Below are 144,179 nucleotides of genomic sequence, written 5' to 3' on the forward strand. Positions count from 1 at the left end.
TCTATGTGCATCTTGAGTCACTGAATGTCAGGGTCTTGGAAGTATCACCTCATGGGTAGGAGCCTAACTTCTGATTAAAGCATTTATAAGAAATTATTATGCACATCATGTGTATTCTAAGGAATCCTGTACAAAACTTGATGAGAAATTCACATGAATTAGAGCTGCTATAAAGTATTGAGGACCTATTATCAACAAAATATTCATTGATACAAGTATGTGCCAGGCACTCATAAATTCATGACAATGAACCAAAGTGACAACTATTCCTACCGTCATGGAGCTTACATTCCATTATTTAACATCTACACAATCCTAACAATGGCCATAGATGTTATTATTCCTATTTTGCAGATGAGGAAACTGAGATTTTAAAGAATTGAGTAACTTCCCTACAGTTACAGAGCTAGTAACTCATGTGCCAGAATTCAAATTCAGCTCTGTGCAGCTTCAAAGCCCAAACTTTTACCTACTTTGCTATACTATCTTCCGTAAGCAACAGAAATTGGGTTCTAGGGGTGCCTGGGTGGCTCAGTCAGTTAAACGTCTGCCTTCGGCTCAGGTCATGATCCCAGGGTCCTGGGATCGAGTCCCACGTCAGGCTCCCTGCTCAACGGGGAGCCTGCTTCTCCCTCTCCCTTTGCCTGCTGCTCCCCCTGCTTGTTCTCTCTCTCTCTGTCAAATAAATAAATAAAATCTTAAAAAAAAAAAAGAAATTGGGTTCTAATGAGCATCAACACATCTACTGCAACTAAGGTGAGTATTTTCAATAAAAAACAATAGTTTCTTATTTGCAGTAAACAGACTATAACTTACAAGGATGTGGCTACTCAGTACGAACTGCCTAACAATAGGCAGGCTCTCATTCAACCAAAATGTATTCATCGGATATGGTGTCAAACCTTAGACCACTTCTTAGGGATATAAATAAGGCAAGTCTAGTGGGGAAGAAGAACATATAACTGGATCACCATAACACAGCATGATAAGGCTGAGATAAAGATAAGCCCAGGATGCTCAGGAGAATACAGAAAACAGGTCAGTATAGCCTGAAGGGAAGGAATGTTGACCTCTGCATTGAGTCTTAGCAGGAGTGAGCTTGATGAAGAAAGGGGAGGTGGAGTGAGAAAATGGTAAAGTGCTTTGAGTAGAGAAGGAGAATGACATGTGCAAGGATGTGAGAGACAGCATGGTGTTCAAGAAAATGCGAGCATTTCAGCATGAGGGTGGAGTGTGAGGGAGAGGCTCCTAAAAACTGGCTATAGTGTATTTTAGCGATGTGTGTGTTTAGGGAAGGTTGCAGACAGGATAGAAATTGGGGAGCACACCTAGAAATCTAATAGTGAGTTACAGAATCTATTTAATGGATCTTGGCCAGTATTTACTTAACCACGAAAGAATAGAATAGAATAGAAAATATCAAGTATAACATATGTAGTAAGGTATTGTTTCATAAAACATATACGTGTGTTGGGACTGAGTCTTGATGTTTAATGTATGTCTTACTATGAGTCATGATCCAAAAAGTCTGAAAAGCACTGATCTAGTCTGTACCTTCCAACGGGCAGATTGTCCCCTTCGGACTTAACAGGGCTCCCTTGGGGGACCTACTATCTATCTATTCCTGTCAGGAGAAAAGAGAGGTCACTTGGAACAAACCTGTCCCAGTTTCTTAAAGACTTTCCATATTCCAAAGTCCATGATCTAATTCTAAATTTCAAGTGGCTATACAGATAAACTCCAATGACCAGGGCTATTTCTGAAAAGCAATTAGTATTTCCATTTTGCAGAAGTGAGACAAAATATGCACACAAAATGAAGCTTCAAATGACTAAAAAAGTTTGGGGCCAGTGAAAAATTCTCTTTCCCAGCTATGTTTTCCACCAAATGAATCATCCAGGTACAGAGCCAATGCATATGAGTCATGAAACACACCCTATGTAGTATTTCTCTCTTCTTTTCCTTTACACAGGGATTTTCCCTAAAAATTCTTTTTGGATTTTATTCCTCACTTTTTTTCCCCCTAAGTCCAGTCAATGTCTCCCAATTTCTTGCCAGTTTCTCTGCTCTTTGATGTTTTCCTTTATGGTGTTTAATCTTATTTCTCTTCTCTTTTGTCTGATCATTCTGAATTCATAGACAAAGCTCATATATAAAGAAAATCCATATAAAACATGGCTTTAAAAGGAAAGAACTTAAGATATTGCTGTTTCCTTTAAATTTATTACTTAACTGATTGCAAAGCACAAGAGTCAAAGTTTAACAGAAATAGTTTAATAAATATCTCTTAACTAAGTTATCTGGTTAATTTAGGCCATTAAGATAGTGGAGTTGATAAAAACAAGGCAAAAATTGACTTTGGGCCTAAATTAATTAGACTATTGGTCAATATCAGTAGAATTAATCACATATTTGTCTACAAACCAACAATCAGAAGTCAACGTTGGAAATGACAGATCACCTCTTAACACCTAATTATTTACACTTCTCTAAGACTACATCTCTCTTCTCTGAGCTATAAAAGCACCAATTCTTAGTGGGACAAACTCTTGTAGAATCATGGACTTCTTGAACTTGAAAACAACCTTAGAGATTATCTGATCCAGAGTTTCTCAATCAATTTTATGAGGTTGAGAACATAAAAAATATCACATGCCTGGTCCCCATGCAGATTCAGATGGCCCTTTGGTTGGGAGTCTATGCTTCTTATATCTCTACTGGCTAAGAAATGTTTGTCAATCTCTATTTTCTGTGGTTCCTGAAAGTATTTTTCTTATATATTTTTTAAATGAAATGTAACATTGAATTTGCTTTATTAAGCTATGTATAAAACTTGGGACTTACTAATGCAGTCCAACTCTTCATTTTACAGACCAGGAGAAGGAATCCCAAAGATGGTAAATAATTTTACCCCGGGCTCTGTTCTCCATAGACCTGGTACCATATGTACAAAGCACATAGCAAGTCCTGATAAATAGTCTATTCAACCATTTTTAAAATGGCCATACAGGAAAAGAGTGAGCAAGGAAGTGAAGGACAAGAAATAATTCGCTGTGCTACAATCTCGTGGCTAACATTTCCTGGGGAGTGTGATTTTCCAGGGGACTGCAGAATTTGTCCTTAATTTTGGTCACATTTTAGTCACTCTGCCAAGAGCCCCATAGCAAATAGCTGCTGCACGTGAGGGGACACTTGTCTAAGCAAGTGGTGTGAAAACAAATATTGCTTTGTTTAGAGCAACTCAGTGTCTTCCCTCCCTCCCTGCNTGCTGAACCTCAAGGACCTTGGAAAAGGTCATTTTATGAAGTTCTGGTGTGTATATGAGTAAACTTGAATCATCATATGTCATAATCAGAACCACGAAGCCAAATGCCATGAACCAGATTACCATGTCATCCCCAAATAGGTTATTATGGCAGGGCTGCTGGGTCACCAGGATACTCTGGCTGGCCTTGTTTTTCATCTTACCCCCGGGGGAGTTCTGGACCATTGCTAACATGTATAGCTAAAGCCATTGGAAAAATATCTTGAATTCATTAGAAAGGACAAAAGGACAAAAGAAATACTTATTTCACTTTTTAAATTACGTAGCATTAAAGTATCTGAGAGAGTCTCAGGCACAGATCACCTCTAAGAAAGCAGGAGGAAGGGGGATGTAGAGTTGATTAGCTGAGTAATTTAGTCACTTAATAAGGAGAGAAGAGTGTATTTTATATAGGGCAGATGTTTGAATTATAAATGTTCACTGATTACAGGGATCAAAATTATGGGATACTTGTTAAATTTCCAACTCATTCTATTTACTAACCATAGCTATTATTTACTGAGTGTCTGAATCCTGGCAGGCATGCACTTGGTGCTTTATGTGCATTTTTCTGTCATTCCTGCAATAACCATGCAAGACCATTCACTTCATTTTTCAAACTGGTAAGTGGTAAAGCTATGATTCGTATCCATGGTTATCTACCTCCAGATGATGACTTGGTTTTCAAGGACTCTAGTATCCCTCTAAATCCTCATTTTGCCTTTTAGTAGCTATGTGACTTTGGGCTAGTTGCTTAATCTCTTTCCATCTCATTTTCTTTATCTTCAAAATAGGGTTAATGATAGTGTCTGCCTAAGAATTCGTTATATGTGAAATAGGCCCATGAAGCACTTAGTTGGCATAGATTAAGCATTTAACCAGCTTCTGGCTTTTGTCATTATTGTAATGATAGCTTATTATCAGTAGATCCACAAATAACCTGGACAGTTGAGATGCCCAGATACTGAGACTAAACTTTTCTTACTGACCTCAATTATCTGGGAATTTGTGGTAAAGATCAAATCTCAATTCATAATTACATGGTGGGAAAAGATCAGGTCATCGCCAGGGCTTAGGGTCCAAGGAGCTCAGCTTATGCTGTGTCACATGTGTCAACACGTTTGACTTCAGGGAAAATTGTCTTAACGTAGGTCAACAGACTTGCAAAAACCAACAACCGCAAGCTCATCTCTTTAACAGGCTTGTTGCTCTGAAAAGAGGAAATCTGAATAAAATCCATAAGTTCTGTAGTCACTTCCAGTGAATTAGTCCTTTGAGAATATGGGGGAGTAGAAACCAGTCTCAATCTAGTTGAGAACAAAGCTTGTGTGTTTTCTGAGTAAAATTTATAGGACAGTAGCAACATACAATATAACTTACTGATATGGGCAATAGTTTGATCAGGCATGGATGCTTACTGATTTGGTATTGTAATGTGCTTGTTTTTTTTTTTTTTTAAGATTTTTAAATTTATTTATGTGCGAGACAGCCAGCAAGAGAGGGAACACAGCAGGGGAGTGGGAGAGGAAGAAGCAGGCTCCCAGTGGAGAAGCCCGATGTGGGACTCGATCCTGGAACGCCGGGATCACGCTGTGAGCCGAAGGCAGACACCTAACGACTGCGCTACCCAGGCGCCCCTGTAATGTGCTTGTTAAAAGAGCCTGGATTCTGGAGTTAGACTTCTGGAATCAACTCTTGGCTTCTCCACTTGTTAACTTCCCAATCTTAGAAAAATTATTTAATCTTCTTAAAGTTCAGTTTTCTTATGTGTAATATAAACCTTATAAGAGTATCTACCTCACTGTGTTGTTTTAAGGATTAAGGGAGATATTGAATAAATAAGGCACTTAGCCCAGAGCCTGGTCAAAGAATAAGAGCTTAATAAAATGTTAGCTATTGCTGCTTGTTGTCAATCTAAAGCTTTCCGTGTCAAGTAAATGTTTTGAACCCCTCGTCCATTCATGAGATCTCGGCAATGGGAAAAGCTAATGGTGATTTCTTGGACAGAGGAGATGCCTTTGACAGAAACCTGGCAAGCTGTGAGATATATCAGGACAGAGAATTGAGCCTGGACCTCTGATACATATAAAGCTCAAACTTGGCCAGTCAATTTCTGTCATCATTCTGATGGGCGATGGTAGTTCATTCTATATATCATTCTTTTGTGGAGGCCATGATTTCTCCCTCTGAGCTGGGGGTTAGGGGGTAGCAGGGTAGGAGGAAGACTCCTTGTGGCCACGCCTCCAAAGAAACTTCAGAAACATTTATCAAGGGCTAGGATGCTAGGAGGGGATACTAGTATATTTTATTACCCTTGGCATTGGAAATTACTCCTGCTTCCAAATTAAGTATCAAGGCAGGCTACTAGAGTATGATTGCTGAATGCTGTAGAAGACCCATTTGGATTTTGTGTTAGATTCCCTTTTTATTCATGATTTCAAATCTCAAAGAAAGTCTCAATACTGCCTGGAAGTCCCACTGAGAACTTTCTGTGACACTCTGTTTTATCTTCTCCATTGTCAAATATCCCTCCCCGTCCACAATTTAAATCATCAGATGAGAAAGAACTCTCTCAGTTTTGATTGATTATGTGTACAAACCTATCTTATAAGATTGTTATAAGGATTAAATGAGTTAATAAATGAAAATTACTTAGAGCATTACTTGGCACATAGTAAGCTCTCAGTAAATACTACCTATGATAATGATTATTATAACCTGTGCCTAAATCCATTTCCTTCTTCTTCCCTCTTTCACCTAAAAAGGTGTCCCTGCTCCTGACAAACGCCAAGCCCTCAATCTGCTTTCTGGATCCTAGTGTCCTTTACTTCCTCTAGAATTATTCCTTTGATTATTTCCCCTCTCTCTTTATCAGTAACTTCTCCTTCTTTCTGGATTTTTTTCATCAACATAGAAGTATGCTTTACTATCCTCAAGTGTTCAACCTACTCTGAATCTGGCTTCTATCCTTGTAAGTCCTATAAATCTGCTCTTCTCAAGATCATTAGTGAATTCTGTTGTCAAAACTGGTAGTCACTTTGAATCCTCAACTTACTCCAACACAGCTGATGGCCATTCTTCTCAACCCAGTGCCCTCTCTCAGGTTCCACACTCCAGGGTTTCCTCTTAACTCTCTAGCTATTCCATTTCAATCTTTTCCCCAATCCTGTCCTTCTCTATTGAATATTTAAATGCTGTCACTTTGGACATGGGCCTAGGCTTGTATTCTCCCTCTACATTACCATTCATGCCTATAGGTTTACTCAAAATGTATGTGCTCAAAACTCCAAGTTCAGATCTCTAGCCTAACCTGTTTTATGCCTACATCATACCTCCTCTAGGATTCAAAATAGCACTCAAAATTAATAGCTCAGACCAAACCCTTGATTTCTTTCCCCCCTCCACCTGCCAAAATTTCCTCTTCTAATCTTATCCATCTTAGTCAGTGGCACCCGGAACCATGCAGTGGCTCAAGCCAGAAGCCTGGATTTCATTCTTAACTCTTCTTTCTCTGAATGTTTCTACCTTCACCCCTTCCCATTTAATCCATTAGCAAGTTTTGTCTATTCCATATCCAACATATATATCTGATGTCCACTTCTCTCCATCCCTGCTTCTCTACCATCATAAACTAAACAAGCATCATTTCTTACCTGGTCTGCTTCAATGTTCCCTTCATTTCCATTTTTTCAATCCAATTTATTATCCACATTGATGTCTGAGTGAGCCTTAAAAAGTATGTAACATTTCCGCCTCCATTTTTCCCATTTTTGGGGGGGTTCCTAATTTGCTTTAATATCACCTTAACTCTTTCCTAGAGCCTACAAGGCCCTACAGGATCTGGCCCCTGCCCCTCTCCGACCCCATTTGGTACTGTTCTCCCCCCGCAGTTCATCTCACTTTAGCCACACTGGCCTTCCTCAAATACACCAAGTTCAATACATTCTGTTTTAAACATTCTGCTTCTCTGCCTGGAATAACCCCCTTTTTCCTTCTCAGCTTTCTGGCTTCAGGTGAAATGTCACCTCCCTGGAGAGACATTTTCTCATTTTCCCATCTCAACAACTTCCTTTCCCTCCCATTATTTTCTACCGCTGCACCCTCTAAATATTCTTCAAAGCCTTATCCAAACTTGCTTATCTTCATGTTTATAGTTGGTATCTCCCTCCTGACCCAAAAGAAAAAAGGTCCATTTCTATTTTACTCACCATGACCTAACAAAATGCCTGATACATAGTGGAATCTACATAATACTTGCTCAATAAATGAGTGAATAAATAAGCAGTCATTCAAATATTAATCTAAGCAGTTGAAACCATAGAACTGAAACAGAGCTTCGGCCAACTCACTCAAAGAGCTGGACCATGACAAATTATTCCCCCAGAGAGTGGTGCCAAGTCCTGTTGATAATGGAGCATCTTGTGACTGTGACTGGATCTTTCCTTCCTCCGGCTTATGCAAATTATATGCCTCCTCTGTGAACTCCTTACCCTTATTTAATTCTTAACCAAGATCCAACTTTAACTCTCTGTCCTTGATGAACCCCCTCCCCATATTTCTAGCCCACAGGTCTTCATGATCCTCTGGAAAACCTACAGTACTCACTTTATATTCCATTTTGTGCATTTTTTATGAACCAAGCACTGGCTCAGGAAATGAGGATCAAACATAAAGTTCTATGACATTAACATTTATTTGGCATCTTTGGTAAGTTAAGTATTTTATATTATTTAGGACTCATTGTATTATAATTATAATATCATTAGCACTCACTTGTTCTCACTACAAACCCATTTTCTATTTATTTTTATTTAGCAAATGTTTTCATAACACATACTATGTACCAGGCCCTAGTTTTAGAACTATACAAATATTCATTCATTTAATCCTCATAACAAACCTAATGGATAGATAATATTATGATACTTTGGGAAACTGAGGCAAAGACCAGTTATTTACCTGAAACCATAGAACTAATAAATGGCAGGCCAGAATTTGGGCCCAGGCATGAAGCTCCAGAGTCTCCATTCTCAATCATCATTCTAGGCTACCTCTCAACTCTGTATCAGGTAGGTACAACTACTCCTTTCCACGAAGAACTCGGGACTCAGGTTAACCTTGCTAGGGCACACAGTTAATTCAGGTATTTGATACCAAATACTTACAGTGTGCTTTCTACATGACAGGCACTATGCAAAGTTCTGAGATACACAATCACGATGTCTGAACAGACTTGTCCTCAGCAAGTTTACAATTCAGCTGATATGTGGACAGCGTGGGGTTTAGATTTAACGGTTTCTTAACCCTTAAATCCAAGACTTGTGACATTTCCATGCTCCTATTCTCATAGAATTCAATCAAATTCTTGGGTCCCAAGATGACTCCTCAAAGAACAGGTGGTAGAGTTGGGGCAGCTCTGAAAGGCTTCCCTGAGGAGGAGGGCACCACTCATCACTTAGTGTTATTTAACTGCTTAAATGTTTCACATATAAGTATCATCTCCATCCTCGCTCACTGCAATCTCTTTGAGGACTTAATATTAACTTAATACTGCTCACAGTGTTTGCCATGGTGCTATACACATAGCATCCAATAAAGGCATCTTGAGTGAGTTGTGACTGGTTGAGTTCTTACAGTACAGGAACAAAGCTGGAAGTCCTAAGTTTTTCTATGTGTAAGATTTCTTCAAGCTTCTTCAAACTTGAACACTTAATTACCATGGCAGACATACACTAGCTTTTCCTGGCTCTCTGGGGACTGTGACTCAAAGAGTGAATGCCATAAAACCAGGAGGTGTTCTGAATTTTCTCCTCACCACATGGCCTAGGTCTTCTGCACTTCCAGATTCAATATTGTCCTCCCTAGGGAACCTCACAGCCCCATCCGCTGCCACCAAGCCCTCTGGAACGGGGAGTCCTACCTTGTGACCACAAATTGTCTTGTGTTTATGTTGCCAAAATAGGCAAACTGAATTCCCACATTTTTTTCACTAGTGCAATGGGAAGCACCAGGGCCTTGGTCCTAGGAAATGATGAAAACCCAACCCAGATGTATACAGAGCAAACACTGCTGTTTGCCACGCTGTCTTGTTTGTTTTGGAGGAGAGTGGATTTATTAATAATAAAGTTTCGCCATGTGGCAGGCACATCTGGGTTACAAAGTATCAGTCATAGAGAGTAACTCAGGAAAAACCCCATTAAGTCACCTAGTCCTGCATTTGCCAAGGCTGTAGGCTCTGTTTCTGCCTTTTGAGCTTTCCCAGCATTTCAGAAAAGATGAGATGTTAAGAGCGATGTCTCACCTGTGATTCCAAATTACCATCAACGATGGTGCTTATGATGGGAAAATGGAAAATAAAACACACAAAAAATCTCAACTCCTCAAAGTTTGATTCATAACCCTGAGTAGGCTGTTGCCCCAAATTGACACAGAGAGAAAACTGAGGAGCAGACTTCAATTCACAGAAGCACGTGGCATCTTCCATGGAGACTCATGGGCAGAGGAGAAAAAACCCCTACACTTATTTATTTAACACTTATTTATTTAACCTTCTGGCTGGGTTGGGTTGTTGGATTTGGTTTTACATCCTGAATTACAAAATTTATGATGGGAACGTGTGTCAGCTGTTTGCTGAAGGAAAGAAAGACTTCTGTTCTTTGTCTTCTCTCATAATAGAGCCAAGCGTCCCACATGGGTTGTTTGGAGAAGTTAAAATATGTCAAGAGTAAGAGCATAACCCTAGCTGGGCTTCCTTTTCTACATCTTCTGTTCTTTCCTCCTGACGATCCTGGTGCCTCCTGCCTGGATTGCTGTATAGCTTTTACTCCAACTCAAACCATCTGGCCAACAGCTGCCAAAATCAGCATCAGCTAAGATTTACTGAGAGTCAGTCACACGCCTGCTCTGTGCATACTGTGATCAAATATGTATCCTTTGCTTATTTGTCACAACCACTTTGTAACATAAGGAAGGGGACAGTATGGACAGTAGCCAAGGGCATGGGCTCAAAATCAGGCAGAAAGAGTTTTCAGTCCTAGCTCTACTATCTTCCCCCACCCAGCTTTATTGAGCTATAATTGACATATAACATTGTGTAAGTTTAATGTATACAACGTGATGATTTGATACATGGATATATTGTGAAATGATTACCACAGTAAGGTTAGTTAACACATCTATCACTCCACTTTTTTTTTTTGAGAGAGAGAAAGAGGAAGGGAGGGAGAGAGAGCACGCATGCTGGGGGGAGGGGTAGAGGGAGAGCGAGAGAGAGAATCCCAAGCAGGCTCCATGCCTAACACAGAGCCTGACATGTGGCTCAATCTCACAACCCTAAGATCATGATCTGAGCTGAAGTCAAGAGTCAGACGCTTAACTGACCGAACCACCCAGGCGCCCCTCCACCACTTTTTAATGGAGGCTTTGGGAAAGTCAGTATCTTTGTAAAGTGTGAATAAGAACAGACCCTACTTCATAGAGTTGTTTTTGTTTTTAAAATAACTTTATTGAGGCTTATTTTACATAAATACACTTTACCTTTTCAAGTGTAGAATTCAGTAATTTTTAGTAGATTTACTAAGTTGTGCAACCATTACCATAGATCAGCTTAAAAATGTTTTTATCAGCCCTCATGCATCTTTACAATTAATCCTGTCTCCTGCTCCTTCCCCACTTTTTGTCTTTACCTCTTTGTTTTTCCTGGATATTTCATGTAAATAAAATGCAACTGATGGTATCATACCATGTCTGGTATCTCATGTCTGACTTCTTTCACTGAGAAGAATAGTTTGACGTTTGTCCGTATCATATGTAGCATGTCATCTCAGTTTGTTCCTTTTCACTGCTGAATAGTATTTCGTTGTATGGATAGAGTTTCTTTTGTCTATCCATTCTCCAGGTGATGGACCTAATTAGGTTGTTTCACTTCTTGGTTATTATAAATAATGTTGCTAAGGAGACCTGCATTCAAGACTTTGTGTTGGATATATGCCTTTAGTTTTCTTGTACAGACATCAAAGAGTGGAAGTGGTGGGCCATATGGTACACTTACGTTTAACGTCTTAACTCACAGAACTGTCCGAGGCTTAGACATCACATAGAAATGGACTCGCCCAATGCCACCAGGAATAATGATCAGTGAAAATCGTTGTTGTAGTTGTTGCTGCTATTCTTTTGGGGGAAGTTTCTCCTTGTTTACTGTGTAGATGACGAGGTTAAAATAAAGCTCAGACAGGGTTCCCAAATCACTCAAGACCACACAGCTAATCGACAGACAAACTGGAATTCTCTCTCATGTTTTCTGACTCCAAGCCTGGCATCGTCTCCTGCCACTATAGCCAATACCGCACTAAGCATCCTGAGGAGCACGGCTCTGCTAATTCAGTCCCCTGCAGAACAAATACCACTGGCGCCTCACTGCACAAGAAATAAAATATCGATTTGTGTGCTAGGTACACAAAGCCTCTTATTATTTTCCCACTGATCTTTCCTGCCTAATTTCCCACTGCACACCTCCACCCTATCCTCCCTTCACGAATCCCCCAGGATAACTTTCATTCCAAAAACTCAGCCAACACTCTTTGGGCCACTATCCCTTTGTTGGAGCATGATCTGAATTCTTGAATAGTATTTCTCACTTTTGCCTTATGAACTCTTACCCATCCTTCAAGGCAGAGTTCAAGTCATACTTCCTATACCTTCTTACTTCCTCATCCTCATGATTCTGGTTAAGATTAACCTGCATTGAAGGGGGAATGAAACATGAGAGACTATGGACTATGAGAAACAAACTGAGGACTTCAGAGGGGAGCGGGGTGGGGGAATGGGATAGACCGGTGATGGGTAGTAAGGAGGGCACGTATTGCATGGTGCACTGGGTGTTATACACAACTAATGAATCATCGAGCCTTACATCGGAAACCAGGGATGTACTGTATGGTGACTAACATAATATAATAAAAAATCATTAAAAAAAAATAAGGCACAAAATATTGTCACAAACCCAAATATATTAAATCTTTAAAAAAGAGAAAAAAAAAAGATTAACCTGCATTTTCCTAATGGACTTAGTTATAATAGGTACTCACGAACACACTGACTTGAGCTGAAATGACTGAAAAAAAAGAAAAAAAACTCAGCTGTGTAATGAATGAGCTAGCTATGAGAAGTACTAATTTTTAAGAATTCAAAAAAAAATGACTTGTAAAATTCCCAGGTATAGCAACACAGTGTTACTTGTTACAGAGTACCTGGGGTAGAATCCTGTTCCTCACTACCCACCCTCCTCTGTGTATCTAGAACACTTTATCTGTGCTTTAGGCAACTTCTTATCACACTGTATTGTATATATTTACGTTTGTCTGCCCCACGAGACTGAGCTCCTCCAGAGAAGAAGCTGTGTCTTATTCATTTCTGTATACCCGCTGCCCGGCACAACGCCCAGTTCACGTAATGGTGAGTGCTCACTCGATGCTGAATGAATGAATGAGAGGGTTAGTGAATGACAGAATGAGCTGCTCTCTCTGTCTGACACAGATAACCCATTAAAAGTAGGTAATACTCTCTTGCCTAACATCAGAGTTCTAAAAGAGCTTTCTTCTTTAAAAAAGATTCTAATCTTCCCATTGGCCTACTGTTAATTCCACTTCCTCCAAATGGCTATCTGAATAAGTCAGTAAGTATTTATGTAGAATATTTTCTTCCCAGTTCCTTCTTTTAACTCTCCCTAAATAAGGGCCACCAAAAAAAAAAAATTAAAAAATAAATAAATAAAAAGAGGAATAGTTAAAGAGAAAAATTTTGCAAATTATATAAACTCTAAAACACGGTGACTTTTCCTAAGTAGGTTGTCAGATTCTAACAAGGATCCAGTAGAGGCTTTGCACATAGTACAGGCATTGTAAATAGTTGTTAAATAACTGGATCCAGCAAACATTTATTAATGCCAATGAACAAGACCCTGTTGCCACGTCCTAAGGCTCCTGGCATAAGGGAGCTAACAAACATATAGTGGTAACAATAACAACTATGTATTCATTCAGTCATGGCTCCATGACTGGCACTATTTCAAGTGTTTTATATGAAATAACTCATCTAATGTTCATAATAACTCTAAGAGGAAAGTATTAAAGATGAGAAGATGAAGATGAAGAACCTGAGGTTTACAGAAGGTTTCAGAAGTAATTAGTGTAATAAGTAGCAGAACTGGGACCCAGGCAGTCTGGCTCCAGAAACTTCCCATGAGAATGCTGCGAAGCTGAGGTGAGGGGCCATGCCCCCTCCATTTCTGTTTCCCCGGCACTCATAACCACTCAATGACCATTTGCTATTAAACTGTGCCAACCACAAGGCTGACAGGGATTAGGAAAAGAATACAGATACACTGTGTTATGCAACAGTAATATGGCCTAATGTTAGGGTACGAAGGGGTGGAAGTAGCCCAGGTTTGGGAGCCAGACCAGAGACCTGGGCTTGAACTCCAGATTCACCAGTAACTAGCTTCAGGGCTATTTCTTCTCTGACAAAAAATCATCCACCCCAACACCCACACACTACCATTTCTGGGCCAAGAGCCACTTTGGAAATTTGAAGGCTCTGTAAGATTGGCCTCTACACTCAAAGACTCAAAACTAATTCAAAATAAAGATGACTAAGTCTGAGGTTAAAAGATTTACCTCAGGTCACACACCTGGTTAGTACTGGTACTGAAATTTAGTTTCCTGAGTTCCAGCTCAGTGCTCTTTCGTTTAAGTCACAGAGTTTCGCTTGAGGTAAAGAAGTTGAACAAAACACCATCAGAAGCAAATTATTCAAAACGGGGCTTTCCAGAGCCAGCCTGGAATTGGACAGCTGCCTCCTTGTGTTCAAGAGAGGCACACCCCAGTTTCACTACAGATCTGAAATCTAAGTCTCTCTCCTTGTGATGTCAGAGGCTGGGGACATCTTTTAAGCAGTGAGTAATGCTCTGGAGAGAAGTCTCCCACTGCTTTCGTGTGTCCTAAAAATTCTCCCTTGCCTTCTTTCTGTGTTGGGATAGCCTACTTAACACCAAAAATACCTTTCAGTGAAGGGGATTTATTCCCAGAAGAGAGAAAGTCACTATCACCTCCCTGTTGGCTCAGTTCTTTCCCTGAAGGGCTTGAAGCACATTTTCTTTTAAATTCTCTATAGCTCTAGAATCTGGAGAAAAGAGAAGATTAAACGTAGCAGAGGAAAAGGAGGGCATTGTCCAGAGAACGCTGAGTATGATTGGCACAGCAGGTGTGAACATCATCTCAAGGGTGTGGATATACCTTGAAGACAGGTACCTGTGTGGGCATCACCTACAGCACTTTATGTACCTGACAGCACAGAGGACTAGTGCCAAGTATCTTTGGAGCCAAATAAGCCAGGGTTCAAATCTTAGCTCTTTCACTTACTAGCTGAGTGTCTTTATATTAGTAGCTGTATTCACCAGGGCACGGTTTCATTGGTTAAAAAAAGAGAGACAATAATGACTTCATAAAGGGTTGTTGATGAGGAAAATGTCTCACTGTAGTTCCTAATAGCAAATCTTATACTTAGCAGGAGTTTAATAGTATGTTAACACTTCTCCCCGTGTTTTATAGTTGAAACAAATGTTTTAGAGTGAATTCTTTGGAAACAAAGAAAACACTTTGGGGCTAGTATAGCATTGAAACTGAATTGTCCAACCACTGTCCTATCATACAGGCTCATAATGCAGGGGAAAATCTCAGAATTGGCTAAGTCTGCCCTTCTTCTGAATAAGAGAATCTCATGTTACACTTTCTACATCTATCTAGACGTTCTCTTCCAGCAGGGCACACAGAATGAACCACTTGCCAGGGAAACATATTCCATTTTCTGCCAAATCTCTAGTGGGCTAAATGGTTCACTGAGGCAAATGTTGTCTCTGCTACAAATTCTACCCAGTGTAACCTGCCTTTGCTCTTTGCCCTGGCAACACAGAATGGTGAAAAGGGAATGTTTCCCTAACACTGTGCCCTGCTGAAAATCAGAGTGACTCCCCTCCGCAGAAACTGGAGGAGTAGGGGGTAATAAGTAATCCCACCAACAAAATCAGAAAATGAAATAGAAGGAGCACATTCCATTGCTGTAGAAAAAGAGGAGGTAAAGATAAGTGTTTCTACATTTTGAGTAAAACCAGTGACTCAAGACCAGGAGAAAAGGCAAGATTTTGGGGAAAAGAACCAGCTGAGATGTCAATTCTTTGAATGCCAGAAAGCATCCATATTTGGTTCAGTTTAGTAATTTGCTGAAAGCAATTCTTTATCAAAAGGTAAGTGAGGTGAGGAGGAAATTGCACCTTGAAGGGAAGATCATAGTCTGAGATGTTCCAGACAGAGGTGGTTACAAGAGCCACCTGGCTCACGGTTAAGGTACCCGCGGATCCCCCGGAGATGCAGGACTGCAGAGGTGAGAGCAGAAGCTGGGAGCTGTGGCGAACACGAGGCTATGTGCTTGGCAAAGGGGCTGGAGGCATCCTCTCTGATGTGTGCAGTTCTCAGTGGCAAGAACACAAGATGCAGACAAAGCAGAAGCATGAGAAGGTTTCAGAGTCCATGTCTGAGAAAGAAAGTGTCTCATGGATGACCTAGAGAATGGGGCTGACATTAAATTTCCTCAAGAGGATATGAATGTTCCAGACCCCATTCTGTGGAAACAAGTACTGTACATCAAGAGGATGCTCACCTCACTCCAAGGTATTTCCAGCCAAATTAACCTCTTCCTGAGATATTTGTCCCAATTAAGTTTGCAGTCATAGGTTGTGGTCTCCAGACACAGGGCACAGAATGACTGGCGTGCTTGCAGAGCTGAAGCCCGAGATTTCCTTTTCTCATACAGCTGCTCAGCAGAGAGAATGGTGAGAATGTGGGGCCTCTGTGGTGTCACCAACATTTACTAGGTGCGTCACCACTGCTGGGGAATGTTGGGGTGTTCAAAATACACATTGCCCTTGTGGTCTTTTCAAACCATCACATGGTTTTCAAGACAATCCAGTGAGCTGGGAGGAATGGCTATTTTACCATGTTTTGAAGTAAAGTCTCAATTAGTCAGAAGGAATATAAAGATTTTTATTCTCCTGGATCTTTTATTTTTTTATTTGTGTAGAGCTGGGCATAATTCTGGTCTGACACCTAAGGACAGGCTTATTTATTTGTTGGTTGGTCCTTTTGATGATTTGTTTTATGTGTTGACTTGGCTAGGCAACAGTACCTGGCTATTTAATCAATATTGATCTAGGTGTTGTGAAGATATTTTGTAGATGTGGTTAACATTTATAATCAGTGGATCTTAAATAAAAGAGATTACCTTCAATATTGTTGGTGGGCCTCATCCCATCAGTTGCAGGTCTAAGAGCAAAGACAGGTTTCTTAGAAAAGAACAGATTCTGCCTCAAGACTGAAGCGTTAACTCCTGCCTGAGTTTCCAGAAATTCAAACTTGCCAGTCCCCACAACCACATGAGCCACATCCTTTAAATAAATCATAAATATATGTATATATATTCTCACATTGGGTCTGTTTCTTTGGAGAATCCTGACTGATAGGGTCTACATCTTCAGGAAGCTTTTATTCTACGCTTTTATTTCCAGGTGGTGCAAACTGAAGATCAGATTCTGAGTCTTATTCAAGTTTGCACTTCCCTTCCCCCCTACGTGGTAGCAGGCCATAATACAAATGTTTAGCTTATGGAACACACACAAAGCCAAACAAATGGATGAACATATGCCAATGGCATAAAGAATAGTTATGTCTTTAAAAATCAATGCAGGACATGTATACCCAATACCATATATAAAGAGTGGGCCATTATTACAATAAGCAAGACTAATTGTAGGAGGCTTTCATAGGTAAGTTTTTGAGTCAAATTAAGAGGCCTAAAGGAAAGGCGGTTTAGAAGTGTGAGGGGCATGGAGGAAACAGCAAATCAGAGGGAAGCCTAGAAATGATCTGCAGGTGAAGAGAGACAGACTGGTTAAATTTCTAATGAGAGAGGAAGAAATAATAGGAAACCAGGTCAGTGAGGACAGAGGCCCATTGTGTTGACTGAAAAAGCATTCGAAGAACCCTTATTTTTCCCTGGGATTTAAAAAAAAAAAAAAGGTAACCAGTCAGCATGCGTGCACACGCACATACACGGCACAGTGCTGGCGCAGGAGAGATCTGAGGGACTCGCTGTTCGTCAGGACAGGTCCTCTGCATGGCGATGGAGAGCAGCTGTTGGCCCTGAGTGCCTAAGACTCCCCAGCTACGCAAAGCCATGGAAAGCCTCTCCCAATGCTCATGCATCACACTGAAGGTGTAGGTTTGCTTCACAGAACTGAGCCTCTGTTAGCAGTGTAGGGGCGAAAAGGAAGTCACAGTGTTATGTCCTTAGTCCATGGAACTGTCCTCCAAAGCCAGCAAACGGAGAACTCTGGAGGCTTCACCTTCGCCTTCCAGACAGACAGTCCCGTAGCCTGAGAGAGTGCAGCAGCTCTTGCAGGAGCCCAATTTTCTTTTTGTGCAGATGGCAATCCAGATTGGCAGCACAGATCTTGAGACATATTTTTGTCTCATGGACATTGTTTCAAGTTCCCCAAAGCTGGAGCAGCGGGGCAGCTGCAAAGTCATTCAGTTTCTCTGTCCCCATAAGCAAATTTCTCCTCATCAGAATCTACCGCAGACTCAAGGAAGTCCATTTTTCCATGAGGAGGTCAGCAATCTTTCTCTTCTTTTACTTATAATTCATTGCATTACCTCTCCTTCACTGTTCATTATTTTCAATGATGTTTTTCTTTTTCTTTTTTTTTTTAAAGATTGTATTTATTTATTTGAGAGAAACAGAGAGAACACAAGTGGGGGGAGGGACAGAGGGAAAGAGAGAAGCAGACTTCCCGTTGAGCAAGGAGCCCGATGCAGGGCTTGATCCCAGGACCCTGAGATGATGACCTGAGCCGAAGGCAGGTGCTTAACTGACTGAGCCACCCAGGTGCCCCCTCAACAATGTTTTTCAATAAATATGTTTTGAGCACCGGCCCTGTACCAGGCATTGAGCAAACAGTCTAGAGGTGTAAGTAATAAAGAAAACAGGCAGGTATAACACATTAAAAATATTAACATTTATTTAGTGCTTTCTGTGTGCGGCATTGTGCTAAACCCTTTACGTACATTAAACTAGCTCTCACGACGATTCTCTGCTGAAGGTCCTATTGTTATCCTCATTGTACGTATGAGGAAATGAAGGCCCAGAGATGTGGAATTATTTGTCTATAGTCCTACAGAAAGAAAGGACTAGAACCAGGACTAAACTCAGCCAATCTGGATCCAGAGCTTGCCTGCTTAGCCACCAAGGTGAACGGAAGGGGCAGGTGCCGAGTATTGGGCCAGAGAAAGCACACGTCCCCGGGAGCCCACAGGAGGGGCCAACAGCCCAGACTTGTGGCTCAGGGACAAGTGCTGTATTTGAAATGCAAATCAGATCATGTCAATCTTCTTCTCAAAATTCCTTAATGGCTTCCCACATTACTAAGAATAAAATTTACACGTCTCGCCCACGGCCTACAAATGCTCTGCTCAACCTGGCCTTTCTCAGCGTCTTTGGCCCTGCACTTCACTGCCGCCCTATTGATCCAGATTTTAGGCTGGAGCACCTGGAAGGGGTTACTTACCGTCTCTACCCACCCAGCTCCTACTCAGTGTTTAGGTCACAAATTCAAGGTCATTTACAAAGGCCTCCCCTGTCCCCTAATCTACATTAACCCCAATAATAATTAATGATAATGATAATTAGAGCGAATGCTAAATAATACCAGATGGTAGGCAGTGTTCTCAACGCTTTAGGTATAAAGGCTAACTTTAATATTACAACAATCCTAATGGCTTTTTTTTTTTTTTACAGGTGAGGCACTATTATAGTATTCTGTACTTTTCTTCATTATAATGATCAAATATGTAATTGGGTATTTATTTTCTTAACATTTCCTAGGCTGTAAGGTCCACGAGGTCAGGCTCTAAATTTTTCCTCTTCACTATTACATCTCCAGTATCTAACACAGTGTCTCATACACAGTCAGCATCTAATAAACATATATGGAATAAATTAATAAATGAATAATGGACATGTATGAGACATTTCTTTTAAGATTTACACATTTTTTATTACTTACAATAAAATGGATAGATAACAAAGGAATTAAAGGGCATTATTATATGGTAATTATTAAGGCTGTGGGTAATTCAGCATGTTTGTTTGCTCCCCTGTTGTGAAATGCTCACCATCCCCCTTTCCGTCAGTTATAACTTCCGAGGTTTACAATGGGGGTGGGACAGCGTGGTCTAGACTAGAGGAAAGAGCATGTGTTTTCAAGAAATACAGATCTAGGTTTCAGTTCTGACTTTATCACTGACTAACTATGTGGTCTTGAGTAGACCCCATGTATTCCCTGAGCCTTCTTTTCTAAATCTGTGAAATCAGGAAAACAATCTGCAGAATGGTTCAGTGTTGAGAATTAGGTGAGAAAATGTATGCAGAGTGCCTAGCCCAGTGCCTGGCACATAACATGAGTTGAATAACGGCTAGCCCCTTTCCTCTCCTGCAATCAGAGGCAGACAGGTAGGCTTTAGAAATTCTATACTTTGCTAGGCAAGCAGAACTAGCCAGATAGACCCTAGAAATGTGGATTCAAAGCACAAGTGAGGGGGTAGGGGCAAAGACTGCATTACTGACTGGGCTGCCTCCATGGATCAAATGGACTGGATAAGTGCCCATGGCCCCACCTCATGCCACGGACACAGCCAAAGGGGAGGTAGGGAAGTATACAAAACTCTGAGGCGTGACGTTTGGTACTTGTCAACAGCTCTGGCTGGGAGTAAGTCAAGACAATAAACTAAGAAAAAGATCCAGTGAGTTCTGTTGCCTGTTCTCTATTTCAAGGGGACAGTCCCTGCTTTGTTTCTCTTCTCTTGGGTGAAAGACTGTTCCCTGAAATGCTCCTGGCTTCCGAGAACAGCTCTGAAGACAACTCCATAAAGTGCTGGTCTGGGGTTGATCAGAAGCAAGCAGGCAGAATTCACCCCGCCCCCAGGATCCCCCCCAGGGGGATGCAGGAGGGAGAAAACAGGGAACTTAGAAGGTTCTCTTCCTTCTTCCTTCATTTCCTAACACCCATGTTCATTCTTCTCTAGGCCAACCCTGCCCCCCTTCTTTTCTCCCTCCCTCCCAATAAAGGGACAAGAAAGAGGCAGATGGGTAAGAGGGGGCCTTCCCGTTCTCAGAAGTGATTGAGAGAGGGCAGTCTTTTCCAAAAAAGTCAAAGCCCTCCCCTAGGCTGGACTCAGCTAGTAGGTTTTGTCTTCTCTCCACACGGAAGCTCTGTACCAGCTCCCATTGCTCATCTCTGCTGAGCTCCCCGAGCTGAAAAACCTGTGTATGTGCAGGTATGTACCAAGCCCTGAACATTGTATTTAAATACAACTGTAATGAGTTGTAGAGATGCAATTATTCTAGCCTATAAAGTGAAGTCCTCTCACGTTTGTGCAAGAGAAAGCTCTCAGTTAACTACGATCCAGTTCTCAGAGTCCTGACTGAGCATTTTCTGCAATCTGTCTTTAAGAGAAAGAGCCATCCTTGTCTGGTGTCCTACCTTCAGCTCCAAATGTATTTCCATATAATCAGATTTTTATGGTTTCAGGGAAAACGAATCTTAAACTTCAAAGACAGCTTGCCTTCTAGATTGTATTCCTATAGAAGGGAAGTAGGTCAGAACCTTTTAGACAGATCTGAACAGGACTTTCTGTTTTGGTTCCCTACTTACGCCAGCAGGCCTAGGCTCTTAGCTTTCACCTGACCACCTGCTATGTGCTGGGGGCTATGGGGAAACATGTTGTATAACATGATTAATAAAATGATACTAATATTGACACTTTTCTAAGTGTTAGGAGCTATTCTAAGTGCGTTTTGTATGTTTACACATTTAATCCCTACAACCAACATATGAGATATGTAAAATTTCCATCCCAATTTTGGAGATGAGGAGATTGGGACATGGAGAGGTTAAGTAATTTGTCCCAAGGCCACATACTAATGGAGTTGGGATTTGAAAGGGGCAGTCTGGCTCTAGAGTCTTTACTTTTAACCACTACATGCATAACTTTTCTCATTTAACCCTCACAGCAATCTTACATGACAGAGTATTAAAGTGCCCACTTTCTAGACAAAAAACTGAGTCTCAGAGTAGTAACTTGCTAAGGTATTGGCCCAGGGATTCCCAGCCCAATTCAATTCAATATACTAATTGAGTACCTACCTTGTGCCAGGCACTGTACTAGGCACTAAGAGATAATATAGAGTAATAAGCTAGTCACATCCAGTCATTTTTTATTGTATTTATTTTAACACTCCCACTTCTATTGTATTTATTTTAACACTGCCTGAAAGTAATAGATGATAAAGAGCTACTTCAAGTGAAAAAAAGTTACATGTAGTCAAGATTGGCCAGGAACGTCAGCATTGTATACATGCCAGAGAGCTAGAAGATATTTAGACAAGCCTAATATGAGCTCTCTAATCCTTTCTGATTCAGGCATGGACATATACTCATTTATATTTGTTCAGTCCATAAACATTTACTGAGCATCTACTATATTCCAGGTCATGTTCTATAAATTGGGGATATAAAAAAAAAGCCATTAGTACTTGAACTTGAGACAGTCTTAGTCTAAAAGGGAATAAAGTTAAATAAATAAATGCAGCATAATATGGCAAGTGCAATAATTGGGATTTTGAGATCATAATTAAGATAATAATTGAGAGTAATTTTGGATGAGTTGCAGGGAGCACACACAGAAGATGGCATATATGCTGAGTCTTAAAAGTTAAGGAATGTACTTTTAAGATGGGAACGAGTAAAGGAATTAGTATTTACTATTACAGATCAGGCTCTGGACTGAGACTACGTATTTAGTTGAATCCTGACTCCAGAATGCAAGAATCAATGAGTGGAAAGAACTTGTTCACTTGACAATGTAAGAATATCCCTGAGCTGAGTATGTGAGTGATATTTTTGGGAAAAGGCAGCCCAGACAGAGGGAACCACATGAACAAAGGCAGAAAGGCAAGAAGAGCATGGCATATTCGAGGGACAGTATGTTCAGGATGTTCAGGGCACCTCAACCATCAACTGTGCATGGGGGTTAAAGTGAAAGATGAGAACAAAGAAGGAGTTAGGAGCAAAATTCCGAAGGAATTGGTAAGAAGTGGCGATCCTGTATTGAAGGCAAGGGATACTCAACTAAGGAAATAACTTAACTATGACTGGATTTTAGAAGAATAATTCTAGTACCAGAATGGAGGGTGGATTGCAATGGGGGAAGGACTGAAGACAATAGACCAAGTGGAAGGACCACCGTAATGGTTTAGGAATGGGAGGATGAAGCACCCAACTAAGGAAGAGGGGGTGGGGAAGAAAAGGAGGGGGATGATTAGAGAAAAGGCTACAAGAATTGGCTGTTGAAGGTGAAGACAGAGATAAAGGACTATGAAGCCACTACTCAAAGCCAAGAATATAGGAGAAGAAGCAATGGTGGAGGGGGGATGGTCCAGACCTCCAGATGAACCAAAAGGGGTTACCAACGGTGGTCAGATTTCTGGCATTTATATGCAAACTAACTAAAAAAAGAAAAATAAACATATACATATGTGTGTGTGTATGTTTTTTTTTTCTTTTATATACACACACACACACACACATACACACACACACACACACACTAACTGATAAGCAAGTGGGGGGTGCAGGAGTAGGGGAGCACAGGTTGGAAAGGGAGATGAGAGCTGAAACCAACATGGCGGATTCCGATGACCAGATCTGAAGAAAGCTGTCTGCTCAAGATGGCTCCCTAATTCTGAGCCTGGGAGGGAGAGGAGCCCAGGTGTGAGGTGAATCTTTGGCTCTGACTCCTGGGGCTGTCCAGGTAAATAGAGCTGTCAGAAATACCCAGCAGGAGACAGATGTTTCCCGAAGGGCTCTCTCCCACATGCCTGGGAGCTGCATGACCAGGCTTGAGGTAGGCAGCAGCTGGGGTTTAGGAGGACACAGGCACGTGGGCAGCCTCCTGCCTCCCGTGGCAGCTCTGCAGATGAGGCAGCTGAGAGAAGTGAATCTTTCTTCCCAGCCTCCTCCTCCACCCTTCGCCTCAGAGCCCTGGTGCCGCAGCACCGTGCGGGCTGCATAAAGGCTGATTCATAGATGAAGGGCTGTGGCTACGAGCGTACAGAAGTGGCAGAAAGGACAAGGGTGTGCGTGTGCGTGTTCAGAAGAAACTGTTTATTCAGGGAACTATATGTCAAAAACAGCCTTAGTGGCAGACAATAGTGATTCGCCCAGACAATTTATGCCACCAAATAAACATCAAGATGGGCTGTGTAGACCTAAAGGTGAGACACGTTTTCAGAAGTGGGGTGCCACCCCTCATGGTCTCAATGACAGGAGATGCTTTTGCACACAAAACACTGAAGCAACAATATCTGGGCATCGCCTGAGCCTACTGTAACCAAAGAGAAAGAAAGGCCGGAACTAAAATGCAAAAGAAAAAAATAAACTGTGTTTGGAGATAGGTCTGCTACAGTATAAACTTTTCCCTTTCTCTGGCTTACTGCTATAGCAAAACCTGATGGTTGTCTTTGTAAAAAACGTGTCTGTATCTAGGTCCCTGGCAGTGATTTGCCTCTGGGAGGGCCAGCAATCTATTTAATGACTCCATTGACGTCAATAGCATAACTGAAATACTTACTAACATGCATGATTCCAACTTTCGGGGGGGTGGGTGGATGGTGTTTCTCAGCAGCGCAAAAACATGAAGTGGAGTCAACCCGGAACGGACTCAAGTCTTTAGGCAGCAAGTGAGAGATTAGACGCTGCAGGTTTCATTGGTTCCATTGAATAGGAAGAAGCATTCACACCAAATTTAGAAATTAATTTTGAACTGGTGAAATAGCCATTAATGAGCAGGGCTTTATTTTTGGTAATGTTTGCTCAAGGGTAACATTTTAACTGTTCACACTTTAGTTGACTTGTCAATGTTTTTGCAACTACCCACACTTAAATTTAGACATATATGAAATAATTGCAGATCAATATAAATAGCTTGATGTTGATGGTCTGGGGTAAATGTTCAGAAGAGGGCTATTTTAGACAAAAGCAGTGCTTATAAAACAACTGTTCGGGGAATTATTCCCAGAATTACTGGGGCTTTTCTAGTGCATTTGCCCTATCGTTTTGTATGTGGGCTGCTTAAACACTCGAGGTTAGTCATTAAGGCAATTATCCCAATAATTTGGGCCACAGGACAATCAGAACACTAACGAAAAACTTCTCTGATATTTCTAGTTTTTTTTCTCTTGTTCCTTTCCTTTCTTTCTTCTTTCTCTCCTTCTTCTTCCCCCCTTCTCTTCTTTTGGTTACTCCCCCGCCCCCAGTCTCTCCTTTGTCATGTGTGGCCACCGCCTTTGGTAACAGGATTGATTTTATTCGTATTTGTTCATAAGTGTTGTAATCCTGCCTCAGAGTTCTTGCTTAATGTAGAAACCAAGCAAACGTACTTATGCCAGGCTTCATTTCCAGTCATCTGACACAGGCCACTGCTGTGGTTCTCAGAGAGCCCTTTACTCCTGCACACACAGTCCATGTCTCATCCTAGGCCCTGGCCGCTCTGGCAAAGAATGAGAACTCAGTCAATGTCATAACTTTCTGAAATTCTCAGAATCCAAGATAACTCTCTGAGCCCCTTGTCCACTCCTCGAACAGACGCTCTATCTGGCACAGCCCCATGAACTTTCAGGGTGATATTCATAATCAAGTGAAGATATGGGAGGAACTCATACTGAGAAATAGACTTCTTCGCAGAAAGCCCCTTCTTCTGTTTTATCAACCAGTAAAGCATCATTTCCTCCCCCTAGAATGGCCTGGACACATAATAGAAGAAAGGGATTCCCATGAGCACAGAAAGAAATTAATTAAGTCTGTTTCTCCCTTAGGCCAACCTATTTCAGACATACTGGAAAGTCCTCTGTTATCACATCTTATTTCTCCACATACAGGCTTCTCTTGAAAAACATCTAATTGACTGGTGTTGAAAACCACCATAAACCAAGGCCTTGGAGACCCAGGCTGGGAGAGACTCTGGGTCTGCAGCAGTCTGGCCTGAAGTCCTCGGGCAATTTTCTATTCATCTTCATGGCATGGTTTGCTGTCATTTCCAATGACCCATGGACTTGGGGGGTTGTTCGTCATGTTATCCTACATGTTATATCAGTGACACTCTTGCTCAATATGTTTATTGCTAAATTTTAGAAGGAGGAGATTAACATAGAATCTCCCAGCTTACACATCAATTCGCCTGCTAAAATGTATATACAATATATATTATCAATCAAGTCACATTTATATGAATCGGAGGTGCTGGCCATTAAAAGGATTACTTCTCTAATCCTTTTGTAAAGCAGAGTCAATTTGTAAAGGCAGTGAATACTGGATGATTTATCCTTTCAGGAAATTCTTAACTTCTCATGACATATCTGCACTCACTTGAAATGCATGCAAAGGCAAGGGATAGAATGGGTGGGAAAAGTGAGACAATTATCCCACACACACCTACACACATACGGTCACCCGCCCACTCCTGCACATGCACACACACACACACACACACACACACACATTGATTTTCCTCAATAATCTGTTTTTTTCTGTTGAAAATAGTTTGAGGCCTGAAATCCTAAAAATGACTTCCTGTTTCCATGTTGAATGTGTACAGATGATAGAAGACTGCCTTGTTTTGGAGTGCTCTTTCTTCTATTTTTTTCCCCTTTCTGTTCTAATCCTGACGCAGCATGTAGGAAAGGCCTGGAATTCCTGCTTGTGAAAAGGCACAATGTGATAAAACTCGAGATGTTCACTACACTCCACGGCATTAGCCTTTTCAACACTCCCAGGAGAACTTAGTGCATCTTTCTCCTTAAAGCAGGAGCATATCATTTCCATGCTGCTATACTTTCTGCATTTTAAATTCTCAATTCCTTTACTCTGGCTTTGTTATTCAAAGTGCAAAAATGCCAACTTTTTTATTTCACTCTTTCTGTCAAAAACCCACATGACCCCATAAATACATATTTTTGCTGTTATAGAGTGTGTTTCAAACCTCTTTTCATTTCAATGCAATAACTGATATTTTTTTCAGAGTAAAAAGCTACAGTTGAGGGGCGCCTGGGTGGCACAGCGGTTCAGCGTCTGCCTTCGGCTCAGGGCGTGATCCCGGCGTTATGGGATCGAGCCCCACATCAGGCTCCTCCGCTATGAGCCTGCTTCTTCCTCTCCCACTCCCTCTGCTTGTGTTCCCTCTCTCGCTGGCTGTCTCTATCTCTGTCAAATAAATAAATAAAATCTTTAAAAAAAAAAAAAGCCACAGTTGAATATTTTTCATACCCATAGAGATAAAAATATTGACTCATTATTAAAATTTAACTTATGAACATTTTTCTTCAGATAAACTCCACAAACCTTATGCAGTTCTGGTCAAATCAAGATTTATGGTCTTCCTACTATGTGAAAATAGCGATGCTAAGGAATTTTGAAAGATAAAGAGATGAATAAGGTACAGCTCCTACCATCAAGGTGCTCAAATGCAGGGGACAAGTAAGCCATGAATCACAATATAAGCTAGAATGGGATTGTTGCCATAGCACAGAAAAAGGAGCAATTACACTGATTAAAAAAATATATATATTGGGATGTCTCTGCAGAGGAGGGAAATTCGTGTTGTACTGCAAGAGCTGAAAAGAGTAACCTTGGTTAAACAGTGAGAATAAAGGTACTGAAGACTAAGCGATTTGCTTTTATTTTCCCCATGAATTATTTCAGTTAGTGATCAATTTGTAAGAGCAAATGTACCAATTTAACCGTGGATTCTGACAAGTAGCTTTTAAAATGAATTGCATTCCCTTCATTTCGATGCATGAAAAAAAAAGTCTTTTAAAAAATAGTTGGCTTTTCTCTTTCTCTCTCTGTCTCTGTCTCTTACACTTGCTTTTTTATCCAAGAACAGTTACCTAAGTCAGTCTGGCTTTCCTAACAAACTGGATTGTTGCTAAATGTGTTTAAATGATCATGGGTTTCTTGTATCTTTTATCTTAGATTTCAACTGAAATGCATAAGTTCAACTTTAGTGATAATAAATGAAAACCTGATCTTATTATCATGAAAAATCATCTTTTAAAACAGCACTCCAGCTTTCCATTCTGTTTGCTCTGAGCTACTTATTTTTCATTCCCTTTTAAAGTTTCTATTTAAACGCACCTCTTTGTCACATGCTGATAAATATTAAAATACCAGGAAAAATCTGCCTGACTTATTTAAGCTGATAATAAGAACAAAACACAGGATGTGTGTGTCCTCCTTCCTTTTCTGGCTGTGGTTAAGTGGTAAGGAGATTTTGAAACCTATAATTACGTAATAATTGGTATCGCTACATTCTCTTCCCGATGAAAAGCCAGAATTTTTGTAGTTTGCCACAAAGACAGACAAAAACAAATTGCCTAAGTGGTATTGTCATTTCTTTGCTCCATTGTTTTAAAAGAATTTACCAAAAGAATCCCTAGTTGCCAAGCCCTAGTTACTGTGCCAATAATCACAAAAGGATCTTTCCAACAACATCTCTGGCTAATGAGCTAATTTATAGAGCCATAAATATCACATATTCTCCTAATGTTTGTCAGTATTTATTACAAGAATAAGAAAGCAATTTAAATATTCAAATGGATGTCAAAACTTCTTAGCGCTTTTGGCTAACAGAAATGAAGAGCAGTGGCGTCTCACTGGCAAAAGCTAATATGATGAAATGATAGGAGTTTCAAAACCACCTCCTTTGATCTCCAGCTATGTAACACCAGTTATATGTTAAAACACTCTATTTAGTTTCCTTTTATCAAACTTCTAAAGGAAATAGTACATCAGCACACCAGGTTTTTGAAGCCCCCAGACGGAGTACTATTTTCTTCTCTCTGTTTCACATCATGGGGCTCTAGAGGCAAACTTACTTTTACTTATATCTTCCTCTCACCTTGATTCTTGTTCTCAATCTTTTTTCTAATAAAAATATTTTTAAAAGGGTGTACCATAAATACTTCCGAAGCCAATGAGCCAATGCAATCTATGTTTTTGTTCCTTTGTTTTTAGAAGTTGGGCTTTTATATTATTATTTCCGTTATCCTCCTGGCTGTGATACCAGCAAGAGAACACAACATGCAAGGAAGGAAGATGGTTAAGGATAAAGCAGTGGGAATAACATAGCTGGAAAGAGAGAAGTGTTCGAGGCAGTGCTGTTTGGTGTTAGAAAATCTCAACAGAGCTCATCTGGCTTGTTTTCTCCTGCGGTTTTACTCAGGTCCACTGCCACACTAGTGGGGACAGATTCAAGGGGGAAAACTCCGTTTTGGACCTGTACCTTGCATCTTACGTCAAGTAGAATTACTGTTTGATCTATCACCATGGTGTTCCTTCAGCATAGCCCTGCCCCTCCATAGCTCTCAGCTCCGCATGGAAAGCACATGCATGGCGCAGAAAGATGAGATGTTGGGTTTCTTAAACACACACACACACACACACACACACACACACACACATTTGAGGACCAAAGTTGGATGACCTCCAAGGGAAATGATTTGTGACCTGGAAAAGCCTTTGGTTTCACACCTGGAAAGGATGTAGATTCAAACGGGGCCTATAGTTGACGCTCGGGGGAAAACCACTAACATACCCTGTGGGATGCTCGAGCCAACCTGGGGGCCCCTCAGGGCCTCTGAAGTCAGCTGTCCTGGAGTTTACTGGGGCCAGCAAACCGAGGTGAAGTTGCAGTATCAATACAGCTCTGCCTCCTGCCTGCCTTCGGGAAAGCCCCATTACCACACATCCATCACGCCCTGAAAGCCCGGGCGTGCACATGATGGGAAAACTATTCACACTGTTTTTCATTTGGTTTTACATGGAATGAGGGAAAGCTCCACTCTGCCTTTGAAAAAAGTCACCAAGAGACTTTATAGGGCCATATGCAAACGAGTGCTATGATCCTAAAAAAGTTTCTGCACAAAGGACACCTTGATTTTGAAACCTGGAGATAGGCCTCACCATGCCGCTTACCTTGCAGGTTGACTCTGGAGACAGGTGGCTGACTAGCAGCAGCTGGGGACCTCCTGTGGAGACAGAGAGGAAAGAAGGCCTGAGTCTTTGTATGAATATCACCTCCATGTCTCCCTCCCCTCCACCCCCGTGATCACCGAGGAGTTTTCCAGGTCATAATGAGCTATCAAATGACATAATGTTATCTCCGGAAGGCCGTCTCCCGTAACCCTGGTAGATGACTGCAATCCTCTCACATCCAGATGGCCTGGAATTTCCCTGTACACAGCCTCCTGGAGGCTCCAGCTCTCCAGGAAGGAAGTCGTTTACTCCAGGTCCCTAACCAGCCCCTCCGTTTCAGGTTTCACTGTTCCAGGGGGCCCTCAGACAATACGCTTGCTCAGGAATAACACCAAATGTCAGAGTGGATCCCGATTCCTTTGGCAGCGCTGCAGAAAGTCATGCCAGAGGACCCCTTAGAGACCAATCAGTCCAGGCCTCCCCTGTGCACCTCAGGAAACTGAGACCCAGAGGGATGAAGTCAGTTGCCAAAAGTCACGCAGGAACAGGAATCCAGCTTCCTTAACCTCTGGACTGGTCTTTTCGCAGAGGAACTGGGCATTATTCTACATTGTAATACGCCTGCTGATGTCAAGAGTCCAATGAAACAAGCAAACAAACGTAGGCTCCACAAATACTGGGCTCCACCTTTTGTTTTTTGTTTTCCTTTTTTTCTTCTTTATCTCCCAATCCCGCCCCCCTGCCCAATTTTGCTGGTCTCACCAACTTTTTCATGCTTTGTAGAACTTCTGCCCAGCACATGACAGGAGAGCCTCCCTCAAATAGTCTTAGAGCAGTGGCCCTCAAACTGTAGGCTCATCAGAATCATCTAGAAGGTTTACTAAGACCTCCTGCTAGGCCCAATCCCCAGGGTGTTTGATAGAACAGGCCTGGGGTGAACTTGACAGTGTGCATTTCTAAAAGCGCCCAGCGGTACGGATACTGCTGGTCCAGGAAGCCCATTTTCAGAACCACTGGAATAGAGGGCTGTCTGCCCCACTACAGAGCAATAGGATATCAGCAACAAGCAAGAGAATGAGGTGCTAGGCCAGTCTGGTTCTCAAGCATGGATGAGTATCCTACTCACTTGGGGAGCTATTAAAAATATGATTCCCTTCCCCATCCCTGGAGAGACTATTTCAGTATATCTGGGATAAGGCCTGGGAATCTGTATTTTTCACATAAATCTGTGAATTCTGACACACAACCAAGTTTGGGAAGGAAGCCATGTTCTAAATGACAGAGAATGACCTGCAAGGATATGGTGAAGAAAGGGTCTCCATACTGGTATGGCCACAAGGTCTCTTCCTAGATTTGTAAGTGCGCCAAATCCATCTATGTTCCATTAGGGGCAATCTAGCTTCTAGGTAGCACACCCGATAGCGGCAGGGTCTGACGCACAGGGTGCACACTGACCGAACATTTACTAGCGAGGTCATCCTAGGCAGGCTACTTTTAAACCCTCTGTGATGTGACATTTTCTTGTGTGGCGAGGGAAGAAAAACTGCCATCCAAGGATTACTTTTTTTTTTTTCCTGCTAAACATCGTGCTAGGTACTTCTTAGCTTCCACTGGGAATATAATCATCTCGTTTTAAGGAGAAGGAAACTGAAGCAGAGGTGAAGAGGTTAAGAAACACGCTGAAGTGCACATGGTTGCTAATTGGCATGGTTGAGAGTCAAAGCTAAGTCTTTCTGAATCCGAAGTGCATTCTCTTCCCACTATTCCATCTGCTGATAACACCTGCAGTCATACTGAGGGCTGTTTTTCAGGAAAAGTTAAGAGATTAAATTCCAAACTTCTTAGCTTAGCATTCAAAGTCCTCTGCTCTTTGTCCTCAACATAACTTTTCCCAGCTTATCGGCTGGAATTCCTGACATTTCATCTCAAACAATTGACTGGCTGTTTGATCTCATGGATCTTGTGCTTCTCCTTAATAGCAGTTTAAAACTGTAATTAAAATAGACACTAAGTACTGTTCATTATAGAACTCCTTGGTTTAAACATAAAACTTATGCAGGCAGGGAACAACTTGTTTACTACTGGATCCCTGGAACCCAGGATGGTCCTTCACATGCCAAGCACTCAGTGAATGCTTAATGAATGGAAGAAGGAAGGAAAGAAGGAAGGAAGGAAGGAAGGAAGGAAGGAAGGAAGGAAGGAAGGGAGGAAGGAAGGAAAGAATGAACTAACTCGTACTTTGCCAAGGCCAAACTTGATCGCTAATTTTTCCTTGAACACGCGCTATCCCTTTCCCGACAGTGTGCAAGCTATTCCTCTGAAAGGGAGCTCTCCCTGCACAAATCCACACATGTAAATATCACCTACCCTTCTGTGATACTGTGATTTATAATAAGAAATATATATTTGATCTTTGTCTTCATTCCTACCACAGAGCTCCTAAAATTCATGGAATTTTAAGAGAGTTGTAAAAAGTGTCCTTTGTTATGTTAATGAGATTTATGGAAAGCCTCGAGGTAACCTAAGGATGGGGGCTGATTGCCAGGGGACCAACCACCGGATTAGAGGGTTAGCACTTTCAGCCCCACCTCAGACCTCTGGGGAGACAAGAGGAGCTGGAGATTGAGTTCAGTCACCAGTGGCCAATGATTTAATCAATCACGACCACGTAACAAAGCCTCCATAAAAACCAAAAGGACTGGGTTTGGAGTGTCTCCAGGATGGAGAATACGAGGAGACTGTATCTCTTCCATTTGGCTGTTACTGAATTATATCCTTTTATAATAAACTAGTATTCTGGTAAGTAAAATATTTCTCTGAGTTCTGTGAGCCCCTCTAGCAAATTAATTAAAACCCAGGAAGGGGCGTCAGAAGCACTGGTAACAAACTGGACTTGGAACTGGTGTCTGAAGTGGGGAGAGTCTTGCAGAATGGAGCCCTTAACCTGTGGGATCTGATGCTATCTCCAGGTGGACAGTGTTAGAACTGAGTTAAATTGCAGGGCACTCAGCTGGTATTAAGGGAAAATTGCTTGGATATGTAGGGAAAAAAATCCACACATTAGAACTGGTGCCAGAATCATACCTTCAAAGGTGAAATGCCATCTTCCTGCAAAGGATGTCATCATATTAGCTAAAAGGGACCTCTCTTCTAATATCCCATGGTGCTTTGTACCTTTAGCGTTATTTCCTCCTGTTACAACTCATAAGTGTGCATATTATCCCCATCACTATCTGTGACCCGTTGATGGGGGGATCCAGTGCCGACTCCTTTCTGTATATCCCCTGTGGTCCCCACCAACCCTCCTCACAAACAGTGGGCACTCCATAAATGTCGGTGAACTGTTGATTGAATGAACCCTTGATGTCACAATCATTTGAGGAGTCAAATACCACATGAATGTTTTATCTGGTTTCCTTTTCCTCTACAGTCTCGGTTCTATATACCACTCACTATTCCCACGAACCCAGCACGCGCTCACATTACTGGGCCTTTGCATGTGTTTTGCTCCACTCATTCCTTTCCTCCTTTGTAAGTGGCAGACTCCTTCCCCTGTACAAGGGATCCCCTCAGCCATCACTTCCTCAACTGCGCCTTCCGCCCTGTGAGTAGTCACCCTCTGTGCTCCTCGTGGCTTGCTGCCTTTGCCCCACCCTAGCGCTGCTCAGAGGGTCCTGCAGTTCCTACAGTTTCTATTTTCTTGTCTGTCTCAATTCACCTGTGAGAAATGAGTAAAGACTGGATCTCCTTCATCTTTGTAACCTCGGAATTGACAAAATATTCGCTATGATAGAGGTATTCAATATGTATTCACTGGATTAATAACATGTCGTTAATAATTTTATTTTACCTGTCTTCCTGAGTTCCAAAGAAGGCTTTTGTGCAAGGAGACATTGAACTAGGGGACCCTAAATGTTTGGGAATCTCTGCTTTCTTAACAGTTTGGCTAGTTGCAGCACCCAATTCTCCCAATGACTTCTTGAAAATGACACAAATTACGTAAATTCCTTTGTCCCAGGAGTTAATTTTGAAAACATAGTTCTTATTTAGAGTTGTTAATTCAGATTAGCATCTGTGTGTGTAAGCTTTGCAAAGGCAAGAGCCATATTTATTTGGTTTACCACTTATTCCCAAGACCTGGTGCAAAGAGGTTCAACACATACTAAATGAATGAATGACTTCTGGAAGCTGCATTATTGCTTACAGGGCATGAAAGCGCCAGTTAGAACCTGTCATGAGTGCCAGAAGAAAATGTCATTGGTTGCCCAGTTTCCAGTGGTCCCTAACTATAGAAGAATCGTAAGAAGTTATATGCCTGGATTAAAGATGGTGATACTGAAAGGGAGGATAATTTGGCCACAGCAGTTAATATTTTACAGCCCTGAATAACACAGGGGAGAAAGAACTGGACTATGAATAAGAAGACAGGAATCCTAATCCTGGCTCTGGCCCCTTCCAACTGTATAGCCCTCGGCAACTCACTGAACCTCTTGGTTTCTTCCTCACTTGGGGAAAGCAGGCGGCAACTCACATTTACTGCTAATTTACAATGTGCCAGCTCCTGTGTGAGCACTTTTACATATATTTCCTCACTTACTCTGAGGAAATTTGGCTGGGTTCTTTCCCCTCTGAATGCTCGAGATTTTATTATTCTCAGCTAATTTAAATTCCATGCCAAAGGACATAAAGCAATGAAAGATATACATTGAAAACAAAATTAAGTGGTTATTAATTCTTTCTCAAAGATTACATGCATGTTGATTAAATTATGTCTCAGAAGAACATTGATACAGAGATGTTACATGATTTCCTAATAGCCACTGGTAATTTCTGCGATGTTAGAGGAACAGCTGAATGATGGGGGACACCTCTTTACTCCCAGCTGCTCTATTTCCTGGTTATCAGACTGAAGAATGGTGGGCATTGTCACTCGTAAGTGATTTCTCCATCAGCTGAAGCCAGCAAATGCTTTAGTGATGCTTATCTGAATTAACAGCTCTAAATGAAAGCCATATTTTCAAAATTAACTCCTGGGACTCAAGAAATAATAAGCTTTAATTTGAAGCCAAGAAATACAGGCCCAATCAAGCATCTCTCAATGGAACATTTCATGGAAGTGCAAGGAAATCACCTCAACAGAAACTGAGGTTTTTACCCTTTGGGTGGTAAAGCTCAGGCAGACAATGAGCTATTTTTGTGCAGAGCAAAGAGCCAAAAGATAAAGGAAATCTTGACTTATGAGAAGTATAGTTCTATGTGGGAGTTCCTTTTCATATAATAAACCACACTATCCAGATGTCTTAAGAAAACCATTCCAAGGACAGAATTATTGCTTAAATGTTACATTTAAGGAAAGGAGTGGCACCCTGGAACCCAAGTCAAATATCCCAGAAAGCAACTTGTGAGCTCCATAAATCTTACGGTTTCAGTTATTAAGACAAACGAATATGTGGGGGAAATGCTCTCAGTATGGTGGATCCATTTTTCTTGTCCTCAGTTTTCTTTGTTTGTTTGAGGGCATTGATGAGGAATAGGATGGAATGCATTGAATGAACACTCCGTTTTCCCATCTGCCCCTGCTAGGCTGCTTCACTAGTAGCTAAAGCCTATCACTCAGTTTTCAGCCTGAGCTAGACAGGCAATCTCAACTCCTGGTGAAGTTTTAGTGGTACCTGTGCCCCGCCTTGAACTTTGGTGAGGTGGTGTTGGTTTCAAGAAAATACTTGGAATCGATAAGAGGATCAACTCTGTACAAATATGGGGACGGATTTGAGGAAGATCATCAGATACAACTATCCTACTGCTGGAGATCTATTCTGTTTGGTGAGTGTGGTTTGGTGTGGACCAAAGGCAATGCAAAGGGTCATGATTTGGAGAGTGGTCCTCAGCCACAGTGTGAGAGTGCACTCTGGGTCAGCTCTGTATGTGACAATTGTGGTCTTAGGGAATTCTAGTTCCTGAAGGTTTATGTGTCTCAAAACCCTCAAAACTGTGGAAAGACCTGATTCTCAAGAAAGTAGCTTGAGCTGACATAGCCTATTATTCAATATGGTTAGGTGGAATGCCTCCACAGTTACAGAAAAAGAGTATTCGAGTTGCTTGCTAACACACAGTAACTGAAACCATCCCCCACCTCTTTGCCCTAGAGCTATGCAGGACAGTGACCTTGAGTCCTCTGAAATGTATCCTTATTAATCTTTCCTCCCCAGTTCCCACCTCCATCATTTCTTGGTCCAGGGCTTCGCTCCAAATATTTTAACATTTTTAAAAAAATTACTTATTTATTTATTTTGAGAGAGTTGGGGGAGGGGCAGAGGCAGAGAGAAAGAGTCTTAAGCAGGCTCCACACTCAATGAGGCGCCAGATGTAGGGCTCTATCTCAGGACCTTGAGATCATGACCTGAGCCCAAATCAAGAGTCAGATGCTTAACTAACTGTTCCTCAGGTGCCCCATTCACTCCTAATATTTTAATTCTGAAAACACTCTCCTAGCTCATGTCTCTGCCTTTGGGTTCTCTGACCTTCACCTATTCCATAAGTTCTTCCTAAGTGACTCTCTGTTAAAAAAAAAACCTTTAGAGATTTCTTCCCATAACCAAAAAGACTTAATGGGTGTAGTGAACGCAAAGATGTGAGGTAATAGAAATAGAATATATTGGTCTCTGCCCCCAATTCCTGGCACAGAGCTCCTAAAACTCTTGTAGCTTCCTAAGTGATAAGAGCACTAGAAGCATCTTTTGTTCTAATGAGGCAACTCTGGGCGGGCTCCTGGGAGGGGCTGGTCACCCAAGCCATGATTAAGGGCTTGGAATTTTCAGCCCCACCTCCCATCCCTCAGAGAGGGGAGAGGGGCTAAAAACAGAGTTAATAATTGATCATATCTATGTGATGAAGCCTCCGTAAAATCCCAACAGCATCGGGTCAGAGAGCTTCCAGGCTGGTGAACATACCCACCCTGGGAGGGCAATGCCCCCCAAGTCCATGGGGACAGAAGCTCCTGTGTTCAGGACCCTCCCAGACCTCGCCCTGGGTAGGTCTTCATCTGGCTGTGCATGTGCGCCTTTATCATGTCCTTTACTCAACTGGTAAAGGTAAGTTAAGTGTTTCTCTGAGTTCCATGAGCTACTCTGGCAAATTAATTGAACCTGATGAGGGGCGACTGGAAGCTGCAATCTGTATGCCATAGGTGAGCACAGATGATAACCTGAGCGGTGACTGACGTCTGAGTGGGAGGCAGCCCTGTGGGATGGAGCTTTTAATCTAGGATCTGATGGCATCTCCAGGTAGGCAGTGTCAGAACCAAGTTAAATTGTAGGACACCCAGCTGGTGTCCGAGACTTGCTTGTTGTTGCGAGAGTGGGGGACCTCCACACATTTCGTGACCAGAGTGTCAAAAATGAAGTGTTTTCTGTTTGTCAAGGAGACTCACAGGGAAGAAAAACACAGGAAGAACCGGATTTTCTCCTACATAGGAAGAAAATGACTGTTTTTCCTTACAAAGTACACAGCAGTGACAGTCAGGATATCAGGCTTCAGGTCTGACTCTGCTCTTCACCAGAAGTGGTGTGTTCTTGAGAAAGTCATTTAATCTCCCTCGGCTTTGTCTCCTTGTCCACAGAGTGGGGGCAACAACACCTGTCACGCATAGCATTTATGGTGATTCTAACTGAGATAATGGACGTGAAAACTCCAAAGTGTTACACTGTCTAGATTCAGCAAGACAAATGTAACTATCAGTTACAATAGCTCACATGTATGGAGCACCTGTGGTGTGCTAGATGCTGTTATAAATGCTCTACGAATAGCACTCGTTTCATCCTCAGAGCAGCCCTATTTTATAGATTGGGAAACTGACATGTAGAGAAGTTGTGCACAAGTCACACAGCTGTCAAGTGGTAGGACTGAGTTATGGAATCAATAGGTATGGCCCCAGAGGCCCTAGTCTGTAAAGAAAAAAAGGTGGGTAAAGGGAAGGAATCTCTTCTGAAAAAATAACTTTCCAAAAAATTGGTGGTCTTTCTCCAACAATTATTTACTCAAAAATTGATATGTGTGATGAATATTTATGGAGCATACACTATGTGTCAGGCATTTTGCTACATCTTGGAAATTCAAGGAAAAGTAAATGTAATTCTAAAGGGGCCTCAAAGGACACACAGTCTAGCGGTGGACAGAGACCCATAAATGGTGTGATAAGGCTGGGAGAGTACTCTGGGGCCACGGAGGGGCAGTCAGCCAGGCTTGGTGGGGTCAGGGGAAGCCTACTGGTAAAGGTGATACTAGAGATGAGCTATAAAAGACAAGGAGGATTTAGCCAGGCGATCACTGGCAGGTGGAGAGAGACATTTTAGGAAGACAGAACAGTAAGTCCATAATTAGGATGGAAAATAGAACATGCAGGGAACAATCAGACCACAGTTGTTAGAATGTGATCCCATGTGGCCAGAGACCTGGTCTGATTATTCACCACCATATGTTCTGGCACTTCCTGTTTGAATGCAAGCTTTGAAAGGGCAGAAAACTTGTCTGTTCTGTTCACTATTATATTACCAGTTTCCAGTAAAAGGTGGTGCCCAATAAATATTTGTCAAAAACATACATGTATGCATGGATGAATAGTATATACTAAACAAGTCCTTCTTGGGTGAATCATTTAATAAATGAACAAACAAGGAGTATCACTACACAAGAGGCTGGGCACGTCTCTAGCCTCACGTATAAACCCAATCAACTATCAATCAAACTAACTTGAGTTGGATCATGCGGTGCCTTGGGCGCCATTCCACGATCATTGATTCTAGGACCTTCGGAACCCTGTGGTGATCTTTTAAAATGCTGGATAGTGAAATGCACAACACTTAGACTCACAGATTGAAATAATTTTGGAGGAGAAAGTTATGCGGGAATATCGAGTTCAAACCTTTCATTATAAAGATGAGGAGACCAAGGTTCAGCAATGTTCATTGAAATGACCAAGGTTATAGTTATTTGGGGGCAGAGGAGGAGATAACTCCACTCTTATTCATCAAATTACATGAACCTGTTTATATAATATCAAAGAAAGGCGACTTGGACTTGAACTTTTTGCTACCTTTAATCTTGCATTTGAATCTCTGAGTTCATTAATAGCTATTCCAAAAGAATTTTAGTAGAATTTATGGCTGTTACTGGTAAGTATTCATACTGCCCAAAGTAGTAAATATAAATGTTAACAAAAATCCTCATCTCACTCTTCCACTAGTTGAACTCGCACTGTCTACAAAGTGTTAAGGGCACAAAGATTCACAAGATCCAGACTCATTTCTAACATCTTACCAGTTCTAAAATACTACGGTGCTCCATCCTATTTTCAAATTTCATCATGTGTCCTAACTTAGTTTGTAGGGCAAATTTCCATGCAATAGTGTTTTTTTCTTCTTCTTCTTCTTTTTAATGTGGCTTACTGTTTTTGCCTTTATGGAAGGGATTCGTAACTCCACAAAAAGTCCATGCTTACTTGTTGGACGCTCCATGAAGGTTTGTCAGGACAGTAAAGTTGTTTCTCACACTTCGCAAGCTGGCGAGGACCTGGAAGGACAATGATCAGGATGGTTAGGAACAAAGGGAGATGAACGGGTAGGTTCAGAGGCTATATTTGGAAACTGCACCCAGGGGCAGAGGGAGAGCGAGCCAGGGCCAGCATGACACATACCTGGGCAAAAGGCGTTACAATCAAGTCATCGCCATGTCTGGTAAAAAGAGAGGAAAGAAACAGGTAAGAATGAATTTGAATTATAACTAGGACATATAAGGTGTAATATTAAGCCATATCAGTGTTAGCAACACAAACGTTACACAAGTTCTTCTACCCGGATATAAGGCGGGACTGATCTAGGCATAAACGGGAACCTTGGGAATTTGAAAGAACAAAATACCAGGTTCGTGGCTCCTGGGCTTACAGTGACACAGAAGAGCACTTGCAAGTGAGCACATATCCTCAGGGTACATTCCCATCAAAGAGCAGACCCAGAGTACTGTAATTCAAAGCAGCTTGGTTGCCAGAGCCAGGAAATTCAAAGGGAAGGCTGCTCACAAGCACACACAGAGTTGGAAAAAATGGCATAACAGTCTGGATAAAGGTTAACTTTGGATTTCCTGGCTTTTGTTGATTTGAACCACAGCCTCAATGCCATTTAAACACAGATTTCTGTCTGGGAATCCCATTACTTTTTGTTTTTAATATAACTTTTTTTTCTTAAAGTACCCAAGGAAAAGCTTTTAATGGGAGTGTACGGACTGAGCCTACTATTACCATATCACTCTTGCTCATTTTGTCCCAAAGATCTGATTAAGCCGTACCTAGTGTTATGTAAATCTGTACTTAGGAACAGTCGAAAGCATGTTTTCAGAAATGCACTCTCTCTTTGGCACATACTTCCATAAATCTTCCTAAGCCCACATTCAGCAAGCTCTCCATAAAGTCATCAGAAGACACATTATTATTAGCTGCGGACACAAAATCGGGCCAATTTATTATTTGTGAATTGAGACAGCTGCACAGCAGTTGGTTGACAACGAGCTTCCTTCACTGTCTGATCTTCTCTGTCCTCATGACTGCCATAACAAATATGGCACCTTATTGGTTAATAACGTGAGCGCAGCCAATGATTATTAAGCACCTGCCCCGTATCAGGCATTATATGGGACACAGAGATGCAGAGCTGAACAACACATAAATCCATGTGGGCCTCTTCTCTAACACGGGCTTTTACTTTGGGGTCTTATCTAATATAATACTTTGCTTTCTATCTTTGTCTTTAGCTAGAAGTCCCCCTTCAAGTCACTCTAGTCAAGTTCTTGTGCATCTACTTTGTACAATGACTACAAAAAGAATACTGACGAGAGCATCCTTTGCGTGATTCCCTATGTCAGGCCCCGCACTGACCACTTTATGTGGATTGTCTCATTTAATTCTTGTAACAAGGCTTAAGGCAAGTACCCTTAATATTCCCATTTTAAAGATGATATCAAGGCTTGGAGAAGTTAAGCTACTGCTTAACGAGCACATAGTAAGTGGAAGAGCTAAGATTGTTGATTCCAAAAATCTGTGCTTTAAACCATTATATTACAACTATTTTATGATGACCCTGCATAGTTGGCAGATTGAATTACACAAAATCCATGACCCACCCCCAACCCCCAGTTACAACACTGTAGGGGAGACAGAAAGAATATTCAAAACACCGCGACAGATACAGAATGAGAACTGCAAACACTTCATGGGGAAACTTAATGGGGTGTAAAGGAGAGGTAATAATTACAAATTAGAGGAAGTAGGACAGGCTTGATTGAATGAGCGGTTTTGAGATGAACTTTGAGGGGCAGGTTCTAAAAAGCGTGGATGGTAGACGCCACCAATGAGAGAAATGGCCAGAACAAAGGCATACATGGGAAGTACTGAACGTGCTCACTGAGATGCCTGGTGGCTGTTTGGGCAGAGCTGAACAAATTAACTAGAGATGTTTTTAGAGGTTAAGATTAAAAGGTCCCCCACACTCATCTTATGGGTGGTATGGACCACGGTTGTGGAGGTGGTGCTTAACTCACAAGGAAGAAAGGAGCTCGTGAAGGTTTTGAGTGAGAGAGGCAAACAGAAAAGTGCTTTAGAAAGTAAAATCCTATGGACACCAAGAGACAGACTGGAGACAGGAAAGAGCCAGGAAGAATGGTTAGGGGGACAATGCAGTCATTCAGATGAGAAGAAATTGGTGAGGCAGAGGAAGAAATGGGAAAAGACAAGTTGAAGAGACCCTAAGTCTCTTCCAAGGACTCAGCATTTAATTGGCTAAGGGGTCATAAAGAAATACTATGTCAGTTTAAAAAATGGGTGTGTGGGAAAATAGTGAAGTCATGAGCAAAAATAAGAAAGTAAGGAGAAGCCTGGGGGAGGAGATGTGTCGCTTTCCCACAAGCTGAATTTTAAGATCCTCAGTGATATCCCAGTGGAGACATCAAACAGGAAGCCTGAAATATGGGAACTGGAGCTATACATTTCAGAGTTACCTACAACAGTGGGGAAAGTTAGAGCAACAGCAGGGAGTGGCTTCTGGAGGTGCGGGAATATAGAGAAAGGGAGCCCAAGTAAAAGCCTCAGGGTTGCTGGAGAAAAGCCAAAGGAGAGCCAGAAGAAGGTGCGGAGAGGAGCAGTTGTGATAAATGTAGGGTGGTGAACTGTACCAAGAGCAGCCCCTTCCCAAGCTATTATCTTGAGATGAACTTTCCATAGGTGAAATACTTGCTATTTGTTCATATTTCTGCTATGAAGTTCACATTGTTTGTAAGGCATTGGGCTGAGTTGGGGATATAAGGTAGTAGAGTTAAGAGTTAATAGGTCCTCTAAGGCTCCTGGATTTCAGGAGTCTAAATACTCAGTAAAAGCTAAACAGACAAATAAAATCTCATACATATGTAGACCTAACGCTGATGAATTGTTGAATCAATGGGGAGTTACTAAAATGGTGCAAAGTATTGACTGAAGGGAGGTAAACACTAAGGGCGCACCCCGTCAGCATGACTTTACCATCATGGAACTTCTGGAGTTTGGGAAAGCAGAAAATTCAGAAGCAAGAGATGGACTTGCAGGTCCCCAGCGTTGGTTCCCTTAAGGGATCTGAATGGCAAAAGCTCACGCTATGTATTAGGTAGTAGCTGCTAGAGGAGAGGATCAGACAATTTATAGGTAATTTATAGCAAGTGTAGGAAAGAAACAAAACCAAATTCCTATCTGAATACAGCCAGATTATTTATGAAACTGATCTAAAATTTTTAATCACAATTTAATATTATTAATGATTAGAATAAGATGACATGGAAATAACACAATTAATTATGGCTAATTATGAAAACTGATATACTTCTTAGTTTCCCAAACTGCTAAGAGGGCAGCGCCAGATGTTCAGAATCATGGCATGAGCAACATCTAGTGACAAAACCAGCACATTACAATTTTGTAGAATAATATGTAATGAGAACCCCGTAGATCTTCATGAGTGTAGTTCTGCACTAAACAGTGAAATGGTTTTCCAGAAAGCAAAAATGTTACTGCCTTCCGCTATACCCTCTGGATTGCACTGGTTTTGTCCTTTTCTGTGTCATTACAAATAGAATTTCACTTGTAACGCTGATTTTAGTCTTACAGATTAGTCAAGAGCACAGATTTTGGGAGCCAGACAGCACTGGTCTGTTTCTGAGTTGCACAACTACTGGCTCTAAGACATTACCCAACCTCTCTAGGCCTCAATTTCTTTATTTGTAAAGTAGGGTGTTGTAAGAATTAAATGAGTTATTATACATGTACAACTCTTACAATAATGCTTGGCACATAAAAGCATTTACTCATTAGTTACAGTTATTCTTATTAGTAGTAGGTATCATTATAATTAAAGAATTGCATGTCTATCTTCCCCACTGGTGAGAAGTTTTTCAGAAGAGTCATATCTGCCCCTATTGCAGTCAAGAGAACGAATATTGTACTTTACAGTTTACAAAGCATTTTCACATACAACATTTCATGTGATAAGAGAATGTTCTTGACCCCCCAAAATGGCGCAACCAGCTATCTTGTTGGTCAAGCCTGAAACGTTCCCCCATAGTCAGCCACCAGACCCTGCTTATGCTAACTTGCAAATACTTATTAATTGCCCATTGGATCTGCTCTAAGGTAGATCCCTACCCTTCTATTATGGAGATCACCAAAGCAGTCTTCCATTTGGCTCCTGGACGCTAGTCTTTAGGCTTGTCCACCCTACAAACCACTCTTCACTGTTATCAGAACTATCCTTCAAAAACATTTCTCTGCTTATGTATTTTCCTCCTTCAAACCTTTAGTAGCTCCCCACTGATTTCCTTCAGCATAAAGACCAACTCCTTTGGATAGGCACTTCATGATAAGGCTCCTGCTTACTCCTCCTGCCTTGCCTCTCACCACTTCCCCCTCCACTCACATTCTCTGCCTCAACTGCACTGACCTGTGCTTCTCTACAATGCTCCAGACAACTAAAGAGTAGACAGCACGTGGCCCTTCTTCCTGCATACCCCTCCCCCTGGCTAACTCCTCTAGCTTAGCTCTAACTGCTCAACGTGGGCTAGTCCCCTGCCTGGCCAGACCTTTCAAAGTCCTCTGCAAACCCTTCTGTGATTGCCCTTACTCAAAGATATCAAAATTGCCTATGGACTCACTAATCTTTTAGCTCCCTTGAAGACACAGAAAATGTTTTATTTGTTAGCAAGTGCCTAAATTTAAATTTAAAAGTTTTTGTTAAAAGAAAGAATGAATATGATCCTCATAACAGCGGGGAAAGCAGGCAGAGCAGAGATTAATATCATTATTTCTATTTTTCATCTTCATTTTGAGTCTGTATTTTTACTAAATATCTATATGATTTAATCATCCACACTCCTTGGATTTAAGCCTTGAATACCCATTTACTGTGCATGTTACTTAACTTCTGTAAGCATCAATGTCTTTGTCTTTAAGACAAGAAAATTATAGTACTAATTAAAGTAAGATTATGGGGGGCGCCTGGGTGGCACGGCGGTTGAGCGTCTGCCTTCGGTTCAGGGCGTGATCCCAGTGTTACGGGATCGAGCCCCAAATCAGGCTCCTCCGCTGTGAGCCTGCTTCTTCCTCTCCCACTCCCCTTCTGTGTTCCCTCTCTCGCTGGCTGTCTCTATCTGTATTAAATAAATAAATAAATAAATCTTTAAAAAAAATAAAGTAAGATTATGGGAATTAAATGAGTTAACACATGTAAAGTACTTTAAATGGTACCTAGCACATGGGAAATGCACTTTTATTTTACGTGCACTTTTATTTACAGATAATTTAGACACTGTAAAGGAGATTCAATGCCAAAGTCAGGAGGCCAGTAAGTGTGATGGCTGTAGCTTAACTCAAGTCCTCAACACCGCATTGCACCTCTTTGGCAGCCCATTAATAAACCGGTCTTAAATTTAAGTGAGCAGTTATTAATGCTTTTCCTCTTCATTCTTAGGTCTTATTTCCCTTGAGTGCTCTCTCTAGAGACCATTTAGCTCACACAAATGGAGGCTTTAAAAAAAAGCTCTTTGCCTATATAAGGCTTTGCAAATGGGGTGACCGAACGAAGGAAATACGGATCTTCCTTCCCTGTGGATTTGCAGGTGGATTGTCACAACTCCATCCTGTTCAGGGTGGTTCCTGCCACAGTTTTGAACAACGTAACTGGTCTCACCAGTTTCCAGTACTTTATGTGCCCATTGGGAAATCCGTACCTCGGTGTACAAAGGCATTACGTTAGAGATGACTTCAACACGGGAACAAAAGAGAAATCAGCAGAGTATTGCCACATCTAGGAAAGCATCCGAAATTTCCTCAGGGGACCCAATGATGATCTTGTTTTCCTTACTAGAAAGCCTTATTTCAATCTCTCTTTTGTTGCTAAAAGTTAAAGCCAATTTTCCATTCACACTTTTACTCCTAATATCTTCTCGCTCACATCTTCTCACTCACCTAATATCTCTCCCTGTCTATGTTTCCTCTTACTCTTCTGAAAGTGTTCAGATGAGAAATGTGGAAAAGCTCATGTTGTCTCTACCACTGGGGTTTAATAAAGACAGGAATTATGCAAGTTTTCCTACATAAATCCATGATGGCACTGTACTGAAAATGAGGAGCTCCTGAGCAGGGGGCATCACATAGCCCCCACCCAATGACCTTCATATCAAGACTCTAGACCTATCATTGTCCTTCTTTTTCTTGGCTCCATAGGTAGAAGGCAGGAAAAGCAGTGAGAGGCTTGGGGGTTGCTGTTCCTCTATTCATTTCAATTCACTCTGAAGAGTAATAATCAGGTGAAATACTTTTGAGAGCATTACTTCAGTTTAGTTCAAGCTAGTTGTGTGAAACTGGACTTTCCAGCATGGTTCTGATAAAATAAAATACCAGAAAAATCTGGATATTATTCAAGCTCCTCTTTTTGTTGTACTGAGGAATCTAAATTCCTAAACTGACAAATATATAAAAGTTTTACTGTAATGTTGAAACATTAGCAAAATAAAAAATTGTGCCATTTTTATTCACTCAAAGATTTTAAGATTCTATTATCAGTATCTTTGATAGTCAGCTCTTATGTTGCCCACTGTTTTCTTGAGAAGAGCTATTCTTTTTTATGAAAGTGTGTCCTTTCTATATTTTTTCCTTTTAATTTTAAGAAGTCTCTTTCTTAAACAAACAAACAAATAAGAAAAACAGTGAGAATGATACTGGATAACTTACACCTAAAATTCTTACTTGCCTAAATTCAAAGTTGGCAATACTATGTAGGTTCTAAGTTAGGGGGAAACTTTTGCTGGTTGGTAAACTGAAAAGAGGATAAATGGTGAATATTAGGGACCCTACATGCAGAGTCATTCCGAATTAGATCTCTCTTTTTAGAGCTGTAGACTGAGTTGGACTGTAATCTCTAAGTTCTCTTCAGGTTCAAAATTTTCATAACTTTTTGTTCTTAAAAAAAATCTTCAGAGTTTAATCTGAAATTCAGCTAGAACCTTCTGGGAAGCCTTGGAATGACCCTGAGACTCATCATGCTGTTTGGCAAGAGTTTGGGGAACTGTGAGCTGCCTCCAGAAGCTAGTCTTTCACCTGTCAAACGCTATGTGAATGAAGCTCTAATTCCTTTCAGCTGACGCCGATTCCTATGCTCTCCACCGACAACGTCTAGAGAGGTGTTTCTCTTGGTAAAAGAGGAAATTCCAGGTAGACTCAGCCAAGCCCCCAGGCCAACCTTGATCAGAAACATCCTTGGTTCTACATCATCGGCCGCAAAGTGGTTACCTCTCCTTCAGCTTCCGGCATCCTGACTCTGCACCCCTCTGTTTTCTACCGCGTGGTAGAGATTCTACTTTGCAGTTTGAAGAACACAGGCAACCAGAATCGAAAAGGTTCAATTATGGTCAGTCTTAGCTACATCATGGGATGCAGCATAGCATATAGTCGTGGGATGGGGGCAGTTCTCTCAGTCTCTCAGAGGCTCGCTTTCATTATCGGTACTGTGGAGATAATAGTGGGACTTACCTGACAGGACTGCTGGGAAGATTAAAGAAATAACACATATGTCAGGGCCGCTGGCCCCGTGGTAAGCGCGTGTTAAATGTTTCCTTCCACTCCGTAGTGGAGTTATGTGGGTGTTCCTCTTATCTTTCTTATTAACTGTAACCTCCCTGAGAGGATGCAACCTTTCTGAGAATATCTGTTTTTAACTCCTCTATGATTTTTCCACTGTTTTGTTAATCTTTTATCCCCAGAGCCTAGCATGCTACATGGTACATAGGAGAGATTCAGGAAGTATTTGCCAAAGAAATGAATTTTGGCCCACCCAATGATCGAGACATTTTTAGGCCAGGGGTGCTTCTGGAAGAATCTGTTGGCAGAAATGCCCTGGGGAATCCTTTCTTACTGGTAGCTTTAAAATGTCCCCTGCCCTTTTCACAAGAGGCTGACCCTTTATAGCTTCATTTCCAACAGCACAAGAGAGCCCAGTGGAAATTTCCAGGCCAGAGACTTTAGGGAGCTACCAATATTTTTATAACATACAATGTTAAAAACAATTGTACGTGTGCCCAGAAACCTTTTAAGGCATGAATTCCAGCATCCAACTTTATTTGGTTTCAGAAATTTAATAAACGAATAATACAACCCCACCATTGTTCTTTAAAAATTAGAGATCTACGATTAATAGCAGCAAAACAAGAACATCAGCTGTGTTTAATAGGGTGGCAGAGTGTGCTGTGTCTCACCAAGGAGCCAGGCAACAAGTGGGCATTGAGTTAAGGTTCCAGAGAAGGGACACAGACATGCGGCTGGATGACAGCTTATTAAATGTCACCAAGCAAAGACCACTGAGAAAGGAGGCATGTCCCCAACTACTGTTTTTCTTTTTCACCATAGCCTCATGCAAACTGCACATGCTGTGGAAAATTCAAGTATGATTTGCAAAAACTGTTAAGGTTCTCAACCCATAAATGATTCAACAGTTCAGGAAATGAAGCTGAATGACAATTTTTAAAAAATGTATCAATAACAGATGAAAACTGCACACTGTGCCTGAGACCCCAGCTACATATTCTCATGCTGGAGGGCACTAATGTCTTTAAGGATCATCACTGTCACCTCTGCTCACGCTCATTTTTCTCCTCCCTCCTTCCCACGGGTTAAAGGGGGAACAGTTGTTGTTGCTGCTGTGACAGGTTAAAGATGAGGTAAGTGTGAGATGGCAGGCCACCCAGGGCTCGTACTTACTGCTCGCTTGGAAGTGAAGAGTTTCTTGACATCGCCTTTGGTGACAAGTCATAGTCGCTGTCTGATCTGTAGAGAAAGGACTCTCTGCGCTGGCTGTGCCCGGGAAAGGTGGCATGGAGCACCAACCCAGAGGAAGAGCTGGCCTGGGGGTCCAGAGGGCTCCGACCTGGGGAAGGGCCATTTTCCACATCAAAGCTTAAGAGAAAGCAAAAAACGCTGGTCACATAAGCATGGAGGAGGACATGTGACACACATACATGGAGAACCAATGTGTGCCAGGCATCTTACACAAAACTTCACACCTGATGCACCATTTTAATCTTCCAAACAGCTCTGAATTGTAGTCATTATTATTCTCATTTTGTATGAAGGAAATAGTCCCACAGAAGTCCAGTCATTAGTGAATAGTGGAGGCAGGATTTGAACCCTGGAGCAAAGCCCCATGGCCTTTCAGGGGCAAGAGTAACTTTGACAAATTCATAATAAGAGCCAACTGTAAAATCATTTGGTGATAACAAGCCACTTCAAAGACAGCATCCAACACAGCTCTACGTGTCAGACGCTAAACTATCACTTAAATGAGTCTTCGTAGCTGGGAGGCTTCTTCCTGCCATAAATAAACATCACGATCTCATTAAAAATACAATATGCATATTTCTCCATGTTTCAGGAACAAAGTGCTATCCTGAAAACATTCACTGGCTGATTAGATGGGAGGCCCAGTCTGAGACTTAATATTCACACGCAAGTTTAACCACAGAAAATGATTTAATTAATCTGATAATATCAAATTACCCTCAAGGGCTGCAGAGCTTTGTCTCTGGAGGAGGGTAAAGCCACTGGCTCTAGCATAGGAGAACCAGTAGGATTTCTAGTCAGTCTGCTCACCCTAGGAAGGTACCCTCCAGCCCAGATTAGTCGAACGAGCTCTGACCAATGAACACACTGATGGGAGCAGTGGAGATATTATCTCTTGTCTTCTCTCCCTATCCTGGTATCACATGAGGCTCTGTGTCCTTCCCATGCTCTCCATCATCCCCGATGCATTTTCCTTGGGTACACCACCTCCCTTTGCTTTAAACTGCCAGGAACCCTCTTGCCTACCATTTCTCTAGACCACTCCAGCAGGTCTGCTTCAGCTCTGCAGAGAGGTACTGAGGAAGGTATGAAGCTGGGAATGTTCTCTCTCCCAAGCTAGATCACAAGAGTGGGCTTCCTTCATACTCATCAAGCTGCCATTATTTATTTCTATACTCAAGGTCTTTCCTTTCACTCGTTCTTACAACCCTCTCTCTTGGGGTGAATTCTGCTTATATTTCTTTAGTTTACAAATCGCTTTCTGATCGATGATTCCACTTACTCCTCATAACAACCCTGTAAAGTATACAGTATGCCCTCACTCGACATTTGAGGAAAATGAGGCTTAAAGAGATTTTTAAATACTTGCTCAAGTTTACATGCTCGTACCTTATAGGGTGAGTACTGGAAGACCCAAGTCTTCCAACTCATTTCTCTACAACCCTAGACTTCTCTAATCACAGCGTATCAGAATGGCTTGCTGGCTAGCTGAGTGCAATTTTTCCTCTGAATTCAAACAAAATTTGTGTTTGGTATGTAGAGAGTAAGATTATGAGCAGCCTTAACTGTTATCTTGAATGAGGACAAGAGAAGCAGCAAATTACCCTGAAGCTGTAGGCTTCTTTGAAACGGGAAAGAAATAACAGAATGCAGGGTTATAATGCTTCCCCGGAGACCATTCTGAGAAGCTGCTTTTAGCCAACCTACAAACACCAGGTGTCTGATAAGAAGCAGCGGGTGAGAATCTCTGGTTAAAAAGACAAGAAAGAGCCATAACAATCCAATATGTATTTGGACTTTCAAGGCACCAGTGCATGGATTTTCACAGCAGGCTAATGGTCTGGGATGGAGCTGCCTTTCAGAGACTGCAGGCAAGCAGGCAGGTGGGCAATCACTCACACACACCAGCTTGTTTCTCTGCCTGCTTCGAGGTAGAGCTATGTTGTAAGCCAACTACATTGCAGCAAGTGAAAATATAATGAAAGCTGACTTGCAAACTTTCCTTGGGGGGAGATCTATACTAGTTGAGCGAAATAAAGAGCTTCTTTGTGGATAAGGGCTCCTTTGTGCCACCCAGATCCTGAAGAACTGGTAGGTCCTGACTCTGGCTCTGAACTCTTCTTAAGGACAAAGAGGGAAGTTCTTAAAAGGTGACCGTGGCCCTTAAGAATGGGCATGAGCTTCGAAGTTTCATGTGCACTCATGTTATTCATTTTGGATGTATCTGTTCAGCCTTGATGGATATTAAAACACTGAAATACTTTTGTAACAGTTGGCAGCCAGCTGTTGCCCCAGGCCCTCCAGAATTTGCTGGTCTCCCCGGTGATGCAGTAACTAAGGGGTTGGTGTCTGGAACAGCAGGGGTCTCTAGCTTTAGCACTATGGCCTGCATCCATTTAATTGGTCAGTGCCCATGCAGCAGCAGTCATTAAACATTATGAATGCGTGTTCCTGTGCTAAAATATTAGACAGGCACCAAGTGGGTATGCCTACCGAAGTCTTAGAACTTTTACCACTGAGAGTTTCCACCAGGCCTCACTCTGCCCCATGTTCTGCTAGAGGCATTCCTAGTGGGCAGAAAGTTTAAATCCACAAGGCATTACCCTTAAAGTGGATGTCACAAGGCATTCTGTCCCCAGGGTTTGTATATCAGAAACTTGGTCCTACCAGGTAAGCAGGGACTAGACCCAGACACCAAAACTCTCTCCAGGCTGTTCTCTTTTGCTTTTGTTTTTGTTTTGTTTTGTTTTGTTTTATTCTTTATCGTGCCTAAACTCTAAACTCCTAGAAGAGCTTGCTGGAATTCAGAAAAAGCCAGGGAAGAATTCTGGTGCAAAGAAGCAGTCTCAGTGAGACAAACGGCCTTTCATATTCCCTGGGGCACTGTTTCAAAGCAACCAACACAGATGTACAACTTAGGAACAAACATGAATCACCAACCAGACACCAGCCCCAGTCACAGCAAAATTAGCGGGCAGACATCACAATACATCCCGCAGACCCAGGGTGGGAGGAGGGGTATGAGCAAGGGGAAGATTGAGGACAGACTTAACAAGCAAAATGAATAGACCACACAAATTGAAACACAATTAGGGAGAAAATGGAATCTGAAATATCAGAAACAAACACATAAATGGGGATAATTCATTTAGGATGAATTATGTAGGCTAAATTTTTTGCACCTGCCTTAATCAGGACACACATTTCACCTTTAGACTTCTTAGTATTAAAGAAATTATTATAACAGCTATAAGAGTTTTATATATTATATAAAACATAGACAATAGAGAAAAAAATGCCACTTTTATTAGTTTAGTATGTTTCCTCCTGAATATTTTTCCTGTAGGCTTGGAGCATGATTTTTTTGTACAAGTATTTTCATGTTCTGCGGTTTTTGAAATTAGCATTTTTCATGGCCTGGCACCTAATGGTTCACGAGAAGCTGTACCATACTTTCTTAAGCATTTTCCTTACTGTTGGCATTGCACCTATGACCTTAAATAGCATTGTAGTTGATATCTTTCAGCCTATAGCTACTGTAATATTTAGATGAGGTCACTCAGAAGTTTCAGATAGATTAAGTGAGGATGTCACTAGTGAGTTTCTGAATATTTCACTGTACTTCTCTGGAAGGGATTGTCCATATCCAGCATGTGGACAGAAACAGTATTGCCTCTCTTCTAGGTTCAGAGAAAGTCCCATAATGACTCTCTCCTGTCCAGGATTCTGCATGTTGCCCTCCCTCATGATTCTGCCTGCTTCTCCCTGCCTTGGCCAATCACCCTGGGCTGAGTCAATTGCTCCTCGTCTAAGACTGAATATTTCAACAACTTTCTCCTGCTTTGTATCTAGAGTCTCTGCCTCCCAAGGCAGTGGTGGTAGCAGGTGACACTGGGGGTAGGAAGTGGTGCTCCCGGAGATGGGAATGGCCTTCCCGCCAGTCTCTGATAAGTCACTATCTTCAAACTTCAGCTCAGGGCACCCCCTCCAGGAAGTGTTCTCTGACCATGCAGCCTGAGTTTGATGTAAACACACGTTCCTCTCTGCGTTCCCCTCCGCTCCTTTACTGCAATCCTTGATCACAGCATGTGCACCTCTCTGCTTAATTCTCTATTTAGCTGATTCCCACTAGGTTCTTAGGTTCCAGAGAGAGGGGACCCTAAATTACTCACTTTTGTATGCCAGGAATGTGGGTCAGAGCCTTGTAATTAACAGATCCTCAAAAAAACGTCAGCCGCACCGATTGAAGAACACTGCGATTTACTGTGAAATGTTTCTCCTCTCCCTTCCCTCTTCCTACCTGCTTACTCACATCTCGGTTCCCACCGACATGGGGTGCTGCTGTTTCTTTCAAATGAGTCTACAGAGATGGGGCAGTGACTTATTTGATCAGACTTATAAGGTGATGATCTAAGAATTCAAGTAAAATGAAAGGGGAAAAAAACAAAACAAAAGAAAATAAACTTGGACACACGGCTGTGTTCTCCCTGAACGAAACAATCTTGCATCGAAAAATCACTGCCTTGGAGATTTGAGATGGCGACATCTTTACACAACCCCATCCTGGGAAAAGCCCTCCTATGCCACTTTGTTTGCCATCTTCAAATCTCCTTCTTTTTTAATAAAAGTGAGAACCTTCTCTGCCCCACACTTTCTCTGCTGGAGGTTTCCATTCCCTAAGAATCCATGCAGAGCCAGCTCCGGACTGGTGCAAACAGCGAGCCAGCAGATGGCAGAAGACAGCTACAGCTTCCTCCAGGAGGCACCTCCCAGCCTCCAGTCGGAGCAGCTGGGGCTGCGTGCCAGTTTTGGAGGGAGAAATGTGACTGAGGCCTTATTCATAAGCGTAGGAGGAAAAATCAGGGATAAAGAACAGAACCACAAGGTATACATGAAACCTTTTATTAAACTAAGAGAAGCTCTACTTCCAAGAATTCAAGCTGAGCCAGGTGATTGCAGAATTGCCTGCAATTGTTCTCAGGGCGGCTGTTTCTTGACCCCCAATTACCTGCGCATACCCCAATTTCTGTAACAAAAACTCATGAAACAACCTCCCAGGAATAATTCATTTCCGAATCAGAGGAGACTTTTCTTTTTCAACTCAGCCCTTCTAGAGGTGAGTCTCGGGCTTATTCTGATAAATAGCTCCACTGTCAAGATCGTGAGCTCTCCGAGAGGTTTAAACTCACAGGGCAGCGTAGTGGCTCACCACCATCTGGAGAGGGCCCTGCTGTTCTCAATTTTGCTTTTCTTTCTTAAAAATGTATTCATTGAATATCGCATACAGCCCTCAAATTTTACAACTCAGGAAGGCTAATTCTCTTCCTCCCATTTCAAAGAGGAGAAAATGGAGCCTCCAAAAATGTGAAACTTCATTTGAAAAATTCCAAAATGTGATCTCCTTGAAGGGCACTGGGTCTGTGTCTAGGGCCTCTCCTCCATGTCCCCATGCCCCTTCTTGATCCCAGAACCGGCCACGCTGGATTGTATTCCTCTGTGTACCCATCTCTTTCACTCCACTAGACTGTGACCTTGAAGCAGAGACTAAGCCTAAATCGTTTTGTATTCCTGGGGCCTAGAACGGAGCCTCACGCCAGAAGGCGTATAACCAGTATTTGTTAAACGAATGAGAGGATCTCATCCTTTATATTTCTCATCTGACAAAAATCTTCTTCTATTTGGAATAAAACCTCTGGCAGGTGAAGACTTCTGAGAAGCCCCTCGGGGGAGCTGATAGGTTCCTCCTTCCCCATTCTTTCCCACCTTCCTGCAGCATCCCAGGAGCTGTGTCCCGGGAGTTTTGGCTTTTGAGAACTTTTGTGTCTATGTTTGCGTATAGAATGTGTGTGTGTGGATGGCCGTGGTCCGTCTGTGAGAAAATGCCATGTTTCTTTAAAGTTCTGTGGGAAAATATTTCCCTCAATTGGACTCAGAAACTAACATCTTCAAATGCTTGCTTATAGTTTTGATAAAAATACTCACGATGGCCATCAGCTCAGTGTGCTATCCGGTCCCTGCAGATAGGGAAGCTGCCCAGGGGCGTGCATTCTTACCTACAATGGCAGTGACCCACCTTGATACAATGAATGGCGGCAGGCTGCTGCCAGTGCTAATTTTTAATGAAGGACTTAACTGTGCAAAATCACAGCCAGTGTGATGTAGAGCCCATGTCCTCGCTGCAGGAAAGCAGATCTCCTCTGGCTATAGTTACAGCCGAATATTGTGGTTCTGCCCTGAGATTTCAGTTCCAAAGGCTGTGCCTTCACAAGGAAGAAGAACGATGATGCTGGGCTCATCTGAATTCTAGAAGCGGCTTCCCACTGCTTTCTTTTTTTCCTAGGGGCTTTGAAAATTACATTCATGGCAATAATCCAAAAGTGCTTTCCCCACGGAGAGGTTTAACCAGAGGTAGCAGAGTAATGCTGAAGAGCTCTAGGATTCTGAAGATCTGGCTTCCAGTTCCTGCTCTGTGAGGAAATAACTGGAATGAAACAGAGACTCCCCATACCCTGACTCCCACGCCGTAGTCTTTCCCCCCTGAAATGAATGAAGAAAAGAATGAGTGGAAGATCTCTGAGGCCCCTCTGAGATTAGACATCTTACAGACATTTCGGAGATGGAGGAAGGATTGGTTCTCAAGTGCGGCCTGATGTGATTTTATATTGTTAATGATCATTCATTCAACTCATTCATTAAGTGCCCACTATAAAATAAGGCACTGTTCCAGGTCTGAGAATACCACCATGTGCCGTTCAGACAAGGTCCTTATGGGGGAGGGATGGACAATAAATCAATCAAATAAGGTAGTATCAGATAGTTGCTCTGAGGAAAATAAAACCTAACAGTGTGGGAGAGACACGTATGGAAAAGAGTGTTTCTTTAGTGTGGGTGGTCAGAAGATCCACTCGATAAACCCCAAAGGTGGTCTCCAGCTCTACATCAGGGTACACCCCTACCCCCACCCCACAATCTTTCCCAGATGGTACACTTGGGTTGAGATCTGATAGAGGTAGTGGGAAGTCTATCCCTGGATTCTTTCTGATTTCCATTTCTGCTCCCCTTGTAACCAAAGAATTTGGTCAGATGATACTTGTGCTCGAATTTGGCGCCATTTATTAAGCTAGCGATTTAATTTTCCTCATCCCTGCTCCCTTTCTGAGCTGAGCTGGTTGCTCCGCTGTCTCATATAGCTATACATGTATTGATATCTTTGTAACTCTGCCATAGCACTTGTCCAGCATAATCGTTAGTGTCCTAATCTGCCCCCAAACTGCTTTGGTCCTCAAGAACACAGAACATCTTTTTCATATTGTTTTTACCTCCTTGCTAAAGGCCATGTCTATCAGATTATGGGTACTTAATAAATGTCTGATGGATATACCAATGAAGGAATGAATGATTTGGGACCAAGGAACTTTTACCAGTTCCCCTTGATACCCATCATAGCACAGATGTACTTCTCCAGCAAGAAGGGATGGGAGTGCTGTGGGGACACCAAGCTATCTTCTGCTCTCTTCTCTACCTGACCTCTAAAAGCTAGCTCCATAAAGAAGAATCTGAGGTTTGATATCAAATATCACCTGCAGAGAGGACTGGAATACCTTTCATAGGGTACTGAGCCCAAGGAGAAAGCAAATGGTCCTCCCTGGCAGCAGTCATTCTCTTCCCTTGGTGTTGACGGTATCAGAGATAGACGTGCCAAGAATATTCCTCCTAATGTTCCTTTGGTAGAAAGCTTTAATTTTGCTAAGGAATTTATGCTGCAACTTCTTTCTTTTACTTGTTGTTTCAGATCCTTTCTTGGGTTGTAAACATTTCATGAAAGAAATGCATAAACAAAAATGTAATACCAATACTTCATTTTTCTAATGAGATTATATGAGTGTCATTTTTAAAAGCTTTTCTTTTCAAATGCTAAGGACATAATTTTCATGTGATCCTTTAATAACTTCACATTGTGCTGTTCCTGTGTTGTATGATTTGACGCACAAGGAAAACAGGACCAAATGTAAACAATCTTACCTCACAATTATAAGAACATTATTTCTAACAAGTAAACAAAGGGTTTTGTCAATCTATTTCCAGGTAAAAAATGATTTTCAGACATATAAGTGTTATAAGGTAAGTATGTTTCTTTATGCGTTCTAATTATCAAACCTACTCTCAGACTTTCATCCACTTAAACCTTCTAAGGGTTAGGATGACTCTTAGCAGTAATGGTCACTTTCTGTAGGACAGTGATTCTCAGGAAAGGTAGGGGTCCCCCCGGATGATAATAATTTTGGGTGGGAATGTGTTTTGCATGTAGACTTTATAAAGCATGGGGGAGGGAGGGGAACCAAGATTGAGAACTTAGTACTCTGTGGTCCTGCTGCTCTAAGTTGCACTTTGGGTATACAAATTTCCTACTAGCTCAATATTTTCCAGCCTACATTTTCCATCTTTTCTAAAAGATTGTCATAGAAGATGTTCAAATGGTCTCTTAACAGGATATAAGTATTCCCATTTATATGTTTGTAGCCCTGCCAAAAAGAAAACCTATTAATTAAATAATATATTTATTTAAAAATATTGTGTCAGCTTCCAGTAGCTCGAAGGCAAGTGAAATTCCCTTCAAGAGAAATGATCCTGATCTGGGAAAACCAGTTCTTACTCAACCAGTGATGGCTTCCAGGAATTGTTGCTTTCTTTTATAAGTTCTCAGATACCATCTGGAAATCAGCTCTAGAATTCTGCTTGATACATAGTTAAAATATTATTGATAAATGGTCACTTAGCTTGTTGGTATATGCTCCAGTGATGGGGGACATGTTAATCCCATGAGATAATGAATTTCACTTTTGGATTGATTTCATTGCTTATGACTTAGGCCAGCAAACTTCAATTACTTTCAGTCTTTAGTCCAAACCTCCTCCACCCTCATCCACTTACTCAACCAGTCTCCCTCACTGTGGTAAATAGACCTGCCATCTACTCAGTTGAATCATCCATGATTGACCTCCTTCCTCAAATTCCCTTCCTCTTCTTCAGTTGGCCAAGAAGTTCTATTCATCCTACATCAAAACGATACACTTCATTTTTGCTGCCACCATGATTTCAGTGCATTAAAATCTCACTTGAACTAGAATAGCCCCTATGAATCTCCCTGCTTCCACTTGCCCCCATCCTCCAAACTCTTCTCCACATAACAGCAAGAGCAATCTCTTAACATAAAAATCCAATTATGTCATTGCATTTCAAATAAAATCCAACCTCCTCACCATGCATTACAAGTCCCCATATAATCCAGTCCCTGCCACCACCCCTCCAACCTCATTTTATACCACACTCCCCTCTGCTCAGTGTGATTCAGCCTCAGGGGCTTCCGTTCTGTTTCAGGAACATGCCAAATCCTTTCCAACCTTAGCAGTTTTGCATGTGTGTGTTTTGTTCACTAGTATATTTTATTTGCTTTGAATACTTCCTGGCTCACAGAAGGTACTGAATAAATATTTGTTAAATTAATAAATAAATGCTGGTCTCTGCTTGTTCTCTCCTTTACTCTTTGCATGGCTGCCTTCTTCTCATTCTTTAAGCCTTGGATTAAGTTAGCTACTAAAAAAAAAAAATTCCTTTCCCAACCCATTATTTATGGAGGGCCCCTTATCTTCATAGCACCTATCTCTACTTTTTGCTATATATATTTGTAAGCTCATTGTTTTTTAATTGTCTTCCTCTCTCAAAGCTCCATGAAGGTCATCTGTTGTATTTACCAATGCATTAACTAGTGCCTAGCACTGGGCCTGGGACATACTGTTAGTTCTGAACTGATGTCTGTTCAATAAATTAATGAATAAATGAGTGTGTAAATGTATTAAACACTAACAATCACCTCACTGATTCATAGCAGATCCATCTAACTGCTATTTGAAAAAATATATTTCTTTACTAGGAGAAGAACTCATTTACTGACTTCCTGTCGTTGGGACAGCTCCCACACTAATCCTAAGGAACCTCAAGTATAAAATATCAGTTGTTTTAAAAACTTGCTATAGGATTTTTTTGTGATTATTACTGGGGCTTATTTCAGAAAATGAGACTATTTTTTAGATCAAGTTTCATAAGCCATTGACCTTTCAGAGAGGGCTGCAAGGAGGTATTGAGGTTTACGTGGAGGTTGCATCCCCAGTTCTAGGTGTGTGAAATGCCATTACTTAATATTTTAAGAACTTCATATTTTTAAAAATAATTTATATTCTCTTGAGAATGAATAGGCTACACGTCTTTTTGGTGGAGGTAGGGGTCTGGGAGGAGTGGCAGACTGATTTGCTATAAATCCAAATAATAATCATAAAATTGGAAATCATTGCCTCAGCCTCCGGTCTACTGAGCATTTAATAGTGTTTACATCAGTTAACATCTGGCCTCCAAATGTTATCAGTCTTAAACACTGCACCTGCAGACAGCCTGGCATTTGAGTTTTAAATGTGTTCTTTTGGAAAGGAAGGAGGGGTGAAAGAAGAGGGGATAAGAGAAAGTACAGGTGGAAAAATGAGATCCCAGAGTCTCCTTGACTCAGGCAGTAAAGCTAAGAAAAGTTACACATTTTTTCCTCGCAGGTATAGAAGACTTACAATGTGCCAGGCCACGTATTCAGTGTTTGATATATATTAACTTGTCTCATTGCTATAGTCACTCTGTGGGGCAGTTGTTCATTTGGTTCTATGGATATGAAAACCCAGGTTCAAAGGGTTTAAATAATTTGCTGAAGATCACTCAGCTATTCAATGGTGGATCTTCGATTCAAACCTGGAAACCTGATTTGATTGTATCCATTAATAGATCAATCAACTCACCCACATCAGTAAACATTTGCTCAGTCTTTCCTCTTGTGACTGTAGATAAATTCTCATGATTGTATCTGAAGCCAAGTCTTCTGTTCTGAATCCTGCCCTTTCTCCCCTACTCCTAGACTGTGCTACTGCATCATCATTTTCCATTTTGCACATCAGTAAACAATCTAACTGTAAAAATTTATATCTAAAACAAACCAACCCACAAACAAAAAATAGTCACCGAAAAGACTTCCACCAGACATATGAAAGTTGAAAGAATTCATCATCAGCAGACCTGAAGTCTCAGAAATGTTAAAGGAAATCCTTCAGGGAGAAGGAAAATGATACCAGACAGAAATCAGTATCTACACAAAGGAATGAAGTTTTTGGCTTCTTTTAAAAATCTCTTCAAAATACAATTGACTGGCAAGAGAAATAAGAAGTAATAACCATGTATTGTGAGGTTTGTAATGTACACAGAAGTAAATCATACGACCGACAATAAGAGCACAATGGCAAAGAAGACAGAAATGGAAGTATATCGTGGGAAGGTCATTACACTATATTTGAAGTGGTATAATATTGCTTGAAGGTAGACTGGGATAAGATAAAGAGTTACATGAGAAACACTAAAGTAACATTAAAATTTTTAAAAAATGAAGAGCTTTACGTAAGGAAATAAAAAAGGAAGCATAAAACACCTAATTACCCAAAACAGCAGAAAAAGAGGAAAAAGCATATAATGGACAGATAGGGCAAATAGAAAACAAATAGCAACATGGCAAATATAAACCTGACCATGTTAATAATCCCTTTAAATGTAAACAGCCTTAACACCACAATTAAAAGGCAATTTTCAAGATGGATAAAAGAGTATGACTCAACATTATGCTGCCTGTAACAAGCCACTTTAAATATAAAAATACAAGCTAAAGGAAAAGGAGTGGAAATATATATACCATAATAACACTAATCAAAAGAAATTCTGAATGACTATATTAATATAAGAACAAGAAGATTTTAAAACAAAGAATATTATCGGGAAGAGAAGGTCATTTCATAATGATACAGGAGACAATCTGTAAAGAGTATATGTAACAATTCTGACCATTTATGCACCAATATATGAAACAGAGTTTCAAAATACATGAAAAAAGAAACAGAAAAGCAAAAAAAGAACAAATAGAAAAATCAAGAAGTATAGTCTCAATAATTGATAGAACTAATAGAAACCCAATAAGGACATAGAAAACTTGAACAATGCTATCGATTTAACCTAACTGACACTGATAGAACACTACACCTAACAGCAGCTGACGACACATTCTTTTCAAGTGTACATGGAACACTCACCAAAACAGACAATATTCTAGGCCATAAAATAAGTCTCAGTAAGTTTTAAAAAAATCCAAGCCATACAAAGTATGTTCTCTGATCAGAGTGGGGTTAAATTAGGACTCAATAACAAAAATATCTCTAGTAAAGCTCCAAGTATTTGAAACTAAACATTCTAAATAACTCATGGATCAAAGACGAAATCAAAAGAGAAATTAGAAGGCATTTTGACTGACTGAAAATGAAAACATTACATATCAAAATCCGTGGGATGCAGCTAAAGCAGTACTTATAGGCAAATCTATGGCACTAAATGCCTTTATTAGAAAAGAATAAAATAAACAACCTCAGTTTCTAGCTTAAATTAGAGAAATAATAGCAAATATGCTTACCAAAGTAAGCATGAGGGGAAAAAAGATAAGAGTAGAAATAAAATAGAGGGGGAGAGAGAGAGAGAATCAATGAAGACAAAACAGGTTCTTCATGTAAACACCAAAACTGACAAACTGCTAGTCAGATTTACAAGGAAAAAGAGATGGAAATTAAGAATATCAGGAATGAAGGAGTAGACATCATTACAGATTCTAAAGATATAATAAAGACAATAAGGAACCATTATGGGCAACTTTATGCCAATAAATTCTACAACTTAGATGAAATGGCTAAATTCCTTGAAAAACACAAACTGCCCAAGCTCACTGAAGAAGAAAGAGGTAACATGAATGGCCTACAGAAGAGATAACATGAATAGATCTATATACCTATTATAGAAATTGAATTTTTTTAAAGTTTAAATCATGCTCACAAAGAAAACTGCCGGCCCAGATGGTTTTCCTGGTGAATACGGCCAAAAATTTAAAGAAGAAATAATACTAATTCTACACACACCTTCAGAAAGTTGAAAAGGAGGGAATACTTCCCAACTAATTGTTTAAAGTCAGCATTTCTCAGAAAAGAAAACCTACAGATCATTTCCCCATGATCACACATGAAAAAATTCTTAAAATTATAGTAAATAATATAATATACAATACAAATAATATACAAAATATAATAATATACAATAATATACAAAAAGGTTGAAACATTATGATCAAGTGGGGTTTATCCAAGGATATAAGGTTGTATAACACTCAAAAAACAATCAGGGTAATTCACCATATTAATACTAAAAAAAAAACCCCGATGATCATCTTAGTAGATGCAGTAAAAAACATTTGACAAAATTCAATATCCATTTCTGATAAAAACTTCTAGAAAACTGGAAATAGAAAGGAGATTTCTCAGCCAGGTAAAGAGCATCTATGCAAAAGCTACATCAAACATCAGTGAAATACTGTTATTGCCCCTTGAAATTAAGAAGAGTAAGAATGTCTGTTCTCTCTCCTAAACATTTTACTAGAAGTTGTAATCAGTGTAGTAAGGGGGGGAGGGATATAAAAGCATCTACACTAGAAAGGAAAAAGTAAACATTTTTTTTTAAGATTTTATTTTTTTGACAGAGAGAGACAGCCAGTGAGAGAGGGAACACAAGCAGGGGGAGTGGGAGAGGGAGAAGGAGGCTTCCCACTGAGCAGGGAGCCCAATGCGGGGCTTGATCCCAGGACTCCAGGATCATGCCCTGAGCCGAAGGCAGACGCTTAATGACTGAGCCACCCAGGCGCCCCAGAAAAAAGTAAAATTGTCTCTATTCATAGATAATATGCTTGTATATGTAGAATATTCATTGCTGTTTTGTTATACTAAAAAACAAAATAACCCAAATGTTAACAGGTGAATAGATAAGAAAAAAGCCTGTAATGCATTCATACAATGGAACACCACTTAGCAATAAAAGGGAACAGACTATCAATAACTGCAATAATATGGACTAACCTCAACCTAATTATTCTTGGGTAAAAGAAGGTAGATCAAAAGAGTACATATTGCATGTTTTCATTTATTTAAAATACTAGAAAATAAAACTATAGCAACAGCACATTAGTGATTTTTGGGGGGTACAGGGGCGGTAACAAGGAGGGTTGGGAGGAATTGCAAAGGTACACTTTTGGGTTTGATGGATATGAATTATCTTAGATATAGCTATGGTCTTATGAGTGTCTATGTGTCCAAATTGTACATTTTGAAAAGTAAACTTTTTGCATTTCCTTTGTACCTAAATATTAAAAAAAAAAACACTTGTGATTACTCCATGCTATCCTTCAACTATTGCTTTCTTTCTTTCTTTCTTTCTTTCTTTCTTTCTTTCTTTCTTTCTCCTTCCTTCCTTCCTTCCTTCCTTCCTTCCTTCCTTCCTTCCTTCCTTCTTTTTCTCTTTCTTTTCTTTTTTCTTTTCTTTTCTTTTCTTTTCTTTTCTTTTCTTTTCTTTTCTTTTTTCTTTTCTTTTCTTTTCTTTTCTTTTCTTTTCTTTTCTTTTCTTCCTTTGTCACTCTTTTAAAAGCAAAGTTCTTCAAGAAGTTGTCTTTATTTGTGGTCTTCACTCCCCAACATCTCTGTTCTTCTCAGCACACTATGCTCAGGAATTGGTCCACAGCACTTCATAGGAAATCTGTCTTGTCTAGATCATCAGAGTTCTACATCTCGCCCAAATGAACAGTCAGTTCTCAGGCATCATCTTTCTCAAAGTGTCAGGAACATTTGACACATTTATCCTTCTCTTATTTTGATTTTCAAGATATTACCTTCTCCTGGCTTTCTCCCTATTTCATTGGCTTTCTTAGGGTTTTCATCTCTGCCCAGATTCTACATGTTGGAGAATCTCGGGACTCAGCTCTCACCCCTGTTTTCCTTATCTATACTCATTTCCTAGGTGATCTTATCATTGCATTTATCATGGTATAAAATACTGTTTGTTCACCAATGACTCCCTAATGTGTTTAAAACGATGACAACACAGGAAGAAGATAATGAATGGTCAACAGGCTCATAATCTGACTAGACAGAGCTGGAAATCTCAAGAACAGCCAAGGCCATTTAAAGGCTAAAGGCCTGAAAATGTGGGATGGATGCCAGGTGCTGTCACAGAGGCTCCCAGACTGTGCTTTCCAGTGCATTCAAAACACTGTCTGCACTGCCTCTGTGCATCACTGCCCTCGGCTCTGGTGGTAATTTTATGTAAAATGCATCCAATTTCTATAAAACTACTTAGCATTGATTTTGCATCTGAAGAGTTTCGAAACGTCAACATTCCAAAAATAAATGGTATCGTGATTCTATTAGAGCTCAAGCAAAGTCTCCAGGCTTCACTGCTCTTTGCCATGATTTTTAGAGATTAAATCTTCCTGTAATCCAAGTCGAACACCTCTGAGCAGGTCACAGCTTGCCCTTCATCAGGGTAGGCGGCCCTCCTTTTCATTCCCTCAAGGTGGAACCAGCCAATCTTGGGGGTGACCTCACCATTACAGTACCTTTGGGGAACTCTGAGGATCCTTTATGTCACATTTAGCCTTCATGGAGAATGAAATCCCGAAATCACTAGGACAGGCTTCAGCTTTTCTTTCCACAGCAGCCTTTTCAGAGAGGTATATAGCATCAGTGTTTTGAAGTGAACAGAGAAGTCCTTTGTAACCAACGTGAATTCATTTTCTTCAGATATCAATTCCTATTCATGACTTGTTATTTTGGAAAGAGCATTGTTCCTTTACAAATCCATCTTTTCAATAACAGAAACAATGATTGCCTCCAAATACGAGTAGTTGAGGAAACCCATTTGCAAAGTATCCTCTTCCTTTCAATTGCTTTTCCTACAATCCTGTCTTTGGACTGACTCACTCACAGTTAAACCCGTCACTTGAAGGGCTGATTTATTTGCTAGAGATATCCCCTGAATATTTTGTCTCAGCTCTGTCAATAATCCCATTTCCTCATTTTATCTTTTCACAACCAATTCTCTCAATATGGATTTCCTCTTTAATACTCAATTATGTTAACTTACTGGTAAATTACCCCGTCTAACCAAAACATCAGTTTCAGTAATAAAAAGGACAGAGGGCTCTTCAACAAGGTGTTTCTGACTCACGTATTTCTGACTCATGGACGGATGTACTATGTTCTGTGCCACCTCAATAATGTGGCATTACTTGGACAAATAAAAAACACCACTTTATGCAGCCTAGCTGTTTCTTGCATGTTTTCTTTGCAATTTTATAAATGAGTCACTTCTTCAATATTCTTCAAATGATTTTTTTTTTAATTCTACTCGTAAGTGTGGCCATTCGACTCTAAACAAGGAAGCCATAAAACTCATTCCATTTTCCATGCAGGTTGTACAATTTTATAATTTTTCAAATTTACAATTTCCATGCAGGTTTAACTATTTTGACATAGAATTAAGAGATGCTTAAGGTCATCCCTGATTGAATATAAGTAGCAGCAACTTTTATTCTATTGGGAAAATTCAGTTTGGGAATAGTTGATTTTTTTCTTTTGTCTATTTACAGGTGAACATTTCTGATGTATCAACTTATAAATCTCATTGCTATTTTGAAAAAAAAATATGACTGAAAAGGATGCGCAACTCTCGAATCTCCCTTAACAATTCCTGCAGTAGGATTATCCTGTCTGCTTGGTACTCAAGGCACTTCTCAAACTTCTCTCTCTCTCTCTTTTTAATTTTCAGCACAAAACACAAAGTGTAATCTAACTCTCCTGTGGCAAAACCTCCAATGCATCATGACTACAGACAGAAAAAAAGCTCATATTCCTCTGATAGTCAAGGTCCTAATGGTGTGATTTGAACTTGACCTTCTAAGCATATGTGCTAGGATCTCTGATATATACTCTAACCCAGCTAAAATATACACTTTCCCAGAGTTTTGTTTATGCTCATCCTATTTCCTCTAGAATATCCTTTCTGACATTTCCACAAATCCAAATCCATCTGTGAGCAAGGGACAAGGTGGGGGATGGAAAGCACTAGAATTAGGGAGAACTCAGGAGCTCTAATGGGGGAGCAACTGCCTAGACACTGTTAAGCTGCCCTGTGGGGTCAGCCCCATTAGGAAATACATAGAATGATTCAAAGGCTCCTATATAGAGAGGGAAATGATTGTCCTGGGAAAGATCTGTTTAGAAGCAGTTTAATGTAATTCATCAGGTCAGGCAGAGGCTTTGGAATGAGGCAGACCTGGGTCTGAATAGAAGCTCTGCCATCTGCCAACTAAAGGGCCTTGGATTTAACTCCCCTAAGCCTTCATTTCTGCATGTGTAAAACAGTGATAGAAGAGAAAGCTAAAGGCTTGCTATGAGGATGAAACTAAATAATATGTGTAAAGATTTCGATGTTCGGCTCTACAATTCACTAGTCCTGCCAGTGCAGGACAAACACAATAGAACAGAAATGGCAGTATGGTTTGTTTAGACAGAGCGCCAGAGATTTTTACCTGCCCCCATTCCTGAAATGGAATTCCCCAAGATCTGTAGATATCACAGAGCAGACCCCAAAGTTCTTGTGTGGCCTGGGAAGCTGCTGGAGCTTGGAGGAGGAATTCCCCTAGGTCTGTGTGGGAGTGCTGGCCCCCCTGTAACAGATGTTCTGGGGAGGACGGCCCAAAGCCAAGAGACTGAATTGAGTCTTGGAAGATAAGCAACCCAGGAAGAGCCAAATCGTGTACGGCAGGCACGGAACTGGCTGCCCCAGAGGCTCACACAATCTTTGTCTCCTACTCTGTTTTGAAGATAAGAGTGTCCAACTAACACAGTTTTGGCCAATGCTATGTAGGTGGAAGTCTCTGAGGAAGGTGTTCCTTCCCAAATCTTAGGTCAGACACACGAAATTTACATTTTTGTAGGTTAAAAGTAGTTGGAAGTCAGATATTTCAACCCAGAGAAGACAAGCCTTACTCCCTAAGAGAACTCTATCCTTTGCTCCTTTACCTTTCCTCTTTATTTTTCTGTTTGGAGCGGGGATCTCAATACACAATGAATATCAAGCTAATGGCTTTGAGGATAAGTACCGTGGTGGCAGAAAAAGAAGATAAAAGAATCCTGAATCTCAGGACAGCAGTGAGTGACATGAGGCCCTGGGCTACCGACCCCTGAAATTCTTGTTGTACAAGACAAACAGCCCTAACTGCTTGGCCACTGTGTTAGGCTATCTCATTTGCAGGTGGAAACAATACTAATTGATGCCATGCTGCTGAGTTAGCAAGAAGAGGATGTCTGGACCTTTCTTGAGTGGAAGAATGGACTCCAGAGAAACTGGCTTCAGGCACTATAGCTTCTCTGGGGATGACCAGCCCCTCTGGAATAGAAACAAACCTTACGTTGCCTTGGAGGCAACATAGTACGAAGCCTTTCCTGGAAAAAACAAGAAGGGAAAAGAAAGGAAGGGGAAGATAGGGAAGGGAGAGAAGTTACAGGGGAGAAGGAACATAGTACTAGGGAAGCTGAAATTTTAAATAGATGGTCAGGTTAGCAGGGTAAGATATCTGAGGGAATTTCTGGGATATTTGAGTGTCAAGCTAAGGAAACAGGAAGTGAAAAGGTCCTAAGGCAAGAACATGCTTGTGTATTTGAATATTAGCAAATAGGCTAGTGTGGCTGGAGCAAAGTGAGTGAGGGAGAGAGAAGGGGATGAGGTCAGGGGGCCATTCTTAGAAGGCTTCCATAAAGCATGTGTGAGAAAGACAGGGACCAATGAGGACTGCAAGGTTTTATACTCGAGCAATCAGGATGCCTCAGACACGATCATCTGAGATGAGGAAGTCAATAGCGAGATCAGATTCTGGGCCTGGGGGTGAAGATTAAATCATGTTGAGTCTGAGATGACAGACATCAAAGAAGAGATGTCACATAGCAGCTGGATATAAGAATCTGGATATAAGAATCTGGAGAGAGACACATTTCAGGTTCATATGAATGTTTCCTAGATTGATAAGTCAGGGGTAGACTGTGCAGATGTGCACATTTTTCAAAAAGTAAAAAATAAATTTGTGTTTTCATCCTTCTGTTCTCAGTCTCCTTCCTGTATATTGTTATTTAGTCAGTATGGTTGATGTGAAGTGTTTGGGGGAAGATTAGGTGAAATAATGTATACAAAGGGCATATCTCAAGTATAGATATTCAATCTGTATATTCAATCAATAATACCTAATATGTATTGTGTACTTATATTTTTCCAGAGATTTTGTTGAGCATTATGCATAAATCAACTTATTTAATCTTTACAATCAATTGATAAAGTACATAATATTTTAAATTCATTTTGTAAATGAGATACCATGGTTCAGACAACTTTAAGAATCTTGCTCAAGGTTACAGAGCTGGTAAGCAGAAAAACCTGGATTCATACAAAGATCTTTTTACTCTTGAACCAATGTTCTTAACTGACATACACTATAGCAGAGTTACAAACTCAGAAGCCCTCAGGGGTAATGTAAATTTATGCAGTGACTCCTATATCCAATGCCTAGTCATAATTTACACATGAGTGTCTAATAGGCATCTTAGACTCCACGTGGCCAAAACAGAATCCTTTATTTTTCCAACTAAATGTGTTCCTCCTTCAGTCCTTCAGTTTCCCATATCAATTAATGACATTCATCTGCCTAGTTACTTAAGCCAAAAACCCGGGAACTGGCCTTGATCTCTCTCTTTCCCTCATCTGATGCATCCAACTCATCAACAAGGTCTGATGCTCTATTTCCAATATTTATCCCATATTTGTATAGTCTGTTCACATTCACAGTTCCAAACTACCATTATCTGTAATCTGGATTTTTTTTCAGTAGTCACTGGCTTTCTTATTTCCAGTCTTGGCTCCTAGAACCTCTTTTACCCACAGTAACTGGAATAAACTTCAAAAAAATAAACCAGACCATGCTTTAAAATCTTCTATGGCTGTTCATCACATTTAGATAAAATCCAACATCCTTACCACAGTCTATAAGATTCTCCCTAATCTGCTCTCTGCTACCTCATTTTAAACTTGTCTCCCTCTTACTCATTATATTTTTTTAAAACTTTATTTATTTATTTATTTATTTATTTATTTATTTATTTATTTGAGAGAGGGAGAGAGAGAGCAGGGGGAGGGGTAGAGGGAGAGAATCTCAAGCAGATTCCACACTGAGTGTGGAGCCCGAAGTGGGGCTCAATCTCACGACCCTGAGATTATGACCCTAAGATCATGACCTGAGCAGAAATCAAGAATTGGACACTTAACTGACTGAGCCACCCCGGCACCCCTCCTTATATTTTGGCTGCACTGACATTCCTTTTCCTTGAACAAAGCAAACTCTTCCTGCCACAGGGGCTTGCACTTGCCATCGACCCTGCTTACCATCCTCTGTCCCTGGTTCTTCATATCATTGAGGCCTCAGAGCAAATGTCATCCCAGGAAGGCCTTCCTGGTCTACTCAATCTACATTATTACCTCCTCCCACAAATACTACACACCACATCATCTTATTCTATTTGCTTCCTTATTTACTTGTCATTATCTGAAATTTATTAATTTGTTTGCCCATTTTTTTAAGAAAAACTTTTTTTTTTTACTTTAAATTCAATTAGCCAACATATAGTACACCATTAGTTTCAGACATAGTGTTCAATGATTCATCAGTTGCAGTTGCATCAGTCTCTCTCCCCTAGAATGCAGTTGCATCAGTCTCTCTCCCCTAGAATGCAGGCTTCATGAGATCTGAGATCTTGCCATCTCTTCTTCCCTGCTATATCTCCAGGACCCAGTCGAGTGCCTGACACACAGAAGACCACCAATAAAGATTTGTTAAATAAAACTGGTTGAATATAAGATAATGGGGAGTAATTGCTGAGGTCTTAATGAACTGGATTCATCCTCAGCTTAAAGAAATTTAAATCTAAACTTCTTTAAAATACTTTGTTGGCCAAATCAAAAGGTCTGTTAGAATTTATAATCCCCGCATGCCAACACTTTACACCCTGATCCACCCTCACTGATTCCATAAGGTTGAAGACCTGAAAAATCACAAACAGAATGACACTGAATTCCAGTATGCAAAGGAGCAACTTCTTCCCCGCAAAATATTTTTCCCCTAGATCTGTAGTTATTTCCCCAACAGAAGAAATCATTCAGCCACCCAATTTTTCTTTAAACATGACACATACATTGAATGAATTACTTCCCCTTGTGGGAAATTTATTGAGGGGAAATGTAACAAATCTATGAAAAATAATTTTTTTCAAATGAAAATAAGAGACTAAAACCTCCAATCACCGGGAAAATGAAGTAAAATTGGAGACTCAAAAACAGCATGAATTTATATAAGTTAAACAGAGGGTGATTTTTAAGAGATTTCATAGCTAGGTTAAGCATCAAATAGACCTTTTCTGGTTGCCAGGCCCAAATACTCAGGTTATAGTTTTTAAAACCCAAGTCTAGATGAATCCTGGCTGGAGCTGTACATGTCTTGCTTCAAAGCCCATCAGAAGCGATGCCATGGGAGCTGGTGTGTCTGTACCCAAGGAGGGACAGACCTTCTTCACTTAATTCAGTTCAAATCCACTTGATCAATGTAAAGGGACTCATTTCACTCAGGGTCTCCCATTATAAAATGTGAGGGTGGAAAAATATTTAAGCTAACATTAACAATGCAGCAGTTCTTCGAAATATTATGTACCGAGTAGACTAAGATGAGGATTAATAATGCACTATAGGTTTGGAAAAAGGAGAGTACAGATGATGCGGTTTCTATCTGAGGGTAGTTTGCTAAAGCCTGACTGAAGTGGGTTGAGGTGAGAATGGGAGGTGAGAAAATAAAGACAAACTTTTTAAAAGAGTTTTGCTATGAAGGGGAGGGCGGATGTGAAACAGTCATTGGTGGGAGCCGATGGAGTCCATTTGGCTTCTTTATTGTCATGCTCGAGTGCTTGAGAGATGGAGGAAATGATGATCAAGGTGAGGGAAGAGAAATACAGGTGCAAAGCCCTGGAGGAGGCAAAACAGGATGAGCTCCACGGTGCAGGGGAGGGGCTAGAGTTTGGGAAGTTACATGAATTAGCTCTCCTGTGATTCCTTCTATTGTCTCAGTAAGAGTGAGATAGATGACCTTGGTTTGGTAGATTTTAGGAGAGATGACCTGGTGTGAAATAGTTGTTTTAAGAGAATAGGAGAGTGAACTGACCTGAAACACACAGTAAAATTGCTAAGTAATACCAACAACTCATCTGAGATTTGCAGTCATTAATTAAGAATGAGCTCAAGGAGCATGGTTGAGTATTTTTCTCCAATCATGTCCAGCTGCTCTTGTGTTGAGGCTGGGTAGGTTAAGATTTGGTCTAATCAGTTCTAAAATGTTGCTGGTGAGTAGGGCAGGCACCTAAGGGTATTTATAAGGGAGGAATTTCAATGTAAGCCCTGAAATCTAAGCTGGGTAAGGGAAGAGATGGGGGATATGTGGGAGAAGAGTTGAGGGGAGTAAGGGACAGTGAAAAGGTGGTAGGGTCAGTGAATTGGAAGACATCACGGGATACAAATATAAGCAGTGAGAAACAAAGAAGAGCTGGAAGGATGGGTAGTAAGAATCTGACAGTAGGATACTTAACATCAAGATTTCAGAGATGGTTTAGTCATTGCTAACTAAAAGGTCTAGGATAAGCATGGGAGAGAAGATGCTTAGTTGGAGTGGAACAAAAGATTCTTCAAAGTGATAGCAAATAATCATAAGACAAGAGTACCGGATGGATTGTCTACATGGATGTGGAAATGATCCCAAATGATGACACAGTTTCCTAGTGGAGAAAAAGAGTGAGTAAGATGCTGTAGGGTTCAATGAATTAGAGAAAGTGCCCCAGGGGTGGATAGATGACTACACCCAGGAGGGATAGTGGGTGGTATAGTCTGATGGCATGTACTTCAAAGGAGCCAGGCTTTTGCAAAAGAAGGGCAATAAAATGATCCTGAAGAAGCACTGAAAAGTAAGGACAACACCTACTCTACCTTAGGTCCTACAGTGCATAGAATATGGGAGAAAAAAAAAAGTAGCTATCTCTTGAGAACAACGCAAGGGTAACTCAGTGGCCAAGGGAGAGCCAAGTGTCAGTTACAGTAAAGAAAGGGAACAAGCAGCTGATCGATGGAGAATGCAGGAAATCTTGATGATTCCTAGACCAGGAGTTCCAGCAGGATCATGGAAAGGTTAGAGGAGATTAGCTTATAGTAGGGAATGTGTCTGGCCATTTGGAGCTAAATGTCAGAGTGATTACCAGAGTTTGGACTACTAATTGTAATTGAGGGAAACAGGAATTTAAGAAAGGAGAGAAATGGTGACAGAGGGAGGGAGGGTCATAGGGAAGAAAGGAGACAAGATTTTGGACCTTTAGTTCCTCAAGATCTTATCTGTTTGACTATCAAATCACAGAATAGGAGAGATAAGGAGGAAAGAACATAACATAAATAATCGGGAGGCTTAGTACTACATATGACTCTGTCACTTAATTGCTACATGACTTGAGAGAATTTATATAATACATTTAATCCTAAATTACTTAATCTATAAAATAGCTATCATACTGCATATATCAGGGTGTTGAGGCAAAGACTAATTGGATAATATGTTTTACATTTTTATAAAAAAATAAAATACAATGGATTTATTTGTTTGCCAACTATGCATTTTTAACAATATCCCAGTTTGCTGTTAAGCAATTTTGTCTTCCCCGTTAGAAAAAGTCAACTGACAAGCAATCAGAGACCCTACCTAAACCAATCAAGGATCCAGAGTATAATCCTGGCTGAGCTAAACAAGATGCCCATCCTTAGAATCTAAATTCCCCCTACAGGGACAAAGAAGTTAAAAATGGCCAGAGTCCCTTTCCTTCCTAGTGGGGTGGTCTTTATCAGATGGTTCTGGATGGGAAGACTTTCTGGAGGATCCTGTTCCTTTTCTCCAGAGCTGCCTTAATTTTTGCCTATTTCTGGGGCTGGCTCTCCAGGCTTCCAACTGGATTAGGAGCTCCTGATATCTTTTCAGCGAATTCCCATTTGTTTAAGTCAGCCAAAATCAGTATCCTTTGTAAGAAACCAAAGACCCCCAACTGATATATTAATGCATATTATAGAAATATTGTCATTGCTACTGCTAATACTTACAGCAGTGAAACAATATACCTGTTTACCACTTTAGACAGAAATAGCCAAGGCTTAACTGGAAAAATAAATGAAGATAACAACTTCATGTCATTCCCTGGAGCCCTGGCAACATTTTCAACCTATTCTCCTTCAAGGGACTATCAATTCCAATCGATGTTATTACCCATCTCCAGAAAGCTCATGGCAACAATTTTAAGACACCTTTCTAAAGCTCTAAATTTGCCAAACCAGTCACAGTAAATCTGAGTCTATGCCATTAAATAATTGTAGCACAGGGAAAGGCAGTTTAAGGATGTGAGTGGGAAAGGATAAATCACAGATAAAAAGATAAATTATCTACATGAAAGAGCAATGACTCAAGAAAAGAGCATGCATTCAAATTTATAATGCAAAAGGCTCCGCTGTCATCATCCATCTTAGCCTGCAAGCAGCATACAAGGCTACTTTGCAATTTCAATAATCAGTTTTGATAACTAATATTCACATTAAAAGCCCCTCAACTTCATACTGCATTAAGAGGATGCTAATGTGTCAGGCTCCTGAATGTCTTCCACTTTATCCTCTGGAACTCATGAAGAGACAATTTGGAAACTTTAAATGTTTTTTTCTCCCTAATGGAAGGGAGATGAGGCTAACAGAAAGTACCTGAGCAAAGAAGTACTGAATATTAATCTAGGGCTATAATGCTTTGAAGTAGAAGGGGATCAAAGAACATTCTTGTTATCAGCTACTCTGCTCTTTTCTTCCTAAGGTAAGTAAAACATCCAATCTTGTGAGCTTTTTAGCTGCTTAGCCTCAGATCACCTCCAAAGCTCCAGACATTTCCTGATCACCGACTTCCTTCCTTTTACTTAGTTTGTCCGGTGGTCATAAGTAACTTTTGCCATCCCTTGGAACCTTTCCTCTCAAATCTGGCTTAGAGTACATAGCTTCCTCAGCCCCAGCTCCTCAGGCCTGTGTTGCTTTGGAAGATAAGTAGGCAGGCCTTTCTAATTTTAAGAGTTTTGATGCTAATCACTATAGAAAAATTTTCAAAGAAACACAAAAATAATAAACCAGAGAAATGATAAAAGTTTCCAAAATTGTACAAAGTCTGTAGTCTCTGATCTTCCATTTCTAATTCTCTTGCAGATGTGGTGACTGGAAGTCCTACTGTGTTCCTGCTCTTCGATTTTGTTATTAAGGATGAGGCTCATGTCCACCCCCATCCCTCCCCTGATCCTGTCTCTCTGCAAGGTTATGTAGAGTCCTTCTGCAACAATAGTCTTCTTGTCAGTGCTTGACCTACAGGTGTCAACCGCAATTTTTGAGAGTGTAATTTTTAGCTAATGGAAATGAGATCACTGAGGTTTTGATTTGGATAATTTGATCTCTATATTGCAATGCCAGATGAAGTAACACCTCTTCAAATGACATTGCCCAGTCCAGAAATCATTAAAACACCTTTCGGCATAAAAATGGGGTATAGAATCTAAAGGTAAACCAGGGACAAAGGAAGATTTAATACTGTGCTTGTGAGTTTCTCTGGATTTCAATTTTCCCCATGACTTGGTCTTCACCATCACAGGAGGAATAGAAACAGCACACTTTGTGCCCACAACTGAAACCACAATTTAGGAAAATACTATTACATGTGAAATGATTGTGTCAATTATAAAATCTCTATGACGGTTTACTTATCAGTTTTGACCTCTATGAAACTTCTTTGGCACCAGGTCAAAGCAAAGGATTCTTAGTAGCAGCCAAGAGAGCTGGGTGAGAAACATGTCACTTACCTTATGATACATTCCGTGTCCACTGGTCCAGCTACCAACAGCTGCCACTATGCTGCCATTGCCCCTGGGCCATATTCCAAGGGAAACAATATTAGAGTAAGACTCTTCTAGTGACTTATCTTTCCTGAGCCTATATTTAAGAGAGGTCAGATGTGACTAACTTCTGCGCTTGTGAGAATGGGAGTCCTACATTTGGCATCCCCTGACTGAGAAGTAATTTTACTTTATTTAGTCAATCTGAGGAGATAGAAATACTGATGCTATTAAATGCTGTTGGCAGAAATGAGGAGCAGTAGTAAATGCAATGAGAGCGTGACTTTTCTATAAGAAAAACATCATTGAACCCCATATTAAAACCCCTCCCAAAACAGATTTTTTTAAAAGACGTCTATTGATAGTCTTACAATTCCACGTAACCAATCAACCAAAATTTGTCAAATTCTATCAAATGTCGGGACTTACGCTACGTGTTCAGAATGCTGACATGAATAAGTAGCAGCCTCGTTTGCAAGAACGCTGTAATCTAGAGGTGGAATAACATATACACAAGGATCCGACAGAAGATTTGCTCCAAGATCACAACATTCCTGGAGAATAGGGAAGAAGTCCCACAGCAGTCATGGAAATATTAAAATCTGGTGCGCTGGAGGTAGGGTGGTAAATGCTGACACTGAAAAGGACTGATTGTCTAGGAGGATTATAACTTTTTGGCAAAAGGAAATATGACCGTTAAGGAGCAGAAACAGCAGTAATCACTCAGCACGAAGGGTGGCTAATGAGTTTCTCTCTGTGCCTCCCTCCTTTGCACTTTCCAGACAGTAAAGAAACAGACAGGGAGAGACTTTTGGGCTTGTTCCACAATGGAAGCCCAGGACCACTCCCAAATCCCACTCACAGACGCCAGTAATTCCTCTCTTGATGCCTCTGTCGTTGGACTTTGTGAGGATACTTTCTCTCTCGTTGCATTTGAGATCTCAGTTGACCTGACTGGGAATATCCTGGTTTCCTTCTTGTCCTCCATCTAGTGGTTAGGAGCGACTAGTTAGGATGCACAGAGTGTTTGGCAGGTTGTTATCAAACTATTGCGATTCCCTCAGTGTTCTCCCTACCCTTGATTCCTCCCCCATCAATCCATTTGATAAAATGTTGTCAGCTTAATCTTTCTATAATCCATTTCTAACTAAGTCACTCCCTTCCTCAACACCCTTTATTGTCTTCCCATTGCCTATCAAAATGCTCACCAGTCAATAAAAGTTCTCTATGATCTAGCCTCAAACTGTACTTCCCAGCTGTACTTTTTTCGTGTTTTTCTTCTTGAACCTCAACCAGCAATGACACAGAACTTCTCCAATCCCATGTGTACGATTCAGTTTCCTGCCTCTGGATGTTGCCTGTGATTCCATTGTTTGGAAAGAACTTTTTCTCTCTCACTCTTCAATCCCAGCCATTATTCAAGGCTTTTTTTCAAATGAGAAAGTTTTCTCAGACCTCACATATATTCTATGATTTATATGCATAGTAGCCTCTGAATTAGTTTAAAGATATTCAATAAACAACTACTAATGTACACCGTACTATTCATAACACTTAGGATTTAGACAGTTACCATTAAGAAATCCCCTGTATAATTGGAAGAGGGAATATAAAGAATTAACGATCTAATTTTACTCAGCAAATATGATTGCTGTTCCTACTTGATTTCAGGCACACACAAAGCTGTATTTTTCAGAAGTTCAAATGCAATTTCCCCCTTAATTTTTTTTTCTTATCTGGGTCACAGGAGAAGCAATATAATCAATTTTCTGTCTGGAGCTGGAAACACAGTTTCAATTTTATAGCCTCATCATTGGTTACACTTTGGGAAAAAATGTACCACTGAAGTTTGAGGATGAGGGTATAATTTGGAAATAGAAGAGAAATAAAATAGAATCACACAGGATAGACTCTCATAAATTTAGGTTTGAGGAAGTCCAGTGATTTCACAAATTAGCTGATAACCTGGTAACCTGAGAAGCTACACACATCATCTTCTTCCTTGTCTTCTAGAGATTATACCCAGTGTGTTGCCATTAATTGCTACTGAAAACATGGCCAGAACCTCTCACTTGTTCTTGTGTTTACATCATGTAGGGAGAGCAATTACAGACCACACAATTTTAGAGAATTGGACTGGATCTTAGAAATCAGGAGTGACCCAGTGGTTGTACTCCTTGGGGACCTCTGAGGGTGAACCTAGGTGGGGTTGGGATCTAGGAATATACTTAACAGGACTCCAAGGGTCTTCTCTTCAGGCTTCATCCAGAGAATTCCAATTCCACTAATTTTGTTTAAGTTTCTAAGTAGAATCTTATTTTTTAAAGGTTACTATGGTTAAAACAACAAGTTTGAAACCACTAAACTAGCCCATTTCTTTTATTGTCCAATGAAAGAACTGAAGCTTGATATTTATTGGGTCTTGCTCAAGGTCACACAAAGGGTGAGTCAGAAAAGTACTCAACAACTTAATGTCTATCCCCTCATTTAAAAATATACCCCAAAGAAGTCTACAGAAACAATTAATGGATGGATAGGTGGTTGGATGCACCGATATAAGGATGGGTGGATAAATGACTGAATGAATGGCATGTTATGACCATTTAATCCAGATGCAGCCATGCTGAAGTACATCTACAGTGCATGGCAAGGAAATAGATTGGTCATCAGAGGTCTTAGGTGCAAATTTCAGCTCTGCCATTTATTAGTTACAAGAACTTGGGAAAATTTACAAAATGGAGTTAAAATATATTTCCATTATGGTTTTAGTAAGGAGTCAATGATACATTGTTCAGAAGATACCAGGTGCTGTTTCAGTACCAAAAATGTTAGTAGATAATAAATAATAATTGCATCAAAAAACTCAGGCCTTGACAGAGAAACAAAATTTTTAACTAAGTAGGATTTTAATAAGAAATGCAAAACTAAAAACACAAAAACAAAAACAAACAAAAAAAACCCAACAACAATAAATCAAACCAGCTAAACACCCCAAATAGCAAATAGATTATTCTCCATTTCCTTCCTCCAGTCCATTCTCCACCCTACTCTGTGATCTATGGGGCTGACCCCTAGGTTCCTTTGCCTTCTAACTTTGGTTGAATTCAGCCAATAGGGGACACCAAAACGGGACAGACAGGCAGGAAAACAACCATGTCAGTGCATTTCTTTTCTTGCTCTTTCGTGCTTGGTACCACAGTTCTGGTGGTGGCTGTATATTATACTTACCCAACCCTGCTTCCCTCTTGCCCCTTCAGGGGTCTTAGGTTACGACCACTAGCAACCACTTCCCACTGTCGCCAGTTCTTGGGCACCTCAGCATCTCTTATGTTGGTTCCCTTAACTCTGCCTATACTTCTATAAATAAATCTGTATCAAATTTCATTCAAAGTCCCAGCTGGATAGGCCTTATATTCCCTGCCAAGACCATGACTGCTACACTATTGGGGTAAACATTTAATGATGAAATTAAATAGCCTCACAAGGCCTTCAAAATTGAATAAGGTTGAACTGATCCAGTGGATTAAATGTAGGTACCAATGACACACATGGGCAAGAGCGTGGAGAGGGTAAACTGAGACCTTTGCAAACCACTGCATTCCTTCTCCTCTACTTAATGACCTGACTCATTTTTCATATTCAAAGAATAAACTTGAAGAAAAAGAAGCAGGTGAGATGGTATTAAAAAAGTAATTTGAGTTCAAAGCTTTATTCAATCTCAAACGCAAAGGAATTTGTAGCTGGGGCTGGATCTGGGGTCATGACTTGTCCTCAATTCATCTTGCTGTGCAGAGGTAATGAGGCTGAGGTTAAGAACATGTTGTCCAGACAGTCATAGTCAAATCCAGAAAGAACCAGGCAAATTAATTGACTGTGCTACCTCCAAGACTAACTTCTCCACACAGCCTCTTCTCTCCTGTGGCTGAAATGAGTTGTTTCAGTATCCCTTTTCCCTTCTTCTCATGAACATCATAAACTAACTAGTTGGGAAATCAACATGTCACATTCTGTCCCTAGTTAATAGTTGACTATGCTCTGAGACATTTTCACGGGTGCCTTAAGAAAGCAGGCTCATTATCAAATTGCATTGCCTTCTTTAATAATCTAGCACGTGTTCTTGTTAAAAGTAACATATTGCAATCAAAGACTAATTTGCTAGATGCACTAGAACAAAATCCATGAAATACTGCTCGAGACTCGGCCATTTAGTTGAATATTCGCAGATGAATACGGTGCTACCATTTATAGCACTAGGGTAACCAGTTTATTGCAGAAATGTCAACTCTATTAAGGATAAACTAAGAATTTTTTTCTAATTAGTTTCTTCAAATATACTTTTTTGAATTTCCCTTTGCTGTGATACTTTAATAACATTCTAGATAAACCCAACAGCTTTGCAATTTTAGAAGTACCATCCATGCCAGTTTAAAACTCTACTCCCATATTAAATGTCATATTTTCTACTCGCTCATCACCGGCTTAGGCATTTAGCCTCTACTCTTTCACCCCTCCTCCCAGCCTGCACCCAATGAGCTGGGGTACAGAACCTGGTTCTATGTCAATTCTAGACCTCTCTTTTCAAGACCTAGTTCCTCTGGGGTCAGGGGTGATGCTAGAAAGAATGGGACAGGCAGAGAGAGTCTTAGATAACTGGTGACTTATTGGTTCAGGGGAGCTCTCCCTGGTCTCTTCTTAGCTCGTGCTGCTGAGATGATCTACGTGTGGATGTGCTCTAAGTTTTTCCTGGGATACGTTCAGCTTCAATTCAAAGACTCCTGCAGAGAAAAGCCATTATATTGCTAGCTGGCCCCAAAAGGAACCTATGCCGTCACGAGGCTCTAGGTACAATATTCTGTCATTTGACCAACGACAACCTGGCCAGCTTACTGCTCCTACCACTCTTTTAGCTCTTCCTTCATATGGCGTCAGAGAGCTCCCGGGGTGCTTGTTCTTCTTCCTCTTTCTAGTAGAGCTGGGTTAGAAACTAGGAGTTCTAACACTCAGCCCAGGGTTCTTTGCAGTGTGTCATTGCCAGCTCTCTCATCTCCTTGGCATCTTCCAGCCCCAGGATTTTGTCCTACGTACCATCCTAGAAAAATCATGTTCTTCAATGACTGTCAAAACTATTGCCTCTAGAGCGAACATACTTGCTGGTATTTGCTCAAACTATACCCTTTCCATGGACACGGTTCCTATGACCTGAAATCTGTTGAGAGAGATCTCTGAGGCCTTTTGTTTGCATCTTTATATACAGTCTGTGCTGAGCTTTTAACCTCCTGGGCTCTGTCTACTTGTCAAAACACCCCATCTTCTCTTACTAAACTTCTGTCACCTGCCACAGCAGGTTTCTGTTGCCTGTCACTAGAGTCTAGACTTTCTGCTTTCATCCTTATCTGCTGCTGCTCTTACTTTTTAACCTCTGCCCCATGCCAGTACCTGTTCTAATCTAGGAGGTGTGCCTATTTCCTCCTCCTGACCTTCCCATTTACTCCTTCAAGTCTGGTCATATTATGAGAGAGGATCACTTTCAATTTCATTTAGTTTGCACTGAATTGCCCTAGCCAGTTGACTAGGATCCTGAATTTGTCATAACGTATCATAGGTATTTATCATATTTAAAGTAATATCTTCTAATTAATAATGAGTTTCGGAACTATTCCAGACCTGAGCCAGAATCCTGGTTCTACTTGTGACTTGGAGTGAGTAACCTCTCTAATTATAGATTCTGGATCTTCAAAACTTAATGAAGATGATGCTCAGATTAAGCAAGGCATATTTCATTGGATCTACGACACTGTTGATTTTAAGGCGTATTTTTGGAATATTAAAATTTAGTAACATATGTTCAATGCCTCAGCCCAATACCTGCACAGGAATAAGTGCCCAGTAGATAGGTGTTCACGTCCCCTCCCTTGTCTTTGTGATCTCCCTTCACTCTACTCTTCCTTCTTCAAAAATCAATAAAAGTTACAAAACAACACCAAAAAGGAAAGTAGGGGATGAATAAAAAGATTTATTTTTGCCTAAAGAGAGGCTTTTTGCCACTTAAAGTCTAAACATAGTAGTGATCCCAGAAATAACAGTTTTCTGGAGAAAATGGTTGTTCTGCTTTTAGAGCTAGGGAACATTTCATGGACCAAGAATAAAAAGAAAGTTTTTCACTTAAGAAAAAAGGGATGTTGCTTAACTTTCATCATATTATGCCCAAGATCATAGTCTGTCTCTTGCCACAGGTATGTTTAGGGTGACATTTCATTTTTTTTAATACAGAAATAATATTTGTGCATAGTAGGCATCTGTATGGCTGGCCAAAGGTCTGTAAAGATAATCAGGACTAGATTACAGGGAAACTTTTGATCATGATAATCAGTTCAAACTTTTCTCTTGAAAGGTATGGGGGGGCATGGAACAATTTTATGTCAGATGAATGAGATAATGAAGTAATCATTCTTGCATTTCCAAAGAAATCATTCAGGGCAATGTGATGAAGAACTGAATGAATGAAAACAGAAGTACTCTAAATCCACACTGGAGCTCAAACCACAAAGGGTCTTGGATTTCCAAGTCGTAGTAAGTGCATGGTGGAGAAGCAATGGAGGAAAAGCAAACTAACACTGGGAAGTCCAGCACACATGCATTCCCATCAAGCAGGAAGAAGAAAAAAATCTGACTTTGTTATATACAGTTGTTTATTGCTTAAAAATTCAGGTTTCAAAGAAAAGACCATAAAAGGACAAAAAGCACTAACTATGTTTGGTGAGATTGAGATAGTCAATGAAATGTATAATTTTGCAATAATAATGTTTATAGTGCTTAAAGTTCTTATAAAAAAAGAAACTCCACAGGTACCTGTAGCAAGGATCTAGGGATTAAGACAACCCATGGAATACCTGGATATCAGGCCCAGGTATCAAGAGTCTTATTTGTAGACTTAAGAGGCATCTTAGGGGAAATATCAAAAGTGGTTTTAGGACTAATGATTTCCAGCTGGAAGAAAAGACCTGCAAAGGTATTCCCTGGGAGGGAATTCTCTGAATCACTCCAAATAAGAAGAAAGTCAGGGTATCTTGGCCCTCTCCTGGTTTACTTATTTATGTTTGGTGGACGAGATTATGCCCCTGAATGTCATCTAGTTCAGTCTCAAGGAGCTTTCTACAGCTTCCTCAGAAAGATTTTTCTTTAGAGAGTTAGTGATGTACACTGAAAGAGTGTCCATGGGATAGAGGTTAATTAATTATAGAGTCTCTAGGGCTAAATAAATAGAACAAATGAAGAACGTTTCTGATTTAATTTAAAAAAATTCATGTCTGGAAATCAAAGCTTGATTGATATATCTTCAGAGCCCTCCATTGACTTGGAAGCAATATAAACCATATTATTTTGTTTGGTCTAGACGCATTGACCAATGACTTGAAAGCTTACAGCTTTAAGTAGGGTCCAGAGTAAGAGAAAGCCTGTCTGCTGTGCTGTGCCTCAGTACATACAGCTCAGCCAGTTGCTCCTTATTGAGCTTATTCAGTGATGCCCTAAGTGTTGGTTATAGGCTAGGAAGCTATACAGAATCTTACAGCCTGTCTTGGAAAGCATATCATGATGGAGGTCTCCAGGATTTGGGTCAATTCAACAAATACTGGGAATGTAATATGGACCAGGAACTGTTCTAAGTGCTTGCAATATGTCAATGAATATAAAAGAAATGACATCAAAACATCAAAAACATCAAATAGTTTATATTCCAGTGGGGAGAGAAGATAATAAAAAAATAAAAACAATAAATAAGTAAATTTTATAGTATGTTAGAAAGTGGTAAGTGCTATAGAAAAGAGTAAATAAAGTAGAGCAAGGTGATGAGGATTAGGAGGTGGGGTGGGGGAGCCGAGAATGTGAGACTGAAGCAAAGGCTCGAGGGAGGGGAGGCAGTTAGCCATGTGGATATGGAGATGGGGAGATTTCAGACAAAGGCAGCAACTAGAAGAGATTTTGAGGCAGGAGTGTACATATATGGTGTTTGAAGAACAGCATGAAAACCTATTTGGCTGAGAGAAAAGAGTGAGAAGGAAAGTAGAAATTAGAGAAGCAGAGTTCAGAGAAGTAATAGAGGGCCAGATCAAATAGGACTTTTACCTGGATTATGACAGAAAGGATTCTGTGGTGGCTCCCTTCAAAGGTTTAGGAACCACTTCAAGCAGATCCTGTGACATAAATATTGAGGGAATCCAAGGAATTTTCTGGAGTACTTTCTGATGCCCATGTCCGGTGGTAGATGGCAAGAAAAGTTTCTGTCCTATTCAGGACCTCAAGGATTAGGTCCATCAAGAATAAAGGTTTGAGTTCCCCAGCTGGGTAAAAATACCAGCTATCTGAGATACAGGCTTATCAGGTAATTTGTTACAACCTGTTGAATAACAGCACTATCTTCTGTCATGCACTAAGGAACATCACGAAATTGTGATGATGTCTTATGAAGCTGTCTTAAAGTTAAGCAAACCTGGTCTGCTGCTATGTGCTAGTGGTGGAAACTTGGACAAGTTACTTAGCTTCCCTAAGCTGTGGTTTCTTTCTTTATAAATCAGGGCTAATTAAAGTACCTACCTGAAAAGGTTGCTGAGAGTATTAAATCTGATAGTGCACAGCATTAAGACTTAGTGGAGTCTTATTTTATTATTAATAAATCCATATCATTTACTCCGAGGGATGACATTACTATTTCATTGGCCTCAGATAGAAGCATGGATAATTCACCTATAGGCAGGAAGGTAGAGTAATTGAGTGCAGATGCTAGGAACAGGGAGTCTGTGGAAGGCTTTTCCTATTGCTTCAATTCACTCAGTAAACTGAAAGGATCATCAGCTGAGAGTGGGGATGGGTGAGGCTGAGAGTAGGGAGGGTTTGAGGAGAGGTGAAGTGTGAAATATTTATCCACAATTTTAGGAGAGTGAATGGACTTAGAATATACAGTGTGATTGCCTGGAAAAAAGTCATGCCTTTTATGCAAGTAAAAATTGTATCTGACTAGTGTCTGAATCTGAGAGGAAACTAAATCTATAGAGCATGTAATATCACATTTACACCACATGGGATTCAGGTGACTATATGGCCTGGGATGTCTATCGTGAATGGTGTATCTAATCTCCCTAATCTTAACATCAGGCATGCTCTGCCCTGCTGTGCTCTGTTATGAGGAGAAAGCGCTCAAGCAAGTCTTGATGTCTCAATTGGAAGGGCTTTGGGTTCACACCTCTAGGGTGCCTCCTCCTGCTTTCTACTCCTCCTCCATAACCCATATCAAGGGTCTCATTGAAAGTTTCTTGGGAGAAGCCTTCTGAAATCAACCAGGAAATGGAATAACTAATTATGGTTTTTATATCAGGAGTGGAAATGGAGAGTCTAGGGTCAGCAGCAATGATGGCGGTGTCACCAACAGACTGGTTTTGTATGTGACCTTGGTTGTGGTCCTGGCAACTGCCCAGCTTTCCTTGGCCTGCTTGTTTGCTAAACCTTGCTCTGTAGATTCCTGGTGATTGCATGAACAACCTCATATCTTTTCCATAAATTCATCTGTGTTTTATGGGAGCTTGGAACTAAGAAGCCTGATTAATAGATACAGTGACGAATACTACTTGCACAAAGTGGAAAGGTCAGTGACCTTAAAAGCAACATAATCAATCAGAAAGACATACTGCAACGCAAATGGGAGTTAGTGTAAATGCATCATCAAATACCTCAGAGAAAAATGCTTACACTAAGCATGGGTTTCGGAAATTGGCTGGAGTACATGCTATGTTCCATGAGATCAGGCTTGTATGAAGAACAATTAGAGCATCCTTCAAGACAAATGCGGAGTTCAAGAAATGGTTTGGGATAATGATGCCCATGAGCCAATAAAACCGGGATGTGAGTGTTCTTAGCAGCTTGATTCAGAGTAGCCTCAAACTAGAAACAACCATATATCCATCAGCAGACAAATGGAAAAACAAACACGGTGTAACAATATAATAGAATACTATTCAGTAATATAAAAGAATGAACTACTGATAATGGCAACCACATGTATGAATCACAGAAAACATTATATCAACTGAAAAAAGCAGACTCAAAAAAGTATATACTGTATAATTCCTTTTATATGAAGTTCTAGAATTAGCAAAACTAATTGGTACTGATAGCAACCACATCCATGGTAATTTGAGGCAAAAGTGGTGGGGGAAGACTGCAAAAGAGCACAAGACAATTTACGAGATGGAAATATTGTATAGTTGAGACTACTGGTGGTCACTTCAAGTATCACCAAAAACATTATACTTAAGGGGCACCTGGTTGCTCAGTGGATTAAGTGTCTAACTCTTGATTTCAGCTCAGGTCATGATCTCAGGGTTGTGAGATTGAACCCCATGTTGGGCTCTGCACTGGGCATGGAATCTGCTTGAGATTCTCTCTCTCCCTCTCCTGCTGCCCTCCTCCCACCCCCGCATGCTCTCTCTCTCTAAAAAAAAAAAAAAAGAAAAAGAAAAAATATCACACTTAAAAATGTGTATTTCATCGTATGTAAATTATACCTCAGCAAAGTTGGTTTTAAAGAATTACACGTGGCTAGCTACAAATGTATGGTAACACGAGCTCTGATGTAATAATCAGCATAATTTGGTGTACAATTTGAAATCAAACAGCTGAGTCTGAATCCAAGACATTCCATTCATCTATTACCTGGATAACCTTGAATAAATTACTACAGATTTTAAAAAATTGCTATCCTCATGTATTTTTACAGTGAGGATTATAGGAGAAACTGTCTAACATATAGTAGAAACTCAAGAAATAATGGTCTCAATAAGTAAATGAATTGGATTCACGGTGCTTTGAGTAACCCTACACATAAACTTCTGAGCAGAACAGATGTTAGCAACTCCTTTCATGTAGATTGCTCTGGGACAAGAAATCATCATTAGACTGAATTTCCACTATCTATAAAACACACATGAAAAGAAGTCTAAAGCTTATGAGATGGTCTGATATGAGACTAAGGATTCATATCTGACATACCTATTAAGCATAACATAAATCTGATGGAAGATTCCAACACTGTGCATAGTTGGAGCATTTCCTTTGGAATCAAGACAGTCCTGGTCTGCTGCTATTTATTAGTTAAGAACTTCGGGCATGCAAGTTCCTTTCCTAAGCTTCAGATTTTCATCTGTAAATGGGAGTATATAAAACACCTCAAAGGGTTGCTATGAGAATTAAATGAGATAATACAAAGCATTTACACAGTATTATCTTGTAATTACTAGATCAGTATCTTTTCTACATTTATTTAACTGACTTATCCATCATGGTACACTAATGATTTGTAATAGCTTTCCTCTAAACAACATATACAGTAAGTCTTGCTTTCTAATATTTTAATGACTTTGGAGGAGCAAGAAAGTATGTTGCAGGAAATGAATAGTTTTATTTTACGGCTCCAGTAATAACAATAAGCTTACTTTGTTAAAGCATATTTTAGGCTCACCATACCAACAACTACAAAGAAATGGGAATCTTCTGAAGAGGAAGCTTCTCTTGACAATTATCTTAGGAATCATCCCAGAAGAATCTTCAAGCAGTTAAGCACTTATTAACAACTTGCATGTCTACCTCTATCTCTCTGGAACTGGCAGGTGCTGGCTAGAACAGCTTGCCAGAAGTAGGTGCTACTTAGACCATACATTCTTTCAGGTTTAATTCATCTTTCTATCCCCAGTGCCTGACACATGGTATATACTCAACTGTTGTTAGTTGGGTGGGATGGGGTGGTTAGAGTAAAAGCAAATAGTACCAACAAGAGAACTTGTGCTTGTCCTCAAGGCCCGTTTCAGAGAAAATTATGAGAGTGATTAGTAACCATTTACGAAATGGTTAGGAACCAAAATGACAGGAAATATTGAAAAGAACACACCTAGAGAGCATGAACATTAGTAACATAGGCTGCTTAATTTATACAGGAAGCAGTTATAATTAGTGGGAAAAAATACTGTGTGATTGTGAAAATAAGAGTCTTCTCCTAGGATTTATTTAAAATTAGTCTAGGTAATTGAACCATGCGAAAGGTAAAGAAGTCACATTTTAACACCCAAGAAGCTATGCTATTAATTGGTAAAATCGAATATGAAGAGGATAAATAAGCTGAGACCAAACCTTATCGTTCTTTATGCAATTCTGAAGACTTAATTTCAGGATACAAAAGTACTCAAGGAGTATTTTGTAATTACAAACCAATAAGAAAATCCATCCAGGAGGAATAATTATATAATTTCTGCATGGCTTCATTGTGCGAGGCCTAGAGAACGGGAATAAATAGATTCCTCTATCATTATGACTGCTGTAGGCAGTGACTCACCATTACAAGTGGGACCACATCCTAGAATAGTTTTTTGTCCCTTTGTGTATCATATAAGAAATTAAGCAGCCTATATTTCCCAGTTACTTAAAAAATTTTTAGAAACCCCCAAACCTAATTCAGTTTTGGAGATTTTTGCCAGTAACAAGATCAGCAACAGAGTGAAGCTACTATTAAAAGTACAAGAATTTTGTTTTGAAATGTTTTTTGTCTGCCTGAAATTGTTGGTCTTCACTGGTGGGAAATTAATTTATATCTTCAGTGACCTGTAGTTTCATAAATATTTATAGTAGCAAAATGCCATCTGTGTAAATAATTGGGGTTTAGTTTCCAAATTCTTGAGACTAACACTATAAATTCCATTAAGAAACATTTCACTTGCTCTAATCCTGCTGAGTTTTAATCAATGAATATTATAACAACCTCATTATAATCTGCATAATATTAATAAATGATGGCACTGAGAAATTATAAATTTAAGAGATAACAAAGAAGCAACATGATTATAAACAAGTTACTCTAAAAACAAAAATAAAAACCCTTAATCTTTTAACCCTCTATCTATCACCATATGAATTGAGAATTTGTAAATTTTTGCATGATAAGTTTTGTTTATTTACTCAGTTCCATTACTATTTCCAGTAAAGCCCGGAGCTGGAGGGAAAAAAAATGTAGGGTTTCCTTTCAGTACAAGCCTTGGTAATCTTTCACCAAAGAGCAGCCTCAGCCTTCAATGTTTTGCCTGAGGAAGACAAATAAGAAAACAGTAAAGGGCAGCAAAGGGGTGAGTGGTGATATAATCAGTCCATCTTATTAAGCCACGCCGCAATGCCAAATCTTGCTCATGTTTACCCTACGACCCCCCTTCAGTTTCACCTACATGTTCTAAATTCACATGCTAGGAATTCAAAGACAAATGGAAGCAGGTCCTGGGTTGGAGGACCACGTAGTCTCTGAAATTCCACACATGATTATATGAGGCCCGGACTCTGCCATACGGGACAAGGGTGACCCTGGTAGACTCTAGCTATACTTGGACTGCCTGGCCAGATTCCAGTTCTGCTCTTTGCCTGTGACAGATTCCTAACAAGCATATTCCTGAACCAAGCCAGCTCCTGACAACATGAATGAAGATTATAATAGGTGATTCACATCTCATAGTATCATTTATTATCCCACCTAAAGGATTTTTGTTAATAGGAAAGAATTATAGTATGCTCGGTATACCTAGACTGCCCATCTTGTACTTCTTGCTGCTTCCTCCATCTTCCTTTTCAGGGTTAGCAGAACGCCTCCATTCTTTGTTACTGGGATACACCTGGGATGAGAGGCTGGGGGGTGGTGGAGCTGGGCTGCATCGTCCCCTAGAGGTTCTGCTTGTGCTCCAGACCAAGCCGCCTCCTAATGTTGACCATTCAGGGCCACAGAAAAAGAAGTCCTCTGAGAGATCAGTGGAACCCAACCCATACTTGGATTTCACTCCAATAATGTATACTACAAGTTTCCCTGGAGGAAACTGGGTGGGAAGGAGAAACAAAAAGAGGCTCCTGACAGAAAATACCCAGTGTGAGGATGCCCGGCAGTGCCAGCCATGGTGAGGAGCAGCAGGGGTTCCGGGGCGGGGGGGAAACGACTGCGCCTAACCATTTGGCAGCCATACGACTGCCCCCCAACCTCACCAGTGTCCTGGACAAGTTTAGAAACTCCTGACTCCTGGCATGTTGCTTCAACTCTCTTCCTCACCTTTTCCCTTTACCCCTATAATCACTGCTGGTGCCTAGAGGGGCCCCAGCAGGAGGCCAGATACTATTGTGTAAAGGGCTGCCTTGAAGAGCACCTGAACAGAATCAGTCTATCTGAATGCAGAGAAATACCAGGCAGTAGGGCATGGACTCGGAATACGATTTGAGATCTGACCAGAAAGGACCATTTACTATTTGTATGACTTTTCTGTTCCCTTTTTAAATATGTAAAATAGGAAAATTAATAATAATACCATGTTTCCCAACAGCTGTGATGATCAAATGGAATATCTGTGAAAGTATATTATAATCAGTGGCACATTGTAAACATGTTAATAAATATTACTCCACAGTGAGAGTAAGATTGTATAAAGATCTTAACAATTTTACAGCAGTAGATACACACTACCTACTGTGGTTGTTATTTTGTGGTTGTTATTGATAAAAAGAAGCCAGGAATGAGTGCTAATGATTAAATATTAATTGGAAAAACCAAGATTAAAAATCTAAATAGCTTAACAACATTAAAACAGTACATAAGCTTAAGGGGAAGCCAGAAGAAAATCTATCAAAATGTTATCAGTAATTATCTCTAGGTGGAGGAATTATAGGTTTAAAAGGGAGATTTACTGGAATGTTTGCTCAGTATCCCTTTTTTGAGGAAATCTGCCCCCACCTCCTGGTCCATTTAGGTGCAGTCCATTTAGGCAACTACGTTCTGTCCTCATACTACGTCATCCCAGCCTGGGCTGTAAATGACTGGGCCAAGGATTGGCTATGTAAGTCTGGCCCATGAGTCTCTTTCTAAACAGTCTAGGTACGGAATGGAGAGGGAGTGTGGTAAGTGAGCTCTCTATATAACTGAAGCATAAATTCTAAAACTTGGGAGCTTTGTGCCCATGCTTTCTGCCATGTGGGCTGGAGAAAGACTGGATTACCAAAGACTGCTAAGAACACAGCAGTGGTGCAGAAGGAACAGAGAGAGGCCACATTAAGTCCTAACGGTCTTTGAAACTTTGAAAAAAACCTGCATTCCTGTCACAGTCACTCCAAGCTGCCTCATTATCTGTACAATACATGTCCCTTTTGGCTTTACCTAGCTTGACTATGGTTTTTGAGTGTTTTCCCAAACACAAAGAGATTTTTTAAAACATTTTTTGTTATTTTCATAAATTTCCATATTGGGCATAAACTCCTTTTATAGCCAGAAGAACCATTATTTAAAAAATAGCTGTGTACATGATAAGTGCATGTAAAGATAAGATGTAGAACTTTAACGCCCGCTATTTTGCCACCACTCAGGAGAGTGGATTTTTAAAATCAGGCTTAATAAATGACCTCCACATCCAGGACTCAACAGGAAGGGGACCTGGGGCTCACTGGAGAGTGTCAGTCACTTGGTTTGCTCCTAAGTCTCCAGATCCAAATTAACATTAGTAACATTAATAGTGTATTAATACAAAGCCTCAGCCTACTTGATCTCCACTTACATTCTTCTTGCAACTGAGGACTTACTTGTAGCAGTCATGAACTTCATCCAAAAAAGCTCTTTGCGAAGAAAGTACTAAAAGCAGTGGGATTTCTTTGGCCTGCTCTCTATATTTCATTCAAGCACACTAACTTGCCAACTCAACAGAAATCTGTTCCTTCCTATTGCAGTGAAACAGCAGTAAATTTTGAAAAGAAATATACAGCTCTGGGTCTTCCTTTTCGTTCTCAAATTATATACTAATTCACTTTAAATGCTCTCAGAATAATTCGCAAGTTGTTAGGGACTCTAAATTTTATCATATATTTCTTTTTTGCCTTTGCCTTACATTTTAAATTAGTTTATTTTTTTACTTTGATCTTTTGAGAGAGAAAATGAATTCATACAAACTATGGATTCCAAGTCCCAGATACGGGATTTTGAAGAAACCAATGCTCTTTGGGTTTTGAATTCTCCCCCATCAGCACATAGGAAAACAGTAAAGGAGGCTCTTTATTGTTGCTTCAGTGGTCTATCTATAGACTATCTCAATTCAGTTTTAACTGTGAGAAATGCCATTCTTGAATATTCTACTTAACAAAGCAATACATATGATGTATGTCTCTGGGTGATTTTTTTTTTTTTTACTCTAATAATAGGAAAGACTGCTGCTAGCTATGAGATATTAACATCTATAAGTTATTTTGCTTCTTCAGTTGGGAGAAATGAGTTGATTTATCATCTGTTATGGCCAAGATTATGGCTCTAGGCCAAGCATACAATTAGACACAGTCCCTTTCTAAGTGCAGAAAATATGGAGAAAAAAATAAAAATATAAGTTCTTCAATATTTTTTATTCCAAATAAAGAGATCTAATTTAGGCCATAAGTGGGAGAATCACAAATATCTAAACTTTACAGCTGCGTGATGATTAGATTACTAAGAGTGATATTCCTATTCGGTAAATTCAACAGACACTGCAGTGCCATAAGCAGATCCGGATGTCAATCTCTAAAATCTGATTTAGCAAAGTAAATTATTTGTATGATTTCAGATTTCTATGGTTTTTATTCCCTTTTTGTTGTTTTCTTGAACTCCTGCTTAGTGTTTTTTTGTTGTCGGTGTTCTTTCTACTTTTCCATTTAATGACAAATGTTCTCACCAATCAGGACAGCATGATCTTAATCTAAAAAAGGAATGTGAGGGGGCAAAGTGCCTCTAGAATCTTCTTGTGCTCATAATGAGGCAGTTGGTCTTTTCCTGACAGAGATATGCTGGCCTAAGTTTCATATCACCATTCAGAAGTCCTTCATGTCTGAAGTTTCGATGGCAAAACAAAAAAGGGCCTCAACTCTTCAGGATTCCAGGTAGCATCTCTTTGAAGGAGTAGCAATGTCTGAACCTCAGCGCTGGAGACTGTGGATGAAGGAAGGCTTTGGATGTCCTTCTCTCATTTTAAAGATGAAGCAGTTAAGGTACAGAAAAGAAAAGTAACCAGCCTGAGGTGGTCTAATTTGTAAAAGGGCTGGCTCCAAACCTAGGACTCCTGACTCCTAGTCCAGATTTTTTTCCCCATGCTATTTGGCCTTGGCAGACAGTTGTCAATTTTCAACTTTTAAAGATATAATTCTTTTAACTTAGTTCCTCAAAAAGAAACACATTCTCAGAGGCTTATAGCTTTGTGTCATTATCAAGTGATCAATATCACTCTTGGCAAGAAATTGAGCAAAATGCTTTATCAAAGAGTTTCAGCCACTTCTTGCAGGGGGCCCTTAAGTCCATCGCACATACTAGTTTTGTCAATCGTATTAATAGTCATTTCTTACTAATGAGATAGGCAAAGGAGGAGAACTGAAGGTGGAGAAGGTAACAAAAATACTAAGAACCTAATAGTGTCAGGAGTCTGAGGAGCTAGGTAACGTATTTCCCATTTTACAGAAAAGAAAACTTAAGGTTAGAGGGGCTGAATAACTTTCCCAAAGGATCTACTTGTATGACAGACCTAAGATCTCTGAATCACTTTGATTCCAAAACTCATGTTCCTTGAGTCAAATATTTGTAAATCAAGTACAGACAGGGAAGGGTGCTCTTTAGAAAGATCTACATATTACTTACAGACTCTCCCTTTTTATATCCCTACCATAAAAATTTTCCCTATATTACTCCTCTGGCCCTTTGGCAATGCTTGCCACGGAAGAAGGTCAAGTACTTAAAAAGACTCCCTTTAGTCATGTTGTTAATAAATAAAGCAATGTTATTTAAACCTTTGTGTGCTTTTGTCAGTCAAAGATATCACTGATTTTCTCTCCCACATAGGGAAATGTACACAAGGTCATGGAAGTCTTGGAAAAATATAAATTTTTCAGAGTAGCTCTGCTTTCCTGGTGCCAGGGTGACTTTGGATGGGCGTTGGGAGGTCATCTTAGTCACATTTGTCATTCTCAGATTGCTCTTCAGAAAAGACTGGGCATTAAGCTCTAAGCAGTTAAGCTTTGTACCATTGATTAGTCATTTTAGGAACCTAAAACTTTCAGAAAAAATTTTTTACAAGATATGCAACAAATGGATAACAGAAATGTTCCTGGGAAGATGAGTGCAAATCAAAATTTGGTTTAATTTTTTTTAAATCCAGTATTAATACTGACTTTAAAACTTAATAGTAGTGACTCACAGTTACACAGAATTCAATAGTTGACCAAATATTTTCAGATATATACTCTCATTCAATTCTTACAAGCAACCCTTCAGTAAAATTCAAACATGAAGTGACTGTTAATCTATGTTATGAATTAGGCTAGGCTTGGAGGTACCAAAATAAATAAGAATGGTTCTTTCTTATCCTCAAGGAATTTGTCATTTTTATTATTATCATCTTATGTAACATAGTGGGTAAGTAAAGCTCATTAAGAAGATAGCTGTCCACTGAGCCCAGTTATAACCATCCAGGACTGAAATGGAAATTGTTTTGATACCAAAACTTATTCTTGTCTTCTACATCAAGCTTCTGCTCCGCATGAGAATAGAAATTTAGAGGAAAGTGACCGCAGTTTTTTTTAATCATCTCCCTTAATTTATTAGTTTTTAGTTTATGACTCTTGTAAATTCATGATTTTTAAGGCATTGCGCACTCTTATAATCATTCATGCTGTTGATACAATGCTTCCTATTTATATTGTTAAAAAGAAAAATTTTCACCCCGTGTTTGCTTAAAGAGAAAGAGTCCAAGTTGTCATGTTCATGTAAGATCTTCAACTATGCAATTCATCGGGCACAATAGCTAACTATGTATGCTATATTTATTATCCTGGGATACACAAAGGAGCAGATGAAGACTTGAGGAGAGTTCAGATGTTCAAAAGGAAAGTGATTAAAGAGTTGGGCAAAAAGAAATTACGAAAAAAATTCAAAGTATTTGGCTTTAGGATGTGAGCTGAATAACATCTTGATAACAATCTTCATGTACACAAGGAGTTCTTATACCAGCTGTTTTTTACCTCTGAGGACAGAAAAAAATGAATTCAAACTGCAGCCCTAGGGATTTAGGGTAGCTATGAAAAATGATTTGCTCACAGGTGAGATTGTCAGTTACTGGAATAAGATACCAGGGGAAGTTGTGGAATCTTCCTTAAAAAACAAAAAATATTTTTAATCTCTATAGTTCAAATGTGACATGGCTCCAGGTAGAAAGGTGGACTAGATAACCTCCCAAGGTTCCTTTCAGTTCAATGACTCCATCACTCTGATGATCTCAGCCACCAAAATTATCTTGCCATGGTGAAAGCCAGCTTGATGCTAAAATTCATAGTACCTAGAGTCTCCTTTTTACTTTGCTAATAGTTCCATATAATCATTTAGAAATAATAACCTCAATTTCCCTCCAAATGTCAGCTAGAATCAATTTAAAGGTGACTTGATCAATGTTCCTAAAGGTTAAAAGGCCAAATGTAGGACACTGCTAATATTTCAAAAACTGTTGCCCTTCTCACTTATTAACTTTCATTTTAATCCCAAACCATGTAGAACCCAGTAAAGATTATCACTATAAAGCTCTGACATGATAATGTCCCCTTATAAGTACCCCAGAAGGCTTTCTCTCACCAAATTAAGTTGATTTAGGACTTCAGAGTTTGCTCAGAAACAAATCAAACACAGGAGAGGGATAGGAAGTATGGTGAACCCAGGATATTCCATCTAGCTCATTTACTAGACAACTAAGAAATGTTTATGATATTTAAGAAATTACGCAGGATCTTACAGATTAGTAAAATGCAAAGTTAAGTATAAAATTCAAGTCTTTTGGCTCCCTATACAGTAGTGACAGTTTCATAAAACACATTTTTCATGTCAAAAAACCAAACTAAAGGCAAGTTTTAAAAAATCACGTTTCAAAATATATCCAGATGCTTAAAAGACTGGACAAAGAAACTGAAATTCCTTTTTTGTGGAAACATCTGACTCTTCTCTCCACACTATAATGAAATCAAATATCTTCCTCCATTGACGGACATGTATAAGAGTCATCCCATTAATATGTGGCTACCATATTCTAGTACCTTACACAAATAAAATACGTATCTTCTTTAATGGGTTTGTTATATACTAATTGCCAATTTCCCATAACTGTAAAAAGTAGGCTTTGGAGGCAGAAAAATGAGTTAACTTGATTTTACCAGTAAAGACAGTATAGTGAGAGGACGAAGGAGAATGGGGAGGGGTGGTGGATGGAATTTAGAAATGCTTGTCAGAAAATTCGATCGGGTAAATGGAAGAGGGTTCAAGACAGCATTATAGGAAGACTATGAGCTCACCTTCTTCCAAGAACACAACAATTTACAGCTACAAATGGAAAAATTTTCCTCTAAAATGGAGCTAAGAACTACATGAATAGTACAACAAAAGACAAAAGAGATGAGTTGAGAAGGAACAGGAGAGGAAGAGATGTAGCCTTTCCCTGAGCCCCACCTCAGATGCAGTGACTCCACAATTGGGAGAAATCCCCCAAATATGGAACTCTCCCTCAAGGAGTTATGGCATTGTGCCCCACATCAGGCAACCCTACCGTGGGGGCTGGCACTGGAAAGATGAACCAACCAAATGTCTTGTTTTGAAAATCAGTGGGGATTAAGAGAACAATCATTGAACTACAAGGAAAGAAGAACATACTTTAAAAAAAATCTCATGTGCAAACCCACTCACCATGAGATGCAATACAGAAGGAAGAGATTGAAAGCATCTAGACCTTAAGTGAGGGAGACACACTAATTTTTAAGCAGCTACCAGAGAGACAGGAACCTGCAGGGACTTTATCTGAAAACAGAAGTGCTGGTAGACATCATCTTTGCAATCTCATTCCAACTTACTGGTGATGAAAATGATGAATGTTATTTTTTGTGTCCTCCCTCTATCCTGCTAACCCCAAAGGATGCTCTGCTTACTCTCCCTACTGACCAACACCCCGCCCTACACTTGCCCACCCCACACAATACCCAAGCTACAACAGGCCCAGATGAGTGCTCTGAGCTTTGCCCAACCTCTGCAAATATTGAACTGCAATGGGCCAAACAAGTGCCTTGAACCCAACCCACACCACTCAAAGACAAAGCTGCAACTGGGAGGGACAAGCAGCTTAACCCTGCTCTGCCTGTGCAGTGGCAAAGCTGTAATTGGCCAGGAGAGTGCCCTAAGCTCCACCTCTCCAGCAGCAGGCTCAGCCCTATCATGCCCTTCAAGCACAAGCAACCCACACAAGGGATGCCCACAGAATGCGTGACTCTGGTAGCTAGGGGAGATTGTGCTTCTGCGCCACACAAAACAGTTCCTACACGACTACTCTTTCAAGACTGAGGGAGGTAGCTGTTTTGCCTATTACAACAGGCACACACAGAGAGTCAGGCAAATGAGAAGATAGAGGAATATATTCTAAACCAAGGCAAATCCCCAGAAAAAACCTTAATGAAATGGAGCTAAGCAACCTACCTGATAAAGAGTTACAAGTAATGGTCATAAAGATGCTCATCAATCTTGGGAAAAGAATGGATGAACACAGCAAGGACTTCAACAAAGAGACAGAAAATATAAGAAAGTTATCAAATAGAAGTTATAACTGAAGTGAAAAATACACTAGAGGAGTTCAACAATAGCATGGATGACACAGAAATACAAATAAGTGAGCTGGAAAACAAAGCAATGGAAAACACCCAGACATAACAGCAAAACAAAAAAAGAATTAAAAGAAGTGAGGACACCTTAAGTGACCTCTGAAACAACATCAAATGGAATAATCTTTTCATTAAGGGGGTTCCAGAAAGAGGAGAGAGAGAGAAAAAGGGCCAGAAAAATTATTTGAAGAAATAATGGTTGACAGCTTCCTGGAAAAGGAAACAGGTATCCAGGCCCGGGAAGCACAGGGAGTTCCAATAAGGTGAACCCAAAGAGAAACACACCTAGACACATTAGAATTAAAAGGGTAAATGTTAAGGATACAGAAATAACCCTAAAAGTAGAATGAGAAGAGCAGCATATTGTGTATAAGGGAAACCCCATGAGGCTATCAGATTTTCTAGCAGACAGACCAGAAGGGAGTGGCATGACATATACAATATGCTGAAGGGGAAAAACTGCCAACCAAGAATTCTCTACCCAGCAAGGTTATCATTCAGAATCAAAGGAGAGATTAAGAATTTCCAGATAGGGGCGCCTGGGTGGCACAGCGGTTAAGCGTCTGCCTTCAACTCAGGGCGTGATCCCAGCGTTCTGGGATCGAGCCCCACATCAGGCTCCTCCGCTATGAGCCTGCTTCTTCCTCTCCCACTCCCCCTGCTTGTGTTCCCTCTCTCGCTGGCTGTCTCTGTCAAATAAATAAATAAAATCTTTAAAAAAAAAAAAAAAAAAAAAAAAAGAATTTCCAGATAAACAAATCTAAAGGAATTTGTCATCACTAAACCAGCATTAAAAGAAATATTAAAGGGACATCTCTAAGCTAAAAAGAAAAGGCATTAATTAATAATAAGAAAACATACACATGTAAAAGTCTCACCAGAAAAGGTAAAAAGAAATAATAACGGTAGTAGATCAACCACTTACACAGTAAGCATAAAGAGTAAAAGTCAAAAGGAGTAAAATTAATTTAAAATACTATAATTAGTTAATGGAAACATAAAATAAAAAGATGTAAAATGTACAAAATATGTGTGGGGGATTAAATATACAGCTTTGGGATGTGTTCGAAATTAAGTTGCTATCAAGTGAAGGAAGGTATTATATACATAAGATGTTATATGTGAACCTCACAGTAATCACGAAGTAAAAACTTAGAGTAAATAGAAAAACAAAAAGAGAAAGCAATCTAAATACAACAATGAAAAAAACAGGGGCGCCTGGGTGGCTCAGTCGTTAAGCGTCTTTCGGCTCAGGCATGCTCCTGGCGCTCTGGGATCGAGCCCCACATCAGGCTCCTCTGCTATGAGCCTGCTTCTTCCTCTCCCACTCCCCCTGCTTGTGTTCCCTCTCTCGCTGGCTGTTTCTGTCTCTGTCAAATAAATAAATAAAATCTTAAAAAAAAAAAAACAATGAAGAAAACAATCAAACCACAAGGGAAGAGCAAAAGAAAAGAAGAAAGGAGCAGAGAGGAACTATGAAAACAGCTAGAAAAGAATGAACAAGATGGTAATAAGTAATAAGTACATTCCTATCAAAAATTACTTTAAATGTAAACAGAATAAATGCTCCAATCAAAGGACATAGGGTGGCTGAATGGATTAAAAAAAATAGCAAGACCCTTCTATATGCTGCCTACAAGAGACTCGCTTCAAACCTAAATACACTCACAGACTGCAAGTGAAAGGATGGAAAAAAATATACCATACAAGTGGAAATGAAAAGAAAGCTGGGGTGGCAATACTTAAATCAGACAATAGAGACTTTAAAACAAAGATTATAACAAATAGGTGAAGGGAATAAAGAAGTACAAACTTCCAGTTATAAAATAAATAAGTCACAGGGATGTAACGTTCAGCATAGGGAATATAGTCAATAATACTGAAATAGCTCTGTATGAAGACAGATAGTAACTTAGACCTATTGTGGTGATCATGTTTTATAATGTTTAAAAATATCAATCACTATGTTATATACCTGAAACATATATTATAATACTGTATGTCAATTATAATTCAATAAAAATAATAAAAAATAAAAAACATAAAATACTTATAAACTAAATTAACAAAAAGAAAGAAACTTTGATTAGTTCAGCTGAGTCTAAATTCTAAGCAACTAGATGATGGAGATTCATGATCGGTAAACAGTGTTTTTTTTAAACTGAAATTTCTCCATAAAGAGGTCACTGATCAAAATAGTCACTTATCTATCTCACCCTCATTCATTTGTGCAGAAAGGACCACAAAATAAAAGAGTCTTCAATAGAGAGAAAGAGAGAACCATTTTAGCGACCACCCAGGGCACATGCACGTACAGATTAGTAACTATTTGCTGAATAAGACTTTTTAAGTAAATCTGCATTTTATTGGGGGTAATTACCAATGTGAGAAGGTAATTTTATTATCATTTTATTTTCATCAACATGCTCCTCAAAGATAATTATCCAGGTGATGTTCTCAGTTCTCGACTGCAGCTTTCCCATGGATTCTCATTCTTAACTTGACAAAAGGCAGACACGTTAAAGGGGTCATTATCAATATTCTCAGGGTTTCTACTGACTTGGTAATAATCTAATTATGTGGCTAACATTTGTTTGGATGTGTCATAAGATTCTTAATGTCTGCTAATTTTTAAATATACATGGTAACTTATTTATAATGCTGATTAGGGGATACATAGGAAATGCTGAGACTTGTGAATACATAGGAAAACCCACTCATACTCTACGTAACAAATCACATACAAATAACCTCAGGGTAGATGATTAGATGTTTAAACTGTTAAAGGCTTAGGATGACATAGCTCCCCAAATATATCAGTACACAAGCCCAAAGTGAACCCTTCCCCATGAAGAACAGGCACCCTAGACATTAGTTTTAGTAGCTCCCTACACAATACCTAATATCATTTTTCATACTGTATCCTACATTAGAATATAAGCAGAAATCACAGAAACAACAAGATAAAAAGATTACGTGGCAAGGTAAATTCCAAACAAGATACCTTTGAAATAACTTTCCTGAGATTATTTGAAAACGCATAATGAATATAAGCATATTTGACTCTGCTTTCAAATGATAAGTAAAATGGGAAACAATTCACCAGATTAATCGCTCTGAAATATTCATACTTTGTTAGAATAAAAATACACGAAAAACGCCACTCACCACCACAAATGATACTATCTACGTAGCACTTGATGATTTGCTAAGCATGTTTCCATACCTCATCATATCTGAGCTAGATGGTATCCATGTGAAGTGTTATCATAGTGCCAGAAGAAGGCTAACTTTGTAGAGAAGTGTACTTTTAGCTAACAGGCTTTGGGGCATGTCTGTCAAGCAGAGAAATTTCCAAGTCAGCACCAGCTCTTCTTCCATTCAGCACGACCTGTTACTAAATGCTGTTAGTTCTAGCCCCATAGTACTTGGTGAATTTGTCCCCCCTTTTCCATTTCCTCCTTTAGAGAATGAAAGAACAATGAGGTGGGGAGTTTATCAGTCTGCTACCGGCATATTCTCATACCCAGAATAGTTCCTGACAAGCAGAAGTGCTCAAGAAATATTTTTAAACAAATGAACAAATTCCCATAGCCCCACATTATCCTATTTTCTCACCCCCCCCCTAGATTTCTATGGAACCTCCTAATTGGTATTAGGAACAAGATTTTCTATTCTCTCATGTACCTTACACATGGCCGCTTAACTGAATACACTAAAGCACAGATTTAATGGTTTTACACCTTAGATTAAAGCATTTATGTTTCTTTTTATTATTACAAACACCTCATCCTGGCATTTAAAGTCTTCCATGATGGCCCTAACTGACCTTTCACCAGATGCCAGCCTTCAGTTTCAAAATAAGACCTTTGTGTCATTCCTGTCACCCCTCAGACTATCTTGCCTATTTGGCTCTGTTCATGCAGGTCCTTTGGCCCACGAGGGCTGTAGCCACCATATTTACCTATTGAAATACCACCAGGCCTTCAGTAGTTATGTGAAATGCTACTTCCTTCAAGATGTACTAATCAGATGCCATCGCTTTGTCTCACGCGACTCTCTTATTCTGTCTTGTAATAGTTACATGTAATAGTTACATGTAGATCCATGTCTTGTTTTCAGTATTCTAAGCTCCTGAAGGTCAACTATGTCTTACGTAGCTTTGACTCTAAAGTACCTACCACATGTAGTAAAGGGTCAATACAAATCTGCTAAGTTGAAGTGATTCTAAAAGGTAGATTATAGGATCAAAAAATATCCACCTCCTTGAACATATGGTGAAGCAAGCAGAGGATGGATGTAGAGTTCCAAAATTTGGGGTTTGAATCTGAGCTCTGCCTTTTACAAGATTTTTATTTGTTTCCCTTTAGCCTGCCTGAAGCTCAGCTTCCTCATCTATAAAACGACAATACTTGTATTATCTACTATACGAGGTTGTCGGTAAGACTGAAAGGGAAAAAATGGAAGTGATGATGCTTTGTAAACTTTAAAGTGTTATAAAGATTCAGTTTTTTGTTTTTTGTTTTTTTTCCCAAATCGTACGCCATGGTGCTTATTGGCTGAATAAGAAACGAAAGCTATTTGGTAACTATGAGTCTTTTCCTGCCACACAGGGTAGAGAGTGAGGAAGGGGTAGGGCTAAGATGAATGGAGAAGGAGAGCATTCTTCTCCTTCTGCCAGTAGTCCCATCACCCAGCATGAGGAAACTTAGCTTTTGAACATCTTTTAACATTAATACTCAGCCAAGTCACTAAATAGCTATGTGGCAACATTTAGAAAAAAAAATTCCCTATGATAAATTATTTTGAGGTTTACAGTTTATCATACATTTAGTGTAGCAAGCTGACAAAATGGTTTTAAAAACATGAAGGTTTTGTTTTCTTCCTCTGCTTCCTCCTGTGTATTTTCTCTTTGCTAAATTCATTTTAAAAAAATGAGGAAATACTTCCTTGGAAAATACTGTAATTCTACTCTGTGAACATATCCTTGTCTACGGATGCCCCTCATCTGAAACTCAACACAACAGGCTGTGCGTGAAGAAAGAAGAGGAGGATATGGTGCCAGGAACTGGCCTGGGTGGTTAGAGTAGTCCTGCCCCGGGGGAGAGCTGTTCCCCAGGCCACTTTCTGCTTCAGACAGAGACAAGCTGGATGCAGGTTATGCTATCTGAGAACCCTGGACAAATGTGGTTCATTGTGATGTAATCTGATTTTAGAAGGGCTTACGCAATTCACATTCCTTGTCAGAGGCTTTCCCACATTTCTGGATAGCTGATTCCATTTTAATAATTTTTTTAAGAGCAGGGAAGGAGAAAACATCATCCCATTATCTGAGAAAATATAACAGCTACCTCTTTGGAGTGAGGGCTGGGTTATGAATCAGTGTTTTTCTGTTTCTTCATTTCATTTATGTGCAGGTTTACTAGACACTCTGGACTGGTTTGAAACATCCCAATGACGTCAATGGGGCAGAGAAATTGGAGCAGCGGAGACAGCTGCAATGCACCAAGTCTACTGAGGTTTTATTCTTTTCTCCCAGGGTGACATCTGAGACAGATATTATCAATCAAGCGCTCCTGGCTCAGCATCAAATCAAAGGCACTTTATCATTCAAAGCAGTAAAAGCTGCAATTAGATGATCTGCTTAGCTTTTTCCCTAGGAATATCTTGTTCATGACGATTAATAATGCAATTAAAACTTAAATAAAAGAATGCTTACTAAAATACTTATTTTAAATATCGACACTACTTCCTTTACTGTTTAATTGTCAAATTATTAAAGATCACTCTCCACATATATTTTGTATAAAAATTCAAAACAATCAAATTACTGCTTCTTTTGAAACACTAACAAAAAGCAAATGATAACTTCAACCAGTTTCCAAGAAATGTTCATATATCTAGGGAAAAAATACATAGCAAAGCTTTCCTGTCATTTAGAAAACAATGAACAACAACAACAACAAAAATCCCGTGACAACTGACAGGCAGGGAACCAGAGCTCCATGAATTAACATTTCTTCCTAACAACACTCAAAGCCAAAAAGAAGAAAGCAGAGCCTACTCCTTTTTTGTTTGTTAAGCAAAACGTATTATTTACTGACTTTTCAAGCATCTCTTCTCAGGAATAGTCTTACTTGTCTGAGTATATAATAGCATATTGAAATTCGAAAAAAAAATACAGCACTTAATCTAATTATACAGTTTTAAAGAAAGGTCTCTGCTGTCTCTTCTCTTCCCTTCTCTCCTCTTTCTCCCTCTTTCTTTTTTTAAAGGGAGAGATTTTAAACTTCTAAAAATCCCCACAACTAATCATAACAAATCTAACTAATAAACACCCTTAAAATGGGTCTTTGTTTTCAAAGTTATCTAGAAGACCTGGGCATAGAACACGAACACCAGAGTAAAGAATATGAAGAATACTTTCTTGCCTCTCCCTGCCTTCCTGGTGTTTGTTGGCAAACAATGCTGGTGATAAATAAACATAAAGTGGAGGAGAGAGAAATCTGGGGGTAAAAATAAAGGAGAAGATACCAACATCAATCTGAAGGCTATGTGGCCAAACTGAACAGGATCTAAAGCCATTTCGTCTAGAAAATCAAACTGGCCAAGAACAAGAAATAAAGAAAACAATACTCTTCAGCAATTGTCTAGTATCCACAAAGCATCATCATCCACTCTATGTTATTACATGAGGTAATATTATATATGATGTATGTTCTTGTAACTTAATAACAGATTCCAAAAACAGGAAAAGATACGATGCAGGAGACTTACTTTTTCAATGAGGAATAAACGAGAGAACTAAAAGTTTAGGTTAACTAGAGTAACAAACGTTTTGACAATCAGCCATGTTTACCCCAAGGTAGGGTACTGAACATGGTCTTTATTATTTGAATTTAAACAGTAAGTTTCTTTTTTCTGCACTCTTTCATTCATTTAGTTATGAAACTAACAATAAATCATAGCTAAAGCTACCAAATATCTTGTACATTATTTACAAAGCTGAACTTCCTAACTGATCCAACCCTCATCCAACCCTAAAGTTTCTCCAACCACCAGATTCATCTTTCCTTTATCCATTTCCTCTGTTCCATATAACGGTAATAATGTGTTGTATCCCGTCTCTCAGAAAAAACAGGTACATGTCTTTGCATGACTCTGAATCTGCAAAATGATAATGAAATGACACCTGAACACACACTTTGTAGGTGCCCTAAATGTGATAGATATTATCTTAGATGTTTGCTTAAAAATTTATATCATTGTGTTTTGGTGCTAAGTACTATGCTACATAGTGGGAACACACACACACGCACACACACACACACACACACGCACACAAACTGAGCCAAGATCATACTTTTAAATGATAGATCTGGCCATGCCATTCTCTACTTAAAAGCCTTCAGGACTTCTCAAAGCTTTTATGAAAACTATCTCTTCCTCAGCATGTCACAACTGATCCTGTATGACAGGTGGCTTGACTACCTTTCTAACCCTATCTTCTTGATGTGTCCCTAAGTACTCATGTTGCTCAGTGTCCCAAACTCACTCTACTGTTCCCCACTTTCATATATTTTCTGCCCTTTGGCTCCACCTTTACCTCACAATTCCCACTAACACATGCTTTTCTTATGATAGACACATGATGGAGCACATGTATCACACATAGATCTGCTTCCTCCCTACCTGAGTGTGAGCTCCGCAAGAGTAATGACTACATATGGTTGACTTCTGCCTCCCTCTGCCAGGCCCAGAATGGCATTCTGTTTTTGAAATATGACAAAGGAATCAATGAACACTGGCATCTATGATTTCAGTTGATCTACCTTACAAAAGAGATTTTAGAATCCTTTCTGTGGGACAGGGATGATCTTCAGAGGGCCTCTTGGGCAGTTAGGCCCCGTTTCCTTTCCTCCCTCCCCTAGACTTGTTTCAGTTGGGAATCAGCCCTGCATCCTGGAGCCACGAGAGAGGATACTAGAAGTTCCAGAATCAGGGTTGGAGAGAGGCACTTAAAATCCATACATAATGAGGGTTCCCAGTTCTTCTAAGGAGTGCACAGCTGACCATTTTAATCCAAAAATTGTACTGAAGCCAGAGATAAGAGCCTACATCAACCCATGCAGGAAGTCAATTAATCATTTATTGACAACTACACTTGTCCAAATGACCTGAGCATCCTGGATTGTTTACTCATTCATTCAACAAATACTGATTGACAACTGTGTCATCCTAGACATTGCAAATTTAATGGTGAGCAAACAGGTTAGCTTGTACTTGGCTTTTTTTTTTTTTCTATTCTATTGCATTTTTGGTATGTGAGCAGCCCATGAAGAAGGGCCCCTTTTATCAAAAGGTAGAATCCTATTCTCCATGCCATACTACTGGGTCTTCTCCATGTAATTCCTGTCTCTGTGTGCAGTCTCTGTCATCAATTGTATTCTGTGTTCCAATCTGCCTCGTGCAGTCCCACTATCCATTGCAAGACAGAGGGGGAAAGAATCACTGCTCTCTAAGCATGCACAGGCACCTAGATAGTCTAGCATTGGCTACCCACAATTTGATGGTGCTTTGATGTTAACAAAGAAATATCTGAGTGAGGTGCCCTGGTAAGGCTGGCAAACATTAATGAATCAATGGCTCTGAATTAATCAAAGCAGTGGAATATGAAGGTGGATTTTTTTCCTGACAGATGACTGACATGCAGAGACTAGATATTAAGCATATATGCTTCATTATCCAAATTTAATTTTAAAATTAAAATTGGGGGTCTTTGCCTTCTTTACATCAGTTTCAGCACACACTATAACTTATATAGTGCCTTCTTGCTCATGGTATGGGTGCCATAAAAAATTTGTGGATTGTTGCTTTCATAAGCAATCAAAATATTTTTTTGTCAAGAGCACCAGATATTTCTAAGTAAGCTAGAAAATAAATACAATTTTTCTGTTTATAAGGCCACAAAAATTTAAATGTAGTCATTAAATAAAATTTAAATATTTAAAAACTTTATAAATAATAACAAACATTTAGAACCCTGTCATTAGCAGTCGAGAAATCAGCACTTACACAATTGGCTTTATCATGCAGTATGAAGAGCAAGACTTTTAGAATCATATAGACCCAAGTTTGTATTCAGAATCTGTTCAATATCCATTCCATAAAAATGAGTAAAATGATAACACCTAAGCCTCAGTTTATAATCCATAATATAGGGATTACAGTACTTATCTATAGGTTGTTATGAAGAATGAGTGTGTATAAAGTACCTTAAACTGGCATAGAGTAGATATTTAATATTTTTAAGTGATATATTTTCATCTATTTTGAGGTTTTTTGGAGGGAAGAGGAAAATTTTACACAGTAATTACAGAATATGTCACCAATCATGAGCTTTTTCAAGTAATATGTAAGGGAATAAAAGGTACATATATAATCTCATCCTTATACTGTCTTTCTTTTTTAAAGCAATGGTAGGCACTGTGATGAGACTTTACGGTATTTTTAAGTGTGAACTATAATTCTGATTCCAGGACTTGTCCTCTGTATCTTTCTTAGAAAGTGATTTTTGACTGTGTGACTGAAATTTTTGTGTTTCACAGCAACATAATGTGATAAATCTACCAAAACTTTGTTTCCTGAGCCACCATGGCACTCTACTTTTAAGAACGCCCATTCTTGTCGCTTACTTGAAATCAGCTCTGAGGGTCTATACTAAATATCTCTGAATTGAGTTCCCTAAAATGTCACAGCCTAAGTATTTACTATCTGGTTTCAACATGCAATGGACACAAGTCTAACTTTGACTTATCTCCTGCCTGCAGTTTATGACACTTATGCCAATTCTTGATGGCAAAAGATCTTTCAAGGTTTTCAAACTTTGCTGCTGTCAGAATAAAAGCTACATAGTGATCCTTAGTTTTAAAATAAAATTCTCCTTTAGGTCAGGTATTCTCAAGGGGGTAAGAGGACAGAGACCAAAGCTTGTCCAATATCATTTCTCCAAAATCACTTGCATTTGTGGAGACACCTAAGAGACAAGTCATACAACACAAGCACACAGGCAAGCACACACACACGATGCATTCTTTTAACAAGTATTTATTGGGCTTACTATGTGCCAGACACACTTCTAAGCATTTAGAATATAGCCATTAATGAAACAGACAAAATTTCCTGCCCTCATGGAGTTCACATTCCAGCTTGGGGCAGGGAGTGATGAGGGAGGAGTAGGTTCTGAAAATAAACAATACACATAAGCCATAGTATAGAATTTATCTTTCCCTGGACCAGCCATGGCCACTTCTGTCTCCATTCCTTTGCATTTCTTTCATCCCTATCTGGAATGCCTCCTTATTATCTTGATAGACCAAGGCAAATGTCACCTTCCTCTGTGAAGCCTGTGCTAGCTCTTCTTGGGGAGTTAAGGGGCTTCTTGCATAGCTCCTTTATGCCATTTCTCGAATGGTCTTCCAATCGACATGTGTCTGTCTCTCTCACCGGAGGACAAGTTCCTCCTGGGCAGGAACATAGCAAGGACTAACACTTAGGCGTAAGTATTGTATCACCAGGGCCATCCAATATAGAGCATACTAGAGTAGAACCCTCAATGAATATTCAGTTAAAAATGAATACAGTTTTTGCCTTTCTCGGTCTGACTTATTTCACTTGGCCTCTACGTCTGTCCGTGTAGTCTCAAATAGCACAATCTCATCATTTTTATGTCTGTATTACTATTCTATTGTATACATATGCCACATCCATTCATCCACTGAAAGATACTTAAGCTGCTTTTATATCTCGGCTATTGTAAATAATGCTGCAATAAACATGGGAGCGTATGTATCTTCTCATATTAGTGTTTTTCTTTTCTTTGGGTAAATACCCAATAGTGGAATTATTGGATCATATGGTATTTCAACATGTAAGTTTTTAAGGAACCCCTATCCTGTGTTCCACAGTGGCTGCACCAATTTATATTCCCACCAACAGTGCATGAGGGTTTCTTTTTCTCCATATTCCCACCAACATTTGTAATTTCTTGTCCTTTTGATTTTAGGCATTTCAACAGGTGTAAGGTGATACCTCATTGTGATTTTTTAAAAAAAGATTTATTTATTTATTTTAGAGAGAGAGGGGTGGGGGAGGGCCAAAGGGAGACGGAGAAAATCTCTAGCAGACTCCCTGCTAAGTGTGGAGCTTGACACAAGGCTCAATCTCATGACTCTGAGATCACGACCTGAGCCGAAATCAAGAGTTGGACGCTTAACTGACTGAGCCACCCAGGTCGCCCTCTTGTTGTGGTTTTGATTTGCATTTCCTTGATGATGAGTGATGTTGAGCATCTTTTCAAGTGTCTGTTGGCCACCTGTATGTCTTCTTCAGAAAAATGTCTATTGGCATGTCAACTATACTCAAAAAAAAAAAAAAAGAATGAACGCAGTTGGATTTTATTACAAAGACAAACAGATTAATTGTGAGGTTAGCTATGATTAGGATGTTTGTTTGCATACCATCCACAGCCAGGTTTGGATGATATATAAATTCAAGAAAAATTTTGCTAGAAATAGAACTATTTTATGTGAAATACAATAGCACTGTTTTACTAAAATCTGATTCAGTAGGCCTGGTAACTCAAAAGCTAGCTTTTAATTAGTTGATGTAAATAGTCTTGATAGAAATATTAATTTTATGACTTGATTATCTTTTAAAATGCTTAATTTCGTCTGTGCTAGAACCATTTGGATAATTTGAGGAGTATAGTTATTTATTTTTTTCAATCTTCCAATTAACAGAAGAAAATTAAATGACTGTGTTGCTGTAAGAAGGAAGTCTTAGCCATCAGACTAACTGTGATTGGCACAACAGAGCTTACTACAGGGAGCTGCGGTTTAAAGGAGGTAATATTCCAGGAATGGAAGTTCCTGCAGCTTTTAGACAGTGCCTACACCCCACTGCAGGATGACACCTGTGGTTCTGGGTGTGGGGCCCTGTCAGGTCACTATCCATCGGATTAGCTCTCTGCTTCTTTGTCAGTGACCTCCAATCTTCAAATTTTTCTTCTGTCTTCAGATTGGGAAACCTTGCCTTTGTTTCAATTCAACAATGCAATGAAAAAAGAAGCTGCCTTTTTACAGAGAGGAAAGTTGTAGGCGCAAGCTAACATCCCTTCCTGCATCAACCCGCAGGGTAATTTTAAGTCTTCTACTGATCTGATAGCTTGTACCACCGGTGTTTAACAAGCTTATATTACTAAGTACTACGTAGCTTCTAATATCGAATAAGAATATGTGTTCCTTCTTGGTCTTTTATTTCCTGGAGACAAACTAACTAACTAACTAACAAACTTTGCCTGACTTTTCAAGGAAATAATTTCATGAGAAGAGTTTTATTCTTCTCTAAATCTGGGGCAAGTGCATTCACACTTCTGCATACCTCTGACACCCGGCTCCATGCTGAGCACAGCAAATACGTGATGACTGGTGGATTACTCTGCCTTAGAAGTGTGTGCTGTGCTTGAGCGTGCTGTATGCAGTTCCTTCAAATAACATAGGAAGGAAGAAGTAATGCAATTCTTCAAATATTATATACAAGTTTCTCCATCAAGGTAGGCTCATGGGCATTCACTCATACTGCTTGTTCTACAGCCAAAGTCTCAAGGGAAGAATAATGCCTACAGCACAGAAAAAGCACGAATGCACTTTGGAAGTCTGAGAGTTTATATTCCAGCTAAATAAAAGTCGTTGATTGAAATGAGTTTTTTGTTTGTTTGTTTTGCTGTCTGTACCTATCAGTGACAATCAGTAAAAGAAATGTATTTGAATTTTTGTGATAGTCAAATTTTACTCGCTTCTCTCTTCATCACAGGGACCTGATCTCAGGCACATTTTTTTCTCATGTTGGCTTTGGTAATTTTAGCATGCACTCGGCCGAAGCAAGCCATGTTGGCTTTGGTAATTAACGCAAAGGGCCTTCTTTGAGCTTAAAAAAAAATTATCCTTTACAACAGAATTACAGATAGGATTGGAACTTAATGGTTGTCAAAACTACCTCTTCGACAGTTCAAACATTAGCTTCTATGAAGTGTTTAACAATGACAAACACCCTGTATCAGGCTCTATACATTTTTTAACTATTATTTCAAAAAAACAAACAAGCATTTGCTATTTCTGGAAATGTTTACAAGTCTATAATGTAGCTTCTAATGATTGCCATGGAAGCCAGCATGGTTTTAGGTTAAGCCCATAATCCTACCTACTAAACATACTAAATGTAGGTATGCCCCGCTTTAGGGAATCATGTAGCATACATATATATAAAAAACAAATAAATTGTGAAGTAATTTTACTATAAGAATAATAGTTCTCATGGCTAAGAAGATTTCCCCCAGGGTTCCTTAAAAGTTTAGTTTCTCTAGTGCATTTACGTGATTGTTTACATACAATTAATTGACGTCAGTGTAATTAAAAATGTAGAATGCAATTTTATTTTCTCACCTGAATTTACTGTTATCTGTAGTTCAATAAGAAAAATAGGTATAGATAAAGTAACTTAAAAAAATATGTAAGTCAAATGAGGTTAATTGGAAAAAAGATAAGATTGCACTTAACTCTTAAGGAGTTATTTAAAAAGAGCTAAATCTTTATCACATGTAGGGTTTACAAGGATACTCAGGCAGGTTTCCAAGCTTTTAGCTGTTGAACCTTGAAAACATTTTACCACTTAGAATTCAGGTCTAATTGCGAAGTTCCATTTTAATCATTGCAAACATCCATCTAAGAGTTGACTGAGCCATTGGGTTACCTCAAAGATTACAGATAAACACAAACAGACTCTTCCAGGCTTAGTAGCACTTGCCTGAAATTTTTTCCTCCAAAAATAGAACATAACTCTACCTCTGTGGAAGTCCCCAGTCTCTGCCTCCAGGCTGGCCCCACACAATGGCTTCTATCTTTCTGGCTTTGAGACTTTTAATGGTTGGTTTCTCACAGCTTTCAGGATGAAGTTATAGCTACTATGAGGGCTTATGCAGCCGGCCCTGTTTGTCTTCGGTGTTGGTCTCAAGCAATCATTTCCCTTCTTAAGATTTGAAACACCCACAGTTTTTCCCAAAATGAGTCATGCTAAGTTATGTTATGCCTGGAAGGTCTTTATTCTTATTCTCTGTCTAGTTATGGCTTACTAATCCACGCGAATTGTAGTTATGGGTCTCCTTCTTTATGCCCCAATCTGATATAGATGTATCCAAAGCAGGCTGTGCACACATATATTATTGTTTTAACACACTGATTTATAATCCTTGATTTATTTGTGGATTTACTCTAATGGTTACACAACTTTGGATCCCAGAAGCCTAGCAAAGCACCTAGCATTATAGTAAGTGCGGAATAAATGTATGTTCAATTTCAATAGAAAAGTAGAATTTTTCAAAAAGTTGATTTGAACAGCATTTCATTACTAAAAAAACTCTGGATTTTTAATGAAATGCTAACCAATTTATAAATAACCTTTAGGTGATGAGATGAGGCGTTAAAGAGGCTAATTTTGTTGAGCTAATTCTTTGGACCAGATATTGTGCAAAGTACTTTTAGATCTCATTTAACTATCACCATCAGACACATAACATCTATATTACTTTTCGTATTTCATGTTTAAAATGAGCTAAGTATTTACTGACTTATTCATATGTGACAGTAACTTTGTTGGGTGATTCACATCACATCACTTAATTTTCACAACATTTCAAGAGAAGCATTATAATTTCATTTACAAACAAGAAAATTAGCACTCAGACCTGACAAGGTCAGAGAGTTGGTAAACAATGAAGCTGGGATTTTCACTCACACTGATCTAGTTCTCTAGGCAGTGTTTTCCTCATGGAAGCATCCCATCACCCAAACTGTTTTCCAGAGGTCCATGAAGATATTAATAGGTATTTCACTCCCTCAAAGGTTTTATGGTTAGATAAGTTTAAATTACTTTTTCCTATTTAAAACATATCCTCTTTTTAGAAATGGACAATGACATTAGTTCTACATCACAGCTCTGAAACCATCAGGAAACCTGCTTAACTGTCAAGTGTTTCCAGTTTTAAGAAACCATCTCCTTTTTATTCTTTTACAAACCACTAAAGTTCTACCCCAGGACTGCCTTCGATTAAAGTTATATCAAAATGTGAAAAAAGGGGTTCTTTTTTGACCCAATTCCCTCCTGAATTCCATTTTTTAATTAATTTATTTATTTGACAGAGGGAGAGAGAGCACAAGAGGGGGAGCAGCAGGAAGAGGGAGAGGGAGAGGGCGAGGGAGACTCCCAGATGAGCAGGGAGCCCAATGTGGGGCTCAATCCCAGGACCCTGGGATCATGACCTGAGCTGAAGGCAGATGCTTAACTGACTGAACCGCCGAGGCGTCCCTTAAATTCCATTTTTGATGGGAAGAATAAAAATTCTAAGTTCCTTTTCCTTTCATATCCCCCACATTTTCAACTGATCCTAGAAAAAAATGTAATCAGGAAAAATTGTGGTCTGATTCTTGAGAACTAATTAAACTCAAAATTAAGAGTAAGAGTACTTTGCTTTTCTGATTTATTCATCAACACCCAAAGTATTTGTTGAATGAACCGTCAGAAGCCTGTGCTATGCACTGTGCAAAAAAAAATTATGCCAGCTATAATTTCTGCCCTTTCAAAGCACCGGCATTCAGAGCAATTATAAAGTTAAATAATTCTCAGACAAGCAACGCCTATGTTTAAAATGGATGCTCACATTCCTGTTTTGATGCATATGTAAATCTAGGACTATGAGGTGACACAAGGGTAAACCGGTATAAAATCATATAAATCGTTGTTTGGTTCTAGTTTATGTCACCCGTTGTCTCCCACCCACCCATAATTCCATGCTCCTCACTGTCTTAACTCTCAAAATGAAGACACAGTTCAGAGAAAATAGAAATATTTAAACAATGCTAAGTATTTACATCTCTCACATAGCTCTAAAAACCAAGATTAAAAAAAATATTCAACTATCGACCAAGCACATAAAATAGATATTCAAGAGTGGTTAAAAAATCTTCACAATTTATAGTAACTGCTCATTAGCTTATATTTCTTTTTTGTAAGAGTCTAATATAGAAAAGCTTTTTAAAAGCAGTCTTATGCAAGTTGAGGAAAAATTCAAGTCAAGAAAAATAAATATTATTCACAAATTTCACCCTGGCCTGAGGAATCAATTTATTCTTAAAGAAAAACTCCACTCAATTCATGATCTACTTCTATAATTAAAAAAAAAAGATAATCTAAAGAACTTTTACTATATGAATATATTCAAGTACTTTTCATAAAATCATAATTTTATAAAGCATACCATAGTCTTTTTACATAGCTTTAATTTCTTATGATTCAGTGCTTTAAACTATGAAACCACGTCCCAGCCCTGTCCCCGAACTGTCAGGTAAAGTTTGTTTTTCATAGCATTAACAACACCTACCATATCCACGAATGTCTCCGGGGAAGAAGCAAATCACTAACATGCAACATCCTGAAGAGCTGGCGCTCTATCAATACCCCACCACTCGGGAACTTAGTTTTTATTTTCATTAATTTCCCTGTGTTCTTGCTGCCACATAGTTATTGCTTAGCTCTTTGTCCTTTTATTTTTCTTTCCGAAGGCATGCCACTTCCCACTGCAGAGTAGATATCATTTTCAGTACGAATACAAATGACTTAGCAATCAACATGTAAGCATTCAACTGGAACATCATCAGTAGTTTCCTTTAGATATCAAATGAGAAAATCGATTTGCAGTCAAATCTGAATGATAGCTCCCATGGTGTGTGTAGCATTTCTTCCAATTTACCTCAGAAAAGGAAAGAATTTGAGTTTCCAAAATTGTTGAAAAATCTCCCCTTACAAGTATTCTCTGTTTTCTCTTTCATTTTGCATTTTCGCCTCCATGTCTGGTGATAGGACAACATGTTTTCGGGTTTTCTTTTAACTGAAATAGTGATCAGATTAATCAAACAAAATTCTCTCTCCTTCTACCTTTTGCATCATGTTTGGAGCTATCAAACCTCTTGTCTGACTCGTTCTGCATTGTTTAGTCCATTTGGAGCACGATGAAAGAACACCTAACACACGGGGTCAGATTTCCTGAATGACATATGTTAGACCACAACAAAGGAGAAAACCCTGGAGAGATTATAAGTCCTTTTCATCACAGGAGATTACAGAGTACAGAAAATGTCTATGTTACACAAAGAAATAACAGTGTGACTGGAATAATGAATTCAACTTTGCCCAGGTTTGGGACGAAGACCCCTGACTGCTCTGAGCATACTGGTATGTATTTAAACTTCCACTTCTGGCCCAGGAAGGCTGGCCTCTAAGCAGATACAATAGCCCCTGAAGGCCACTGGGATCATCATTAACACAGCACAGCGGTAACAGGTTCAAAGATCCTCAGATCCCTGAAGAACTAAAGGCATCTCCCAGCATGACAAATTATACCCCAAAGACATTCAACAAGAGAGGACAAGGGTCTCCGCATTCGGAATCCTGAGTAGAATGTGATCACTGCTCTGGCTCCCACTGACTAACACCGGGTTGCATCAAACGAGAACACATGTCTGAATGGCTTCCCCTTTGTCTCTTGTTTTAGGACATAGTCTTATTTATCACCCTTCTGGATCCTGATCGTCATGTATTTTAATTGGATCTGTGCTCCTAGAAGGGATACCTGGTTTCTCTATTTCAGATCTGCCTTCACATTTCAACCTTCAAAACCTCACAATGTCTCAGAGAAGCCGACTCATTTTATGCAATGGTAGCAACAGGTATAAAAAACAAACAAACAAACAAACAAACATATAGGTAACACACACCATCAAAACTTAGATACGAAGACTAGTTTTTTAATTGGACTTCCTCTGTGTCCTTGACCCTCTACAGTCTATTTTCAAAACAGCAGCCAGGGTAATTCTTTAAAAACCTAACTCAGGTCGCATCATTCATCAGCCGAACACCTAATTGGTCCCCAGCGCATTCACCTCAGTCCAAAGTGTTTACAATAGTCTATGAGGCCCTAGATATAATCTCCATCATCTCCATGACCCACTGCTCATTAGGCGCCCCTTCCTCACTCTGTTAAAACTGCAGGAGCCCTTTGCTGTTTCTAGAACATGCCAGGCATGCTTCTGCCTCTGAAATTTTTCAGTGGATATTCTCTCAACTTAAAATGCTCTTCCTCAGTTTGCTCTATGGCTTTTTCCCACACTTAACTCACTGCTCAAATGTCACCTTGTTACTGAGGGCTGCCCTGACCACCCCTACTCTACCCCAGCACTCTCAAAAGAGTGCTTTGTCATTCTTTGTTCCTGGCTTTGTCATTTTTGTGCACAGCATTTATCACCTTTTAAAATCTATCATTTATGTATTGTGTGTATGAACTATATCCTTCCAATAGCATATAACTCCATGAGAAAAAAGATTCCTGTGTTTTTTCCACTGCTTTACTGTCAGTGCCTACTTTCATGCCGAGCATAAAGTAGGTACTCAATAAATATTTATTGAAAAATTAATTCATTAATTAATAAAAACAAATACCAGTCCACACGCTTACAGCTAATAAGAAAGAAGACAGTTGGCCTAGTTTATAATTCAGTACGAGTACTTTTCATGAGAATATTTTGGGTCAGGAAGAATGTGTAAGTACCTCTCCATAGGAAAAGGCTTTATTTTCCCTTGTGGTTTAGAGAGCAATATAATCTTTGAGAAGCACTAAACAGAAAAGAGGGGGGCATTAGTGAATGTGGTTCATTTAATCCAAGCAGGCAATGTGATGTCTTTTGGGAAAGCTAATATAGGACTGTTTTTAGATTATGAAGGAAATATAAAATTAGCAAAGGCTATCTGGGAAGACTTGATAAGAAGAATTTTTAAAGATGGCATGAGGCTAACTTACCACCACAACCACAGCAAGAAACTATGTTTTTACTCTTAGAAACAGAAAAGGAGACACATTATTTTATTTTTCAATTCCATAGGATTATCAAAAAGTTTAAGTTTCTTCTTTTTTAAATAACAGCTTTATTGAGCTATAATTCATATGCTGTAAAATTCAACTTTATAAGGTAACCAATTTAATACTTTTTACTATACTCGCACTTGTGCAACCACCACTGCTACCCAATTTTTACACATTTTTATCACCCTCAAAAGAAACCCCATCTTCATTTACCCCTCCCCTAGCCCATGGAAACCACTAATCTACCTTCTGTTTCTATGGATTTGCCCGTTCTGATCATTTCATAGACGTGGAACCATACGATACGTGGCTTCATTCACCTGACATCAAGTTTTCACGATTCATCCATGTTGCAGCATGGATCGGTATTTCATTCTTTTCTATCACCAAATAACATTCCATTTTATGGATCTATCACATTTTGTTTATGTTGTCATTTGAGTGGTTTCCACTTTTTGGCTATTATATGAACAATGTTCTTATAAGAGTTTTTGTGTGGATGTGTTTTCATTTTTCCTGGATATATACCTAGGAGTGAAATTGCTGGGTTATATGGTAGCCCCATGTTTTACATTTTGAGGAATTGCCAAACTGTTTCCAATGTGGCTGCACCATTTTACAATGTCATCAACAATGTGTGAGGGTTCCAATTTCTCTGCATCTTATCCAACATTTGTTACTGTCTGCCTTTTACAATATAGTCATCTTAGTGGGTATGAAGTGGTGTCTCATTGTGGTTTTAATTTGCATTTCCCAAATGGCTAATGATGTTGAGCATATTTTCATGCGGTTATTGGCCATTTGCATGTTTTCTTTGGAGAAATGTCTACTCAAATTCTTTGCCCATTTTTAATTGGATTATTTGACTTTTTATTGTTGAGTTGTAAGAGTTCTTTATATATTTTGAAAATAAAGTCCCTTACAAATATTTTCTCTCATTCTAATGGTTGTTTTTTCACTTCTTACTGGTGTCCATGGAAGTGCAAAAGTTTTTTATCTTAATGAACACAGTCAATAAGATATAGTGGTAGTGCATGGATTCAAATATAAGTTAAAGAAACTAAGCCTGAGAGACACAGCTTGCTCAAGGTCACTCATCTAAAAATCCCAGAATCAGAGCCCAAACCTAAGTTCTCTAACTCTATTATTTCATGTGTAGTGTGTCCTGCTGCCCATAATAGATATTGGTCTTTTCATAAGAGCTGAACTACTATTAGTAGAAATTCCTCCAGATGGGGAAAAAAGATTATACATATGGCATACATTACTCTAGGATAATGTCTACAAAATGGTTCTCTTTTGGATTTCTATTAAAGCATGTATGGCTGATGGAGTGAATCCTGGGTTTCCACTGAGAAGGCTGGGCAACATCAAGAAATAAACGGAAGGAAATCAATGGCAGAGACTTACATACTTATAGACAAACACATCTCAGGATTTGTGCCTAAAGCTCAAGAAGTGGAAAAGCAACAGGGAATAATTGTTATTTGAGAGCACAAAGACACATAGGCTGTCTATCAACAGCTAACAGCATGAAAGACACCAAACAACTTCGCCTGAGCAGTCTGTTTCATTTAGTAATAAGTCACGCACCAGTGCTGAGACTTTCCACAGGCTGGCGCTGATTATCTGAAGTGTGATGGGCAGCTAGATAGCCTTTAAGTACTTAAACAGGCAGCTCTTATTTTATTTCACTAATTTTTAACCTCACTAGTTTTAAGTGACATTTAAGAAGTTATTTTGCTCAAAACACTAACTCAAAAAGACACATGCAACCGTACGTTAACTGCAGCATACTTACAACTGCCAAATTATGGAAGCAGCCCAAGTGCCCATGGACAGATGAATGGATAAAGAAGATATCTACATAGACATATATGTATATGAATAATGGAATATTATTCAGCCATAAAAAAGAATGAAATCTTGCCATTTGCAACAACATGGATGGAGCTAGAGCTCCATGCTAAGCAAAGTAAGTCCAATACTACATGATTTCACTCATATGTGGAATTTAAGAAATGAAACAAATGAGCAAAGGAAAAAAAAAAAAGAGACAAACCAAGAAACAGACTCTTAACTATAGAGAACAAACTGATTACCAGAGAAAAGGGGGATGTGGGGATGGGTGAAATAAGTAATGGGGATTAAAGAGTGCACTTATCATGATGAACACTGAGTAATATCTAGAATTGTTGAAACACTATATTGTACACTTGAAACTAATACAACACTGTATGTTAACTATACTGGAATTAAAAAACAGTACAAGCAAAAGAAAGTAAAAAATACTTTGCTCAGGAACAATTTTGCATGCTAAAATGTGAACTAAGTGGTTAAAGTACTCTGTAATAAATGTGTCTCTGAATAAAATCTTATGGGATGAAGAATTCAAAAAGTTATTTCCAAGCAATCTCCTTACATAGGTATTTCTTAGATATAAAAGATCAGAATCTATACTTTCTGACTTAGAAATAATAAAAGCAGTAATAATTATTAACCGTAGTAAAAAGGCATTACTCTTACTTATTACTATTACTACTACTAATAGTAATAATAGTAGTAGTATTAAAATAACAGTGATAGGAGATTAATAATAGTACTAATAATTACTTTCGTACAGTACTTTGGAATTTCCAAGGTACTTTCACATATATCGTTGCATTTAATCCCCATTACAATCTTCTGGGAAAAGCATCCTTATCTCCATTTTACAGATAAAGGAGTCAAAGTCCAGATTCAGTCTCAACAATCATCAGTGTATCAGATACTATGCCAGATATTGCTACCCATGCAGTATTATCTACCATTCACAACACTTTTTGAGGAAGGCATTGTTAATTCCATGCTGCAGATGAGTCTCTGGGTGAATTATAAATTGCCTAATCCTGTAGCTTGCAGGAGGCGGTAAAGGAATTTGAGCAAAATTCTTTGCAGTCTAAGATAGTGCTCTTCTAGTAAGAAACCATAGTTCCTGAGATAATGTTTATAAGTGAAACTGTTTGACAAAAAGTTTTCATAGTGGTTATATGGATGGGAAGTTGTATTTTCTTCTGAGCCTCAAATAAGAAAAACAGTGACAATAGAAATATTTCACAGTCATTGAATACATACTATATCTCAAACATTGAGTTAAATAAAAACTTTGAACTTACTGTCATTTAATCCTTATGGACAATCTATATTATTAGCTCAACTTAGGATATTGAAAACTAAAACAAAGAAAAGTTCAGTAAACTATCCATGACCATACTATGGCTGATTGAGTTCAAATCACATTGAATTGGGTCTTCTGTTTTTTATACAGAGAAAAATAGATAACCCATCAATCTATTATCTTAATGACTCCTAGTCCTTAACTTATTTTTCAGTTTATCTAAGGTCTGACACCACCTCATCCATGCACTGTAACCAGAAACCAGCATAGATTGGGCAGCAAGCTGAGTCTGTAGTCATGCAAAAGAGAGAAGCTAGCTGGTTTACCCAAGATCTCATGCATACTTTAACAAAATTTACCAGCTCTTTTAGATACTAGCCCCAGGTAACATGTCAGCAGACTATGAAACAGACTCCCTCCCTTTCCTGGAAGCCATAGACTATTAGATTCTATGTGTGTGTGGGGGGGTGGGGATTAAAGGATCACGAGAATGGCAGAGCAAAGTAGGCAATCCCATGAACCTTGTGAAGAACTATAGAACCACCAAAGAACCTTGTGATGGCATAGCTTGTCCTGTGTATTAGTTTTCAGTTAGGGATAAAGTGAGATGGCAGAAAATCCTTGGAGGCTCAAGGCACCTCAGTACTGACCACTTTGTACTACAAAAGTTTGGAACTTCTAAAGAGTCCCTCATACATAAACACTGAACAGGGCTTTTTTTTTTTTTTTTCAATAGTCAAAACCTTTTGGTTTAAAACTAGAGCTATTTCTGCACCACAGCCATGCCATAGCCAGCAAGGTGAGCATCCACATGCCCCCCATCGAGTGCTGTAGCAGCAGTCCTGCCACAGCTGACAGGCACATGCAGCCCACAAACGGGACACCCCTTAAATGCCTGGATCTGATGGTCAGGGGGAATTGCACTTTTGGGCCCCAAGGGTCATCTCCTACACAAGTCCCCTCCTTCAAGACTGAAAGAGGTAGTAGTTTCACCTATTTTATATATATATACATACATATATATATTAGAGAATCAGGAAAAATGAGGAGAGGAGGAATATGTTCTAAACAAAAGAACAAGATGCAACCTCAGAAAAACCCTTAATGAAATAGTCTATTTGATAAAGAGTTCAAAGTAATGGTCATAGACATGCTTACCAAACTCAGGAGAAGAATGGATAAACACAATGAAAACCTGAACAAAGAGACAGAAATTATAAGAAAGTACCAAACAGAAGTCAGAGAGCTAAAGAATACAATAAGTAAACCAAAAAATACACTGGAGGGCTTCAACAGTGGAATGGATGAAGCAGAAGAATGGATCAGTAAGCTGGAAGACAAAGCAATAGAACTCAACTAGATAAAGCAACAAAACGAAAAAAGTATTTTACAAAGTAAATATACCTTAAGGGACATATAGGACAACATCAAGTGGAATAACATCTGCATTATAGAAGTCCCAGAAGGAGAAGAGAGAGATAAGTTTATCTGAAGAAATAATGGCTAACAATTTCTCCAACCTGGTAAAGAAAATGAACATCCAGGTCCAGGAAACCCAGAAAGTCCTAAAATAGATGAATCCAAAAAGATCCACACCAAGAAACATTATAGTTAAAATGTCAAAAGTTAAAGATAAAGAGAGAATCTTAAAGCAGCAAGAGAAAAGCAATGTGCTGTATACAAGGGAAATGCCATAAGCCCATCAGATTTTAAAGCAGAAACTTTGGAGGCCAGAGGAAAGTGGCATCACGTACTCAAAGTTGTGCTGAAAGGCAAAAATTTCTAGTGAAGAATGCTCAACCTGGCCATACGATCATTCAGATTGGAAGGAGAGAGAAAGAGGTTTTCCAGACAAGCAAAAGCTAAAGGAGTTCATCACTACTAAACCAGTCTTACAACAAATATTAAAGGGAATTCTTTAAGCTGGAAAGAAATGACAGTAGCTAAAAAAAAAAAAATACTGGAAAAGATAATATACAGTAAAAGTAGTGGATCAATCACTTTATGAAACTAACAAAAAGACAAAAGTAGTAAACTTAATTAAAATATAACAATTATTTAAATGATACATAAAAATAAAAAAATGTAAAATGTGGTATCAAAACTTAAAAGATAAGAGGGAGATCAAAATTTAGAGTTCCGGAATGGGTTCAAACTAAAGTTGTTACCAACTTAAAATAGACTGCTATACACATAGGGCAATATATATGAACATCACAGTAATCACAAAGCAGAAGCTTATAGCAAATACACAGAAGAAAATGAGAAAGAAATCTAAACATAACACTAAAGAAAGTTATTAACCCAGAAGGAAAGAGGGAAAACAAAGAAGGAAGAAACAGAATAACCACAAACCAGCCAGAAAACAATTAGAAAAATGGCAATACGTACATACCTATCAATAAATACTTTAAATGTAAATGGACTAAATCTCCAATCAAAACACATAGAATGGCTGAAAGGATTTAAAAACAATGACAACAACAAGACTCATTTATATGCTGCCTACAAGAGACTCACTTCAGAAGTAAGGACGCAATGACTGAAAATGAAGGGCTAGAAAAAATATTCCATGCAAATGGAAACAAAAAGAAAGCTGGTGTAGCTATACTCATATCAGACAAAATGGACCTTAAAACATTGACTGTAATAAAAGACAAAGAAGGGCATTATACAATGATAAAATGATCAAAGCAGCAAAAAGATAGAACATTTATAAATATATATGCACCTAACATAGAAGTACGAAAGTATATAAAGCAAATATTAAGAGACTGAAAGGGAGAAATTGATAGCAATACAACAATAGTAGGAGACTTTAATACCCCCACTTACTTCAATGGACAGATTATCCAGACAGAAAATCAATAAGGGAAACTTGGCCTTAAATGACACATTACATCTGATGGATTTATAGATACATACAAAATCTTCCATCCAAAAGCAGCACAATATACACTTTTCTTAAGTGCACATAGAATGTTTTCCAGGATAAATTACACACTAGGGCATAAAATAAGTCTCAATAAATTCAAGAAGACTGAAATAATATTAAGTATCTTTTCCAACCACAATGGAAATCAAATTATAAGAACTAGAAATCAATTATAAGAAAACTGGAAAAACTTCAAAAACGCGGAGATTAAACAACATGCTACTGAACAACCAATGGCCATCAAATAAGTTAAATGAGAAATCAAAACATATCTAGAGACAAATGAAAAAGAAACACAACATACCAAAATCTATGGGATGCAGCAAAAGCAGTTTTAAGAGTGAAGTTTATAGCTTACCCCAAGAAACAAGAAAAATCTCAAATAAATAACCTAACATTATACCTAGAGGAACTAGAAAAAAAATAAAAGCCCCAATATAGGCTTACCCCAAGAAACAAGAAAAATCTCAAATAAACAACCTAACATTATACCTAGAGGAACTAGAAAAAAGAACGAACACAAGCCAAAGTTAGTAGAAGGAAGAAAATTTTTAAAAAGATCAGAGCAGAAATAAATGAAATAGAGACTAAAAAAAACAATAAAAAAGATCAATGAAACTAAAAGCTCGTTCTTTAAAAAGATAAGCAAAAATTACAAACCTTTAGGCTTATCAAGAAAAAGAGAGGGCTCAAGTAAATAAAATCAGAAACAAAAGAGAAGCTACAACTGCTAATACAGAAATACAAAGGATCATAAGAGACTGCTATGAACAATATACATGAAAAAATTAGACAACCTAAAGAAAATGGAAAAATTCCAAGAAACATACAATCTTCGAAGACAGAATTATTAAGAAATAGAAAACCTGAACAGATCAATTACTACTAAGAAGATTAAGTCAGTAATCAAATACCTTCCAATAAACAAAATTCCAGGACCAGACAGATTCACTGGTGAATTCTATCAAACATTAAAGATTTAATACATCCTTTTCAAACTCTTCCAAAAAATTAAGAGGAGGGAATACTTTCAAACTCATTTTACAAGGCCAGCATTACCATGATACCAAAACCAGACAAGGACACCACACACACAAAAAGAGAAAATTAAAACTAGAGCCATTTGATGAATACCTCCTTGACACTGATAAGCACCCACACTGGAAGTGATGATGTCAAGGGCTTTATACAGCTTCCTATTTAATACTCCCAAGAAGCTTGTAATTTTGAAACCCTTAACTCCATTGTAAAGATAATGGAACTAAAGATCTAAGAGATTAAGTTACCTGCTCAAGGTCACAAAACTAGTGGGTGAACTTGGATTCCAGCCCAGATATGCTAGGCTCTGAAGCTCTTGTTCTTCGCACTATCCAAAGCTCGAATAGAGTATCAGTCTCATAACTAATTAGTTGTGTGTCCCAGGAGAAATCATTTATACCACCAAACCTCAGTATCTTCATCTTTAAATGCAAACTGTAATAGAGCTTCAATAATGATAAAAGATAAATAGGTAAAATATAAACAATAATATTACTGACCTCATAGGTTGGTGGGTAGATAACTTTAATAGGTCATTTGCATAAAAACACCTGGCAAACAATAAAATACTACTTAAATGAATTTAAAACTAATTGAAACTTCTGTAGAAAGGAGATTCTAAAAAGATGAATTGAAAAAATAAAATAAAAAGATAAATTGATTATCTTATTCAAAGAATTGAGTGTTAAAACAGAAATGCATTCAGAGTAAGATTATCCTGGTCCTTTCAACTTGGGCAAGTGTCAAAAGGCTTCCACAAGGAGCAATTTCCCTGCACCCAGTCTAAGAACACATTCCAAAGAAAACAAAGGCCAGTCTGTGTCTATGTATGTTTCTGTTCAGGTTTGCATGTCTGTGCCTGTTTGTGCGTGTCGGTGCTGAAATGAGCTTCGCTGTCCCGATTTTATCTCTCAATGTGATCATCTATAGAGCTCCAGATGTTTTGTAGGAGTTGTTGAGCACCTAATTTGAATGCCAAAAGAAAGGTGCTTATAGCATATTTCCAAAATAATGTGTTTCCGAGATTTGGGAGTGTATACTATAATTTTCAAGGAAAAAAAATAAGAACTGTCTTTTCATCTTTCAGAAGATGGTTGTTTCTGGGTATTTTTTAATTCCTTCCTGAGAGTGCACACATGTCCTTCAGGACAGAACTCTGATCTGTAAATAATAACATATTGATGTTCTGACAGTGCCACTCTGGAGTTATTGTTGCAGGGCTGGAAGCCAACTTGGCTCCTGATCATGAAATCTGACAGAGGTGCCTCCTCTTGATGGTTCTTTGTTTTTGTATTTGAATAAATCTTAGAGGCACAGTCATATAATTAGATCTTCAGAGGCACTAAGAATCAATTTGATTTTAGAAAACTTACCATAAAAAAAAAAAAAGCATCTTGGAGGTCATTGAGTCCAACTTGGTCATTTTACAATAAGAAACTTAAGCAGATGCTTCTGTGGGGTTACTTGGCTAGCTAGAATTTTTTTCTATAACTACATTAGATACTTGTCTCCATTAAAACACAAACAAATACAAGAACAACAAAAAGCCTAAGCAGATTGTGTCATGTTTAACTGCTTGCTGACTGCTAACTCTTTTAGAGGGGTGGGAAGAAATGACAGAACAGTGGTTGTAGTTAGAAGCCCACAGACCTGAAAATTCAAGTTTCATTGCCACTTAACAGGTAACAAGTAATTTAACTTCTCTGTACCTCGGAGTTTATATCTATAAAATGGAGATAATATACTGTACTATTTAAGGCTCCTGTAATTGCAAGTCCCAAATATCCAATTAAAAGAGACGTAAGTAAAAGAAGGGTAAAGTATTGGCTCATATAATGAAGCCATTGGAACAACTGAAAGAGTAGAAATAGTGCCAACTTCAGGGAAGACTAAATAGAAAGACAAATGCCTCTGTCTCTGGTGTGACTCTATTCTTTATATGTCAAGTAAATTCTCTAAGTCTAGCTCCTCCTAGTGGGACATGGTCATAGACCACGACATATACAGCCTTATGATTAGAAGGAAAAACTCTTTTCCTCTTTAGCACTCACTGTAAAACTCCTGTGTAAGAACTTTAATTGGGTCTTCTTTGGCCGCATGATAACACCTCTGGCCAGCAGATAAGGAGGCGTATGCAAAGATCTTATTAAAACATCCAGTGTTTGATGAGAAGAGGTATTTTCCAGAAGAAAGAGGCTATTCAGGACAGACAGAATTATAAATGTCTGCTAAAAATGCCTACCTCAGGAATGTAAAGATCATATAAGATAACAGACTTAAAATGTTGGACACACAGTGAGTGCGCAACAAACGGCAGTTGCCTTATCCTACTATAGATCTTCTTGAACTAGTTTTTTGTGTCTTCCATGCAAGGGTGGGGGAAACAATGAACTCTTGGGTAGCAAAGACAGGAAAAGTGAACGTTTTAAAGTAATTCTACAGAAGAAAAGAGAATACAACCCTAGTGTGCCAGGCCCTGGGACAACCAGGCAGAACCTTCAAGATTACTTAAGTCTGTGTCCAAGATCCTATTACCCATGACACTTTATATGGACATTTTCTGAAGTGCTTTTAACAAACTTGTTTTTCTTCTGCTCTTTTAGTCTCACTCGGTCAAAATTTAAAAATCTATTAGTTCCTTTTTTTTTTAGGGTGGTGTTCCTTTGCTACTCTTGGCTCTGTACCTAAATCTACACAATGGAGCATTCGTGTGAGTGGACTCTGAGCCAATGGAATGGTGTCCATGTCCCTATCATAAGCCCACACTGCAATTACCCAACCCAGACTGCAATTACCTAATTGCTCTAATATGACACATATCCATTTATCTAGAAGAATCTGAAATTGAGATTCTCAAAATGCCTTTTCAGAATATTCTGGAGATATCTGGAGATACGGAAAAATGATCACTTTTTACTTTGCCTTTGGATCATGGAAAAGACCATTCAACCTCTAGTCAAAAAATTTATATTCACAACTCACTCATTGAACAAATATTTGTTGGGCAATAAAACTTACATTCTAGTGAGGAAAAGAGGGATCATAAAGAATGAAGCAAATATATAATATACTGACAGGTAAGTAAATAAAGAAAAATAAAGTGGGTTAAGGTACAAGAAGATACAGGATGGTGGGAGAGGTTTTCCCTTTGAGTATAATCAGAGGGAATTGAGGGAGTGAATCATGGGAAAATGTAGTAGAAGAATATTGGAGATAGGGCCAGTAAATGCAAATACCCTAAAGTAGAAATACATTTGGACAGAAAGGTGAGATCTAGATCATGGAGACCTTATAGTTTCTAAAAGAGACTTTAAGTTTTAATTAGAATAAGCAAAAAATCCCACTAGATGGTTTTACATTTAAAAGAACTACTTTGGTTGCTCCAAGAAAGACAACTACAAAGGGGGAAAGAAAGGAAGCAGAGCCCAGACAGAAAGGTACTCCAGAAGTTAAGACTGGTGATAATGGTGGCTTTGCCTACATTGGTAGAAGTAAAGACAGTAATAAGTAGTAAGATTCCAGGCATATTTGGAAGGTAGAGTCAACAGGACTTACTGATTGATGAAATGCTCAGCATGAAGAAAGAGAGGCATTAAGGATGACATCTAGGTTTTTGATGAGGGTACCTCGTTGAGTCTAGCACAATTTCCCAGAAAGGACTAGAGCAGGATTTTCCAGAGTTCTGCTCTAGGAATGGAAGCCTGACATGCCTATCTAGAGAGAGTTAAGAAGACTCTTGGATATACAAGTTTGGAGCTTTAGGGAGATAACTGGGTTGAAGATACAAATGTGAGAATCATCAATTTGCAGAAAATATTGAAAAGCAGGGTCTGGCACCTTGGAAGTGAGTAGACAAAGACAATGAGAAACAAGAACTGAGCACTGGGACACTTAGAAGTCTGGAGGAGGAGAAGCCAGACTGAAATAAGGTGGTTGAAAAATCAGTGGAATATATCATGTCTGAAGCCAAATGAAGAAAAACGGTTGAAGGAGGAGGTTCCTAATTACCTTGATAAAAGTAATTTCAGTGGAGTTGTGGGGATGAAAACCAGATCTGAGTTAAGTGAGGAAAGAATGTCAGATGAAAAAGTAGAGATAGTGAACACAGCTTTTGGGCTTTGCTGTAAAAGAGGACACATAGGGTTTGTTCCTGATGGGGAACTGATGTCAGCAGAGGGAATCTTAAGGATGGAGAATTATAGAATGTTTGCACATTGAAGATAATGGTCCAGTGGAGATTGAGAATTAATGTTTAAATAGGATAATGAGTGTGAATTTGTTTTATAAATTAGAAAATGCTATACAAGTTTCAGGTGTTTAATAATTTGATCTAAATGAACATTCACAATCTAACCTTTCATAACCCACATCTCACTGAACATTGTACCGTGTCCCTTTCATAAATATTTATGATGACATCATAAACACTCTCCTATTTCTTGTTTGTGTTCAACTCATAAGAGATGCTTTGTTAGTCACAATAATAGCTATTGAGTTTGAAAAAGGATGAAATTGTTCATTTACCAATGAACTCACCCTTTTAGTCTCCTTTCACTCACTCATTCCTTCTGGATGTGAAACCAGATAAAAACATAAATGTCATGCTTTAATCCACTCCAACAAGAACATATTGAATGCTTACTACATAGAGGTAATCATAGGTTTTGTGAGGTTTACACATCAGATTTATATCATTTAGATATTAAATCTTATCAACCTGTCTCTTAAATGCCCCTTCACTTCATCTCATACTTTGCATTTCTACTGATTCTGCCGTGTGAAAACGCAAGGACATGGAATAGCATAATGTATTTCATGAATGACATTGGCTTTGTAAAAGCATGCAAGAAACGAGCAGGGGTAGGAAATAAAGCTAAAGTAGGCTATAAATATCCTCATACTAACCTGGAGAATAAATGCTATTAATAATTTTAAGCAGGAAATATCATGGTTCGATTTGTGTTTCAGAAAAATTATTTTTTTGAAGGTGGATTAGAAGAGGATGAGTAAGAAGTAGGTATCAGGAGCTTTATTTAGCCATTCATTCCATATTTTGAGCACCTATAGGATGCTAGGAATTGAGCTAGATTCTGGGGATACCATCTAGGGAAGACATAAATAACTCTGCTTTAGTGGTAATAACTATATTACATATACATTATAAGTGTATAAATAGAATATGTTATGATATAAATGTGTATTATAATATAAATAAACAAATAACCTACTGTTAATAACTGATAGATACCTATATGACCAACTCTTGGTTGTATTAGGAAAAATTAACTAATCTGTGGATCAATCCTGCTAAAAATTAATTTGAAAAATATATTTGTGGAAAAATTAAAATTAGTATGAACCAGAGGGTATATATTTAGAGGCATATATTTTTGAATCTGAACAGTTATGAGGTAGTGGGGGTCTGGGGTAGTCATGATAGGTCATGTGAAATTGTGAGAGAGTAGAAACTATATGGTAAGCAGAAGACGAGAAAAGAGAAGAGACCTATAGCACAGGAGATGCAAGAGGAAAATGGAGCAACTCTACAGAAAGAGGAGACATCATCAGAAAGAGAGAGCTAATGAGAAAGAAAACAGGTAATAGCAGACTCAGAGGGCATCTTGGTTTAAGAGTTAATTTCAGCTCCATCTAGATGTATCTTGAAAACTCTAGCCCTATTACTTAAGAAAACTTGTCTAGGTCTGTATTCCTCTAGCCACAAGGACTTGGGAAAAACACTTTGTTGGCAGTCTCTACTAGCTTATTCTTTGAGCAAAGGCAAAGGATAGTGGTTGAGAGAGACATGAGAGAGGTTTGTGTTCTCAGTTCTTGCAGAAATAAAAGATAGTGTGAAAGCATTTCTGCTTTTATAAATGAAGCATGTGTAGGCACCTTTATTCCACAAATGCTTCCAGAAAAACTCCTGCCAGATGACAGTGCTTTAGGTTATGTATTGTAGAACAAAAAAAAAAGAGCTTTTAATTCACAAGGTATTTTATCCATGAGTGAAACCAGAAAGAGGAAAAGAGCAAAGAGCAGGATCAAGGATGGCTCCAGGGACAAATTGGTTTCACTAAGGCCCCTTTTCTGCCACTTCCCCACCCTCTACCCTTCAATTCCCTTTTGTTAAGTCTGCCCCCTAGATGTGTGCAGGGCTTATTTATTCTATCAAAGGACCACCTAGTCATTCCAGAAACCCTTAGAGGGTATCCTACTATGACCTTGGTATTGTGCGAGATGTTAGGGTCACAGAGATGAAACAAAAACAAAAACAAAAACCACTTCATTCCCTTAAAAGCTCAGTCTAGTAAGAACTCAGGTAAATAAAATAGACAAGTAAACAATAGAGAACAAAAAAATTTTGTTGTAACACAAAGAGAGCGCAGTGGAGACCCAAAGGAAACAACCCTGACTTCTCTGTGTGGTGGGAGTCTTACAAGGAGGGCAATTTAGCTGTCTTGAGGAGAAGATGGTACAGAAGTAAAGAAAAAAAGGGAAAGCAATTTGAAAAAGATATCAGCGTATGTTTTTAGTAATTCCTCCCAGGTACATTTGCAGATAGGATAATTCTGAACCCAAATGAGTGGATTCCCAATAGTGGCATATCAAACATTATGGCATCTTAGTAACACAGATATTGTTGGATCAGCTGGACTCTCTGATGCCCTTCAGAATACACCACAAACACTCCTCTGTTACAGGTTTCATGAAGACAGAGCCTTCCAGCCCACTACAAGCTGGATGTCCAATGTTTATATGTAGAAGTATTAAGGTGAGGAGGTACAGAGGGGAAAGTTCTACTTCTAAGGCAGAAATTAATTCAGTTTAACAAAAACTTATGGGCATCAAAATTTTACTTATTTGCCTCTCTCACTAGACCATGAATCTCAGAGCACTGAAACTTGTCTAATTAATCTTTATATTCCTCAGCCCCTAGCATGGGACCTGGCACGGAGTAAATATAAAGATTGGTGCATGAATGAAAGCTCCACACTCTGTAGGGAACATAGAAATTAAAACCAAAACAAAACAAAACCCAAAAAAGCATGACTTTCTTAACTCCCTCAAGCCACAGAGAAGGGGAGATGGTCACCAATAATACATTTTAGAATAATGCAAAGCACAGCAATGTGACTATGCTACCGGGAAATCTGTTGGGGGTTCAAGAGAAGGAGAGATGATATCTAAACAGGAAAGCAGTCAAGATTTGGGAAGGCAAATGGTATTTGCATAGGGCCTAAGGGAGAAGACAAGGAATCTGAAGGCTGGGAGAAGGAAGGAGAGAGACTCCAGAGCGGGAATAGGGGAACTAGCAAAGGCACCAAATGGCAGGGACGTACAGAGCTCTTCCAGAGCGTGATTCGCAGTCTGGCCTGGGGCATGAGTCGGTAGGCAAGCTGAGAAGCTGTAGAGAGGGGCAGGCACTATGTGACAAAGGACCTTGTGACTATTAGTTTTATTTATCAAGTTGATTAGGCTACAGTATTTGATATTTAATCAAATGCTAATCTATGTGTCTCTGGGAAGTGTTCTATAGACTGAAGTCAATGATCAGTTGATTTTAAGTAAAGATTACCTCAATAATGTGGGTGGGGCCTCATCCATTCAGTTGAAGGCCTTAAGAAACAAGTTTCCCAAAGATGAAATTCTGCCTCAAGACTAACACCTGCTTGAGTTTTCAGCCTGCTGTTTTAGACTCAAGGCTGCAACATCAATTCCAGCCTGAGTTTCTAGCCTGTCAGCCTGCCCTACAACTTGTAGACTTGCTGGCCCCCATAATCATGTGAGCAATTCCTTAAAATAAATCTCGTGTGTGTGTGTGTGTGTGTGTGTGTGTGTGTGTACGCACTGTTTCTCTGGAGAACCCTGACTGATAGAGACCTTGAACGTCAACATTAAAAACCACAGACCTTGGTTGAGTGGTGATGTACTGCTGTTACAGACATGCTGTCACTCCACCTGTTCACCTTTGTCATGTGACAGAAGGACAATATAAAAAACATGAAATGTGCTCCTCCCTTGGAGGACCCCACATTGCTACTGACTTTCCCATATTCCAAGGCATTTAAGTAAACGGCTCTGGGGATTGCTTCCAGAAACAGAAAACAAAGCTTGTCATTGAAAATCTTCTAAAAAGGATTTCCCCTCCCTCGTATCAAGCAGTGTTGTTATGATCACCAGAATCCCCAAACAGCTCTGTTACACCAGAAATCTTCAAGTGTAATTATGTTTCAAAACACAACAGAATTGTTTTGTATCTTCAAAAAGAAATGTCACCCAAATAGATTTTTATCATTTCTATTTTTTACAGCTACTTTGAGGCTTTTATGGTGCCTTTTTACAAAAGGGTTCAAAATGTGCTGCTGATATTATAATATTAATTTGTCATTCAGCTGAGTTAACTTCAATAAACATTTATCAATGTCACACCAGGTGCTGTGAGAAGCACAGAGAAGTATAGTAACATCTCAGCAATACAAAATTCTGGGGGAAACTCATTCAGGATAGCTGGGCTTCTCTATTAATTCAACAAATATTTATTGAGTGTCTACTATGTGACAGGCACTTTGCTATATTTGGCATAAAGAAATCAAAAATGGTTTCTGCCATCAAGGGATTTATAGTACACAAAAAAAGCAAATTAAGAAAAAATGCCCATATTTGTTAGATGTTCTTCACTGATATTTTATTTCAGGACATAAAAAAGTCTTTATTGTGACGACACTAAAAGTGAGTTTTTAACAATGAGCAGATGTTTGTCAGTTACATAAAACTGAGGCAGTGAGGGAGCAGGGATGAATAAAGGCATAGTTTATTCTGGGGAGTGGGAGCTTCATGAACAGTGTTATAAAGTGAGAAGGGTTTTATATTTGGGAAATTGAACATAGTGGTTAACTGAGATTATGGCATACACTTAACATTATAGATGATGCTTATAGTGAGACAGAAGTTATGGCAAGAGATGAATGAAGCTGGAGAGTTCCAAGTTCCATACTAGCAGGAATCATGAACTGAACTAAACTAAACTAAGATAGATTTACTGATTTATTAATTTATATTCAAACATAGTTGACACATAATGTTACATTAGTTTCAGGTGTACAACATAGTGATTAGACAAGTTTATACATTGTGCCATCTATGTTCACCACAAGTGTAGCTACCATCTGTCCCCATACATCGCCATTACAATTTCATTGATTATATTCCCCATGCTACCTTTATTTCATTGACTTATTCTAGTCATTCCATAACTGGAAGCCCAAATCTCCCACTCCCATTCACCCATTTTTGTCCATTCCCCTACCCACCTTCCCTCTGGCAACCATCAGTTTGTACTCTGTATTTTTAGATCTGATTCTATTCTTTATTTTTGTTTTTTGTTTTTTTGTTTTTTTTTTTTAGATTCCACATATGGTCTCTGTCTGACTTATTTCACTTAGCAGAATGCCCTCTAGGTCCATCCATGTTATTTCAAACGGTACAATCTCATCCTTTTTATGGCGATGCAATAGTCCATTATGCATGCACACGCACGTGTATACCATATCTTTCTTAACCATTCATCTATTGATGGATACTTAGGTTGCTTCCATATCCTGGCTATTGTAAATAATGCTGCAATAAACATAAGGGTGCATATATCTTTTCGAATTAGTGTTATTGTTTTCTCTGGGTAAATGCCCACTAGTGGAATTACTGGATCATATGATATTTCTACTTTTAATTTGTTTGAGGAAACTACATATTGTTTTCCATAGTGGCTGTACCAATTACTTTCCTACCAACAGTGTTATTAGAGTTTCTTTTTCTCCACATCCTCACTAACATTTGTTATTTCTTATTGTTTTGATTTTAGCCATTCTTTTTTTTTTTTTTAGATTTTATTTATTTATTTGACAGAGAGAGACAGCCAGTGAGAGAGGGAACACAAGCAGGGGGAGTGGAAGAGGAAGAAGCAGGCTTCCAGCGGAGGAGCCTGATATGGGGCCCGATCCCAGAACGCCGGGATCACGCCTGAGCCGAAGGCAGACGCTTAACGACTGAGCCACCCAGGTGCCCCTGATTTTAGCCATTCTAACAGGTGTAAGGTGATATCTCATCGTAGTTTTGATTTGTGTCTGTTGGTTATCCGTATGTCTTCTTTGGAAAAATGTCTGTTTGGGTCCTCTGCCATTTTTAAATTGGATTATTTGTGGGGGTTTTTTTGGTGTTAAGTCCTTCATATATTTTGGATATTAACCCTTTATCAGGTGTATCATTTGTGAATATCTTCTTCCATTCAGTTGGTTGTCTTTTCTTGGTCAATGTTTTCATTTGCTTTGCAAAAGCTTTTTATTTTGATGTAGTCCCAAAATTTTATTTTTTGCTTTTGTTTCCGTTGCCTTAGAAGATGTATGTAGAAAAATGTTGCTATGGCCAATGTCAGAGAAATTACTGCCTGTGTTCTCTTCTAGGACTTTTATGGTTTCAGGTTTCTCACTTAAGTCTTTATTCCATTTTGAATTTATTTTTATGTGTGGTGTTAAAAAGTGGTCCAGTTTTGTTCTTATACATGTAGGCATACAGTTTTTCTAGCTATTTATTTGAGATTAAATTTTAACATGCAGACAATGGGGAGTCACTTCAGCTCCAGCTAGCTTGGCTTTCTGTTTTTTAAAAACCAGTCAAATCCCATTACATCTTACAGTTTTCTCTGCCTATAAATCCCTTGACCCACAAAACATTCAACAAAGAAAAGTCCAGGACCTGTTGGCTTCATTACTAAATTCTACCAGACATTTAAAAAATTAACACAAATCATTATCATACCCTTCCAGAGGAAGAAGCAGAAAGAGGAGGAGGAAGAAAATGAAGAAAGAACAGTTTCCAACTCATTCTGTGAAGCCAGTACTACCCTGATTCTAAAACCAACCAAACATATCACAAGAAAAGAAAAATAAAGGCTAATATTCCTTATGGATATAGATGCAAAAATCCTCAACAAAATACTAGAAAATTGAATCTGGCAACATACAAAAAGCACTAGACGCCATGACCAAGTGGAATTTAACCCAGGAATCCAAGGTAGGTTTAACATACAAAAATCAACTAATACAATATATGATACTCATAAAATGAAGGCTAAAACCCAAGTGATCACCTCAACAGAGGCAGTAAAAGCACATGACAAATTCCAACACTTTCATGATACAAATACTCAAAAAACTTGGAATAGAAGGAAACTTCCTCAATCTTTGAAAAACACACAGTTACCATCATATTTAACAGTGAAAGACCAAATGCTTTCCCCTTTATGATCAAGAAAAGACAAGGACATCTGCTCTTACCAATTCTGTTCAACATTATACTGGAGGTTCTGGCCAGTACACTTATGAAAGAAAAAGAAATAAAAGGCATTATGATTGGAAAGGAAGAACTATTACTATCTAGTGATTACATGATCTTGTAAATAGAAGATCTTAAGGAATCCACTAGAAAATTATAAATGCTAAAAAATGAGTTCAGCAAGGTTGCATGATGTAAGACTAATATATAAAAGTCAATTGTATTTCTATGACCTATCAATGAACAACCTAAAAATGAAATAAAAAAAAACCAATTTCATTTACAATGGCATCAAAAAGAAAAAAATATTTAGTAATAAATTTGACCAAGGGCTGTGGTCTGAATATTTGTGTCCTCCCAAAATTCCTATGTTGAAATTCTAACCCTCAAAGGTAATGCCTTTTAGTAAATAAGCCTTTTGGGAGATGCTTAAGTCATGACAGTAGAGCCCTCATGAATGAAATTAGTGCCTTATGAAAGAAGCTGCAGAGAGAACTCTAGCTTTTGCACCATGTTGAGGACACAGTGAGAAGGTACATGCTATGAACCAGAAAGTGGGCCTTTACCAGGAGGTGACCATGCTGGTGCCTTGAATTTGGACTTCCAAGACAACAGAACTGTGAGCAACGAATTCCTGATGTTTATAAACTACCCAGTTGGTGGGATTATTATAGCAGCCCAAATGGACTACATCACCAAGGAAGTATAAGACTTCTACACTAAAAACTATAAAACATTGCTGAAATGAAAAATAAAGAATTAAATAAATGGAAAGACATCCCACGTTTATTGATTGGAAGAGTTAATATTATTAAGATGATGATACTCCTTTTAAAGTGCTCTACAGATTCAATGCAATCTCTATCAAAACTCCAATTACCTTCCTCCCCCTACTTTGAACAGAATAAGAAAAGCTGATCCTAAAATTCATACAGGATTACAAGGGATTCCACGGGGAAGGTGGTGCAAATTCTTACACGCGTGTGAATGTATTCATTTAATGATACAGATATGATAGCTATCCCCAAAAGATGGAAAAACATGTTTATTCTCATTTTTATTGTCTTTCTGCAAAACTTGGTAGGGTTATTTTGGTATAATGCAAATAATTATCACCTCAAATGATAGAGTAATACCAAATCATTAGACACCTGTTAGGACAGAGCTCCTACTACAAGTCAGGCTTTCTCATTCTAGTTTCTCTTCCTGAGTGATGTAAAGCATTTCCACATAGAACTCCAAGAAACAGAATACAGTAGGTAGGAAATTACCTCCTGGAAGCACTCTGTTACTGCCATCTATAATTTGCTCATTCATCCTAAAGTCTGAGTGAATCCAAGCTGACAGGAAGTTTACCAGATTTAGAAAATAGCTTTTACTCTGACCAAGGCATTTGAACCAGAAAAGGCAATGTGATATGTGTGGACTGTTTTGCCTCTTCCTTGAAACTGTTTGGTTATTGAGAGGAAAGTGTCAATGTGGGTATGTGGAAGAAGCTATCTTACGTCATGGATGGTGCTTAAGTTCCCTCTCTAAATCCTGTCACAAGCTAACAATGCTATCTTAGGCAACTCAACCTCAGTACCACCCTCGGCAAAATGGCAGCATTTCCCAACTTACAGGGCTGTTGGGAAGGCCAAATATGATAGATATGGTTGATTAACAAGAAATATTTATTGAGGATCTACTTTGGGCTATGACAATGAGAACATGAAGAATTTAAAGATGGTCTTTGACTCAAAGAGGCTCACAGTCTAATCTGAGCGCACTTTCTAAGATATGATATATTGACCAAATATAGATATTATTTTTATTTCCCTTCTACATGAATTGTTCCTTCCCACACACATTGGCTCACTTGTGCTTCTTAGGCTGTCCACCTATTTTGTGGCCATTGGCCAGCTCATTAGCGTAGCCATACACAGACCAGAAAAGTATGGACTCACAAGTCAAAGCGGTTGAATTTCCATGTCCTGAAGTTACACACAGCTCCTCACCAGAGAAGTCACCTTTTGTGTTTACCCATCTACTTTAGTGTACAGTAGGTGCAAGAAAGTACAGGATTTTAAACATGGTGAATTTTTCAGGAGTATCAATTTTCTGCTATTGCAAAGAATTTATTTATTTTATTTTTTTGGTATAAAATCATTTTAAAACTGCTGATCCAATAAATAAGCTGAATCGACCTGGTTGTTGTAAGCAATTTAAAACATGATTTCCATCCTAAACTTATGTTAGAACAGAGGCAAAATGTACATGAAATTTTAATATATAACCTTGAGTCTCTCGGCAGAACAAGCAGACTCCCAAAGTTTATAATGGTAAGATGGGCACATTTCAAGTATCTTAGCTCAGAGCTGTGACATTTGTGTGGGTCATGTGTGTTTGTGTGTGTGTGTGTGTGGGTGTGGGTGTGGGTGTGGTGTGGGTATGTGTTGTTTATTGCACTATGTCAGGGCCACCATTCATACAGACTTTGAATCGTACAATGTCCTGGGAGTTGTACACAGTGGTAATTCTGTTTAGCTGCTCATCCAGGGTAAAAGTCTTGGTATACTAAGTCCCTAAAAATCATGCTGCCCAGGATATGGCCCTCTCCTAAGTCTTTTTCAGGACAAGTAGTTTGGGGTTTGTTTTGTTATTGTTTTTGTTTTCATTTTGTGTGGCCTAACATCTGATCTATCCTAAAGACTGTCCTAGATGTCCTTGGGAATAATGTGTATTCTGCTGGCTTTGGATGGAATGTTCTATATATATCTCTTAGGTCCATCTGGTCTAATACGTCATTCAAAGGTACTGTTGATTTTCTGTCTGGATGATCTTTCCGTTAATTTAAGTGGAGTCTTAACTTCCCCTACTACTATTGTATTACTGTCAATTACTCCCTTTATGTCTGCTAATATTTGCTTTGTGTATTTAAGTGTGTCTGTGTTAGGTTCATAGATATTTACAACTGTTATAATCTCATGTTGGACCGACCCTTTTATCATGGTCTCTGTCTTAACATCTATTTTGTCTAATATAATTACTGTTGCTCTAGTTTTTCTTTTTCTTCCATTTGCATGGAGTATCTTTTTCCATTATTTCACTTTCAGTCTGCACGTGTCCTGAGATCTGAAGTGAGTCTCTATAGGCAGTATGTAGATGGGTCTATAGATAGTTGTTTTTTCTGCATCAATAGATTATACGGGTCTTATCCTTTCTTTTATTAATGTGGTGTATCACACTGATTGATTCGTGAATACTGAACCACCCCTGCAGCCTAGGAATAAATCTTACTTGATTATGGTGAATAATTCTTTTAATGTACTGTTGGATTTGATTTGCCAGTATCTTGTTGAGAATTTTTGCATCCATATTCATCAGAGATATTTACCTGTAATTCTCCTTTTTAGTGGCATCTTCATCTGGTTTTGGAATCAAGGTAATGCTGGCCTCATAGAAGGAGTTTGGACGTTTCCCTTCCATTTATATTTTTTTGGAACAGTTTCAGAAGGATACATATTAATCCTTTTTTAAGTGTCTGGTAGAATTCCCCTGGGAAGTCATCTGGCCCTGGACTTTTGTTTGTTGGGATATTTTTGATTACTGATTCAATTTCTTTGCTTGTTATGGGTCTGTTCATATTTTCTATTTCTTCCTGTTTCACTTTGGTAGTTTTTATGTTTCTAGGAATTTGTCCACTTCTTCCAGATTGCCCAGTTTGTTGGCATATAATTTTTCATAATATTCTGTTATGATTATTTGTAATTCTGTGGTGTTGGTTGTGATCTTTCCTCCTGATTTATTTGGGACCTTTCTCTTTTCTTTTCGATAAGTTTGGTTATGGGTTTTTCTTTCTATATCACTTATTTCTGCTCTAATCTTTATTATTTCCCTCCTTCTGCTAGGTATAGGCTTTATTTGCTGTTCATTTTCTAGCTCCTTTAGGGTAGGTCTGTATTGCAATATACTTCCCCCTTAGGACTGCTTTTGCTGCATCGCAAAGTTTTTGGACTATCATGTTTTCATTTTCATTTGTTTCCACATATTTTTATTTCTTCTTTAATTTCCTGGTTAACCCATTCATTCATTAGTAGGATGTTCTTTAACCTCCATGTATTTGTGGTTTTTTCAAATTTTTTCTTCTGGTGGACTTCAGGTTTCATAGCACTGTGGTCTGGAGATATGCATGGTATGATATCGATCATTTTGTACTTGTTGGGGCTTATTTTTGTGACCCACTATGTAATCTATTCTGGAAAATGTTCCACATGCACTTGAAAAGAGTGTGTATTCTGCTGCTTTAGAACATTCTGCTGAAATGTTCTGAATATATCAGTTAAGTCCATCTGGTCCAGTGTGTCACTCAAAGTCCTTATTTCCTTGTCGATTTTCTTTGATGATCTTTCCATTGGGTAAGTGGGTTGTTAAAGTCCCCTATTATTATTGTATTATTATCTATGAGTTTCTTCATGTTTATTATTAATTGATTTTTATATTTGGGTGCTCCAAAGTTGGGGGCATAAATATTTACAATTGTTAGATCTTCTTGATGGATAGAACCCTTAATTATAATATAATTCCCTTCTTTATCTCTTGTTACAGACTTTGTTTTAAAATCTAGTTTGTCTAAGTATGGCTACTCTGGCTTTCTTTTGACATCCACTAGCATGATAGATGGTTCTCCATCCCCTCACTTTCAATCTGCAGGGGTCTTTAGGTCTAAAATGAGTCTTTTATAGGTAGCATATAGATGGGTCTTGTTTTTTATCCATTCTGATACCCTATGTCTTTTGATTGGAGCATTTAGTCCATTTACACTTAGAGTGATTACTGAAAAATATGAATTTAGTGCCATTATGTTACCTGTAGAGTTGGTGTTTCTGGTGATCTACTCTGTTTCCTTCTAGTCTTTGTTGCTTTTGGGTTTTTTCTCCCACTCAAAGAGTTCCCGTTAATATTTCTTGCAAGGCTGGTTTAGTGGTCATGAACTCATTTACTTTTTATCTGGGGAACAAAAGGAGACCTATTTCTCCTTGTATTCTAAATGACAGCCTTGCTGGATAAAGTCTGTTGGCTACATATTTTTCCCATGCAGCACGTTGAATATATCCTGCCACGTTTTCTGTGGACAGATTTGCTGCTAACCTGATCTGTCTTCCCTTGTAGGTTAAGAACTTCTTTTCCCTCACTACTTTCAGGATATTTTACTTGTCTGTGGATTTTTGAATTTGACTATGATATTCTTGGTGATGGCCAGCTTTTGCTGAATTTAATGGGAGTTCTCTGTGCTTCTTAGATTTTGATGTCTGTGTCCTTCCCAAGATTAGGGAAGTTTTCAGCTATAATTTGCAAAAATAAACATTCTTCCCCTTCTTCTCTCTCTTCATCTTCCTATGATACAAATGCTATTACATTTTAATAAGTCGCTGAGTTCACAAAGCCTACCTTTGTGATTTATTACCTTTCCCTCTTCTTTTCAGCTTCATTACTTTTCATAATTTTATCTTCTATATCACTGATTCGTTCTTCTGCTTCAGCCATCCTTGTTGTTATGGCATCCATTTAGGTTTGTGTCACAGTTATAGCATTTTTAATTTTGGCCTGACTAGATTTTAGTTCTTTTATCTCTAGTAAGGGATTCTCAAATGTCTTCTATGCTTTTCTCAAGCCCAGTTAGTATCCTTATAATTGTTGTTTTAAATTTTAGTTCAAATATCTTACTTATATCTGTATTGATTAAAGCCCTAGCCATTACTTCTCCTTCCTGTTCTTTCTTTTGGGGTGAATTCCTCTGTCTTGTCATTTGTCCAGGAAAAAAAACCAAACAAACAAAACACAAAACTAAGTCCTGGCTGTGTTTTGGTGTGCTTGTTAAAAGAAGCTCTATCCAAAAATTTTAAAAATAAAATAAAATAAAATTATATATACGTAAGTAAAACTTCCTAAAAATAATTAAAAAATTAAAAAGGAATTTTTAAAATTAAAAATTAAAATAAAAAGGAAGCTAGGTCCTATTTCCCCTAGAGCTGAAGCTTTGCAGCACTCTACAGTCAGTCAGTAGACTTGGTACATGCCAGGTGTTTGTACTGGTCTTCTGAGGGATGGGCCTGCTGTGCTGGTTCTCAAGTGGACTTGCCCTCATGGAGATGCACCTGCAGGGTGCAGGGGGGCGGGACTTGGTGTAAGCAGCTCTGGCCTCCACTAGGTGGCGCTGTTTTTGCTCCCTGAAGACTTTAACGTTGATGGATAGGGTGAAAATGGTGCCACCCTGTTCTCTTGCCTGACAGCTAAGAGTTAGTGCCTGCCGCTCTTCAGGAAGTCCTCTCAGAAGAGCAAATAATCATTCCTCTGTGTCCCGGCTTCCCTCAGATACCTGCCTTCACCCTGCCGGTGTCTGAGCTGTTTTATCTCAGGCATGTGACTGGGTTTCAAAACTTCAAATTTTAGGGACTCCCATGGTGCAGACCCACACTGATCCTCTAGGGGAGGGTCTTGCTGCACTTTTTCTTTTTGCTGGCCAGTTCCAGGAAATCATTGGCATGACCGTGCAGCAGTTCAGTTTATGGCAAGGCAGAGCAGAGAGCTGGCACCCAGGCTTGCTGCCCTCAGCCGGAGTCCTCATTTCTATGCCTTGAAACAGTGCAAGCACATTGGTGCCACCCATTCTGCTTATGACCCAGAGGATCCTCAGACCACACTGTCCACTCCCAGGTCTCTGCCCCCTTCCCCAACCTGAGCACCTTTCAGCCAGGCACAACCCTGGTGGTGGTGGACTTCTAAAACTGCTGATCTTGTGCTCTGCTGCTTATAATACCTTGCAGTAGTCTCCATTAGCAGGGCTCTCCCCTCTGCAGCACCCATAGTTCTTACCTTCCCCAAATCTCCCCTCCACACCTCCTACCATAAGGTGGTCACTTTTCTACTTGTAGACTTTCAGTTTTGTTCTCTCAGTCCTCAGATTGGTTTCTTGGGTGCTCAGAATTTGATAATTATCTAGCTGTGTTTGAGGGACAAGGCAAACTTGGGGTTTCCCTACTCTCCCACCATCTTAATTCCTCCCCCTTCAAGCCTCATTGACTACATTCCTTATGCTGTACCTTTTACTCCCATGATGTATTCATTCTATAAGTATAAGCCTGTATCTCTCACTCCCCTTCACCTGTTTTGTCCATCCCCCCACCTTCCCTCTGGCAATCATCAATTTATTCTCTGTATTTATAGGTCTGATTCTTTTTGTTTTTTTTGTTTGTTTCTGTTTTTGTTTTTTAGATTCCATATATGAACAAAACCATATGGTACTTGTCTTTCTCTGTCTGACTTATTTCACTTAGCATAATATCCTCTAGGTCCACCCATGTTGTCGAAAATGGCACCATCTCATTCAGAATGAGTCGTTTTAATATATTCATGTTATTTTGCTGTGAGCAAAAAAGAAGGATAAGAATATCTGACAGCAGGTGTTAGAAGTTACTTCCAGAAATGGGGGGTCGACAGGTTGACCCGTCAAATGTTTTTCTATCCTTGGTGGCTTTTGTGAAACAAAACAAATATTGCAGTCATCCAGCAGTCACACGATTTTCAAAACACACACACACACACACACAAAATCTTAATAATAGCAGGGATCATTACTCAACGTCACAGAACTGATACTATCACTCTGTGGAAATAATTAGGAGAAAAACAATTTTCTGTATCTGTCTAGAAAAGCACAACAATCTACTGTGGGAAGCAAAGTAGCAATGCAATGGCTGGAAAGGCACTGTCTACATCTTATCTCATCCCACATTTCCTAAAGGGCAAGCAATAATAAGGCATAAAAGCTTTTGTGGGAGATCAATTGCCATCATCTGAAGACCACAGGACTACTACTTAAATAAAAGACTTGGAAACAACTTCTAAAGATCCCTGATACTAAAGACCTCAAAAGAAACTGCATTCATCATACAAAGATGATGATGAGGTGCCTTTCTTCCCATGAAAGGCCCTAATTTTGTCGCATATGAGAGCTAATGACACCTCAGGGTATGGTTATACACCTGGGCTCTCTTATCTTATTTGTAGTAAGGTCCAAATACCAGGGCAGAGAAATAATAGGCTTGCTCATTGTAATGTTTGAGTTATATTATCTACAAGATTCTCTAGGACTCTGATACCATTAAAACTGCTTGGCTTCTTACTAATTAACCTTTCAGGCACTTTCTGCAGCTCTTGCATGTATTTGCTCTGGAAACTGCTAACTGCCTGTTTCCTGTATGCACAGGCTCCCAGGAGCTTGAGGGCAAGCAACATGCTACTCTACTTTGTTTTCTCATCACCTATGATGTCTGGCACACAGTAGGTGATCAAAACTGCTGAATATCTGGAAAGGAATGCATCAATGCTCAAATTAGTTTATTTTAGGGTGTAGCAGTCAAGTTTCTGGATTGCTTTTTGTGGTCACCAGAACATTATCAGGGTAGAAAAGAGGTTATATTTCAGGTACCAGTCCATTCTACTACCTTAAAAGTTAGATATTTGTTGGGGTGCAGTGGTTTTGAAAAGTAGAGATGGGAGCCTCTGAAATTCACCAAAGCAGACTAGCCATCCATAACTATCCTGGCATAACCTGTGGCATTTATATGTCTCCCAAGATGGTCTATCTTTAGCTACCTAATTGATTTTCCTTTAGAAAGACACTGACTGTGCGTTACCTTAACTCAAAATCACCAGTGACAAAGTACCATGGCCCCTTTTCTTCTGTGTCACTAATAGATAGGTAGCCAATTCAAACTCCAAATTGTTAGTGCAGCTGATAAACAATAATTTATTCTATATTTGAATTTCAGAAATTTTTTAAAATCACATTTTTCAAATTCAGCCTATTTATGATGAACTTTGACACCCTTGTTTTCATTATATCATGTGCCTCCTAAGAGGATACATCATATACACTTTTGTATCCCTGGAAACAACACAATGCCTGACACATAGCAGATGCACAACAAATACTTATTTGATTGCTATATGGATGGATGTTCTAAGAAAGCACAATGGTTCAATAGAAAAAAGAGAGAGAGAGAGAGAGATTGGGAGGGAGAGGGAGAAAGAACCAGAACCCTTTGCAAAGTACTGACTCAAAAAGGCCAAGGAAGTTTCCTTTTCTCCATCATCGCAATTCTTAGGACTTAAAACTCCTAGTCAGAATCCCTCTTGCTTATTTGGTCAACTATTTTTGCTTTTACCTACAGCCATCTTTACCAGGTAGGATTGAATTTAACTGCATTAGTAGAAGCATGGCCATAGTGGCTTAAGCAAATAAGTTAATTTTTTCTCTTAAAACAAAGAGCCTGGCGTGGGCAGCCCAGAACTATTGCTTGAGAACCAGGGCTCTAACACCTTCAGTGTAAGACTTTTCTCATCCTGGTGATGAGGTGGTTTTGCATCAATGTGAGTTGAGTAGAAAGAAGGGCACGCTGCAATATGAAAAAGACAAATTTCAGTTGTGTCTCTCCCCCTTTAAGAGCCTTCTACAATACCATCTGAGCTGCTTCTGCTTATATGTCAAAGGCCCCAGCTAAGTTACATTGCTATTCCTGGCTACAAACAAGTTCTGAGAAGGCTGTGATTTTATGTAGGTATTTTGCCTTCCAAATTAGAATTAGGGCCCTGTTCATAGGGAGAAAAGGAAACATGGATACCAGTTGGACACCTAGCAGTGTCTGCTACTCCACCACCCATCCTAGAAACACTCTGGCTAGCACTCTTCTGATTGCACTGTCCCACTCCACTCTACCAGTGCTGTTAGTCTCACCTCCCTCCTTCACTCCTCAATGCTTTGATCATAGTCAAATTGTTGCTCTGGATTCCAGTCGAACACTTGATGTTGACCTACTATTCCCATCTCCCCCTTCTCTGCCTATTGATATCCTCCCTATTTGTCAAGGCTCCATTCAAAAGTTATCTACTTGGTGAAACCTCCCTAATTCTCTTGATCAAAATCAATTAGCATTTTGTTGTACTAATGGCTTACGATATATTAGGATATAGTTAATTATGGGTGGATCTGTTGCCCTCATTAGAAGGCAAACTCTTGAGGACAAGGCCTATGTCTCTTATTCTATCTCAGTTTCTGGCAAAAAAGATAGGTCCTCAATGGTATCTTTTATACAGGTAACATGCTCTTCTTGATTCGTTAAGCATTTTTTGTGCTTCTTATTCTAATCTACTGTCTGGTTCTTGTAGTGATATTCTCACACTGCAGGTATTGCCTTTTATCAGTGCCTATTATAACACTACTCAAACACGGATGTGAGCGGAACTGTTCTCTCTGCCAAAGCTTATTCTCCATCTAATCCCCCTGGGAGGAGAGTTGTCTTTATAGAGATCTTTCCTGGCGGCCAGTGTGAGTACTGAAGGCAACCTTCAAATGTTCTTTCCTTCAAGCCCCTCTCTGGACTGAAGCCTATATACACACAAAAGTTACCAGATGTGGACAGATGTCAACAAAAGAGTGAAACACAGACATTACAATATCATTAAATCAGAATATGACCCCAACACTTCAAATGGAATATAAAGGCTAGCCCACAATGCAAATGCTGTGTGTATAAAGCTGACAGTATATTTCTTATTTGTTTGTGGAGTTTTCCACACACACACAAAAATTAGTCCAGAAATTGTTTCCTTCTAAAAGTAGGGTTATTTTTAAAGCAGGTGTTCTTATAAATGAACTCTATTGTGCTTGCTTTCTAATGCTGTTTCCTGTTTTTTAAAAAAAAATCTGTATACACACACACACACAGTCAGTGTGTTGGCATACTGCAACAAAATTCAAGTTCCTCCTATGGTTTTCTTTATTAGAAAATATTTGCATACTGAACTCCTGGCAAAGGATTGTAGCTTTTCTAATTTTGGAGAGAGACCAGTGAAGCAACATGTAAACTGGCAGAGGGACCAACCTTTACTGACTTTCTTAGAGGTTACTTAGAATTTTTTTCCACTCCCCTGCTGCTTTCAAGATGCCTCAGGTACATAATGCATTGTGCTGCTTTCCTAGTTCAAGCA

General features: G+C 39.2%; 1 protein-coding gene across 1 annotated transcript; it reads right to left on the bottom strand.

The window, feature by feature from the left end:
* Window positions 1-26,181: 26,181 nt before the first annotated feature.
* On the bottom strand, window positions 26,182-112,344 carry LOC103663139 (cAMP-specific 3',5'-cyclic phosphodiesterase 4B-like). Its single transcript, XM_040626591.1, has 6 exons — window positions 112,156-112,344; window positions 47,815-48,009; window positions 39,190-39,226; window positions 38,995-39,065; window positions 29,499-29,551; window positions 26,182-26,219 (listed from the first exon to the last, which is right to left on the bottom strand). The coding sequence occupies exons 1-6, from the start codon at window positions 112,263-112,265 to the stop codon at window positions 26,182-26,184; spliced, it is 504 nt and encodes a 167-aa protein (XP_040482525.1). The 5' UTR covers window positions 112,266-112,344.
* Window positions 112,345-144,179: the final 31,835 nt, after the last annotated feature.

This window comes from Ursus maritimus, unplaced genomic scaffold, assembly GCF_017311325.1.
Source record: "Ursus maritimus isolate PB19 unplaced genomic scaffold, ASM1731132v1 scaffold_12, whole genome shotgun sequence".
Classification (NCBI taxonomy): domain Eukaryota; kingdom Metazoa; phylum Chordata; class Mammalia; order Carnivora; family Ursidae; genus Ursus; species Ursus maritimus.

Excerpts from the sequence above, each read along its gene's own strand:
- LOC103663139 (XM_040626591.1), bottom strand. The coding sequence starts at position 112,265 with ATGAAAATAAAAACTAAGTTCCCGAGTGGTGGGGTATTGATAGAGCGC. Across the intron at positions 39,227-47,814 it reads TCTTCACTTCCAAGCGAGCA|ACATGGCGATGACTTGATTG; the intron begins GTAAGTACGAGC and ends TCTTTTTACCAG. Across the intron at positions 26,220-29,498 it reads CTCCAGAGTCAACCTGCAAG|GAATTCCAGGCCTTTCCTAC; the intron begins GTAAGCGGCATG and ends TTTCACAAGCAG.